The sequence below is a fragment of the Equus quagga genome, chromosome 13, assembly GCF_021613505.1.
Source record: "Equus quagga isolate Etosha38 chromosome 13, UCLA_HA_Equagga_1.0, whole genome shotgun sequence".
Classification (NCBI taxonomy): Eukaryota; Metazoa; Chordata; class Mammalia; order Perissodactyla; family Equidae; genus Equus; species Equus quagga.
In genome coordinates this window covers 24,254,323-24,398,501 of record NC_060279.1, presented here as the reverse complement: position 1 = coordinate 24,398,501, position 144,179 = coordinate 24,254,323, and the positions used below count along the sequence as shown (strand labels likewise).

General features: G+C 41.8%; 4 protein-coding genes across 8 annotated transcripts in view; 3 read left to right on the top strand and 1 right to left on the bottom strand.

The window, feature by feature from the left end:
* Positions 1-17,012, top strand: part of RCOR3 (REST corepressor 3) — a 45,415-nt gene extending 28,403 nt beyond the window's left edge. For 2 of the 3 annotated variants that reach the window (XM_046683980.1, XM_046683981.1), the window contains exons 10-12: positions 5,397-5,454; positions 13,681-13,922; positions 14,391-17,012. In XM_046683980.1, the coding sequence (XP_046539936.1) occupies positions 5,397-5,454; positions 13,681-13,922; positions 14,391-14,735 (645 nt within the window). In that variant the 3' untranslated portion in view covers positions 14,736-17,012. The remainder of the gene's footprint in view (positions 1-5,396; positions 5,455-13,680; positions 13,923-14,390) is intronic. The other variant, XM_046683982.1, reaches the window with a different exon arrangement.
* An 11,827-nt stretch (positions 17,013-28,839) lies between these two features.
* Positions 28,840-72,108, top strand: TRAF5 (TNF receptor associated factor 5). The gene is made up of 11 exons (XM_046683979.1): positions 28,840-28,960; positions 54,850-55,068; positions 56,049-56,106; positions 58,627-58,728; positions 60,989-61,153; positions 61,792-61,869; positions 62,226-62,300; positions 65,129-65,221; positions 68,888-69,028; positions 70,407-70,575; positions 71,268-72,108. Exons 2-11 carry the CDS (start codon positions 54,851-54,853, stop codon positions 71,843-71,845), a joined length of 1,677 nt encoding a protein of 558 aa, XP_046539935.1. The 5' UTR covers positions 28,840-28,960; position 54,850; the 3' UTR covers positions 71,846-72,108.
* Positions 72,109-80,732: 8,624 nt separating this feature from the next.
* On the top strand, positions 80,733-117,996 carry LOC124250756 (putative uncharacterized protein encoded by LINC00467). The gene is made up of 5 exons (XM_046682928.1): positions 80,733-80,863; positions 98,120-98,201; positions 98,334-98,483; positions 113,175-113,251; positions 116,556-117,996. Exons 2-5 carry the CDS (start codon positions 98,144-98,146, stop codon positions 116,562-116,564), a joined length of 294 nt encoding a protein of 97 aa, XP_046538884.1. The 5' UTR covers positions 80,733-80,863; positions 98,120-98,143; the 3' UTR covers positions 116,565-117,996.
* A 21,492-nt stretch (positions 117,997-139,488) lies between these two features.
* The window catches only part of RD3 (RD3 regulator of GUCY2D), a 9,388-nt gene continuing 4,697 nt past the window's right edge, over positions 139,489-144,179 (bottom strand). For all 3 annotated transcript variants that reach the window (XM_046680241.1, XM_046680242.1, XM_046680243.1), the window contains exons 3-4: positions 141,818-142,297; positions 139,489-139,988 (exon numbers count right to left, since the gene is read on the bottom strand). In XM_046680241.1, the coding sequence (XP_046536197.1) occupies positions 139,697-139,988; positions 141,818-142,113 (588 nt within the window). In that variant the 5' untranslated portion in view covers positions 142,114-142,297 and the 3' untranslated portion in view covers positions 139,489-139,696. The remainder of the gene's footprint in view (positions 139,989-141,817; positions 142,298-144,179) is intronic.

Genomic DNA, 144,179 nt, shown 5'->3' with positions numbered 1-144,179 from the left:
GCACTGTGGGAAGTGTATGTGGGGAAGAGTGGACACAAAAATGAAGGAAAGATAGATTTTTCCATCTGCTTTTAAAGAAAGAACTTACAGTCTAGCTATTATAAGACAAACTGATTGAAGGTATGTGGTAGATTTGTAAGTAAAGTGCTATAAGAAAACAAGTGGTTATTATTCATTCTGACTAGGATGATCAGGGAAGACTTCCTGCAGAGGGATGTTTCAGCTGAAGTGTGAAGGATGAGTAGGATTTTTGCACATTCAAAAAGGGCAGGAGGAGGGAATAATATGAACAATGGTTGGTGTTGGACAGTACATTCAAAATATAAATCCAGTGGGGAAAAATAAAAACACTTAAAAACCCCCAATAGGTATTCCCTGAGCACTTATGGGCTCATTATTGTGCTGATTACTATTGAGAATTCAGTGGAAGTGTAAAACTATGTTTTCTCAAGAAGCATGTTATTTACTTAGGAAGGCAAACTTGTGTGCAGAGGACGAATGAACATGGTGTGTGAAAGAGACACTAACAAGGTTGAGTTGAACAGGGATTTTTTTGTGCTGGAGATCAATAGGCAAGGGCCAGAGTATAAAGTCTTTGTGAAAGCTAGGAAGAGAAGTTTGCCTTTTAAATTAAGTCAAATGGAAAGGAAGGATATAATGAAAATTTTTAATTAGGGAAGTTATCCTGCACTGTTATATAGGATTAATTAGAAACTTTACAGCTACTAAAATACCATGCATTTGACTGATAAAGTAAATGGCAAAGGAGTATTGGGTAGGATCGGGTCTTAGTTGTAGGAATGGACAGCAAGTGATAAATCCAAAGAACATTGCCAAGTAGGAATTAGTGTGTGTCATTAATGTATCTCCTTGAAAGTATATGAGAGTGTTGGGAGGAGTGGCGGCATGTTTGCTTCTGCTTTGATTTGTTTTGGGTGGAGGTTGGTAGTTGAGGACAAGGAGATTAATAAATCTAGGAAGCAAGAAACTGAAAAAGGAGTGCTTTTTGAAGCTAAAAATTTCTCCCTCGATGGATGTTTTCATGAATACATGGGTGACATCCTTTCATTATGGATGTTGGATGGAATTTTCAGCATCAGGTAGAAGGTTTAAGTTGGTGACCTTTTCTGACTCTTCCCACTCAGAGGTAGTATGAATCTACTACTGACAAAAATGGGACAAATGTGAAGACTAATTAATTTAGCAGGGAAAGGATGCCGTAAAGATGCTGAATTCACTAAGGATGTCATAGGTTGATCTAGAAGGCTCTTTGGGGCCTTTTAAATTATAATTGCTGTTACATGTAGGATTGTTTTATATTATTAATATTTTAGTATTTTTAAAACAGTATTTCAGACTGGGGTTTGCTGTAGAAGAATGTTCTCAGTGGTACTACATAGCTAACCACAACTACCACACAATTTTAGATGCCTAGGTATATTTTAGTTGTCCTTTCTGTAAGTTAAACAAATCTCTACCACAGATTCTTGGGTTTAAAAGAGAATATAAATCAGTAACTTATGTATTTAGAAAATTTTGGCCCTGTTTGTCCTTTAGTCTTCTCCCTCTTCCACTGCTTCCATTTTGTCACACATAGAACTGTTTAATTCCATACAGTTTCAACACCCTCCCCACCGCGTTTTTCCATTGAAGCCTATGCTTAAAGGTTAACGTTGGTGCTAATGACCACACTCCACAGCTCTAACTCCTCATTTCCCTTGCCTTTTTCTGAGCCCTGGATGTAGATGATGACCTCTCTTTCTTCCTTTAACTTTTGAGAGGTTGTGTTCTGTTTTATAACTATTATGTCCCTTCTCAGTTATAATTTTCCTTTCTATACGTAAATGTAGGCATTCTCCCAAGTTTTTATCCTCAGAACTCATTTCTCTCTCTTCTTTTTAGAAATATCTTACAGTCTCATCACTTCACTATATTAAAGTCACATCATATGTACATTTAAATGACACAGATTCAACCACAGATATTCAGCAAAATAAAAAATAAGTTTAGTAATAGCAAGTGTAGTAGTGCTGGCAGTTCTGCCTGAACGCCATTTATCTACTGCATGCCCCACAGTGAGCAGGGAACTGTGAATCCACTATTCCTTGTCAGTTTTAGCTTCCACATGCCTCCTGTGTGAGCTTCTTCTTGAACTGAGTGAGATTCTAGTATTTAAATATGTATTTATATTTTTCACTTAGTACTACCCTATATTCGAGCCAAAGGCTTCATCTGGGATTTAACTGAAAAACTAATGATTCATTCCAATACTGGAGGAATATGTGGCTGTGTGGACTTATTGAGAGATTACGTGCCTGTCTCCATGGCTGCCTTCGTGAGAATATTTCAAGAGTAATTTTGGGAAAAAACCCACTTTTTTTTTTAAATTCATAGGCTAATTTTAGAACCTCATGTCTGAGCAAGCTATGACTCCATTATTTTCCTTCATAAACATTTTCCAGACCCTTAAAAAATGTGTTTGAATAGATGAATCTATTTTAGCCTCAGGTGGAACCCAAGTTCTACCCCAATGTCCTGACTAATACCTCATTTTCGGTGTATCCCAAGTTAAATTCATCATTTTAGCCTTGCCCTCCCACATCTCCCACATCAACGTTTCTTCGCTTCTTATGTCGTTAGCAGCATCACCACTTCTCCCAGCTTTCTAGGCTTAAAGGCTTATTCTGGTTAGAATCCTCTCTTTCTCCCCCTACTTCCTCCCCCCAAAAACTATTGCTCATTAAATTTAGCGTGAACTCATCAACCTTGATATTTACTGCCCTGCCAGAAGCAGTCCTCACCGTATTTTAGTTAACTATCACCATCTTTCCAGGCTTATTTATCATTTCTTCCTGATACAAATCCTGTTGTTCCCTATACATGGTATGTCTTCTCCTCACCTTTGCCTTCTAGAACCTTCTCCTGTTCTTAAATGCGTCTCAGTCTCCGGCCCTTTCAACTTTTCCTTTTTCCATATTCCAGTCATTGTGACTTTTTCCTCTCATCTTTGAATCCCCAGTATATTCTGTACTTATTTATTTTAATAATAATTTGTGTTCATCCCATCTCCTGATTTGTTTATAAGGTGAAAATAGGTTTTCGTAGTACACGTTATTGCTCTTTTATTTTTTTGGTCCCTTTCATTAGTGATACCTTTTCCTCCAGTTTCTACCTTTCAGGTTTAACATTGAATGATCAACTTCAATTTCTGTTTGCTCAGGCACTGTGCTAGATGTTTTTTACATATATTCTAAATACATCCTTATATATATTACATATATTCTAAATTTAATCCTCAGAACAACTTGCAGTGTAGTATTACAGGAGATCCTCACTATGCAAATGCTCATTAATCCAAGGGATGCATAAAGAAGCAAAAGTTGTCAAACAAGAAAATATGCACTGCTGCACTGAGCACCTGAAAAATTAGGCTCTATCACTACTCTCCCTAATTAACTCTAGCTGTTGTCTGGCCCATGATATCAACATCTTCTCTCTTACTCTGGTGCTAGTACAATGCAAATATAGCACAAACCAAAATGAAATTGTAAACGTTGCAAAAGATGCAGAACTTCATGAAGTTTATGAAAGTACAAGAGAATGGCTTTAATCGTTTGCAAAGTTGTTGACAGATCAGTAGCCAGCGGAGTTAACAACTGAAGAAAAGAGGATGATGACTCATAGACAAGCACTTCAAAAAAGAATAATTTGAGCAACAAAGAATTAAGAGAGGCCCTTGAGAAAATTGTTGAAGTCTTTAAAGCAAAAATGACCCAGTCTGTGCTCATGTTGTAAATTTCAAATCTGGGGAATGTTATACCATTGTCTAGTCAGAAAAGATATGCCAAAAAATAAAATGAAAGCATATAAGCAAAATCACTGTTTTTTAAATCAACTAATTTTCTTTCACAAGTTTTAGTTTCGTATTTCAGATTAAGTTGCAGTCAGCCCTTTATTTTTTAACCGTTTACTCTGAAATATTTGGACTTGTTTTAAATAGGTTCCAATACTAATTATCCTTGGGTACCAAGGACCTCTTTTATCTACCTTTCTCAGCCAAGGTGGCATCAGATTGCCAGGTATTAACTCAAATATTAGTTCCTACTCCATTCTTGTTACTCCTCTTTTTGGGGAATGTATGTTGAAAACTTCTACTTTTTCTTCTATCATCTCCCTTTTCATTTTTTTATCCTTGGTTCCCCCTTTTCTTATTACTGCTTCAGGAGTCCTGTTCTCCCGCTTTCTCTACTTTTTTACTATTACTCCTTTGCCTCATCACCAGTATCCTAACCTTGAAGCTTATCCACTGTCTTCGATAGGCCTGTCTTGCTATCCCTTTTTAATCTCATCGTCTAGAATTTAGTGCTGTCTGTGTTTTTCCCTCCTTTACTCAGCCTTTTACTTTTTCCTTTCTTCAAGAATTTGTTTTTAATTTTGGATTTTCGTTTTTATTCTTTCTTCAGACTGCTTACTTATATCTCTTCACACATGGTGAGAAAATTGGTGTTACCCAGAACCTTTGTGTACTGCAGAAACTCTTATTGCTAAACCAAGAATGAGCCCCTTCTCAAAGGAAGCCTTTCTTTCTTTTTGCTCCATGTGTCAATGTGGTACTCCAGGGCATTTTACCTGGGCAGTTTCTACTGCAAGCCTCCATAAGCTCACAGTGTATTTATTTCTATCCTTCCATCAACTGCCAAAGGTCCTTAATCACTAATCAGTGAGAGTACACTAATGAAATTTGATTGAGTGTTTAATATTGTAATATTGCCATAATAAAAATCCTAAACTTAGAATTTTATTTAAACAAAAATAATGGGAGAAATGTAGGAGACTTTGGGGGGGGGGGGGAATCTATTCTTACAGTGGATCGCTTTCTGCTTCATAAATTTAAAGAAATATTTTAGGACTTAGGCCTCATCTACAGTTCTGTGTTAATTTATACAGCACTGTTGTTGGTGGGATGAGGATAGAATTAATCTAAATATGAGGAGAAGAAATTTTAGAGTCACAGATCCTCTCTAAAGAAAATAGTCTCTTAAATGTTTAAAACAGGCTAAAATTAACATTTGCAATGTGTGATAGGAACATTGCAGTTGGAAAATGGGTGACTAATAGATTTTCTCAGTTTTAATATCTCTGACTAGAGTATAAACGCGAATGTTGTTCCTTCTCCCAAATTGGTACATTTCCCTTTCATTATCTTCTTGTGTGGGTAAAAGGTAACTCAGTATATTTCTTAATCCTTATCCTTATAAAAATGGAATCTTAATAAATCAGGATTTTAGTAATCTCATGTCTGTGTTTGGTGAAAAGTTTAAAAAAAATAAGTAAGCACTTTGGAAAAATGTCTTGTCTTCATATCCTCATTAGGAAACTTCTCTTTAATTTTGTAGTCAAATCAGAAAATTAATGCCCGTTGGACCACAGAGGAGCAGCTTCTAGCAGTGCAAGGTATATTAAAGATAAGCAGTTATTGTTGTTAATAATTATTTAACTTGTCATGAAAGATGACTACCATAGTTCTTCCCTTCCTTTAGAAATGGATCAAGAAAGGGCACCTGTGTTCACCATGAAGTCCTGGTGACCAGGAATTCTGTTTTGTACTTGTGGATGTGACATACTGAGACTGTGTGCATTTTGGGTCCTTGAACAGCACGTAAAGCATTCTCAGCACTAAATAAATGATGGTGATGACAAGCTTGAATAAGTCATATGGTCTCTCTGTGCCTCTGCTTCAGTATTCTGCAACTGGGTTCATTCTTGCTATGTCAGTCATTGATAACTCATCATTAAAAGCACAAAGAAACTCTTATGTTTCAGGTTTCTCTGATTACTCTGTATAATAGTGTTTCTCTATTTGGTAAATATCAGGTACTGAAAATATTAATGTTATGCTTAACTTTTGGTGTATTTATAACCTACTTAAGAGATGTGCCACTGAATGTTTAGAAACCTGACTTTTAAAATATATGTATATTACAAAAGAGAGACTTGAGATATATCAAAAAATATGTAAAGTAGCATTTTAAATGCCCTATTTCTAAGAATGCCTTGTTGAATTATACGGCAGAACACTTTTTGTATTATGAATATCCATGGGCAAATTGGAATCATTATAAACTTGGATTTTCTTGGGTTAAAATTACTTAAAGAAGGGCAAATTGTATATTTCTATTCGGTGTTTAGATTTTTTTCCCCTTCAAGATAAACTACCTGCAGGACTGATTGTATAATTTTAAGTTTGATTTACAAGTTGTTTCTTCCTGGCTAGCCCTTTTTGTATGGAGTACTAGTAGCTTTTTTATCTAGCTTAGCTACTATAAGAGAGTTGGGCCCCAGTGACACATATAAGGATACCTTTAAAAACGTTTCCAGGTATTCAAACATAGAGGACGTAATTAAGTCAAGAATGCAGTGGAAGTATCATTCAGATGTGAATAATGAAATTAAAGATTGATTAATAGATGACTCTGCAGTTTGGGTTTGAGTGAGTGAGAATTACCCAGCCAGTATGATTTGAAAATGTCACAGCAGGGTGACAGGATGATGTCAGCTTCATCTTTGGCCTATGCAGCAAAACACAGTCATTTCGTAAATAAAAATACTTGATCCTATGGAGGCAGGCTGCTGTATGTGCATTGAGCACATCTATAATTGTAAAACTAAGTTTCTAAATGAGTCAGAACGATGTTTAATGAGTTTACAATGTACGATAATAGCTGTTTTAAAATTAGAAACTGACAATTTAAATTTTTTATTAAAAATTAGTATTTTCAGTGGCTGCTTCATATTCGAAGTATGACTTATAGCTCTAACATTGTAATATGAGTAGGCATTACTCTTATTGATATAAAGCCTGTGTTTCCCTCCATCATAGTATATAGCCTATAGAATTTAACCCTGCTTTTCAGTAGTTAGTTTCTTAAAGGTTAGTATATTAATCCTGTACTCTAGTGTAAGAATTATGCCAGTGGAAGAATTTTCTGAAGAGAAGCACCTAGGAAAATCTGGGCTAATGTTTCTCTATACGGCACTCAGGATTTGATACTGGTCTACAGCACTCCGTTAAGTGGGAGAGTCCATTGAGTCTTATGGCTGATTTGGATATGATGCAAGGCTGCATTCGAGGGAAGGGACAATGGCAAGATTTGCAGATACAGTTTGAGCTATATATGTGGACGTTATCTCCATTTATAAATATTAAAAGAATAGAGTATTTATAGATATAATCAAACATTTCCTCTCTACTGAGGTATGTTCTGTATTATATTCTTATGCACAGATTAAAAAGCAATCCTTAAATAAAATGCAACCATTTGTACAGGAATATGCATGTCCTTAGGATTTTGAAAACACTTTCTTAATATGTTAATGTCTTTGTTTTTATTTATTTATTTTAACTCTGTGTGGAATTTTTGTTTTCACCTTTGGCTTTTTAAGTTTTTTGTTTTTGTTTTTCGGGGCTTTTTGTTGTTGTTGTTACATAAAATAATGTAAAGCTATTTGTGTCCAAAATAGTTATTTTAGGGAGAATTAAAAAGTACTATTTTTGCCTCATGTGCCCACACGTTTATATAATGCTCAAAAGTGTTTCTTATAAACAGTATAATCATATAATAATGTCACCTGTACCTGAGTCTGTGTGGTTAAGGTACATAAGTGCAGTTTTATTTTAACATATTATGTAGTTTGCTCTCCAAAAGTACTTATCTTTGCAGGCAATTGTGGTTTTTCCCTTCTTTTTAATCTTTATTTGTGATAAACCTTTATATGGTATTCTTATGGCCATTTCACTTTTACAAAGTAATAATAAATCATTTATGTTTTGATATTAACATGTTTTAATTTATATAGTACTTTATGTTCGAGACATTTTACATATATTCCAACTTGACACTGATTTATTAAATGCTTTATTTTATTTTAATCAGAGTTGACTATTACAGTGACCTGGAAAGAGAACTATTGGCTCTAATGTCACTAGTGAGATTTATGACTCTACTATTAAATAAACTTTTCTGTTGTAACTCTTTTAAAACCAAATAAACATATTAAGATCATTTCCTAGGGTTTAAATATATATTTCCTGCTTTATTTCCCATCTACTCATATTGTTATTAACTAACCATTTAAAAAATAAGTACTTAAATAAATAGATGTTATTCTAATAATTAATAAGCTATTTTTCTTCTTTCTCCCTTATTTGGAAAGGGGAAAGTCATGCTCAGACCAAATAGGAATGTCTGTTTATACTCGTGTAATCTCTCACTTGATTGTGTTAGCTTCAGTTCTAGATGTAACTTTCAGTAACGTTCTTAAGAGTCCCCAAGTGGGATATTATAAATGCTGATAATATAATCCTCTTAAAATACTTGCCAAGAATGATATTTCTGCAATTTCTATAATCTGTTCCAGCCTTCAGTATCTAAATTTTCTATTATAAAAAATTAGTTAACAGTGAGACCAATTATAGTCTTTACATATTTGCACTAATGATGAAATACCCCTGTTTGTAGCTTGTGTCATATATATAAACGTTTTTTCTAATCTATAGTACTTTTAGAAATTATCCTAAAATCAGTCTTGATGTTCATATGATAAATGTTCCTTATTTAGCAATAATTAAGAAAGGAATTAGATTCTAGGTGTAATTTTTTTCGTGTAAAATGGAACAATTATTAGCTATTTTCAAAAAATAACAGTACCTTTAAATGATAGTACAAAATATTTACTCTTTAAAGTGTATCGGGGCAGAAGCGTGGTATACAATATTTTGGGTCTCTTAAATGTATTCATTTCATAGTCATGAGTGCTAAAAAACACTATGTGCTCCATCTAAAATATTTGTGCTGTTTTAGGATAAACAACAACAAAAATCTTCTCCAGTTTTATCAAGATGTCAAGTTTAATTTTTAAGGTTTTTGTCCGCATTGCCTGCCTTCTCATATAAAACAGGAGATGGAAGAGCTGTGCCAGTGGTTTTGCTTACAGTTGAATGTTAGCGTCTCGCCCTCTAGCTCACACATGCATTCCTTTTAGGAGGAATGAAGTTGTAAGTCTAGAAATTGTCTTCTTTCTAATTTTATCTCATACTGTTAAAAAAAAGGCTACAATGATTCCTAAAGTAGAGGAAAAAAGAGATTTGGCAGTTGATTAAGAATAAAGATTGTAACCCCGTACACAAACGATCAAAAGGAAGTGGAGAGAGAAGATTCATGCTTTCCATCTAAAAGGTACTCATTTATGTAGAGAATTTCTTCTATGATAACAGAGATCATAAGAAGGGAGGCCCAAAAGTATAATTGTCAGCCCTCTGCTGCACTTGCTTCAGATAATAAATGATTCAAAATTCCCAACATTTTTGTGATAGAATTTAACTTATAACAAGGAAGATGGGAATACAAGCAAGACTCAGAAGAGAAAGGCCAGCCATTGGAAAGAGAATATATGATTTTGACTTTTAGCCCTTGCTTAGGTGCACCAATCACTGTCCCACTGCTGTTGACATCTTTTTTACCTTCTTTAATTTGAATTCTTGAAGAGATTTACAGGAGTTGGAAAGAAGTGCATGTTCCCAAATAGTTTGACTTTAAAATTAATCTCTATTGATAGGAAAGAACCACATTCCTAGAGTTTCTAGACATCACTATGTTCCTATTTCAAAAATAGATTTTTGAAAAATTAATATTTTTCAATTATACTAAATACATGTTCACTTTAAGAAATTTTACTATAAGAAGCAGGGAAAAATATCCTCCAAAATTTCACTACCAAAATTTCAGCAGCTTGCTACTGTAATGTTTTGGCTTTTTTTTTTTTTGTAATCCAAAATCAGATTTTAAAGATAACTTTTTAAACATACCAGAAGCAAATTCATGATATACTTCTGTCTAAGGAAAAAAAAGTCAGGGCTGGCTGGGTGGCACAGCGGTTAAGTGTGCACGTTCCGCTTCGGTGGCCTGGGGTTCACTGGTTCAGATACCGGGTGTGGACAATGGCACCGCTTGGCACGCCATGCTGTGGTAGGCGTCCCACATATAAAATAGAGGAAGATGGGCACAGATGTTATCTCAGGGCCAGTCTTCCTCAGCAAAATGAGGAAGATTGGCAGCAGTTAGCTCAGGGCTGATCTTCCTCAAAAAAAAGAAAAGAAAAAAATGTCTATAATTCCCTTTCCAAAGTTGGGAAACACCATATTACAAATGCTCCTGAAGTTGCTAGCCAAAGCTAAAAAAATATGAATATGTGTTGTTTTGTTAGGTAATATAGACTACTGGTTGGAAAATGGGCTTTTATAAAATGTAATGATAACAATATCCTAATGATATTATGTTAGTACCCAGATATAACTTCAAAAGTGTGTATTAAAGATTATAAAGTATCATCTCCCAGCATAGGAAGTCAAGTTGTTTCATTGTAACTTTCAAATGAAATTTAGAAATTTGACTGAAAACAAGTTTTCTCTCCCTGGGAAATTTATAATTTACCTTTTCCAGGATTCTCCAAAGTATTATTCCACTAATCTTTAAAAACTGACCTCTTGCCCTAAAGGTGAGAAGGTTAATTTAAAACCATGGTTCAGATGGACCCATGCCTTTTGCACCTTCAGGAAGAGAGATTTAATCACTGCTTTTAACGTTTAACTCCCTTGCTGACAGTGCAGTCAGATGGCCTAGTTTACTCTAAACTGTGAAAAAAGAATGGACCACCCTCCTCCAGGTACAAACTGGAACTAAAGTAGCTCAGATCTCCTATGTTGTTCAAGTTAGCTGCTCCGCGTTGCTACCCCGGCTGGTTTGTCCTCCAGAAGACTAACTGGGGATTCTTCTAAAGGAGCAGTCCCATTAAGTCTTCAGCTGGTGTTTGACTAGAGTTTGCCTGGTTATCAGCCACAGTATAGAGCTTAGGAATTGTACCTTCTAACCAAAATATGCTGTTGAAGGAAGTCGGCCACATGTGACTTGTGGTTTGGGGACGAAAAATAGAATGAAGCCTTATAGCAAAGAAAAATCAGTCATATTTCCTGAGCACTTCTTGTGTACTCAGCATTGTAGTAATGCTGGTGCTGATTTGTTTTCTATAGGACAGTACTTCCCAACCTTTTTCACATCGTGGCACACAGAAAATTAGGAAATTTGTCAAAATACACTGGGGCAAACAGAGGAGGCTACTGTTGTCCGGAGGAAGCTGCCAAGGAGCTAGCTATTCCAGACCCTGCCCAGCCATCCTGCAGGCTAAGGACCTTACTGTCTGGGCCCACTTATACACAGGATATGTATGGGGTCCTCAGCCAGACTATGGAAGTCTGCAGTGTGGTCTGAGCCTTGAGATTTTGTGAGTCATTGATATAAGAGTGGCATACGTGAGTGAATAATAAACATGCCTAGGTGACTCAGACCCTAGGTGACTTGGAAAAAGTCCTTGACATCCAAAGTGTCTGGAAAAACTAAAGGTCCTATAGAAGTAGTTTGGGTTTTGGACTCTGTAATTCTGAAAATGCAGCAGTATTGATGACAAGATAAAGTCCATTGAGCAACAGAAAATAAAGTGGAGGATCAAAAAGAATAGAGTCAGAAGAAGAGGGGACAGCTATGTAATGGAATCAGACATGGGGACAACTTAGTAGTAGGTTTGGGAATACATTTTGCCAAACAAATAGGTGTTCTGAGAGTTGTAATTTCTTCAAACTTAGAGTCAGATTTAGTCGTAGTGTGACGTGGCTTCTTGCTAGGAATACAGAAGATCTAATCCTGGATTTATTTAAGGTTTTTGTTACTAAACTCATGTATTCAGTAGGTTTGGTCATTTCTAGAATGTAAATTAAATATCTCTTATGAAAATTAGCACTCTGATAAACACTGTATCTGATTTCTAATTAGTAGTCATTATTCATTGCAGCAATCTCAAATTGGTTGCTGTTTTCCAAAGTATGAGTAGTAGAGAAGCACTTGAATATATAGTAATAGTTCCTAATATGAAATAACCTTGGATTTTTATTGCCAAATAAACCCACTTGGAACCTAGTCACCGTTAGAATTTATACTCGCTTCTGAAGTTCAACCTGGAAATCACCTCATGGATTTAAAGAGAATATAAAATTGTTTATGTTGCTAAAATATTGTAAACAATGTTGAAGTATTATTGTTGCTTTATAGTCATACCTGTTTTTCCCTTTGAAAACAGAGCAAATGGGCATAGTTTACAAACCAAAACTCTCTATTTAAGGTAGATATGGTTATAGCGTAATACTATCAGACCCGCTGCCTAAAATGCTCTAAGATAAAGGAGCTCCCCGTAGAGTCAAGCCTCGCTGGGTGAAGGTAGCAAGAGACGCTTATTCCCAAGTTCTCAATGTAAAATAAGGGCGGAATTTAAAACAGGCCTTATGTCATATCGTGATGGTGCTTTAAGGTAATTGGGTGTATCGTGCCAATAAGTATCAGTAAGAATATATCTATCATTTCTTCTGGGGTAATAGCATATCCTTATATTATTCTCTCGTTTGTGATTGTAGACATGTTAAGTTTATTTAAATCTCCATGTTTCTGGTTGCTTAGCTCAAATTACAGACATATCACAAGCATCAGTATTTTTTTCTCCTTTCTCACCTCTGTAATTAATGTTACTGTTTTCTGGTATTTAAAAAGCAATTTATCAAATTGTAAAATCAAAATTTCTGACAACTTTTATATTTTGAGCTAAGTTTCTCTTTCTAGAATGAGTCAGTGAACTTCTTTTAGAATTTCCTTAAAAGCAAATGATTATCCATCTGATTATATAAAGTCATTTAAAATTCTGTAGCATAATTGACTATCTCAAGTTCATAAACAAATGTTATCCTTTGTTTCAATAAAATTTCCATAATGAAAAGTTAGGTTCTCTGATAAGTGAGTGTACAATCTTTCTTAAATTTAAGGCAGTGATGATGAGTACAGGCAAGCTCCGAGTGGTCACCACTGTAACCTTGTTCTCTGGGCCATAGAGCACAGCCAGGAATCCTTCATTTATACAGTCTCTGGAACTATGAGATGAGTTAAAATCCAACCAGCTCTGCAAAATAGCTTCCCTTTTTTTGTCCATTAGATTATGACAATTCTCCTGCCTTTTATATTTAATTTATTATCTCATTTCTGTTCATTGGTACCCTGGTGAGATAGGCAAGTAATCATGCTGAAGTTGGTATTAAGACCAAAATTAAAATGCTTTTCTTAATGGGGGAACCCTAAGACTACTCACTCAGTCCATTGAGGGGATAAAAGAGATGGCTCATTCCCATCCAGTTTTGTTTACAAACGGTGTTGCTCAAATTTAGGTGACTGGCTACTAGGGAAATAAATGAATGTGGAATTGAGGATGGAACAAAGAATTCAATGCTTTACAATAAGTGGACTGTATTTGAGAGTTCAAGAGAGGATTGGAGAAAATAACTGAGTATGTAAAAAATGGTAAGTTTCTGATTGTTCAGTTGAAGGCAAGTGGCTGGCTCGATGAAATGACATAATTGATGGTTTTCATCTGTGACCCTGATATCTTAGCCTCTATCTCAGAATTGAGAAATGAGCAGAGTTTATCAGAAAGGATTTTCATTGCTGGTATCTTTTGTGTGTGCATGATGTATAGTACACACAGCTCTCCTTACTGATCCTTCACAGGTGTATTATTTACTTTGCCTTCCAGGTGTCCGCAAATATGGTAAAGATTTTCAAGCTATTGCAGATGTAATTGGCAACAAGACTGTTGGCCAAGTGAAGAACTTCTTTGTAAACTACAGGCGTCGGTTTAACTTAGAGGAGGTATTGCAGGAGTGGGAAGCAGAACAAGGAACCCAGGCTTCTAATGGTGATGCTTCTACTTTAGGGGAGGAGACAAAAAGTGCTTCTAATGTGCCATCAGGGAAGAGCACTGATGAAGAAGAGGAGGTGTGTTTGTGTATGGAATTTGAGCTAATATGAGTTGAGGAATCACCATTTTGTGTGGTATTCTGTAAGGTTAATTTGTCAGAGGACAGCTGAATGAGCATGAAAGGTTGACAATACACTTACTCAGTGGTGCATCTCTCGTGACTCTTAAGTCATAATGACATGCTAAGTTCTGATCCTAGAAGAATGGAGAGTGTATTGCTCTTTCATAAGTCTTATTTTTATTTCCAGTGTTAAGCTGTTTACTAATAAAGATGCCTGTTTGGTAGCTTCGTTGCTTTTTCGGTTTTTGGGTTTTTGTTTTGTTTTGTTTAAAATAAAAGAAGCTTGTGCTTCCAAAAGAACACTTGTGTTGTTTTTGTTTTGTTTTGATTTGTTTTGTTTTTCCTGTGACAGCCCAAACTATATTGTATTAAGTTCATTAGGAACTATCATCTCATACGTGTATTTTTGTTTCCTCACCTCTAGGCACAGACCCCACAGGCTCCTCGGACTCTGGGTCCATCACCTCCTGCCCCATCATCCACTCCAACACCAACAGCCCCCATTGCCACTCTGAACCAGCCTCCACCACTTCTTCGTCCAACACTGCCTGCTGCCCCTGCTCTTCACCGGCAGCCTCCTCCGCTGCAGCAGCAGGCTCGGTTCATCCAGCCCCGGCCAACTTTAAATCAGCCTCCACCACCTCTCATTCGCCCTGCTAATTCTATGCCACCCCGTCTAAACCCAAGACCAGTGTTGTCCACGGTTGGTGGTCAACAGCCACCGTCACTTATCGGAATTCAGACAGATTCACAGTCCTCACTGCACTAAAATTAAATTGGACAGAGCTGCAGTAACTTTTCACCCCATCATTATACCAATGCTCGTCTGACTGAGGCAAAAGAGGAAAGAGTAACCCTTCCTAGATACTGAGGCTGCGAACTAGTTCTGTGGCAGTGGGCTAACATAAGTGGATGTCTCAGAAATTTTTTAATTCACGCAACTGAAATGTTATACAACAAAAAGCCTACAGTTAGCCTCCTTTCCAGAGTGTACGTTCAGCGACATGATCTCATAAAAGGAAAAGAAGATTAAGTATTCTATATACCAAGGTTTTTTTTGTTTTGTTTTCACTGTATTTATTTTACTGAAATTCTTTATATTCCTGCTTCTTCATAGTCAGGCTTTTAGTACAGGAATATTGACTTAGGAATTATGAAAACTCCTTAAGTTTCTTTAGTTAAGGATGTTTGACTTTTTTTTCTTTAATTTAATTTTTTAGCAACATTTTCCTATGTTAGGAGTACAAGAATAAATAGCCTGCATTTCACATTTTGACATATGTTCTTTTAATGCATATTTAAGAAATTATAGCTGCATATCCCTTTTTTCAAAAATCTTGCTTTTTTTTCTAAAGGAATTTTAATATGTTCCTTTAAAAGAAAGCAATTTAATCAATTGCAAAGCAATTATATGAAACCACAAAGAATGTACTGAACCTACTAACCCTTTAACATACAGTTTAGGGTCCTAGTGCAAACTTCTTGCTTAAAGGTCATTGACCCATCATCTTTGAGTAATAAGATCGGAATAATAATTTTACATACAAATGAGGACTTAATTTGTTGAAGTATAATGTCTTTAAGTTCCTTGAAAATGGAGTTAATTTTGATTTTTCTTTTAAAGTTTCTAAGTGCTATCTGCTTTTAACTAGTAGTTGCCTATATTTGGGGACTTTAGAAGAGAATTATATTTTGTCAGTTATGTGGAGATAGTGGTTATGGAAGCATTTATTTACGATACCCTTTTTGTGTTTAGGTTCTGAACTTAAAATTGCCCTCATACTTATTAATATGGTCTGCATTTAATATAAAGGATGTTTTCTTGATAAATCTCTATTGTACTATTTGGATACATTTGTGTATTCCTTGCAGCTGACCTGTACTCGTGGGTTTGGTTTAGGGTTAAATCATCAACATGATTTCATAAAATAAATTTAAGAATTTGTTCTGTGTTATCTAAAGATGTATCAGTATATTGTCACAATTGTGCTGTTAACTTAAAATGCTGAGACCCCTTTTTATAAAGAAACAAAAAAAATTCAAGTCTTCTTAATTCAACACATAATCATTAACCGCCTACAAAGAATATTTTACGAGTGATAGTATATATCAACAATGTGTTACTAATATTTTTGATACAATGATTTCATATTGGAATCATGACTTGTGCAAAGGTCCAGATCACTTAGATTGCTATACTAGTGGAACTTAAGGCTAAATGTTTGCACATTCACATTCTCATCACATGTGGAACTACTTCACAAAATCGTCAACAGCTAAGGCCCTAACATAAGTTTTGAGAGGACATATATTCCCAAAGTACTGGATTAACAGTCCCTACCATTGGCTCTAAAGCCTTAAAGAGCAATAGACTTAAATCCATTGATTAGTTTTAATTTTGAACTGTAGACCACTTCTTTGCATAAGGTCCTTAAATTCTGGCATAAACTTTTTCCAGGATGTATCCATTTTTTCTCATTGGCTCACCTTAAATAGTTCCTGCCCCTAGACTGTAACAAGATAAAATCTGATTTAAAATTCTCAATAGTCAAGAATTTATACTTATTTTTACTTTAAAAGCCACAGGGGACAGTTATAAATCTTAAAGTATCTAAAGCATTTTTAAGTACTTGGGTTGTCTTGCATATGTGCATACTATACAGCTTTTATTGTCTTGTCTCTTGTCAGTAGACCTTCAGTATACAGTATGTGGGATATGTCAATCAAGTTGGTCAGCACCAGCATCTGTCCAGCTGCTAAGCATATTGTGATTCATTTAAAATCTGTTCTATCCCAGCAATGGGCCAAGGTGCTGTATCTGAGGGATGTGCTGTAATTTCATTTACGTACACTAGAGCACACAGTGGGAAAATCTTAGCTTCATTAGTAATATGACACATGTATATAGTGAGATGTCTTTATTGTGTGCTTTGCATATTTTGTAAATATTTTGCACGTCATTATTTTTCTTTTTTGTTTAAGCAGTGTTTGGCCTGGAAGAGTGATATGCTTGCTGCTTAATCAAAGGATTAAAGAGTTAAAGATGTCTATGTCTTCTATTTTTATATAATTTTATGTTGTATGAGGAATTTAGGACTTCTTCACTGTGATTCTAAAAATTGATTTTTATAAAAAATCGAAACCTAGAAATCTTTTAATGATCATTAATTTCAAGGTTATCATTTTTGGAAAATCTACACCCAAGTATTTTTTTCATTACATAACTAAAAATAAATCACACTGTTGATACATCTGGTAATATTAATGAAAAAATATTTTTTCTATATGATTTAATTCCAGTGTAATATGGATGGAGGTAAAGGTAAGTTATGACCAAAACCTTTTCTTAATCAGTAATCTTACAATTGAGTAAAATATAATTTAAAATAAAGATGCAAGAATGTAAAATTCTGTCTTAATATAAGCCTTCATTCTTTTTAGGAATAGATGTAGGGAACAATCAATGTAACAGTCATGATTTTCCAAAATATTAAGAATGTTGCAACTACTTTGGTTAAAATACCAAGTTTAGTTATTAAATATGTTGTATTATTTTAATATTCCTGCTATCAAAAGAATGTTTAGTACCCATAAATATTAACAACTGCTCATCGCTTAACACTTTATCAGGGTCTCCTCAAAAAGAAGAATCATCTGACTGACAGCTCAAAGCAGGATCTTTCTCTTTGTACTTCCCCCAAATAAATGATGAATACATTCTGATTATAGGAAACATAAGAAAAAGAAACTAAAATGTGTGTTTGTTTTTTAACTTAGACATTCATTCTAGATACATCATTTGTAAGATAGAATATGTGAATACGGAAAGAAAAGTTGAGAAACTATGCTATATTATAAATGCAAGAAACTACCTCATTTTCTGACAGCATTTATGGGAGTACATAAACTGCTTTCTCTTAGGAAAATATAGATCATCTATAATTCCTTGCAATTTAAATCTTTATCAAAACTATAACTGCCTTAGTGAAGGAATGTTTGGCAGCAATAAATTTTAGTAACAATGGAGTTAGGGAGTAAAATATTAAAAGAAATGCTCCTGGATGTGTGGATTTGTGTCTAAAAGGCCATGTGGCTTTATCTGCCCTTTTTCTCCTCTCAGAGATCCTGTACACTTAAGGGGAAAACAGTGAAGGCCAGAAATTAGTGTTGGATTGAGGTATTTGCAAATTGTCATTACCAGATTTACAGTAGACTGTTGCATGTTGGTGAAGGAATGGTAACTACAACTTTAGAATCCTAAAGCTGGCATTTGGGTGAGCAGAGTCTGGAAGGAGAAGATGCTGGGAATGTGAAGTGGAGAGATACAGGTGCAGCCTTCACAATGTAAATGGCAGAATGCCCTAGTTAATGTCTTTTTCTCTGGATTATTTTAAGAAAGGTTAAATTTTTATTCTGTATGCTTAAATCTTACTTAAACATAACGTACAATTAACAGTAACTAAGAAGATCCTGAACAATACCACAACACAAGGGGTCTCCAGAGGTACCTAGCTTATGCCCAGAACAGCTTTCATGATTGGCAAGATTTGGCTTCAAGACCATTTTTGTTCACATGTTGTGCCCTTTCCAAAAGAGAGTATGAAAATAATCAGAATTGTTGCAGGGCTTGCCACTTGGCTTATATATACAAAAGAGTTCGCCCTCTGCCGTGATGACTCTTATCCAACTCCACTGAACAAGTTACTTCACCTCTCTGAGCCTCAGTTTACTTATTTTTCTTCCCTCCCAGAATCTTAAATGATAAATACAAAGCCAAAATAATCCTTAGCAGTGCTGGAAAGTCAGGGGATGTGCCACCAGAAGGAGACTGATTTATGATGAAACCTCAGAATTAAGGAACCTCCCGACTCCATGAAGGCAAAAGAGCGGGAAAACAGTTCTCATAAGGATCCCATAATAACCTCAGATTAGAGGTGGAGGTATAGAGTACCCCCCAAGGATTCGTGATTCCTGGTACTCATGCACTTGTGTGTAGGCTGGACCGAGTGACTCTTCTGACCAACAGAACACAGCAAAGGGGATGAGATGTCGCCTCTGTGGTTACTTTAAAAGATTGTGACTTCTATCTTGTTAGTAGGCTCTCTATTGCCTTGTCTGCTTGCATGCTTTGAAGAAGTGAGGTACCATATTGGAGAGGCCAACGTGGCAAGGCCTGAGGCCAGCAAAGTACTCAAGCCCTCAGAATAACAACCTGCCAGGAATGGAATCCTGCGAACAACTGTGTATGCTTGGAAATGGATCCTTCCCCACTTGGGCCTCAAGATAACCAGAGCCCAGCTGATGCCTTGATTGCAGCCTATGAGAGACCATGAAGTAGAGAACTCAACTGTGCCCAGATTTCCTAACTGGGAATTAATGAGTGTCTTGTTTAAGGGAATTAATTACCCTAGAAATGCTGCATTTTAGGGTAATTTGTTATGTAGCAATAGAAAACTAATACAATGGATAAATGTATACCATCTTGACAAAAGAAAGTTGGAGCGACTATATTAATGTCAGACAAATATTTCAATGCCAAGGATATTATCAAAGATAAAGATGGGGTCATTTAATAATTATGAAGGTGCCAATTAATCAAGAGGATCCCTGATAGAACTGCAAGAAGAAATAGGCAAATCCACCATTAAAGTCCATGATTTCAATAACCATCTCTCAATAGTTGATAGAACATGAAAACCAAAGATGAGTAAGAATACAAAAGACTTGAACAGCGCTATCAACCACCTTTACCTAATTGAAATTTGTAGATTATTCCACCCAGCAATAGCAGAATAAGCATGAAATATTTCCAAGATCATATTCTGTGCCGTAAACAAGTTATAATAAATGAAAAAGGATTCAAATCATCTAGAGTATGTTCTCTGAGTAGAATGGAATTAGAAATCAGCAACAGAAATCTGAAAAGCTCCCAAATATTTCTAAATAAGCTATGTCAGAAAATAAATTGCAAGAGAAATTAGAAAACATCTTGGACTGAGTATATGTGAAAGCACAGTATATAAAAACCTATTGGATGTAGGAAAGCTGCACCTAGAAGGAAATTTACAGCTTTAAACATTTGTATTAGACAGGAAGAAGATGTAAAATCAATCTATGCTTTCTTCTTTAAAAGCTAGAAAGAAAAGAGTAAATCCAACTTAAACAGAAGAGAAGAAATAAAGATCATAGTTGAAATAAATAAAACAGATAACGGAAAAATAGAGAAAAAAGAAAAGCAGTAATTTCTTCTTGAAACAAAGATCAAGAAAATTGAAAATTTGTTAGATCAAGGGAAAAAAGTACATAAATTATCAAAATCTAGACTGGAAGAGGTCATTGTTATGTAACCTACAGAAATTGAAATAACTTGTAGAGGAATATTACAAACACTTTATGCCAACAAAGTTGGAAATGTTTATGAAATGGATAAACTCTTGCCAAAACTGTCTCAAAAAGAAATTAAAAATCTGAATCAAGTAAAGAAATTGAATTTGTAACTTAAAATCTTCACGCACAATCCAGATAACTTTACTGGTGAATTCTATCAAACCCTTAAAGAAATAATACCAAGCCTACACAAACTCTTTCAGAAAATACAGGAGGAAAGAACACTTCCTTACTCATCTTTAAGAGTGTTATTACTCTGATTCAAAGCCAAATGAAGACAAGAAAAGAAAACTTCAGACTTATATCCCTAATGAACAGATATGCAAAAATCCTTAACAAAATATTAGCAAATAAAATCTAGCAACATCCAAAAAAGATTGCACAACATAACCCAGTGGTGTTTATCCTAGAAATGCAAGTTTGGTTTAACTTTCAAAAATCAATTAATGAATACATCTGAGTTTCTTAACCTCGGCACTACTGACATTTTGGACTATATGATTCTTTGTTGTATATTGTAGGGTATATAGCAGAATCCTCAGCCTCTATTCCCCAGAAGCCAGTAGCATCCTCTCCCCCATCCCCAGGTTCACAATCAAAAATGTCCCCAGCCATTACCAAATGCCTCCAAGTGAGCAAATCACCCCCAGCTGAGAATCATTGCAGTTATGTCATATTAATAAAGGAAAAGGTTATAGGATCATGTCAATAGACACAGAAAAGACCTTTGACAAAATCCAACACCTATTCATGATAAAAATTCTCAGAAAACTAGAAATATAAGGGAACTTCCTCATCCTGATAAAGGGCATCCACAAGAAGCCTATAAGTAATGCCATACTTTACTGAATGCCTTCTGCTAGGATTGGAACCAAGCTAAGGATGTCTGCTGTCACCATAGCTATTCGACATTTTGCTGGAGGTTCTAGCCAATGCAATAAGGCCAGAAAAATAAAGCATACAGGTTGGAAAGGAAGAGCAAAAATTATCTTTATTTATAGATGACATAATCTTGCATGTAAAAAATACTAATAAAACTCCAAAAACCCACTAGAATAATAAGTTTAAGAAGGTCACAGGATATAAGATCAATATAAGATCAATTGTATTTTTATGTAGTAGCGATGAATGATCTGAAAATAGAATTAAGAAAATTTTATTCACAATAGTATCAAACAGAATGAAATATTTAGGAATAAATTTTACAAAAATGTGAAGGACTTGTTCACTGAAATCTGTAAAATATTGCTGAGACAAAGTCCTAAATATAAGGGGTGATATACCATTTCATGGATTGGAAGACTTAAGATGGCAATTCTCCTCAAACTAATTTACAGATTCAACCCAATCTGTATCAAAATCTTAGCAGGCTTGTTTTGTACAAATTGGCAAGCTAATTCCAAAATTTATATGGTAATTCCAAGGACCTAGACCAGTGCCAGCAAACTTTTTCTATAAATGGCCAAACAGTAAATATTTTAGGCTTGTAGTCCACACAGTCTCTATTGCAACTACTCCTCTCTACAAATGCAGTTCAAAAACAGTCATAAAATACATAAATGAACAGGTATGGTTATATGTCAATAAACCTTATTTACAGAAACAAGCACCAACCTGAAACTTAGACTAACCACAACAACTTTGAAAAAGAACAAAATTGGGTGACTTACACTAACTGATTTCCATACTTGTTAGAAAGCTGCAGTAATGAAGACAGTGTGATATTGGTGTTAAGGATGGACATATAGATCAATGGAACAGAATAAAGAGTCCAGAAATACACTCACAGCTATATGGTCATATGATTTTCAATAAAAGTACTAGGTAATTCAATGGCAGAAAGAATAGGTTATCTGTACACACAAAAAAAGAACCTTGATCTCTACTTCACACCATGTACAAAAGTTAACTTGAAATGGATCATAGGCCTAGATGTAAAAACTAAAACTATAAACTTCTAGAAGAAAATATAAGAGAAAATATATCACCAAAAGCATGATCCATAAAAGAAAAAATTGATAAAGTGGGTTTCATCAAAATAACAACGCCTACTGGTCAATAGTAAGAGGACAAAAGCCCCCCAAAAACAATGAAAACATGCAGAAGATTTGGATAGATGTTTGCCAAAGAAGGTATGCAAATAGCAAATGAGTGCTTGGAAAGATGTCACATCATTAGTCATAAGCGAAATGCAAAGTAAAGCCACAAGAAGACACCTATAACACCCACTAGAATGACTACCATTAAAAAGACTGACAATACTGACCGTTGTCTGGGATGTGGAGAAACTGGAATGCTCTCATGGCTGGGAGAGATGTACAGTGATATAGCTACTTTGGAAAACTGTTTGGCAATTTCTAACATTAAATGTACACATACAATACGACCCAGAAATTTTACTCCTAGGGATCTACCTAAAGAGAATTGAAAATGTATGTCCACACAAAAACTTGTATTCAAACGTTCAGAGCAGCATTATTCCTAATAGCCAAATACTCGAAATAATCCAAATGTCTATCACTTGGTGAAAGGGTAAACGAAATACAGTGTACACATATAATGGCATACTACTCGACAATAAAAAGGAACAAACTAATATACACAACAAAATGGATGAACTTCAAAAACATTTTGCTAATTGAAACAAAATAATTTTTATATAAATATTTATATATTTATATAAATTTTCCATAAAATGCAAAACTATAGAAACAGAAAGTAGATCCATTCTTGGCTGGGTCCAAGGCTGGAGGTGAGAGTTGAGTGCAAAAGGGCACAAAGGGTGATGGATTTGTTCTAAGATTTCATTGTGGTTATGGTTGCATAAGTGTATACATTTACAGTCATGCACTGCAAAACGTTTCAGTTAACAACAGACCACATGTACAATGGTAGTCCCATAAGATTATAATGGAGCCAAAAAATTCCTGTCACCTAGCGACTCTGGAAGAAGACACTCAAGAGCTTCCTCCGTGACTTCAAAAGATTTGGAAGGATGAAGAGGCTGCAAAAATCAACAAGGCTGTGGCTGATATGTTAAACAAGTTTAACCTGGGTGTGTATGAGGATGGCAAACTCCTAGACGTCGTTCGTGAGGAACCAACTAATGAGGAGTTGTTAGGACTGGTACAGGAACACACAACTGAAGAAAGAGGAAGGAAACTGAAGAAGAGAAAAGCAAACTGCAGGAGACGAAAAGAAGAAGAAAACTCCCAAGAAAATTCACAATAATGGGTTTAGCAGAAGCTTTTGCAGACCTCAACAAGCTCCTTAAAAAGTTTGACAACAAGGACCCCAACACTGAAAGGTTTTCATTAACAGAGAGGAATTGTTCATGGTGCATTATCTGCTTACAAGCAAATCTATGGTGAAAAAAAGAAACAAACCAAGCAAACCACCATGGACATATTTCTGAAAAGTGACACCTCGTCAAGAAGAGCCTCAGGCAGGTCCTTCAGGAGGTTTTCTAGGAGGAGGCATTGCTATCATAGGAGATGACCGCTTCATGCATGTTATTACCCCTGAAGACCTTCTAGTGGGACAAGATGTGGAGGTGGAAGACGGTGATATTGATGATCCCGACCCTGTGTAGGCCTAGGCTAATGTGTGTGTTTGTGTCTTAGTTTTTAACAAAATTTTAAAAAGTATTAAAAAAATTTTTAATATAAAAAAGTTTATAGAATAAGCATATAAAGAAAGAAAATATTTTTGCATGGCTGTACAATGTGTTTGTATTTTAAGCTAAATGTTACTATAAAGGAGTCAAAAAGCTTAAAAAATTAAGTTTATAAAGTAGAAAAGTTACAGTAAGCTGAGGTTAATTTATTATTAAAGAAAGATATTTTTATACGTTTAGTGTAGCCTAAGTGTACAGTGTTTATAAAGTCTAAAGAAGTGTACAGCAGTGTCCTGGGCCTTTGCATTCACTCACCACTCACTCAGTGACTCACCCAGAGCAACTTCCAGTCCTGTAAGCTCCACTTGTGGCAAGTACCCTATATACGTGTACCATTTTTTATCTTTTATACCATGTTTTTACTGTACTATTCTATGCCTAGATATGTTTAGATACACAAATACCACTGTGTTACAACTGCCTATGGTATTCAGTATAGTAACCTACTGTACAGGTTTGTAGCTTAGGAACCATAGGCTATACCATGTAGCCTAGATGTGTAGTAGGCTATATACCATCCTGGTTTGTATAAGTACACTCTATGATGTTCGCACAACGATGAAAATATCGTAACAATGCATTTCTCAGAACATATCCCTGTTGTTAAGCAAGGTGTGACTGTACTAAAATTATTCGATGAGTGAATTTTGTGGTATTGAAAGCATAATAGTAAAGTTGTTTTAAAAAGGAAAAAGAAAGTATGAAACAAAATTGTGTGCAATGGATGCAGCAGCCCAGATGGTGTACTATAATGAGAGGCCCTCATTGTGCCTACAGAAGATTGCATGTGTTTTCTCCAAGTGAGGGGCAAGGTCGTGGAATACAGAGGTGTCGTTGGAGTCAAAGGCATTTGAACAGTGTCAGTTTTTCCCAGGATAAGCCCTTCCTGAGCTTACGCCTTTCCTTCTTAATGCTTCTGTCCTGTTTTCTGTGAAATAGAGGATGTAGCTAACTAGAGTTCAAGAGTATTGTTTAAAATTTCTCCATATAGAGTGGGCACCATTCTCAAAAAGAAGAAACACCAAATCAGTGGTCTGCCTTGTTACCAGCCTATTGCAAAGTCTAACAAAACCAAACTGTGCCAATCAAACCCATGATCTTACTTCATAGCTCCTAAGGCTAAATAATAACCTTAAAATCCATATTTTAATGCCTTACAGTGACTATGCAGAATTAATATGATAAAATGTTTTTCCAAGCATTGATGGGAATTGCATGTGTGAATCTTATTAAAGGAATTGTCAAAATGGACAGAATGCACATTTCGCCAAGCATCCAATGAAGACAGCAGGGTCTAATTTTAAAACAATAAAAACCTCATGTCTCCAACAAAAAGGCTTAACTATCGGGCAATCAAACTATGAACAGAGAAGGGGAGGGGTGAGTGTGTGTGTTGAGTGAGGGGTCCCCCTGGAACAAACACAGAATGTATGGCCACAGGTACAGCATCAGTCTGCTTTCTTCAACGTGGAGCTGACCCTACACACAGAATAGGTAAGAATAGAATGAAGCAAGTAGAACAAAAGAAACATGGGTCTTTCTGGAGCTCCTAAGATAAAAGCACAGCTGCCGGATGCACTTACACAGGAGACGTACAACCACACCAAAACCTGCACATGAATGTTTATAGTGGCTTTATTCATAATTGCCAAAACTTGGAAGCAACTAAGATGTCCTTCGGTAGGTGAATGGATATACCCAGACAATGGATGTACCTTTGGAAAAAGAGTCTTTTTTTTTAAACTACATCAGTCCTGGGAGAAGCCCCCCACCCACAGCACTCCCAGCCTCTCTTCTTGTGGTGGTCAGCACACTGACAGGCAGAGCTGGGGTAAAGGTTATCTGATTGAAACAGAGACCACATATCACTCGGTCAAGAAATTAAAAACAGAAAACCCACAGACATTCATTCATTTATTGCCTCAATGCAAGACCTACTTAGTGAGCAAGTGAGCATTCTGTGTGTACAGGACCCTGAGGTTTTGCTTTTTGCATGGGAGGTTTGCTGCTATATCACACTTTCCACGTGTGGTTCCATTACCGGCAGAGACTTTCCATTGTAACTTGTAATGGAAGTTAAAGGTGCAATCTAAGGCCCAAGGAGGGGATTTTTCCTCCTCATCTGCTATCATTGATCTCTAGGTGATGGAAGGGATGACCTTTTACCCTGCTCTAACTAATCCACTACTGTATATCCATCAGTCTTGTCACAGAAAGGCAGCCTGGGGAAGACAATGCATCCATCTACTATTCCAGTAGGTGGCACCCTCCCCTCTCCATCAGCATCATCTTTCCACTGACGACCAGGGCTGCAATCTCTTACCCTGTCAACTTACCCAGCAAATTAAACAGCTGAAAGCCATGCCTCTCTGAAGGCTAGGGGTAGTCTCAGGGTGTTTCGAAGAAACAGATAAAAAGTTTAGCCCTTTTCTTCTGTGTAAAAATTTAGTGTGTAGTCCAATCCTGTCCTTATATTTGTAGATGAATTTAGTTTGAAGACTGGATTCTAACATTGCAAATATTTTCAGGACACTAAAACTGCTAAATTTGTCTCCTTATTAAAGTTGTCCTGTTTGAATTCACATCAGCTACTTCTTTGAGGGGAAGGGTGGTGTCGTGGCTAAGAGCACCAGAACCAGACTTCCCAGGTTCAGATTTGACCACTCCTGAACTGAGAATTTTGCATTTTCCGCAAATTGTTCAAGAGAGGAGTTTTCTCATCTGTAAAATAGAGGTGATGATTAACAGGGGTGACAGTTAATATGGATAAAGCGCTGAACACAGTATCTGGTGTATAATAAGACAATGTTAGCTATCACCTGCAGATACTTAACGGCTTTTTAATATGTACATTTATGTCCTGTCCTGCCCATCCATCCTCAAAGGGACTTGAAGAAAAGGATCACATCTCCTCCAACAAACTGGGCTAGGTCCCAGGGTCTGCCTTCTCTATTCTCCCAGACACCCTGCCCAGGATTCTGTGATCAACAAGGGGAACTGCAAACATGTCCTTGAGTTCCAATTAACATCCATCTAAAATTCCTCTGCCTCCTCACTTAGAGTCCCAGGTCTGGAGTCACGAAGCCCCCACTTCCCACCACTTCAGACTCACCATTGGGGCAGCCCGGTGGCGCAGGGGTTAAGTTCACACGTTCTGCTTCCATGGCTGGGGTTTGTCAGTTCGGATCCCCGGTGAGGACCTACGCACCACTTGTCAAGCCATGCTGTGGCAACCGTCCCACATGAAATAGAGGAGGATGGGCACAGATGTTAGCTCAGGGCTAATCTTCCTCAAAAGAAAAGGACTCACGATCTACCCAGCATCTGAGTCCATCATATTTAAAGCTTGGATATCATTCTTAGGGCAAATTGGCTGCTTTTGGGAAATTGGGGAAAAAGGGTGGGGAGAGACAACTGAATCACAGTCAATGACAGTATCAGGGGCCCGAGCACACCTGCATATATACATACTAGACATTTGAGTTTCTAGCCAGAGAAGGGAGATATACCTTTACAAAACATATTGATTTGTAGAAGGATGGGCGGGGTGGGGAGATGGTGGGTGGGTAATGAGAAAGGAGGCAGGAAGTAGGCAACCGTGAGAGATGTATTGTAGGAGGGAACAGGGAGAGAAACTAAGGTTCACAGAGCACCCACTCCGTGTCAGGAGTACAGGAATGTCATCTCATTTAATTCTCACGAGATTGTGAGGTGGATCTCGAGTCCCAAAGCAATGCCCACAGGCTCCATCTCCCCATGGATTGGTTAATCTGACTCTCACCAACCAAAAGGTTTGAATCTTGGTTTCTGGCTCTTGTTGAAAAATGAGAGACAGGTAAGGCCAGGCTGACACCGAGCCTGGCTGCTTCTCTAGACCCCACACACGCTCCTTGGTGCAGCAGTGTTTCCCCCGCCTCCCCCCATGATTGCAAGCTCTGCCTCCCTCCTGTGTGTTTCCTGCCAGGCTCCTCTGCACATTTGAGTTGTGCATATTATTCTTCTTCTCTTGTAGTGATGAGTAATTGAAGCTCAGTGCAGTTAAGTCACTTTCCCACGGTTGCCTAACTGAAAGAGAAGGAGCTAGCATTGGAATTCTGGTCCATTTCCTTCCAAGTTCACGCTCTTTATGCTCCATCAATCCTCATAGAGGAGATTTATACAGAATACAAATATCATTCAGAACATCATATGCTCATGGAGAGAAGCACTGTAAGAAAGAGCCCTGCGAGACCTGGCTTCAATTTGTAGCTATAGTACTTGCTGAGTGTCAAGCTCTGGGCACATCACTTCTTGTCACTTCTCTGGACTTCAGATAGCTCATCTCTAAAATGGGGATGACCAGGCCTACTTCGCAAGGTTCATCTGAAGATTGAAAGAGATGCTTGGGAAGCCCTTGGTACCATGGCAAGCTCTACACCTCTGAGGGATTGGTAGGCCAGCCGCAAGACGGAGGGCTGGCGGATTTGCAGGAACGTCGGGAAGGACTGATTTGAGCCAGACCTCAGGCCTTGGCTAACAGGTCTAAACATGACAGGATTGGCCCAGCCTGGTTATTCTTGGGTGAAGGGTAAGTTGTGCACAGTTTAAAGGTACTTGAGGGAAATCAGAGACGACTTCTACTTGTAGGTACCAAGGATTCTAGTGACGGTGGTTGGACTTCTAACTGCTCAGGTTACCGTCGCGCAGCCTCCTGCCCCACACCCTCCTGCGAGTCCGCCCTTCCCTTGCCCGCGCCCCTCGCCCCAGCGGCTCCGCGGGGCCCCGCCCCACCCCTCCCTTCCTCCCCCCTCCCGGCCGGGCCCGCCCTGCTTCCTCCCGGGCCGGGCTGCACGCTCCGGGCTCCGGGGCCGAGAGCCTCGGCCCCTGCTCGCCGCCGCTGGCCCCTGCCCCGGAGTAGCCGCGCGCCAGCGGAGTCCCGCGCGGAGCCACATGTGAGTCCCGCAGGGCGGGGGGAGGGCGCCCCGCGGCTGTCGGGCTGGAGCGAGGGGACCAGGAGCGCAGGTCGGCTTGTCCCGTTGACTTTGAAACCGAAAGCGCCGCGGCGGCACGAGCCCCGAAGCCGCCTCCCCGCGCCCTGCGCCGGCCTGCGGGGACCCTGCCGGGCCGCCCGTGCCCCTCGCGTCTGGCGAGTCCCCCCGGCGCGGGGAGGGCGCGAGGCGGCGGCCGGGCGGGGCCGGGGCCGCAGGAGGCCGGCGGCACAGGTGGCCGCCGATGCGGGCGAGCGAGCGCGCTGTAGGGGCAGCTGGGCTCCGGGCCTGGGGCGCGTTGCCTTAGCAGGGGAGAGGTGCGGCGAGGGCGGCGGCGGCTCGGGGCCCCGAGAGGGGAGCTGCTCCGGAGCGCGCTGGTGGACTGGAGCGGCCAGGTTCAGAATGGGGTGCCCCGCAATCCCGCACTGCAAACCTCTGGCTCCCGCTCCGTACCCTTAGGCACCCGTGCACTTGTGCAAGACTTTCCCGCCAGAGCCCTCTAGAACGCAACTTCAACATTGGAATGAATGGAAACCTCCAAGAAACGTTCAATTGAGCGCGCTCATTGAGAAACACAACCCTCCCCCTCCCTCCCCCCCGCCAGGTGAGCTCCAAGGGATCTTGGAGGAGACCAGGGCTCAGAGAGGCGAAGTGAGTCGCCCAGGGACGCCCGGTGAATTAGTGGAATCTGGGCGCTCCACACCAGATTGTCTCCTCCTTGTTACTTACTGCTCGTCAGGGTTTTCGCAGTTCTGAGAATTTTCAGTGAATACAGGGGCCACACTCTTGCTGCTAACCCCGCTGGGCGGTTACGCTGACTTTCTGGCTGGTTCTGCCCCCTCCTGCAGAGTTTCCATATTTGGCTATTTCAGATTTACTTTCATCAGAAACTCAGTTAACTCGCTGTGGCTGGCAGCGCTGCTCTAGGCCACCGACCCAGTGAGGTTGGTGAAATGAGGCGTGGCTCCCCGGCCAGGCTGCCCCCTGCACACCCCGCCCTTCACAACCCTGGGCGCTGACCCGTGTCGTGTGAGGACAGGCGTCTGGTACCCAGTTGAATTCAGTAAATATTTATTGGGCACAGGTGCTGCGTGAGAACTGGGCTAGGGCCAGTGGAATATGGTTCCTTCCTTCAGAGGTATTTGCGTTTCACACGGGCTCTGGAAGACATAAAATGCAAAGACATCGCTTGAAGTACTTCTGGGAATAGAACAGTTCTGGGTGTGTGAGAGATAATTTTAGACAGAGAAAGGCTGGGCTAGGACTTCTCAGATCCAGAGGGCAGCTACCTGCTCTGCCTTATACACGCACAGCCGAAGACGAGGTCTTAGCACAATTGATGGTTAGGGTGAAAACCTTATCATCTGAACACTCCCACCCCCAACTCTACTCTTAATTTGAATGAGAGAGAGAGAGAGAGAGAGAGAGAGAGAGAGAGAGAGAGAGAGAGAAATTGCTGCAGAAAAGATGGATGTGAGAGGGAAGCAGAAAATATCTAGCTTCTATAAAGGGTTGTTGTTGTTGTTATTATTTTGTTTTGAACTCTGTGGAATGGATTGGCTCTCAGATCCTGGAATCTCTGTCCCTGGGTCCTGGACATAGGCAGGAGGAAGTCACCTGTCTGAGCTGGCTTCTGACTGAAGGACTCTGAGCAGTCCTGCCAGAGGAGAGGTGACTTTCTCAGGTCCTCTGGGCCGAGGTGTGTGGCAGTGGGGGTAGGATGGGCCGTGTGTCTGTCTGTCAGCAAGCGTCACCTGAGTGTCCACTGGCTGTGGGCAGCAGGGTGGTGGAAAGAAGATGAGGCCCCGTCCCCTGGAAGTACTAACTGTAGCGATTGGGACATTTCAATGGAGATTTGCAGAGAGAGGGAACCGGATGCCTCTGAGTCAGTGCTGCTAGGCTAGCCATGGGAAAGGCTTGTCAGCAATTCGACCAACAGCCCTTCTGTAATTATCTCAGCTTTACCTGGGAGGACCCCACGGAAAAAATAATAATTCCTTGTTGCTAAAGCTCTTTCCTTTTCAAAGCGTTTTCTTATTGCTCTTGTCATTTCGTTCTCGTTTGGTCCTCTGTGGTGCCCTTGTGAGTCAGGCCAAAGCAGGATTCTTCTCGATGAGGTGAAGCACTGAGTGTATAATAGCCCTTGAGGCTCCACGGCTGGGCCAGGCCTGGGTCTCTGGTTCCTCTGCTGTAGGCCCCTCACCATGGTTTCTCAGAACGCTGAATCTGAGGGGTTAGCAAGGGAACTCAGGCTCTGATCGTGCCTGGATGGTCTGTTCCCAACAACATGGAGGAAGTTCTCCTGGCCACTGCGTGAACAGACGCCCGCTCTCTTAGCTCTCCCCAGCTGCACGAACTCAGGGCAAAACCTGTGTCTGTTCTTGTTTGTATCTTGGAATCTGGCACAGAGTAGGCCTACAAAAACCTTGCGTTGAGTTCATTTGAGATTTGTCACCCTTGAGCTCTGAGCTGCCAGGGACCGATGGCCGGGGAAGGTGTGCTGGGCCGGGCTCTGGAGAGAGAGGTTGAGCTGCCAGCAGGACTTGCTCCAATCCCAGAAATCAGAATAGCGCTGTGCAGTTTACAAACAGCCTGTCTCACCTGCTGGACTTGTCCCTGACTCCAGAGAGAAGGGAGAGGCAGGTGCTGTTCCTTCCCTGTTACCTGGTTGCAAGCTGGGGCTCAGAAGGGACTTGAAAGATCTCACGGCACGTAGGGACCAGCCAGAACCACAGCCCAAGTCTTCAGACTCCAATTCGTGTGTTCTTCTCATAGTATTTCACCTAGAGGAAGCCAGGGTTCTGGGCAGGAGGAGGGTGAGGGAACCAGAACGGCATTCCTCAAAGGCTGCCTGACGCCTTTTTCACTGGTCAGGGGTCTTTAAGAGCTAAGAGGCCAGGGGAAGGGGGAGCAGTGGCAGGCCCAGTCTCTGAAGAGCTTTTCCTGCCCAGATGGTGGCTTTTTCTGAGGTCCCTGTGGGACCGGGGCTCCCACTCCAGCAGAGTGTAGCGGGTGGGAATCTGTGTGTGTTGGGGGTAGAGGAGACCATGTTGTGGGGCAGAAGCGATCCCCAGGGCTGGTGAGCTCCTGCCGCTGCTGAGACCAGCATGGGGCCCGTGTGAGTTTGTTCCTTTGCCCAGAGGAAAGCTTTATTTGGAGGGTCAAACAGCAGTCAGTGGACCCATATGTCCTGGCAAGCCCTGTCTTGTGAGGAAGTAGGGTGGAGGACCAGGGAGGAAATAAAAGTGAAAATACTCATCAGTCTAGACAGAAAAACTCCAAGTCCATTTGCAGTGAGAGCGATGAGCCCATTCTGCACATTGTTATCTGGAGGCAGACGGTGGTGCAGCTTAGATCACAATGTAGCAATGTGGTGTCCATCTGAATGTCCTTGCAGGTTCTGTGGCCCTGGCGTTAAGTGACAGAGCCAGTGAGTGCCTCTCCCTGGGTTGTGAGCAGGGAGTGGGCACCCATCTCACTTACTTTCAGCAGATCCCCATGCCTCATTTCTTGTCACAGCTCCACCAACTTCCCTCCTCACCAATTCAGAACATCCCTGGAATTTCCCCCACAGCTTTTTTCTCAAGGAAGAGGTACTCTCTTGACCAATGGGGGAGCGCCTTCTCCACCTGCATGCCTGATTCAGCTCTCTCCCATCTTGGAAACAGTGCCCTCCATTACTCCCTGGCCACTGACTCCTTCCCTCCCCCACATGCTCCGTCTCTGTTTCCCCAGCCCCTCTCCTCTCCCTTTCACGGACAAGCTTCTGGAAAGAGAAGCCAACATTTGCACTCTGAGCGCTCAGCGCCATGCACCTGCCGTGCTGCTCAGATTGCCCTTTGAAGGCTTCCAGGGTCTGGTAATCCTCAGTCGTCAGCCTGCCCTGCAGCTGCTGCCCATCTCTTTGGAGGGAGCCACACCATCCCCACTGACATTCCCTTCCCCGACCTCAAGCTTCTCCTCCCCTTCCCGCCCTGCAAGTGCCAGTGGGGGGCCAAGGCTGTGTCCTCAGGCTGGCCTTCTCCATTACTGTTCTTTATGCTACTCTCCCTAGAGCTCTTCTCTGCACCCAAGGCTTAACCAACACTCTTAAGGAAAGGATGATCAAGTCTCTGTGTCTCACCCAGCTCTCTTCTTGGCCAGTTTGATTTGTGACACACAAAATCTTCACCGTGACGTTTTACTCTTCCCAGGCTGCCTCTTCCTCTCCGTTCTCCTGAACTCTTGCAGAGATCACTGCTTGCCCTTGGTCACCTCTGTCCTGTGTCCCCCCAGCTGGTCCTGATCTGCTGTCTATTCCTAAGACTGCTACTTGAGTTCGCATCCGCCTGACCTCTTTCCTGTGCTACCCTAATTGTGCATTCACTTGCTTTCCTGCACTTCTGTTTTCTCTTCCGCACTGCTGCAGAGGGGCCTCCTTAATCCATCGCCTAATCAAGACTTACCACTTTCACTAGTGGCATAGTGGAAGTAGTGTGGACTTCAGAATCTACCAGGCCTGTGTTCGAATCTGAGTTTGTGACTTGCTAGTTGTAGTTGTGTGATCTGGGCAAGTTGCTCAAATTCCATGAGCTTCTCTGGTAAACCGAGATAGTAATGTCACCCACTTGGGGTTGCTGGAAGGATTAAGTGAGCCAGTGTATACACAGAGCACAGCATCTGGTGGATACTCAGTGGCTGGTTTTCTTCTTCCATGTGTTTGTCAGCAGTAGAGAGTTGTGGGATCTCCGGGGTGGTGGAAAATGTGTGTTTAGCCTAAAGCATTCAAATTTAAATTAAAAACAGACAAGCAAAAGAACTACCACGTGCCAGGGTAGACCGTCATTTAAACTAGCCTGTTGCTGCCACTTTGCAATCTGTAGACCAGGCAGACCTCAGGGGCCAGAGTAGGTGAGCTGGGATGGGGCAGGGCCTGGTGGGGATAGGCTGGGACCAGCCCTCGGCAGGCAGAGGGCAGGCAGCATCAGATAATGGAGGCCCAGCCCCAGGGGATGGGTTTCAGGGCAAGACTCCAGTCTTTAGAAGGACTTGTGGACAGAGCAGGTGCAGCCTTGGCAGAATAATAGTGCTGGGCAGGGAGGTAACACAGGGGCCCAGCAGAAGAAATAAAATTGATTTGGGAAGCAAAATACAGGCACTGGCCTGATCACCAGGAGCGGAGCAGTTAGTTTAGTGGGATCATCTACAGAGTCAGAGCAGGATGAGTGAGGATGACTCCCTGCAAAGCTGCCAGCCAGAGCCCTTTCTGTGTTCCTTTACTAAGGGGGATGGCTTGGAACAGCCAGCTGTGTTCTGACCCTTCTCTTAAAGGGGCCTTTGATGCTCAAGGATGGAGGCAGCTGGCTGGGATGAAGCTAAACGGGTCGTGAAGGTCCTTCTTCTGCCTTCATGACATTAGGATGCTGAGGAACAGGCTGGCCAGAAACTTATGATACAACCTAGGAAAATTTACCATGATTCTCTGGGTTAAAGGCAAAATTATTTAACGTAAAACGAAGGCTTAAGTGCTAAGTAGATGCAGAATAAAAGAAGTGATTAAACAGTTGGGTGGGATTATTCCAGGAAGCCCTCCTGAGGAGTGAGGAGGGGTGGACAGGAGGGATGGAAGGGCACAGTGGACTGTGGACAAAGGCATTTCAAGGGGCTAAAGAAAGGAGTGAATAGGTGCCCTTAATGGATGGGAAGTAGATTATTCTGGAGCAGACTGATTTCCTTATATTGAGGTGGTTTATCTGAAAAACCAGTAATTTGGACTGTTGCTTCAACCTCTCAGTAGCATTCCCACGGACCTTGCTCAGAATGTCCTATGCCACATGCTAGCGGCAGACAGCCAGACACTAAATTCTTTCACTCCTTGCTTGATACTAAAATTCCATATGTATGACTTCAGGTCGTTCATCTTGCTGACACTGGATATTTCTGACAAGTGTGACTTCTAGTCCCCACCTCTTCCACCTCATAACTGTGGTGCTGGATTTTCTCAGCACTGACTCTGTTTAGGCCACGTTCAACAGCTCTGGGGCCTTCCACACGTGACTGATCTATTTCTCCTGTTTAACTTTCCTCACATCATTTCTAGATGTGCCTAGAATGCCTCCTGTTTTAATCGACTAATTCATGCCCCTCTCACCCTTTTCAAAGAAAATTCAAAATTCCTCTCTTGTTAGGAAGGCTTCTGTGTTGGGGGTCCCTAAGACCATGCCCAGGTTCCGTGATTTGCTAGGAGGACTCAGAGGACTCAGCGTGTAGTTCTGTGGCTATGATTTATTACAGTGAAAGCTTACAAAGCAAAACCAGCAAAGGGAAAGCTACCCGGGGCAAAGTCCTGAGGAATCCAAGAGGAGCTTCCAAAAGTTCCCCCCTAGTGACATCACATAGGACATGCTTAATTTCGCCAACACTGAGTTGGGACAACGTGTGTGAAATGTTGTCGCCCAGGGAAGCTCAGGAGAGACGCAGTGCCCGGGGTTTTTATTGAGGACTGGTCATGTAGGCACCCTCTGCCTAGCATATAACAAAATTCCAGGCTTCCAGAAGGAAAACAGGTGCTCAGCATAAACCACATTGTTTGAAGAACAGCTTAGGCACAGTGAGCCACCCTAATCAGTTAGGGGAACCTGCCCCAAATCCACCTTCCCAGACGTCAGCCGGGGCCGTCCTTGTAAGCAGACCTGTCTAAGGATGGCAGTCTCAGGCCTGCACAGCTTCCCTGCATAGTCCCGCCTGTCAGTGCCTAACTGTGCTTGTGCTGTAGAGAAAATTTTTACCCTAGACAGGGAGCCAGAAGACCTGGATTCCAGCCCAGCATGGCCACCTGCTGCTGGGGGACACTTTGAACCTCTCAAACTCCATTTTCCTCCCTCGTTTGGAAAAAAGAAATTGTAATTCTTGTGTGTAGACCTCAAGGATGACTGTGATGACATAGTGGGTCATCCCCTCCATCCCTCTTTGTTGAGCACCTACTGTGTCTAAGGCGGTGAGCGAGGACTATAGGGAGCACCGAGGAAGGGTGGTGCAGTGACTTTGACAGGGAACAAGCCTGAGATTGAGTCCTTACCTGGCACTTACCAGCCATGTTACCTTGAACACGCTGTATAATCCTCCTGGATGTCAGGACCCCACCTGTAAAATGTGAACATGAATAATAAAACTAGTACCCACACCTCTTTGGGTTGCCGTGTGGAATAAGTGGGACAACCCATGTAAATCTCCTAGAACACTGTCTAGCACATTGTAGGCACCCAAAGTGGCCCCTGTTAATTCACTCAGATATTTGAGTGCTTGCTCTGTGCCAGGACCTTGAAAATGATAGACACAGTCCCAGCCCTGCTTTCTATTTGCTGGTGCAGACTAATATTGAACAGATGATTACATAAAAAATGAATTCTAGTCATGATAAGTGCTATGGAGGAGAAGTACAGGGTGACAAAAGGGCATATACTAAGGAAAACGGAAGGTAAGCTGGCGGAGGAGGCATATGAAGGCTTAGCTGGATATGTGATGCCTAAGCTGGGCTTGGGTGAGTTTAGCTCAGTGAGAAGTGGGGAGAGGGAGGAGAGGATATTTCCAGCAGACACAACAGCTTGAGCAAAGGGAGACCAGCTTTGGGGCGAAGGCTGTAAGGAGGAAAGGTTTTCCACTCAAATGAAGAATGGCAGAAAAACCAGAGAGGCTGGAGAATAAAGTGTGGGGAGGGAGGGAGCCCCAGGTAACGCCCTGGAGAGGTGGGCGGGACCATTGCAGCTTGTCTTAGGGATTTGGAACTGTAAGCATAATGAGAGGCTGTGAAAAGATTGTGTGAGTGACAGCAGCTTGGCTTTTTCCAAATACTCAATGCTTTGGCGGAGAGACCGGTTATAGGCGGGGAAATGAGGGGGGACCAGCTATAGGAGGGAAGACCAGTTATGGGCGGCTGTGCAGTGGCCCAGGTGAGAGGGGATGGTGGCTTGAATCAGGGGGTTGGGTGTGGGGGTGGACAAGTAGGTGGGATGTGTCTATGAGGTCCACTCAGGGGGCCTCACTTGACCAACTGGATGTGGGGTGGGGAGAGAGAAGGCGTTGCCAGGAACCATGACAATTGTCTGGTGACAGCAGCAAAATAAAAAATGGGTCTTCACCAAGAGGGAGCTCTGGAGAGAGAGCAAGTTAGGAGAGGAGAATCGGTTCAGTTTTGGTTGTGCTGGCTTTGGAGTGCTCTCGAGACATTCAAAAGGGGACACTGGGCAGGCAGTGTGGGTGTAGACGCAGAGGAGAGAGAGAGTTGGGAGTTGTTAGCTCATACATGGTCTTTGATGCCTGGACAGTGTGGTTTCAGGGAAGCTAAAGGGAAAGAGTATTTTGAAGTGTGTGTTTTCGAGGGGCAGGGGGTGGTCAATAATGTCAGATGCTGCTGAGAGGCCAGGTAAGATGAAGACTGAAAAGGGACCATTGGCCTTAGTGACCCAAAAGTCACCATGGTGAGAGCAGTTGAGGTGGCTTGGCGGGGGTGTAAGCCAGGCCAGAGCAGGCTGAGGATTGGAGTGAACAGACTCCACTGTGTGAGGGTGAGGCTAAGTCGGGAAGCTTGGCTGAGAGAGGAAGGAAAGCTTGAATTTTAGAGATAGATGAGAGTGAGAATTTTTTTGTGTTACTTTAATCTTAAGCGAGTCTCGTGATTGTTTGAGCGCTGATGGAAGGCCCACATGAAAGAGAGGCTGACGATGAAGGGGTGGTGGTGGGTGAGTGATCATCGACATCAAAGACCCCTGTGGAGGCAGGAGCCCAGGACAGCTGGAGAGATTGGCGTAATTCAGAGGTCACCTCTGCCCCGGCCCTGGGAGGGAAAGAGCAGAGCAGGGGCCCCGTACAGGGAGATGCGCAGGTCTGGTGGCAGGAAGTGAAGGTAGTTCTGGTCTGAAGACTTCTGTTTTTTTCTGTGCAGTAGGAAGTGACATTTCCTGATAAGACTGGGGGGAGTGGTCAAGGTTTGTGGAGAAGAGAAAGGTTTGAAATTGATATTGAAAACAAGAGAGTGAGCTGAAAGGGAAAACCTGGCCCTGCGCTCTGGTACCCATTCACATGACGAAATCTCTGGAAAAGGACCCCAGCAAATGTGACTTTAGATCTCTAGCACCTGGTGAGTCAGCTGGCTGAGGGCCCCGTACATGTTTATTGAATTGAATTGTTGGCCTGTCAACCTGTGAAAATCCTTCTCAGCATTTTCCCCTTCTTCCCAGGTACCTGGCTCCCGCCGTGGCACCTCACCAGGAGCTAGTTCACCACAGTAGGAGTAAGGACCCCTGCTCGAAGCGCACTCTTCCATCCCCATAGGGCTAGATCCTCCCCTCCTTACAGGGACCACCCCTCCTCAGGTCAGCCATCATTAGCCAGCTTTGCCTTCTCTCACCATAACGGGTAGAATGTAGGACTTAGAAATAGTTGAGATAAGTTTTAGGCCCTGGAAGCAGGCGCAGTGGGAGAGAGGCTGTCCTGCTTTCAGAACACCAGGAGTTCAGTCTTTCTATAAGTATTTCTTGAGCGCCTATCGTGTGCACTCTTGTAAGTGTTGGTGCCTCAGTAAACAAAAGGTACATCCCTGCTATCATGGAGCTTATGGAGAGCAAGGAAGACAGACAGTATAGAAGCAAACATGTCACATGCTAGACAGTAATAAGTGCTTTGGAGAAAAGTGTGGCAGGGGACGGGGCTGCCGGGGATGTCACATTTCCATGTGGGTGGTCGGTGAAGGCCTCACCTGTGAGGTAGCATGTGAGCAGACGCCTGAAGTGAGGGAACAAGCCATTCAGGTGTCAGGGAGAAAGAAGAGCATCCCAGTAGGAGGACGCAAGCAGAAGGCTCTTTTGGTCAAGGAAAAGCGAGGCTGGTGCATCTGGAGTATGTGAACAGGAGGAAAGCACTGGGAAACGAGGACAGGGAGACCGGAGGGCCAGGTCGCTGGGAACCCTGAGGACACCGGCTTTGACCCTGAGTGAGATGGGGCCATAGCAGCAGAGGGGTGATGAGAAGGATTCCTCTGGCCACTGGGTTGTGACTAGACTGTAAGGGTGGGACAGAGGCAGGAGACCAGCTGGGAGGCTAGTGCTGTAACCAGTGGGGAGGTGATGGCGGCTTAGACCAGGGTGGTTCTGCTGGAAGTGGTGAGCAGTAGTTCGAGGTGTTTGGAGGAAGAGCCGATAGGATTTGGTGTTGTGGGATAGAGAGAGAGGAGCCAAGGATGAGTCCCGAGTTTTTGGTCCAGCGACAGGGTGATTGGTGGTGCTCTTTACTGCAGGGGAGGAAGGCTGTGGGAGGAGCAGGCTGGGTGGGATTGGATGTGTCACATTGAGATGTCTAGTAGACAAACATGGAGGGATGGAGTAGCCAGTTGGAATGAGGAGAGGTCCAGAAGGCAGATAAAAATAAGGGCCTTGTCAGCCTTAGATGGCATTTAATGCAGGAGCCCAGATGAGCTCACCAAGAGAACGAGTGTAGACAGACGAGAGAAGAGGTCCAGCCCCAGCCTGGGTGCTCCAAGAGGTGGGGAGATGAGGAGTGGCCAGTAAGGCAGAGAAGGTGACCTAGAAGCTGGCACCGTGCCCTAGCACAGTGCTTCTCACATGGTTAACGGCTGTAACCATGTAACGGGTTAACCTAGCCCTGGGACTTGTCTAAAAAGCAGACTTCTAGGGGCCAGCCCCATTGCCAAGTGGTTAATTCTGTGCCCTCCACTTTGGCGGCCCATAGTTTCTCCGGTTCGGATCCGGAGCGCGGACCTAGCACCGTGCATCAAGCCATGCTGAGGACCCACAACTAAAAGTATACAACTGTGTACTGGGGGGCTTTAAGGAGAAGAAGAAGAAGAAAAAAGAAAAGAGAATGGCAACAGATGGTAGCTCAGGTACCAATCTTTAAAAACAACAAAAAAAGCAGACTTGTACCTGCTGCTGAGAGATCCTGATTCTGAAATATGTGAATTAGGGTAGGCTAGACTGTTGTAACAAATACGCTCCCAAAACAGACATCTGTTTCTCTGGTTAAGTTCTCCGAGCCAGCATTTTTATCATGTTCCAGGGTACATTGTTAGGATCCGACCACTCTGGGAACTGTTGCTGTCCTTTGTGCATAGGCATGCTCCCCACCTGGACTGAAAACCCCTTGGGAATGGGAACTGTCTGGGAGCTTGGGATCCTGTCCCACTCCACCCCCTCCCACAACAGAATGAAGCACAGGCCTCTGCGTGCAGCAGGCACTGAATAAATGCTGGCTAGGTGTGAAGGATGGACATGCGTGGATATTAAGTACTTGTTTATGCATCCATCAGGCACCATGTGCCAGTCATTTTCATGGGCTAACACATTTAATCTTAACTCCAAGCCTTAGAGGCGGATATTATTGTCTCATTTTCTAGATGAGGAAAAGATGACACAGGTGACTGAACAGCAGAAGGGATTGGACCCTGAGGTCTGGTTCCAGAGCTGGTCTCTAGGCTGTCCAGCCTCTCATTAAGACCTTCCTTTTGGTTCCAGTTAGGATGCTGTACATTTTCTTCTAGCCATGACACAGAGCAGAGAGCTCTGGACTTGGAGTCAGAAAGCCTAGAATCGAATTCCTGCCCCACCATGTGCTAGCTGTGGGATTTAGGGCAACTCAGGGCCTCGGGCACTTTGTTGGAGATATGATGATGGTAATATTGCTTAGGGTTAGTGTGATGACTGGATGTGATGATGTTTATAAAATACCAACTGCAAAGTACTAGTATGTGTAAGGTGGTATTATTATTATTATCTTGAAAATCAAACTGTGGAACCCCTAGGATTACCTAAAAGAGCGGCCAGAGGGGTGTTGATCATAGACCTTGCTTCAGCTAGAAAAGTTCCTCTGTACACTCGTTTATTTACTGATGTTCCTGCGTGAGATTTGGTTTGATGAGTTTCACTGTTTTTAAAAAACTGCAATATTTGGCTGGCTGATCCCTTAAGTGTTCCACAACTGACTGGCTCAATTGTGGGGGAAAAGGCCACTCTTTCAAATTCTTTCTCCTTCTCTTGGGCCCCCTCTCTGGGCTCCCCCAGCTCTCCCTCTTCCGTTGTGCTGATCAAGCCCATCAGACCCAAGAGCCCAATGTCCAGCATTGTACCAAGGGGCCACAGTGTTCTGTGAGCTGAACTCTAGAATGCCCGCCAATGTGTGGGATGGGCATCTGGGGTGTGCTGGGATGGTGGACCTCAGGAAGCTTCTCTGCTCAGGGCTGGGGTGAAAGGGCCACCTCTGGTCCCGTCTGCTCTCTCCCTGGGCCTGGGCCAGAGTTCGCCCACCACTGGTCAGGAAGGGATTGCCCCACCTGCCTCTCACACAACATCGACTGTGCCCCAGCCACAGACTCTCCCAGCCCTGGGGCAGTGGGCAGTCGACAGTACGTCACATGTCTGTGGTCAGCTTTGGAGATATGAACCTGAAACAAAGGCAGCTGTACGTGAGCATTTGTGGGAAGAGGAGGCCCAGCTAGAATGATGTCGACCTTTGGTAGCTAAAAGTCACCCAAAGGTCAAGCCAAGGTTTCTGAATCCTCCTTGGATATCTGTTCTGTCTATCCAGGATGCCTATCTAGGATGGTCTCCACATCTCTCCCCTTTCCTCAGAGCACCCTTAGGCCATGGAGGGTGGGGCCTGGGCAAGGCTGGGCCCACTCCCCTCTCAGAGCCTGAATTCTAAGCTAACTCCGTGTATCCAGGCTCCCCCGTCACTCTGCTTGCGGGGCCACTGGAATCTCCATCACTGTCCAAGAGTGTGTACTCCATCTGCCTGTCTATGTGAGAAAATAGGATGGTCAGGAAGGGAGCAGGAGCAGGGAACTGTGACTCTGAGATGATAGCCCCATGACACGATGAAGTAGGGATCCCCACCCTCATTTGCACCCCTCACCCTACAGTCCGGCTGGAGATGAGGGAGCCTTTCAAACGAGGAAAGGTGGGACTTGTGGCAAGAACCAAGGGCAGAGGACTGACCCAGACTCAGGGGAGCCCTGCAGGAGCCTCCTAGGGCTGTGGTCACGGGTGGGAGGAGAACCAAAAGTACAGTGTCGCCAAGACCAAGGGATCAGGGGGTTTCAAGAAGGAAGTGCCAAATGCCACATAAAGGGCAGGAGGCAACAACTTAGGAGAGACTAATTGGCAAGCCTGACTATGTGATTATGGTTTAGACCATTGGACTAATCTAATATGCTTTTCTGAACTATGTAGAGCCTCACTCCCCCCCCCCCCCCCCCCACAAAAACCCAGAGGATTCGAGCCCACAGCTTGTTCAAGGGCAGGTGAACTTGGGAAGGGGGAAGGCTGCAGGGAGGTGCCGATGGCATCTGAGGAGGGACATAGGTCTGCAGGCACTGGTCTGGAGCCAGGAATGGAAGGGAGGGGACGGGGAGAGAGTGGCTGGTGGGGGTGTTGCTAGGCTGAGGCAGGTGAGTGGACCGAGGCCCACTGCTGGGTGTGGGCGGTGGGGATGGTGTGAGGAATCCGGGCCCTCTGTGCTGCCTTTCTGTTTCCCATCAGTGTCTGCGGTAGGAGGTTCTCAGCACAGGAATGATTGACAGAAAATGACTGACTGACATTTGGTGGGAGATAGTCCAGTGTAACCGTGATCTGGCTTCTGCCCCATCTCCTACTGCTCTTCCTCTTGTCCCTGACACTTATGCAACACTGGCCTCCTTTCTGTTTCTCACACGTGGCAAGCCCTTTCCCAGAACCGATTGTTACCCTTGCTGTCCCCTCTGCCTGGAATGTCCTTCCTGGCACTCCTCCCACTTGATTCTTATCCTTCCGGTTGTTATTCAAGGGTCACCTCCTCCATGAGGGCTTCCAGCCTAGAGTGGCCGCCCCTGTTTCTCTATCTCAACATCCTGGTTATGTTTTTCAAAGAACTCACCGCAGACTGTAATTACCTCCTTTGTTTGTTATTCCCTTGTCTCCTCCGTTAGGTTGTAAACCCCGCAGGAGCAGGCTTGGACCATCTCTGTCTTGTCCCTCCCTGGCCCCCAGAGCCTCATGCAGTGCCTGGCGTGGCAGGCAGTCAGGTTATCATCAGAGTGGGGGACATTGATGGAGGGGCTCTGGGGCAAATGCTTAATAGTAACAATGATGATGATGATAATAGCCCTTATAGCGCTTACTGTATACCACCGTTATAAGCTCTTCATGCATAGGCGTGTCAGCAGACTTTTTCTGTAAAGAACCAGAGAATAAATATTTTAGGTTTTGGGCCGTCTGATCTGTGGCACAACTCCTCTGCTCTGCCATGGTAGCACAAAAATAACCATAGACAATATGTAAACGAGTGAGTGTGACTGTGTCCTAATAAAACTTTACTTACAAAAACAAGTGATGGGCCAGCTCCCCCCTAATGTACAGTACTAACTTATTTGATCTTCAGAAATTCTATGAGGTAATATCTATTGTCATTATCACCATTTTACAGGTGAAGAAACTGAGAAGCACAGAGACTAAGTAACTTGCTTGAGGTCACATGGCTATTCAGGGACAGATCCTGGATTTGAGCCAGGCAGGTCCACTCCAGAGTCCATGGCGGTAACCACCAAACCACACTGTCTCTTGGTGGACCTTGGAGAAGCAGGGAGGAACCCCATCTCCTCTTTATCCCCTGAGGGCCTTCATTGCTTCCTATACATAGGACCTCTCCAAGTTTCCTCATTTATTTTTTTGTTTGTTTGGTTGGTTTTTTTTTTTTTTTGAGGAAGATTAGCCCTGAGCTAACTACTGCCAGTCCTCCTCTTTTTGCTGAGGAAACCTGGCCCTGAGCTAACATCCATGCCCATCTTCCTCTACATTAAATGTGGGACATCTACCACAGCATGGAGTGCCAAGCAGTGCCACGTCCACACCTGGGATCCTAACCAGCAAACCCCGGGCCGCCAAGAAGCAGAACATGCGAACTTAACCGCTGCGCCACCGGGCCGGCCCCATCCAAGTTTCTTCATTTGAAAACTGGGGATGGGATGATAATAATAATGTACACATCATGGGGTTGCTTTCAGGATTAAAATGAGACAATGCATGTAAATCTGCTGGCTCTGAGCATGGGCACAGCCTCACTAAGTGTAATCCTGACCCATATCCAATTCCAGCCCTTAGGTTCCGTTCACATCTTTTCCTATCATCCCCATCCCCTTGCTTCATTCAGATTTGTCCATCTTCATGGCTGTGCTTCTAACAACCCTTTTCCACTGAGGCCTCACATTCCTCTTCAATTTCCCTTCTTATTTACCAAACATTGATTGAGTACTCTGTGCCAGGCACAGGGCTGGCTCTGAGATCTGGAGACTCCTGAGGACAGCCCCTCCCTCCAAGAACACCCTGAGCTGACCTCAACAGCTGTGGGGACTGTGATAGAGTTGGAGCTGAGAGTCTTGGAGTCAGAGCTTCCTAAAGAGGAAGCTTTTGTGTGGGAAGATCAGTAGTGTTTTTTGTTTTTTTTCTCTTGGTAAGTTCTGAGAGCAAATCTGAAGGGTTTTCTTCGCCATCACTTGGAGCCACGTGGACTCTGGATGGTTCTGAGCACAAGAAAGAAAGTGAGTTCCGTTCAGGGCTTCCCTATGCGTGAGACTCCTGTTAAGGCAGCAGCAGCTGCTGCACCCAGGAGGGGGCCGCGATGCCCTTTCAGCTGTTAAACCTCCGTCTCTTCCACAGCAGTGCTCTGCTGCACTCCCAGGAAAATGAGGAACCAGAGGTTTCCTGACAACTTGGGAGAAATCACACTTCTCTTCTAAAGAATTAAAATCACACCCACATCCTTCATCCTGTGTCCAAGAAAACCTTCTTCTGTGAAAGTGTAAGGAAAAGAAAAGAAAAGAAAACACACTCTACCTCTTCCTCTGAAACACCAAACCCTTGGATAGACACTGGGTCGGTGGGCATATCTTCTGGCCATTATGGTGTCACCCGGTCTCTGCGTGGTCTCCGTGCCACGTTGGGCCTGATGGAAAACAGCCACATTCTTTCTGCGTTTCTCCAAGGCCCTTCCTTCCTCTTTGCCTAACTTGCATGGTTAAAGCTTAATGAAAATAAAAACCAGTTTCTCCCAGAAGTCGCACAGTGTGTTGTTAAGCTATGGGAAGAGTGGACAGGAAGAGAAGGTCCAGGGTGGGAGCGGTTGTCTTGAGGGGTTTCATCTTCAGTGGAAAGATCTTTCTGGGCCCTTGCAGCCAGAGGCTGTGGTAACAACTTTGAGCTCATCTCAGTTCTCCTTGTGCCATGAGGATAACATGCTAAGTGCTTTCCTTCTTCCTCTTCTGCCTCCTCCTCCTCTTCTTCTTCTTCCTTTTTTTTTTTTTTTTACTTTCCTGGTAGTAACTGTGCTTCCTGGAAGAGCAGAATCTCCAAATTCAAGGGCCAGAGGTGACTTTGAGAGAGGGAACTGCCTATCCTTCTAGTAGGGGAGCATCTGGCTCTCTGAGCCAGGGCTTTTCTCTTTTAGAACATTGTGCAGGGCACAGATGCCACAGTCTCCTTGGGTCACTGCGTGTTGGGATTTGACATTTTATTAGCTTTTCTTTGTCACTAACCACAACCTCTCCTCCTTTCATTTAAGCCCAGGACCCTTCATTGGGTCTCGGGTGGGTTTGAGGAGTAACATATTTGTACCCTCCCCCTTTTGCTGAATGTCAGCGTCAGGGAGTTGGTTCCTTATGCTTCTGGTGGGGTCCAAGCAGAGCTGACAAGTAGGCAGTTTGCCTTTAAGCCGCCCATCCTGTTACCGCCTAAGGTGGGGGTCATCTGCCCGCCTCAAGACATGCCGGTAGTCAGGAGGCAAGATGGTAGGAGAGAAAGGACTTTATTATAGCCTGCTAGCAAGGAGGAAGATGGCTGACTAATGTCCAAAAGAACCATCTTACAGAACAAAGACTACAGGCCAGTTATACAAGGGGCTGGTCTCCAGGTTGGGGAGGCATCTGGTCTCCTGGTGGGGCAGACATCTGATCCTAGTTCCTGAAAATCTTTTGTTTTACTGGATATGCATCAGAGACCAGAGCCGTATACCTTGATCTTTCAGTTGTCATTGATGGCTATCAGCATCAACTCTGCCCCGGGGGTCATCACATTCCTAAGGAACTCAAAAGAACAAAGTTATTGACTTATCACAGCTGGGTTAGTTAATCAGAGGTCATTCAAAGTTACAATATGGGTTCTTTTCTACAGTATGGCTTCCCTTATGTCAACCTTGTGCTGACCCGGTATCAATCTTATGACTGGCCAGTGTGGTGTTGCCCTTCAGTTGCCCAGGGCTCAAGGACCATCCTGGGCACTGGCCAGCTTTGTGTCCCACCTTATCAGTCAGGCCCTGTAAGTTTACCTCCCAGAGACAGCAGGCTCTCCTGGTTGTGCAGCCCTTAGTAGCCTTCCTTACAGAGGGGCCTCGGTGAGAGGCTGTAGCCCTCGCCCACAGTCCTCAAGCTCCTCCCAGGCACTTTTAACAGCAGTCCCTGGACCCTTTGAGTTCTTGTCTAATGTGGTCATTAGCAGTAGGGATCTCAGATCTAGTAAGGGGTGGAGGGTCACTGGATGGGGGTCACTTTGGGGGAAGCAGCACCGATTAAATCTCAAATAGGGAGTAACATAAGCACTGGGTGTGAATGGGGAGGACCCGAGAGCGGACTTCAGTACTAGCTTCAAGGAGTTTTCTCATTGCTATCTCTCTGGGATGTCCTATCTCTCCAGATCTTATTTTCCTGACATAGATCTAAACCTATTATATTAAATGCCATCACTAAAATGACAACCAAATTGTTTGGAAAGTGAAAAAAATTTTAATGCCCTAGGCAGTTTTAAAACAATTATTGATACCACAAAGGGAATGTGGCCATTCCTAGAAATCATAGTTTATTCTGGAAGATCTGTTAGATGTCAGCTGGTCTGACTTACCCTCATTCCCCTAAGACTGTCCATAAGGCACCCCAGCCTGGATATGCCTCCTGCCCGCATCCTTGGCTTCTCACCTTCATCCTCTCCCATTGGTGCCATCGTTCACCCATCTTCCAAACTGGAACCTGGGCATCAGCCTCCACTGTCCACTCCCTCAGCCCTACCATTGATCCCATTTCTAAATCAATGCATTTTATCTCAGAAAGGCCTCACAAACACGGCTTCCCTTTGCCCTGCCTTCCATCAGGCCGTTGTCATCCTCCTTTGGTCTGTTGTCACACCCTCTTCCCCTGAATCCCTGTGTGGGCCTGTCCTCTGTGTTTATCATCCATGAAAAGATCAAAACCATGGGGTAAAATTCGGAATCCCTGACTGGCATACATTCAGCGCTCTTCACGATATGCTCCTCCGCTCTCTCTCTACCCTTATGTCTCACAGGGACCTTTTTAGGTGTTTCCAACAGGGAATGTAGTTACACAGAAATCAGCTACAAAGGTGATGGCAAAGCAGGGAAACCAAACAGGAGACTCGGAGTGAGGCCAAGAGGAAACTGCCCACTCCCTGGAGAGCTGACGGGACAAAGGAAGAAACGGTATTTCCAGAGCTGAGGAGCTGGGGGTCACATGGGGCCTGCCTGGCAGGAACTAGACCACGGAGAGAGGGGCCATCTGGTGGTGATTAAAGCCATGGAGGAGACCCAATCACTATTGAGACACTGCCCAACACCAGGGGGTGGGGGAGAAATACTCTAGCTTCTCCCTTCCTCCTACCCTTCCGTCTCCTGACAGTGCCTCTGATTGGCTGGACCTAGACAGACGCCAAGGAGCCTGGGAAGCAGAGTTTGTAGGGGGTCAACCCTCACCCCACCTCATGATGCAGAACGAGGGCAGAAGAGCAGAGAGTGGATCTGAGAGCAAAGAGGCAAACGACTGGCTTGTTCCCTTCATTCCCCTTCAGCTACAGTTAATTATTAACTGTCTCAGAAGTTTTATGATACCTTCTGGGAAATTCTCTTATCTCCTTCATCTAGAAAATGCCTCCCCCTTCTTCAGGACCAGCTGAGATGTTTTCTTCTCTGTGGAAATCAGCATAGACAGCTCAGAGAGTGTCAGCTACCCCTCATCTGGGCTCTAGCTGTTCTGTTTAAATCGGTCTTTGTGGTACTGGCCACTGGGGTATTGTAATGTGTCATTCCTGTGTTTGATTTCCTCTGTTCAACCTGGAGAGCTTCAAGGACAGACATGGTATCACAGGTCTCTGCATTCTTGAGACCCAATCCAGGACATGTACATGCTGCATCCATGCAGGGATGTACAAGTGACAGAGCTGTGGGGGTGTCTTGCCCAAAGTTTCTTAGCAGGTGAGTGGCAGAGCGGGCATCGGGTCCAGGTCTCTGACCCTGTCCCCTTTTACTCTGGAATTTGATTGTAGTAGCCAGTAACTCCAAAAAATCAGAACTTGAAAACTCTGGAGACATAGTTCCTGGCCTTATATCTTACAAAGTATAATGTAATTTATAAAAATGTTCCCGATTTTCCAGACCTTCATTAATCCAAACAAGATATTGGGAGGCTGTGGAAGTAGTGTGGACAGACAGACAAGGACTTACCTTTCTTTGTTCAACGTAAGACTGAATTCTGCTGGATATGTGTCCTTTTTATTGTAACTAAAAGCTAAACTCACGCTGTTTCAGAATGTTAGACTATTTATTAAGTGTTCCCCAGAAATGAAGCAGAAGAAATGAGTAAGTAAAGAATTTAAATCGTGACATGCACAGCTTTCCTTTGGAATTCCTAGGAAATTCTCAGGGAAGAGATGCATCAATTTATGAAGCTAAAAAAGGGTGTTTAAAAGAAACTCACTGAGAGTCCTTAGGGAAAGGATGGGACATGATTTTTCTCTTATCTTATTGGTTTGAGTTAATAACTCTTCAGCAGGGGGACCACACTGTATGCCCCGTCGATGGAACTGTTAACTGCAGTAAGGAAATACACAAGCTCTAATAATAATTTTGATGACTTTATTTTCTTATTTGCAAGAACTGAACTGTTTTGCTGTTCCTGTTACATAAGCCCTTATACTCAAAGGGGAAAGATTTTCATAAAATGGAACTCTTATTCATTAAATAAGTGCCTGGGAATGACAGAGTACCAGCTGGAAATGCTGAATTAATTAGAGAAATATGTTTGTTAGACAAAGAAATGTCAGTCTTGCTAGTTCTCTTATTAGGGCTCTCTCAGGTCAGTGAGCACAGTGGACTGATTCCATTTTTGAAGCCAGATCATGGGCCTGAAGAAGCTTCAGAGGAAGGAGACAGACCCTGCCCTGGGAGACATCACAGCTTGGTTTATATGCAAGAACACCGCCCTGAAACATCTAAACTCTATATTGTATAGCAGAACAAAAGTGCGTGTTAAGTGTCTCATGAGATAAAAACTCAATTTTGTAAAAACAAATACTAACAAGACAACAATTAGAGAGTGAACAAGGTCAGCAGATGCCCAAGGCGTGCTCACTAGGGCTGGGCAAGACACAGTGAGAGGGAGAGGGAAGACGGGGCATCTGGTCCTCAGGTCTCTGCTGGCCATTCAGTAGGAACAAGGAGTTTGTCGGTGAGGGTCACACATGTGCTGGGCCCTGTGGTACAAAGACTGACAAGACACAGGCCCACCCAGCAGCCTGATAGAGCAGCGGCCCCCAAAGTGGGCTTCAGGGGTCCCAGGGGTGCTGGAGCCGCTCTTCCCGGGAAAGCAGCGTATGGGCTCCTACTTGGTTCAGGTATGTTCAGGCACAGAAGCTGGAAAATTTTCCAGATTGGAGCTTTTCCCCTAGAAGAGCAGATTGTTAAACATTTATCACCACACCACTGCCTGGGGCTCCCTGAGACCCTTTCAGGCGATCTGCAGGGGCAAAACTATCTTTGTAATAATTCTAACTTATCGTTTGCCATTTTTACTCTCCTTCTTTCATGAGTGTACAGTGATGTTTTCCAGGAGCTGCATGACATGTGAAACTGTAAAGACTGAATGTGGGAGTGGATATGAGAATCCACTTATCTTCTATTAAGCGCAGAGATGTGCAAAAACGCAAACCGTGCTACTCGTCTCACTAAATTTTTTGTTTTGGAAAATGGTTATTTTTCATAAAAATGTTATGTTAACACGTAATTGGCTTATGATCTTAAAGTGAATTAATAAAGAAATATTTTTTAAAATTCCTCAATTTTCATCTCAAATATGGTAACTATCGATAGATGTAACCCACATAAAAACTCTTTGGGCTGTTCAATGTTTTTTTTAAGAGACTTTATTTTTTAGAGTGGTTTTAAGTTCACAGCAAAGTGGAAGGTAAGTGGAAGGTACAGAGATTTCCCATATACCCCTTGTCCCCACACACGCAGAGCCTCCAGCATTAGCAACATCCCCCACCAGAATGAGTCATTTGTTACAGTTCATGAACCCACATTGTGTAGGGGAGTGATTCTCCCTTTACCCTTCTGAGCTCTTAGCTGAGACGTTTGTAATAAAAGCCAGATTAACAGGAGAAAAACAAACTGAAGTTTATTAACATATATACCTCATGTGTATATGGGAGATACCCAGGGAAAAATAGTAACTCTCTGAGATGGCTTAGAATTCAGGCTTGAATACCATCTTAAGAGGGAAAAGGAGGGGGATATAGGCCTCTTAGGGGAGAGTAAATGATTTTTAGGAAAAGTGAATGGGCCCTTAGAAGAATAAGTGGGAGATATGATAGTTTGTGACAACGTTTGTCTGGGTGTCAACTTCTAGTTTCTTCTCCTGGTGACGTGAGTCAGTCTTCCCTGGTTGATGAAACTCCCTGAGAGGAGATTTATGGCAATTGAGTTCCTTTTGGAGGATGTGTCTTTAGGCAGAGAAAGTGTTCAGAGAAAGCCTCTCCCTGCATTTGCTGCTTTTCAAGCGTCTACAGCTCAAAATAATCAGTATACCGAAGCAGCATATCTTGGGGTGGCATGTTCTGCTGCCCTTCAGTCAAGACATCATTATCGTCCGAAGTCCATAGTGTACGTTAGGGTTCAGTCTTGCATTCTATGCATTTGGACAAATGTGTAATGACATGTATTCACCCTTCTAGTTCATACAGAGTATTTTCACTGCCCTAAAAATCCTCTGTAATCCACCTATTCATCTCTCCCTTCACCCTAATCTCTGGCAACCAATGATCTTTTTACTGCCTCCATAATTCTGCCTTTTCCAGAATGTCAAATAGTTGAATCATATAGTAAATAGCCTTTTCCATTGGCTTCTTTCACTTAGTAACATGCATTTAAGCTTCTTCCGTGTCTTTTCATGACTCGATAGCTCGTTTCTTTTTAGCACTGAATAATATTCCATTGTCTGGATGTACCAGGGTTTATCCGTTCACCTACTGGAGGACGTCTTGATTGCTTCCAAGTGTTGGCAATTATGAATAAAGCCCCAATAAGCATCCATGTACAGGGTTTTATGTGGACATAAGTTTCCAGCTGCCTTGAGTAAATACCAAGAAGCGTAATTGCTGGATCAGATGGTAAAAGTATGTTTAGTTTTGTAGGAAACTGCCAAATTGTCTTCCAAAGTGTTACATTTCTGCCAGCAATGTATGAGAGTACCTGTTGCTCCACATCCTCACCAGTGTTTGATGTTCTCAGTGTTCTGGATTGTGGCCATTCTGATAGGTGTGTAGTGGTATCTCCTTGTTGTTTTAATTTGCATTTCCCTGATGACACATGATGGAGAGCACCTTTGCATGTGCTTCTTTGCCGTTTGTATATCTTCTGTGCTGAGATGTGTTTTGGATAACAGTCCTTTATCAGATGTGCCTTTTGCAAATATTTTCTCTCAGTTTGTGGCTTGTCTTCTCCTTCTCTTGCCAATGTCTTTCACGGAGCAGAAATTTTTGATTTTAACGAAGTCCTGCTTATCTATCTTTCTTTTACAGGTTATGACTTTGGTGTTAGATCTCAAAAGTCATTGCCAGACCTGAGGTTATCTAGATTTTCTCCTGTGTTATCTTCTAGGAGTTTAATAATTTTGCATTTTGCATTTGGGTCCATGATCCATTTTGAGTTAATTTGTGTGAAGGGTGTAAAGTCTGTGTCTAGATTCATTATTTTTGCGTGTGGATGTCTAGTTGTTCCAATACGATTTGTGAAAAGACTGTCTTTATTCCTTTGTATTGCCTTTGCTCCTTTGTCAAAGATCAGTTGACTATGTTTAAGTGGGTCTATTTCTGGGCTCTCTATTCTGTTCTATTGATCTGTTTGTCTACTCTTTCACCAATACCACACTGTCTTGAATATTATAGCTTTACAGTAAGTTTTGAAGTCTGATAGTGTCAATTTTCCCATTTTGTTCTACTCCTTCAATATTGTGTTGACTATTCTGAGTCTTTGGGTCTTCAATTTTTAAGACTCTAAAAGGGGGTCCTGAGACCAAAAAGTTTGAGAACTACTGTTGTAGGGGAAGATAAACAGACACACACAGATGAGTGCATTAAATTTTTGTGCTAGGAAGGAGGGTAGAATGTAATGGAGGGGAACCTGAACTGAGTTTTGTACATCCTGCTGCCTCGTTCTGGGGGCTGAGCAAGCCTGTTGCTTTAGGGTAAATCTCTGCGAGTCCAAATTTAGGTGCTGAGTGACACAGACATGAGCCTGGTTTCAGGAGAGAACCCTAGAGGGGCGTGGGACGTGAACTGTTGACCTCCCTTGGGACTAGAGAACACAGGGCAGAGTAGGGCAGTTTGGAATTAGTTGTTTCACTTCTCGGAGAGATGGGTGAGTCTTGGTTATTAGGGTTGTACATGTAAATCAAGTTCTGTGCCTCTTTATCTTCCTAAATAAAACTCTTGTTAAATCTCAAGAGTAAAAGGGGAACAGTCACATCTTGTACTGCTTACCTCCCACTCTTGGAGTTCTGCGGGAAACACATTCAGAGAGGAAAATGTGGAGCTCTGGTCTCTAACCCCAGGATTAAAAAAAAAATCCCCTGGTCTGCTAGGCTCCTCCAGAGAGAGAGCTTTGTTTGCTGAAGGAGGCCAGTTGCTTACTCTACTCTGTTCACCCAGGCCCCGCCCCAGTCTCAGACGACGCCAGCAGTGAGAGAGGCCAGCAGCTGACTTGAGCAAAGCTGAGTGTTGCATGGGGCCACCTGTCTCTCGCCTACATGGTAGGCTGCACAGCTGCTCCCAGGTCCAGTTGACCTTATCAGCTGCCAGAGAATCCTGAGGGATCCCAAGAGCAAGCCAAAGCAAGCGAGCCTGAAAGCCAAGGCTTCCTGTACCCTAACCATGTGGAAGGACATCACCCCCATGTGGAAGGGACCACCCTTGATGGCCTCCCATCCTTTAGCCATTTGCCAGACACTCTGAAAGCACTGCTCCTTGTACTGTGCCAAAAGTAACAATATTCCTGCTGGGGAGGCAGGGCTGTTGTTAACGTGGGGACCACCAGTGGGCTCAGAGGGCCCCTAAAGCTCCAGATGTCAAGTGTGTGTGCTATTTTATAGGGAGAAGGCCTAGAGTTTTCATCAAATCTTCAAAGGCAAGGGGAAGTCCTTGCTCACAAAAGGTTAAGAATCTCTATGTTAGAGGCCAAGGTTTTTCAAAAAGTCCATTCAATAGCATTAATTCAACAAATAGCTGAGTTGGTCTCCATGCCTGACTCAGTGCTAAGGGCTGGGGACACAACCATGAGCATGACCAGATGCGATCTGTGTGTCATTGGGGGGCCAGATATAAATTCAATAATCACGTATATGTATGTCTAATTTTAAATCAAGTATTGCTCTGAAGGAAAGGAACCTGGTTCTATGACAGATATGACAGTGGATGTTCAGTTTTTGTTTTTATATATTTATTTATTTTTGAATAGGTGATATATTCATGTTCAAAAATTCAAAAGGATTATATAGTGAAATATCTCCCCCCTTCCTTATCCCCTAGCCACTCCCTGGAGCCATGCATGTTTTACAGACTGGTGAGTGGGCCTCCTGCCATTAGACTAGGGGAGAAGAGAAATCTTACCTGAGGATATAATGCTTGAAATGAAATTTTGAAGCATGAATGTGGGTTAACTAAGTGAAGAGGACTGGAAGGGGATAGTGGAAGCAGTCTAGACAGAGGCAATGGCTTGTGCAAAGGCCCTGTGGCAGAAGCCAGCATGATATAGTAGAAGAACTAAAAGAAAGCCTGTGTGGCTAGAGTGCAGAAAGCAAGAGGAGGAGAGGTCCAGGATGCTGCTGGGTGGTGAGGATGCAGTCTTGTAGCCTGCTTCACGTTATGGACTTTTCCATCTAAGCCCTGGCAAGTCAGTGAATGATGAGGGGAGATAACCTTCAATTATACTTGCATTTTGAAAATATCACCCTGGCTATACTGTGGAGAATGGGTTGGAGGGGGAAGCAATTAGTGGGCTCTTATTTAGTTCAGGTGAGAAATGATGTGGCTTGGTGGTGGTGATATATCTGTCTATCTATATGTTGCAAGAAATGTACTGGTGTGCGATGTTCTTCTCAAAAATGTTAACAAAGCATTTTTCTCAATTTTCTCAACTGAATGGAAGAAAAATCCATAACAATAGCTTACATAGAATGTAGTTAACATCTGTCTATATTTTGTTCAAGGATATGGCAAACTGACAGGATAAGTTAGCATCCTGTAAAAGGTAAATGGACAAAGGGCTAAAGTCTCATAGAATCGTGCTGGAAGTCACTTGGTCCAGCCTCCCACCTGAGTACCCCATCTCCCCTCTGTGGGGGCCCTCCAGTGGCAGGAGGTTGTCATTGTTGTCACAAAGTCATAACTGAATGACCGTGTGGGTGATGTTCACTAATTAGGAAACAAATAGTTAAAAAATCTGATGGCTGTCGTTGTTTTGATATTTGCACACTTAATTTTCTTTCTCTTCTCTTGACCCCTCAGAATGGCTTATTCTGAGGAGCAAGGAGGTGTCCCCTGTGGTTTCATCCGTCAGAATTCCAGCAACTCCGTTTCCTTGGACTTTGAGCCCAACACAGAGTATCGGTTCGTAGAGCAGTTAGAAGAGCGCTACAAATGTGCCTTCTGCCACTCTGTGCTTCACAACCCCCACCAGACGGGCTGTGGGCACCGCTTCTGCCAGCACTGCATCCTGTCCCTGAGGTGAGTGGGCAGGGCCTGCAGCTCCGGCCAGAACCAGACGTGGCTGTTCCTGGGATCGAAATGTCTTCTGTGGCCACTCGACTGTAATCGTGGTTTTTGGAATTGCTGTGGTTGCCCACAGAACCACGAATATGAGGAGAGGCTCTCCTGGGGCCAGTCTCTGAGAGCCTGAGAAATAATCTTCATGTTTTTGCCACTCACGTATTGATATTTACCTTTTCTTAAAATTCAGACCACACCTGCTTTGCATGTGAGGGCAAAGCTAGATGCACAGTCTGTGGTGGGAGGGCCTGTATGTCACGGGGGTCTGTGTTGTAGTCACCCTGACCTTTCCCTGCCTTAAGGCAGAGGTGGTCTCACATCCAGAGGGGACCTCACTGCCACAGATGCTGTCCATGCCTGGGCAGCTACAAAACCTGGGTCATGCCACTTTCAGAGAGGGGACCCAGAGAGACATGGAAGCAGGTTTTGGGGGCTTATCTAGGACAATAAGGAAGTTGTATGCTATCAAACGTGGAAAGGGGGTTATTACAGCACATTCTCATTTATTCTTGGGTTCGTTCATTCGCACCTGTGTGCTCCAGGCAGCTTGCTAAACTAAGCTCTGGTGTGCAGGGATCCAGTGTAGCAGAGGACCCAGTCTCTGCCCTCTAGAATGTTCCAGTCTACTGATGGAGACAGGTTGTGGGACAGTGTGATAAGCAAAGGACTCCCGTGGGAGCTCTGGCAGAGGGCATTTAACTCTGGGGCACTCGCTATTTGACTTACACCCTGCAGCATGAATGGGAGTTTTTCAGGCAGACTAAGCAGATGCTGAAATTGGGGTGCCAGGGGCCCTTCTGGGAGGAGGGAAGAGCATGAGCAAGGACAGGGCCTGGCCTGCTCAAGGGGTCAAGCGCAGCTGGAGTGCTGGGGCTACTCTTGGAAGAGCTGTCGAGGTCAACTCTTAATTCTGGCTCTGTTTTTGTTTTTCTCTCCAGAGAATTAAATGCAGTCCCACTCTGCCCTGTAGATAAGGAGGTTATCAAATCTCAGGAGGTAAGAAAATCACTGTTGTGGTTTAGCAGCTCTCTGGGTGATGGAGAAGCCAGTGTCCTGGGTTGAATTGCACATAGAGGTTGGAGCAGGAGAGTGGGAGAGGGGGACCTTCCTTAGGGTCCATATTCCTCTGCCATGGGGTCAGGTCAGACCCCACTCCTAGCCCGGTTTGAGAGAGGCTTCATTGGGTCTTTAGTGAAACCCCCCCAAGTTTCTTCTCTTGCTTCCTCCTTAGCCGCTTCCTATATTAGCTCCCGTTACATTGAGGCACCTGGAGAAATGAAACATCCTGTTTCCTGGAATTCGCTTTCTCATCTGGCTAATCTCTAAAACTTCTTTTTATTATTATTATGTCTAACAATAGCTTTATTGAGACATAATTCATATGCCATGGAATTTACCTTTAAAGTGTACATGTTTCTTGGGTATATACCTAGGAGTGGAATTACTGGGTCATTTGGTAACTGTGTTAACGTGGTAACATTCTTCTATGTTTAACTTTCTGAGGAACTGCCAGACTATGTTCCGAAGCCACTGTACTATTTTACATTCCAACCAGCAAGATATGAGTGTTCTAATTTCTCTGGATCCTCACCAAAATTTGTTATTGTCCGTCTGTTTGAGTATTGCCTTCCTGGTGGATATGAAGAGGAATCTCGTGGTTTTGATTTGCATTTCTCTAATGATTAATGATGAGCATCTTTTCATGTGCTTGGCCATTTGTGCATCTTCTTTGTAGAAATGCCTACTCAATTCCTTTGCCAATTTTTAAAGTGGATTATTTGTCTTTTATTGTTGAATTCTAAGAGGTCTTTATATATTTTGGATACAAGTCTCTTATCAGATATGTGATTTGCAAATATTTTTCTCCCATTTTATGGATTGTTTTTTCACTTTCTTGATGATATCCTTTGAAGCAGAAAAGTTTTTCGTTTTGATGAAGTCTTATTTATCTTTTGTTTGTTTCTTTTGGTCACTTGTTCTTTTAGTATTGTATCTAAGAAGCCATTACCTACCTGACCCATGGTCATGAAGATTTTCTCCCTTAAAACTTCTTTTTAAGCTAAGTTTTCTTCCTTTAAAATTCCATCACAGGACATTCAATTCTCACCTCCTCCAGGAAGCACCCTGAGCACTTAGTCTGTTGTACACGCTCCTTCTCTATGCTCTTATGAATCATTTTGCAAATGCCTAGCAGGGGACAGTGGTGTACTTGTGTCTGTATCACCCACTAGGCCAGGGGTTGGCAGGCTGCAACATGGGGTTTGTTGGGACAAATCTAGCCTGATACCTGTTGTTGTACAGCCTGTGAACTGAGAATGGTTTATATATATATATATATATATTTTTTTTTTTTTTGGTGAGGAATATTGGCCCTAAGCTAACATCTGTGCCAATCTTCCTCTATTTTGTGTGTGGGACACCACCACAGCATGGCTTGATGAGCAGTGTGTAGGTCCATACCCAGGATCCGAACCCACGGAACCTGGGCTGCCAGAGCAGAGCGTGCCAACTTAACCACTCTGCCACCAGGCCAGCCTGCTGTTTTTTATATTTTTAAATCATGGAAAAAAATCAAAAGAAGGGTACACAGGAGGCTGGCCCCATGGCTGAGTGGTTGTGTTTGCATGCTCCACTTCAGCAGCCCAGGGATTTGCCGGTTCGGATCCTGGGCATGGACATGGTACTGCTCATCAGGCCAACGTCCCACATAGCACAACCAGAAGGACCTACAACTAGAATATACAACTATGTACTGGGGCGATTTGGGGAGAAGAAGAAAAAAAAAAGAAGAAGAAGATTGGCAAGAGATATTAGCTTAGGTGCCCATTTTTTTTTAAAAGAAGGATACACAGGAACTCTACTATTTTTGCAGCCTCTTGTGAGTCTTTATTTCAAAATGAAAATTTATTGTAAAAATGAAAAGAAGAATAATGTGTTGTGAACACGTGAAAATTATGTGAAATTCGCATTTCAGTGTCCATAAATAATGTGTTATTGGAAGACAGTCATGCCCATTCATTTAAGTATTGTGTTCTACAGAGTTGAATCGTTGTTCCAGAGAACATTGCAATGTGGCCTGCAAAGCCAAAAATATTTACTATCTGACCTTTTACGGAGAAAGTCTGCCAACCCCTGGATTGTGCTGAAGTAGCAGGTCAGCACAGTTTCAGTGACATCTCCTGATGACTAATACAAATGTTGACGCTGTGACAGGAACCTGAAAGCATCACCTTCAGCCACAGCTCTACCTCCTGACCTTTGAGTGTGTGGGATCCAGTTAACCGTGAGATTCTCCCAGCTGCAGCCTACTGCACTGGGCTTGTAGGTTTGGTGGCCTGTATGTATCTAAGACAATCTCTTCTTTTATGGTGGTGAATCTGATATTTCCATCCCAACCACTGTCTGGAAGTTTCCACCTGACTGTTGAGATGTACTTAAAGACCAAATTAATAATAGCTTCATTCACGTTGCTGTAAAGCTTTGGAATGTATGAGACCTATTATGTTTATCTTTTAGGTGTTTAAAGACAATTGCTGCAAAAGGGAAGTCCTCAATTTGTATGTATATTGCAAAAATGCTCCTGGATGTAATGCCAAGATTATTCTGGGACGATACCAGGTTGGTATTACTCATGAACAGTATTTTCCTTGGCCGTTTTTCCAGTGACATGTAGTGAACACCTTGATGTGACAGTTACTAGGCTAAGCATGGTGGGGGACTCCTGGGGTTGCCCTCAGACAATTTCTGTCTAGCAGTACAGTAGGCTACAATGCAGCACACCAAGGGCTAAGGTATGAGTGACAAGGTTTGTTTTGTATGGAACGCATGGAGGACATGCTGTATGTGCTAGACCTTAAATTGTGGGTTAGGGATCATTAATCCAAAAGAGTAGATGTGTGGGACATGCTGGGCCAAAGGAATGATCAGGCAAGGACATATCATTTGGGGGGAACTGTGAAGGATTTGGAGTCCGTAGGGTGGGAACCAGGGCATGACTGCAGAACGACACAATTGTAAGGGTCCCTGCCCAAAAGCACTTGCAGTGCTGGGGTGGGTGTTTCCCAGCAGCTGTGGGCCCTGGCCTCTTGAGTTTTTGATCTAAGGTAGATAACACAGACCAGAACCCAGCTAGGCTGTAGTTTAAAGGTGAAGCGTTGGTATGAGATGGAAACAAATGAGATGTGGGGGAAGTGAAGGGGAGTCAAATTCCTTTCAAGTGAAACTGTCCCACTTTGCTCTTCCATCCACCTGGGGGGTGGGTTGTTAAATGTGGAGCTGGAAATGTGGCCCTGCCATGCTGAAATTTTCCCCTTCCACCCACACATTTTGGAATGTAAGGCAGCGGATGCAGTTTTTTCTCCATCATGCCTCCAAAGGCCCCAGGCACTGAGTTGATAAATGTGTAAATGACTTCCTGGTTAACCCAGGGATTTCTTTGGAGGTTCACAGAGCTTTTTTGTGTTTTCCTCCAACAGTCCCTGGCCACTTGTTTTGATAGTCAGGTAGACAGAGCAGGGCTTCTTCTCCAACTTTGCTGTCACTAAGCCTGAAAAGGAAATGAGGCTCAAAGAGACCATTGATCAGCTTTGGTGACCAGATCTTCAGTTCCTAGAAAACAGTGGCTGGTCTCTTTTGTATTTCTCCCCATTCCCTGTTCTCTCCCCGACTCCCCCTTGCGTGGTAAGGTGGAGAATCTCACAGGTAGCCATCTTGATGAATGTGGACTCTTTTGGTGAAAGTTGAGGGATAGCATTGATGAATTTTGGAGAAATTGTGAATTTCAGTTGTCACTATTTGTTTTTTATTACTAGAGGCAAAGGAGGATAGCTATAATATTTGTTAATCTCCTGTAGAAAAACCGTTGGCTCTTTTCTCCTTCAGAGAAGGGGTCGGCAAACTGTTTCTGTCAGGAGCCAGACAGTAAATTTTTTAGGCTTTGCAGGCAATACAGTGTCTGTCACAGCTATTCGACTCCACTGTTTCCGAGGGAAGGCAGCCAGAGGCAATATGTGAACAAATGGGTGTGGCTGTTCTCCACTAAAACTTTATTTCCAAAAACAAGTAAGGGCCGTAGTTTGCCAACCCTGTTTCAAGCATCACAATAACTTGCAGTGATCCAAACGTTTTATTGAGACATTCCTGCTTTTAACAATCTATAACATGAGGAACCAGAGAATGAACACTGTCCATGTCATCATTCACTGATATTTTGGTTAAAAACATTTCCTGACTTTACAAGATTGACCATTCCCAGCTTCTCTTGGGCCAGCCATCCTGTATTCCTCTATCTCCTTATCTTTATCACTTTGGGAACAGCTTCCTTTCCCTTCCTCTTCTTCCTTAATCCTTTCCCCTCCTTCCTGTACTTAGGATATGCCCTTCTCTTCTTCCTTCTTTTCCCTCTGTCCTGGCTTCTACCATCTGCTGTGCAGCAATGAGTACCTGTGCTAGGGGTGGGGCTGGAGGGTGCACAAAAAACATAAAAGATATCCTTGAAGAACTGGTAAATTAATTGGCAAGCCTCAGGAAAATATTTAAGAACTAACCTGAGAACGTGAGCACGTTACTACATAATCTCAAATAAACTCGGCGTGCTCCCGTCTTCACGCATCTTCCCCTGTCCTCCTAACTCCCACCAAGCAAGGCTGGATTTCACAGCCTCAGTCCAAGCGGCCCTCTCCGTGTCCTCTCCTCAGCAGAGGCAGGGGTGGCCTCCACTGGGAGCCTGTAGGCAGAGGCTGCCCACCCGCCCTGTCCTGCAGTCCTTTCTGCCCAGCTCTCCTCACTGTCCTTCCTCCCTCACTGGGGCTCCCAGCTGGCTCCCCCTCCCGCGTGTCCCGGTCAGTGGGTCCCACCGCCCTCTTGTTCTCTGTTGCAGGACCACCTTCAGCAGTGCCTATTCCAAGCTGTGCAGTGTTCTAACGAGCACTGTCAGGAATCAGTCCTTCGGAAAAATCTGAAAGAGCATTTGAGTGCATACTGCCAGTTTCGAGAGGAAAAATGCCTTTATTGCAAAAAGGACGTGGTAGTAATCAATCTACAGGTAAAAAAAAAAATCAGTCATCTTTATGGGAGTCAGTTGTGCCTGAGTGGTCACAGTGAATCAGATGGGATCCCAGGAGCATACTTGTGGATTTATTTTTGTACAGAAACAGGTCTAAAGAATAACTTTATCTGAGAGTTCTATAAAAAGCTAAAAACCTTGTTGGTAGGACTCCATTCATCATTGGGAAAAATATTGTTTGAGCATCTCTGAGTATGAGTGTGCAAGGAACGATGCTAGATGCTGGGCCACAAGGTGATGAGACTGTCAGTCCTGAGGATGCTGAGGTCTAACGGGAGAGGCAGGATATAGGGATAAAAAGAGAGCGTGGGGTACCTTTCACATGTGCCAAAGGAGCCATACTGATGACTCCCACAGTCTGCCCTCTGTGAGTCCCGTGCCCTCTGACCTTCTTTTGGAATAATTAGAAAATTGAATTGAACTGAACTGATTTATACCAAGAAAACAGCCATCTCTAATCCTTTTTGGAACTAGGCCATACGTTCCTGTACAGGGTAAGCCATGGAACATAGACCCCCCCCCCCCCAAAGAGACAGATGTATAAACACTCTGAGGCCACAAAAGGGGACCCTTGGAAGCAGGGTTTGGCTTTGTTTCATCCACTTTCTCTGTTTCAGAATCACGAGGAAAACATGTGTCCCGAGTACCCAGTATCTTGTCCCAACAAGTGTTTGCAGATTATTCCAAGAACTGAGGTAACTGTAAATAATTCTCTCGGTAGATTTTATGTAAGGTAAAGTTTTAGTAGTCATTGTGGTGTGTATTTGATAAAGTCCCATAGACAGAGGCCCAAGGTTTAAATTACACCCAGGATAACCATGCCTCTGTCTCCCTTTCCCTTTTCCCTGAGAGTTCTTCTCAGTTTCCACCATAGCTCTCCCTCCGCCAGGCCTTAGCGTGGCGTTTTTCCTTCTATTCCTTCCCTCCCTCCCAGCCACCCTTGCTTCCCCTCCGTCCCCTCCGTCCCCTCCATCCCCTCCTGCTGCAGTTATTCCAGGCAGTTGGAGGATTGGTGACGAATCTCTATAGCGTGAGGCTGTCCCTTTCGTAGGTGGATGAGCACCTTGCTGTGTGTCCTGAAGCTGAACAAGACTGCCCTTTTAAGCAGTACGGCTGTCCTGTCAAGGTATGGAATGCCTTTGTGTTTCTGCCTCTACGTTCTCTTGTGTACGGCGAGTTCATTTTACTCTTTGATTCCATTCAGGAGGCAGAAGGACATTCACTCCTGAGAACTTTAAGACTGGCAGTTGAATTAGTCAGGGTTCATCCAGAGAAACAGAACCAATAGGATGTATAGAGAGAGAGAGAGACTGATTGATTGATTGATTTTAAGGAATTAGTTTGTGCGACTGTGGGAGCTGGCAAGTCTGAAATTTGCAGTGCTGGCAGGCAGTCTAGAAACTGAGGCTGGGGTTTCTATGCTGTAGTCTTGAGGAGAGGAGCTGCTTCTTCAGGAAACCTTAGTCTTTGCTCTTAAGGCTGTCAGCTGGTTGGGTGAGGCCCTCCCACATGATGGAGGGTGATCTGGGTTACTTAAAGTCAACTGACTGTAAATGTTAATCTACAAAATACCTTCGCAGAGAAATCTACACTAGTTTTGACCAAACAACTGGGTACCATAGCCTAGCCAAGCTGATACATAAAATTAACCATCACAGTAATTATTTCTAATTCTGACCGCACTGCCTCGACTAGGTTTTGGAAGCGTTGGGAGTCACTCTTCCAATGATTACAAACCTGGGTTTGATGGTGCTTCCCTACCACCAAGTATTTTGAAACAAAATTGATTTGAAATCATGTTTTAAAATGTATTTGTTACCTTTTAAATACCTTTAAAAGTATTATTTGGGGCTGGCCCCGTGGCCGAGTGGTTAAGTTCGCGCGCTCCGCTGCAGGCGGCCCAGTGTTTCGTTGGTTCGAGTCCTGGGCGCGGACATGGCACTGCTCATCAGACCATGTTGAGGCAGCGTCCCACATGCCACAACTAGAAGAACCCACAACGAAGAATACACAACTATGTACCGGGGGGCTTTGGGGAGAAAAAGGAAAAAATAAAATCTTTAAAAAAAAAAAAAAAGTATTATTTGATGTATTGTGTAAAATAAATTAAAAATAAAAGTAAATTAAGTTTGATCCCCACCTCAGTCTTTTTAACAGATTCCAGATGGATCAAAGTTTTAGGCATTAAAATATATCATGCTCTGCATTGTTCCACATTTTCTGTAAATCTAAAATTGCTCCAAAATAAAAAGTTTATAAAAATTATAAAAATACTGGAAAAAAAAAAAGAGTGAATTTTCTTCTTGTTCATGAAATAAAGAAGGCCTTTCTTAGATGACTAACACAAAACTGGAAGATGTAATTTTGATAAGTTTAATCACAAATATTTAAAACATCTATGTTTTTGGGGCCAGCCTGGTGGTGTAACGATTAAGTTCATATGTTTCCCTTCAGTGGCCCAGGGTTCACCAGTTCGGGTCCTGGGTGCAGACCTATGTACTGCTTATTAAGCCATGCTGTGGCAGGCGTCCCACATATGAAGTGGAGGAAGATGGGCATGGATGTTAGGTTAGGGCCAGTCTTCCTCATCAAAAAGAGGAGGATTGGCAGCAGATGTTAGCTGAGGGCTAATCTTCCTCAAGAAAAAGAAAAAAAAAAGTTAAAAAAAACTATATGTTTTTAAAAATACCATACATAAAGTCAATTGGCAGACTACAAAGTGGGAGGTAAATATCTACAAAATATGACCAGACGAAAAAAAGGGCTATTTTCCAAAATATGCAAACAATTCTTACATGTAAATAGCTTATTTAACTTAATAGAAAAATCAGCAAAGAAATATATGGGCAGTTCCAGAAGAAAATTCAGTTGGCTAATAGATGTAAGGAAAGACACTCAGTTTCACTCCTAAATATCTTTCCATAAGTATGCAATGATTACACACATATACAAACACATACACACACAAAGATGTTTAGATAGCAAAAAAACACAAAAAACTAATAACCTATAAGTCCATCACTCAAGTGCCAACTATATAATTATATATTCATTTTTTGGAATACTATGCATCTGACAAAAAGAATGAGGTCTCTATTTTAAAGAATTACATATAGTATGTTCTCATTGTATTAAAAATGTGTGTATATCTTCACTGACTCTGGTGAGTGAGACTAGGGAACTGGGTGTGCTGATGGAGAGACGAGGGCTCTGAAAGAAATCTTCTTTACACTTAGGCCCAAAGTCCAGTTGGGTTATATTCTAGAACTTACCTCAGTACCAGAGCTGGGGATGGGAGTTGTTCTGTGGAAGAGGGGCCAACCCTAAACTGAAGGGAAATTAATGATAAATGTTTGCTTAGAGTCCACAGATCACCCAGAACATCTAACATTTCACTAGTACTATTGGCAGTTTGCAATCTGATATTTTAATGATCAGGGAAGAAGTAACCCTTTCTTCTTGCAAACATATTATTTGCTTTTGAGGGCAGCAAATTTGCAGGGGCTGAAATTACAACTAGGTTGCGTACTTTGGCCTGTGATAGCAGGACAGTTGTGGAAGGCAGCATAGAAATGCGGTTGGTAGGAGGGAGAACTAACCCAGGCTTCAAACTGATCTGCAGCTAACTCACCAAGGAGATAGGTTTTATATGGGAATAATTGAGAGATGATGATCACTACACTTAACCCACAGTCATATATTCCCAGGGCGAGAAAGCATATCAGCATTGAGAATTTTGATAGCGACCTGATTCTCTGTCTCTGCAAGTTTCAAATTATCTCATGCGTACTGTAGAATCCTAAAGCTGAGACTGGGAGGGGGTCATTTTTCCTGCAACCCACCTTGAGACAAGAAAGCAAAACATCAAAGTTCCGCGTTAGCAGGATATCCCACCACCACCCTCGTTTTTGGAGCCCTTCAACAACCTAACTTATTTTTCTCTTCATATTGAAGGATAAGCGGGGGAACCTTCAGGAGCATGAGCATTCAGCCTTACGGGACCACATGCTCCTGGTTTTAGAAAAGAATCTCCAATTAGAAAAACAGGTAAATATTCAAGGGTTCAACTATAATGGGAGGCAGCAGAATTCCTGGGATTTGCCATTATTGGTATTTTTCTAGTCCCCTCTGTATCCGTGTAAGTTGACCGCAGGTAGAAGTTTTTCAACTAAGTGCCTAGAAAGACTCGTAGGATTATAGAACATTAGAACTAGAAGGTGCCATCGAGATCTTTGGGTCCAACCCCCTCATTCAACAGATGCAGTAACTAAGCTCAAAGAAATGCTGATGTGTTTGTAACTTGTAAGTGGCAGAATTCAATCTCAAACCCATGTCCCCTGATTCTCAGTCCAGTGTTCCCCATGGTACGCCATACTGCCTCTCTGCAGCCTATCCACACACCTTTTGGTTAATACCTGGCACCTAGCAGGAGCCTAATAGGTGTTTGAAGTTTTTAAATTAAATCAGTATTACCATGACTATCTGTTCTAGGCATTATGGGTTTTCTATATTTTGTAGTAAGTCTTAACTTCTACCTTTTAGAAGCTTTGCAACCTGATAAATGCATACATACATATTTATTTCACTGAGTTGTGAATATCAAGTGAAATTGTGTGCAAATGCCTACCATCGTCCCTGGAATATTCATAGGGGGCCTCAATAAATGCCGATTCTATGGAGTAATTATTATACGAGTTAATTATTTTGTTAGAACATCTCAGAGGAGCAGACTTTTCAAGCCCATGTAGGGAAGAAAACCATCCATCTGCACAGAGGGAGCTGAATTTTACTACTGCAGATTATTTTGTTAGATCTGATTCCAAATTATAGAGATGCTGGGTCAGATCCTGGAGAAAATTAGAAAGACTGATTACACTGTAACTTGGATAGAAGGCACGCTGCCTAGTAACCATTCCCTAGTTCTTTCTGTATCAGTTGCTTCATTCATCTATCCATTCATTCAACAAACACTGGCCGTATGTCAGGTACAATGTTAGTTGCTAAGGACATTGAATTGAGGAAGACACAGCCTCTACCCTTGAAGAATTCACAAAAATGTAAATGAGTAAGTTTCTGTGCCTGCCAGAACGTACTATGAGGGTACCGCATGCGTCGGGTACAGAGGCTGTAGGGTTTATTCTAGAGGAGTTGGGGAAATTTTTTCAAGGTAGGACATCCATGTTGCTTCTTGAAGGAAAAGAAGTTCTGTTGGTGAAATGTGGAAATGAGATCCCAGGAGGGGAAAGTTTGTGCCAAGGCAGGGAGGCATGAGAGGGGCTGATGATTCAAGAAAATGGGGTTTGGGGATGGAGAGACATCCAAGCGTGAGACAGGGGGTGACTGGAGACCAGTCTGTTAGATCCCGATTGCAATGGCCTTCCATGTAAGCTAAGAAGTTTTGAACATTGTGCATTCAATTATTCTTTTTATTCATTCGTATTCTGCCTTGTTTCAGAAAGGATTTAAGGCTCCAAAGTTTGAATTAATGTTTGTCACTAATAGGGAGCTAATGGAGGCTTTTAAATTGGAAAATACTTGGCCAACTAATCGTTTGCTTGGTTTTAAAAAGTAAAACAGCTGGTGGTAGCATGGAAGATGGATAGATGGAGAGAAGAGAATGAGGACAGAGAGACCAGGCAGAAGGATGTTGCAATAAACTAGACAATGTAGCATTAGAGCCTGGCAATTGATGAGTGAGGGCTCTGGAGCCAGAATCCCTGGGTTCGAGGACTGGCTGCACACTATTCATATGAATTTGGGCAAGCTATTTAATCTCTCTCTTCCCCAATTTCCTCATTTGTAAAGTGGGTTTGTGAAGAGGGTTAAATGAGATAATATATTTAGGTTCTTAGCGCAGTGCCTGGCACATAATAAGCATTTCAATATTAGGTGGAGGCAGGATGCTGGAGGTGGTGGTGATGATGCTGATGGTGAAGGTTCAACCAAGGCTGTGTCAATGGGATGGAAAGAGGGCATTGGGAGGCGCTGGGAGGGCGCAATGGCATGCTGTAAGCTTAGAAGGCAGGGAATGTGGTAATGCGATTAACTGAGACGGGCACTACATGAACAGGAGCGCGTTAGAGGTGAGGGTGGGGAGAGGAACCACTGAGTTTGCTTTTGGGCCGGAAGATATGTCTGGTGCATAGGTGGAAGTCAGCTCTCAGGGTCTTAATAGAGGATTCTGGGGCCAGAGAGACATGGTTGTTGCAGCCATTTGTGCATTCATTCATAAAACATGGATCAAATGCCCTCCGTGTGCCAGGCACTGTGCTAGACTTTGGGGATAAAGAAATAAGTGAGATGGAGCCTCAGCAATTTAGTGGAGGAAGACGACCAAAGTAACCCCCCAAAAAGCAATGAGTAATGAGGGTAAAGTTACAGCCTAGAGTATGGTCAGGGTATCTTGGAGCTTGAGAGGTGACCTGGGTGGGTGGTAGTAGTAAGGAAATATTTCTGAGAAGATATGCCCTTGAGTGGAGTCTTAAAAAGCGGTAGTTTCTAGATGAAGGGGGAAGTGTCTGAGAGAGCAAGGCCTGATGGGAAATAGAAGTTGTGTAGTCTTGCTGGGCAGGGCATATGTGGGACACGAATGGGCATGAGGCTGCAAAGGTAGCCAGGGGTAGATCCTGTAGGCCCCTGTATAGCGTGTAAAAGAAGGCCACTAGAGATGGTATGGTGTGTGTGTGTGGCGGGGCGGGGGGTAACAAGACCAGATCTGTCTCTTCATGTTATTCTGGTCACAGTATGGAGTATGAATTGGAGGAAAACAAGATTAAAGACAGGGAGAACATTCATTTCTTCATTCATTTAACGAATATTTATCACTTAACCTGGTACTGCCTGGTACCAGGCCAGCTGCTGGGGTGACAGGGGCTCATGGATCTGCACCAGTCCTGGCTCCCGTCGAGCTTCCCTTCTAGTGTCTGTGTGAGGGATAGTTTAGGACTGTTGTAGCAGTCCAGGTGAGAAATAATGAAGGCTAAAACGAGATGAGATGAAATGAGAAATAGATGTAAGAGTTGTTTTGTTTGTTTTGTTGTGTCTTAGGAGTTAAAGTTGCAAATATTATTGATTGAATGGATGTGGGGATGAGACAAGAGTTGTCTAGGATCACTCTTAGGTTTGTGATTATTTCTCTCAAATAGATTACACATTCTGAGAGGGGTGCATGTTTTGCCTACCACTTGCTAGCTGTATGCTGGGCAGATTACTTAAACTCTCTGCCTCTGTTTCCTCATCTGTAAAATGGGACCAATATTCATACCCAACTCATAGCGTTCTTTAAGGATTAAAAGAACTAATGAATATAAGGGTATGATAGACATTCAGCAAATTTCAGCTATTACTATTGATACGGTGCACGTAACATCTAATGTGGAACGGTGATCAGTACTCTATCGTTAGTTAATAAGTACATACTGAATGAAGAGAACCAGTTCAGTAAATTCAGTCAAGTGATATCACTATCATTAGATAAACCATCATAGCGGGTTAGGTATAGAAAAGGCTGATGAGAAATCTGTGGATCTGATTTTTTGGAAGCATTTGCACATATTTTCCTAGAATTATATAGGAATCTACCTGTAAATATTTTCCTAGAAAAATATATATTTATCTATTTTTCCTAGAAACACTTTACCTGCAATATTTTCCTAGAACTATGCTTAAATTATTTTAACTTGTCTGCACGCATTTTCACATTCCTGTTATTAGATTTCTGACTTACATAGGAGCCTAGAACGGAAAGAAAGTAAAATTCAGCAGCTAACGGAAACGGTAAATAAATTCGAAAAGGAGTTCAAGCAGTTTGCACAGCTGTTTGGCAAAAATGGAAGCTTCCTCTCAAACATCCAGGTGAGAAATGGCCATTCTATTCATAGCCAAGGTTTAGTCTTCAACTGGCACTGAGGGTTTTTCTTATAACTTTTTAAATGGAAAGAATTTCAAATGTACAGAAAAGCTGCAGAATAAGTGCAAAAAACACCTGTATATTCTCCATCCAGATTCACCCACTGTCAATATTTTGTTCCATTTGCTTCATCATTCATTCTCTCTCTCTCTGTCTCGCTCTCTGTATGTGTGTGTTCTTGCTGAACCATTTGAGAGTAAGCTGCATATATCATGGCCCTTTACCCCTACATACTTCAGTATGTATTTCGTTAAAGATCTTCTGTTATATAACCCAAGTACATTTAGCAATGTCAGTGAATTTAACGTTTGTACTGTACTTTTATAGAATTTTTGGCGATTAAGGTTTTAATTAATGTTGGACCGATATTAGTCACTTGATTTCAGATTCATTGACAGCATCTATATTTCTGCATTTTGTAGTCAACAAAGTGAAACTATTCATTCCCTTGGGAAGAAAATGCTTTAAATATCACTAAAATACAGCAAACATTACTTTGTAGATCATGAATAAATAACCATAAACAAATTCCTAATGAATAATCTCTTTATTGTGATTATAAAATTTATAGCAGAAAAGACTTTGAGACATGTGGTATGGGCACTATTTTTGAAATTTGGATTATCCCAGAACACGCAGGCCATATAATTGCCATACTTTGTCAGCGTAAACTATGTGTTTGTGTGTGCATGTGTGTGTGTGTGTGTGCGTAGAAAAAAGGAAATCCATCATATGTTACAATCTCAAGGCTGACCTTTTTTTAACACGAAAACCAATCAGAGTGAAGGTACTGAGGGCAAGAGTGGAGGAGAAATGTAGTTGTTTTATTTAATCTTTTCCATCTAAAGAGAACAATCAGAAGTTGAGACCTCAACTCAGGATATTTCTGTACCACCTGTGGTGCTCAGGCCAGAACAGGTGGGCCTACTTCCAGCTGATTCTCTGCCTTCTAGCAGAGCAGGAGTGAATCAGAAGAGCTAAGAGGAGAAGGAAATGATAAGGCAAGAGGACAGACAACATGAGGATAGAGATATAAAGATAGGTTAGAGAACCAAGTGGAGAGAAATTGAGGGAGGAGTGAAAATGAGATGAAGAACGGGTCAAAGATTTGGAACAGGAGCTGGGATAGGCAGGAGGAGCGGGACATTAGGTGGCTCATCTCTCTATGATCCTCATTGAGTTTTCTCTTCGGGACTGCATTTTTCATGTCATTAATTGGTTAATTAAGTGTGAAATGTTTGAGTTGAAAAAATTAAGTCTCGATGAATTACTAAAATATTAACTAAGTTTTTTTTGACATGACGATCCATTTTGTACTGAAAGCTTCTTGCGAGTCACCTTGACAAGTCCGCTTGGCTAGAAGCTCAAGTGCGCCAGTTACTACAAATGGCTAACCAGCAAGAAACTAAATTTGACCTGAGGGCTTTGATGGAAGCAATTGACACAGTGAAACAGAAAATTACCCTGCTAGAAACCCATGATCAAAGAATAGGTATGTCTAATATTTTACTCTTATAATAATATACTCAAAAGAGAATATTATTCTCTTTCGGTGACTCGTTTGTCTGCATGTGTTCGTGAAACAAGCAAACTCCTGGCCAAATGGAGAGTCACATCTGTCCAGGATAAACAATGGTTGAATCTAGTATTTGTGAAACAGAACAGCATGAGATTCTGGCCATGCAGGCAAAAATGACAGGGGGCCATAAGCAGGGGCTGGAACAGGCAAGGGGTGGAAATGGGGCAGGACATTCCAAGAATAGGAAGTGATGGTTTTTAAGGAGAGTGGGAAATAAGGAGAAAACTAAGGGAGGAAAGTCGTGGCAAGATTGTTTTAAGTATAGAAAAATATAAAAGGGTTTGGCTGTTTAAAAGCATTCTAGTTAGAAAGAGGTGGGGCTCACATGCTAATACACGCTAGTTGAATGCTAAGTGTGTCTTGTCTACACTTTGGGGGGCTTCAGTTCAAGAGGACGCATTCAGGTGTTCTGGGTGCCACGCTTGCCGAGATATGAGATTCACTGAGTTGACATTATTCATACAAATGGTCCACTGGTGGACACTGCATTTAGTTCATCTTTAGGATGTCAGAATTTCATTGGTTGTCTTCAGAGAAAAAATTCCACTCTGGGCAAATTCTAAAGACAACTTTAAGGCCTACGGAAACTTTCTTTTTCTTTGCAGTTGTTTTGGAAGGAGAGACTAACAAACATGATGTCCACATTAATATTCATAAAGCACAGCTGAATAAAAATGAAGAACGATTTAAACTGCTAGAAGGTGCCTGCTATAATGGAAAGCTCATCTGGAAGGTGACAGACTACAAGATGAAAAAGAGGGAGGCGCTGGAAGGGCACACGGTATCCATCTTCAGCCAGCCTTTCTACACCAGCCGGTGTGGCTACCGGCTCTGTGCTAGAGCATACCTGAATGGGGACGGGTCCGGGAAGGGGACGCACCTGTCGCTGTACTTTGTGGTGATGCGAGGGGAGTTTGACTCACTGTTGCAGTGGCCATTCAGGCAGAGGGTGACCCTGATGCTTTTGGACCAGAGTGGCAAAAAGAACCATATCATGGAGACCTTCAAGGCTGACCCCAATAGCAGCAGCTTTAAAAGACCTGATGGGGAGATGAACATTGCCTCTGGCTGTCCCCGCTTTGTGGCTCATTCCACTTTGGAGAATGCCAAGAATACCTACATTAAAGATGACACCCTCTTCCTGAAAGTGGCTGTGGATTTAACTGACCTGGAGGATCTCTAGCCACTGTTTCTAGGGTGACAAAAGGACTTCTTGGGTCCAGAACCATGGAGGAGACACCTTTTATTATCATATTGACTGAATTTAGACTCAGTGCACATTTGTATTTGGCTTTTTGCCCTCAATATTTGAAGTCAGTTAAAGCTTCTTAAGTGCCGTCTTGTTTTTACATTTTACTCTGTCCCAGTTTGAAACTTAAAACATTTAGAATATCCTCGTGTTATTTATATTTTTATATCTCTTAAAAGATGTTAAATTTCTTGAAAGCAAAGTCTGGGGTGTCTCTCTTTTTTACTGGTGCTTAGCATGGGGTCTCCGGGTAGGCATTCTCCAATGTTAAATGTTATTGAGGACACAGAGATAGAATTCCCAATGAAAATGCTTTGGTATTTTATTATTTGGTCTGCTGATTCTAGACCTTACCATAAGCCTGCAAACGCCACTATTTAGGGTAGGCTGTTCCAGTTAAGTAGATGGGTAGTATACTTAAAAAGATTAATATGCTCAGTTTGGATCAGACTTGTTTTGGTCAAGTACTAAATTTTGTGGAAATTATTATATCTCTAAATAGTTTCATGAAATTTACCCAGTAGTCAGCAAGCACAGTTTTGCAAGGCTGCATAGGAACTGGTGAATGGAGTAGGCATTTTCATTCTCCCTGCTGCAGTAAAGCAGAAACTACTGCATAGGATGTAGATAAGGAGATATAGCCAGCCAACTAAAGTTCAGATTTTACTAGGTTCAACTATGTGAAAAAACTGTTTTCATAGGTCAAAAATGGTCAAATATTAGCAGTTTCATAAGGTTCAATTTAATAAATATAGTCATGCACTGCATAATGACATTTCAGTCATCAACAGGCCACATACACCATGGTGATCCCATAAGATTGGTATCATATAGCCTAGGTGTGTAGTAGGCTGCACCATCTCGGTTTGTGTGAGTACACTCTATGATGTTCACATAGGAACGAGATTGCCTAGTGACACACTTGTCAGAATGTGTCCCTGTCATTAAGCAACACATAAGTGTGTATATATATGTATATGTATACAGATAGTTTAAAGGTATTTTGGTAGTAATAGTAAATTAATGTGAGGATGGGCAAGATTTAGTATATAAAGGAGAAACTGTTATAAATGGATAAGAAGAATTTAAAACCTAGGGAGAATTATTACAATTTCCTATGAGTGTCAGAAATACTCCCATCCAAAACTGATTGCCAAAAACAGTATCTCCTATTCTTTTTGAGAGAACTTTTGAATTCATAAATTGCTAAGAAATGGGCATTTATATAAACATGTGACTTTTCTTGTCGAAGTCCTGAGTACTTTGTGAAGAAGAGAAATCATTATGTTCTTGTGCCTCTATCTGCAAGGGTCTTAGGGTGTATATATAAGTCGAGATGAGCCCTTCTGACTCTTGATAAGCCTGAGCTTAACAAAAAAATATCCAGTCTTCCTGAGCCAAATTTGTTGTTATGCAACTGAGCATTACTCCACTCAGACTGGCTCCCTTGAGTGTGCAAGGACAAGTGCCATGGGCTGAGGGCCACTTACTGCAGCTCACTTGGGTGATCACCACGCACCTGACAACTTTTGAACAGTTAACCTGATAGAAGCAGCATGATTTGTACCAGTGGTTTCTGGAATAATTGGAACTTTCTTAATCTCTTCTGTGAACTTTTCAAGATGCTAAAGACTCATATTGCAGAAACCATCCCAAAGGGTTAAATTCAGAGAAAGAAGTTCACAATAGAAGTATACTAAAGAATGACACTGTAGCTGCTGGTGAACTGGTACAGTTGATGGGTAACACATCACCTCACACAAACTCAGGAAGCATTTCTCTAGACCACACAGCCAGACCCCGGTGCTTCTCTGTTTCAGTGTTTCTAATCAAATCCCAGGTCATCCTTTGTACTTGGGAGTGGAACATCGTATTGTTGTAACTAGTTTTAAGTAGTTGATGTGAAAAACATTTTAAAGTGAATTTATCAAAATACTGGTTTTGTGTTTTAACCAGCTTCTCTACATAAAAAGTATGTCATGGGGCTGGCCCAGTGGCTCAGCAGTTAAGTGCACACGTTCCACTTTGGTGGCCCAGGGTTCGCCGGTTCAGATCCTGGGTGTGCACCTACGCACTGCTTGTCAAGCCATGTTGTGGTAGGCATCCCACATATAAAGTAGAGGAAGATGGGCACGGATGTTAGCTCAGGGCCAGTCTTCCTCAGCAAAAAAGAGGAGGATTGGTGGCACATGTTAGCTCAGGGCTAATCGTCCTCAAAAAAAAAAAAAAGTATGTCATGGCATGGTTTGATTACAAGTTGAGTCCCTTTGTCTTGAAACAGTGATCACAGAACAAGGTATTCTAGAGTAAAAAGCACTCCTTTCGCACAAAAGAAGAGTTGTGATTTTTGTTTTAAACAAGTGGATCTATGTAAATGAGTTTTCCTCTTTTATGATCTGAACAGTTATTTTTATTCTATTTCAGTAGGATTTAAATTTTTATTTCCATTTTGGTCTGATTTTGATTCGTGATGAAAAGAAAACAGTACACTAGGCATCAAAGGGGAGTTAACCTTGAGCAAGGTATGTGCAGGAATAAAGTAGGGTGGGGAGGTAGGGTACATATTAATGCATACTAACAGATCTGAATTCTGACCCCTGATCTCCAAATTGGATGTTTTCAGAGAAACAGGAAATAGTCATGCCAGGTTCACAGTGCCAGTCTTGAAGGCACTTAAACGGGACTGAGAGCCACAAACCCTTGGTGTGGTGCCTTGGACAATCAGTCCACACTGCCAATTACCTCTTTTCTCTTAGAAAGTGGTTGGAGTCATGGTCCTTAATCTTACATAAGAATTCTGGGCTGGAGACAAAGCTTTGATGGATGCACAGTAGGTGCCAGGTGGTGAAATCACCTGAGAGCCCCACATTTTAGGGGAGGCGGGAGAGAAGCCTGCATTTGGAGAAGGAATGGTAAGAGGGAAGAAAAGTACGAGGTGGGGGCCGGCCCAGTGGCGCAGCGGTTAAGTCCACACATTCCGCTTCTCAGCGGCCCGGGGTTCACCAGTTCGGATCCCGGGTGCGGACATGGCACCGCTTGGCAAAAGCCATGCTGTGGTAGGCATCCCACATAGAAAGTAGAGGAAGATGGGCACGGATGTCAGCTCAGGGCCAATCTTCCTCAGCAATAAGAGGAGGATTGGCAACAGTTAGCTCAGGGCTAATCTTCCTAAAAATATATATATATTTTTAAAAAAAGAAAGAAAAGTACCAGGGGAATTGGGAAGGGAAAAGAATGTCAGCAGGGCCAAAGGCCACCCTGAGAACAGCAGTCACTCCCGGGGTACCCCACAGCTGACTCTTGAACTCATCATCACCCCATGTGGCACCCTCCTCAGGCTGTATCTCTGCCCCCCACCTTTGCCTTAAGCTGCACTCATATATCCAAGTACCTGCTGATCATCTTAACTTAGAAGCCCCACAGGCACCTTAAAGTCCACTTCACCATAACACCTGGAAATCTCCCCACTCCTGAGCACTGCCAGGCTAACTCCTCCTGTTTATTCCACCCCAGTTAATGACATCATCATCCAAGCCAGAAGTCTGGATACTATTCTAGATTCCTCCCTCACCTTCCCCATCCAATCACCTACCCAGACCTGCCAATCTGACCTCCAAATAATTTTTTTAAACAATTCCTGCTACTTATCTCTACTGCCTACTACCACCCTATTGCAAGCCTACATTTTTTGCTACACAACTGTTCTCTGTTTTCTTTTGTTTCTTTCAAATCCAACCGCACACTGCCACCCAGTAATCTCTCTAAAATGAATATGTTAGAATGACTGCCCACCCAACCCACTGAGGCTCTGTCACCCACAGGACAAAGGCCAGCCTCCCTGGCATGGCATACAAGGCCCCCCATGTCTGCCTCTGCCCCTCCAGCCTCACCTCCTGACAGTTCTCCTACTTTGCATTTAGTAATAGCATACCAAGCGCTGATATTTGTCTGTGCTTGTGCTACACTTCTACCTGGAATATTCTTCTCTACCCTGGTCTGCCTCTTGGCCTGGTGAATTCTTGCCCTTTAAGATTCTGCTTTGGCCTCACCTCCTCCAGGATGCCTTCCCAAACTAGCCCTCACTCGCTGCATACCTCACCCCCATCCTTCACCAGGCTGAGTCCCTGCTCTGGGCCGTATACTTCCTTGTCTACATCTCAATTGCTGGACTTGTCTTTTTTTCTGGAAAGCCACTGTTAATTGACTATAGGTTTGTCAGATTTTGTGTTAGGTACAAATAGAACAGATATGTCCCTGCCCTCATAAAACTTATAATCTGGAGGTCAGCCACAAGTGGTGAGCCAAAATGATCAATGTGTGAATGTTCCAGCCACCTCTGTCTGATAAAGGCTTTGCTTCTCGACTCCTTTCCCCGGTGGCCTGAGAAAAATGTCTTTCTCAGACCAGTTCTGAATGTTGGTGATGCAAAATAAGAGAATAGGCAGAAAACATTTGAAGGGAGAGCACTAGGGGCAAAATTTATGAAGAAAAGCTAAACCAATCCACATAGGATTGGGGGAAAATTAAAGACAAGAGAAAAGGGGTTATGAACTTGTGGGACTGTTGGGAATTGAGACTTGGAGCCCCTTTGATGCTTTTTCTTCCAAGAGACCCACATTAAAGGCTAAAATACATTTTAAAATTATTTTTGGCTATTTGAGTTACACTTGTTTGAATGAAACTCCACATGGAAACTGGACTCTGGCTCCAGGATTTATAAAGCATTTGAACAAATAAATATATAACAGTGTAAGTTGTGATAAATGCCTTGAAGAAAATGACAGAGTACTGTGAAAGAATAATGTGGCCGGGTTGGGGAGAATATGTATACACTTAGGGTTGTCAAGGAAGGCCTTCATGCTGAGGTAACATGATATTTAGTGCTCAGGTGACATGTTTTCAGAATGCCCAGCACTTCTGAACAGCTTTGTAATATCTGAGGAATTTCCTGTGAGAAAACTTGCCTCCGGTGACCCCCTCTGCAACACAGGCATGTGACCCAGGCCCCACCAATCAGGCAGAGTTATGCAAAACTTCAACTTGAAAGATGAACTTGGAAAGATCAACTTTTTTTTTTGCAAGAAAGATTTGCAAGATCAAGAAAGAAATGTGCCAAACTCTGGCTACCCAGTGGTGAGGGTGATGAGGGCACCAAGGCAGAGCTCCTGGCACCTCAGTCCTTATTTTTGTAGATTCTGTTTGTAGAAGTTGTGGTTTTGGTGTCAAGTCGTGGCAGCAGCAGTGGATTTTCACTAGAGCCTCTACTGTACTGGTACCTGGCTGTGTGGCACCCACATCCGGCCTCTGGTCTTCCTGGAGATTCTGTGGGCTACATAATATTAATAAAGTCCCTTTCTCAGCCAGAGCAGATTCTGTTTGTAACTAAGAACCAGACTGAATCAAGCTGAGACTGAAAGATGAGTCAGCCATGGGAAGAGCAGGTGGGATGAGACTTCTGGGCAGAAGGCACTGAGGAATAAAAGTTGGTTTAAGGAGATGAGAAGAGGCCAGTGTGGTGGGAGTCCATCAAAAGAGGGGAGAGCAGAATTTGAGTCAGAAAAGGAAGTGTGGCCCAGAATCTAGTGCTGAAGTCATGGCGAGGAGTTTGTGATTTATGCAAAGTTTAATGAAAGTTGACAGGATTTTGACAGGGGAATGCACGATCTGATTGTGTTCTAAAAAACTGCTCTGTGTGGAGCATAGATAAGAAGGGGACACGAGAGGCCATGGGAATAGTATTAAGGTTACATCATACTGCAATTGTTTTTACATGTCTGAGCCTTTACTAGATCATAAACTCTTTGAAGCCAAAAACCATGTCTAAGTCAAGCACATAGAAAGTGCTCAGTGTGTTAAACTGAACTGCAATTATAGAATAATGCATTGAATCTTTATAGAAAATCTGCTAAGCAGGTATATTATGCCCATTTCATAGATGAAAACACTGATGATTAGAGAGATCTATGTGGTATGGGCTAGGCATTGTCCTAAGAATTTCACAGACTAATTATATATTAACACACTAATTCTCACAACAATCTTATGAGATATATGCTATTTTATCCCCATTTTACAGATGAGGCAACCGAGGCACAGCAAAGTTATGTAATAATCTCTAGGCTACACAGCTAACAAGTGGTAAAGCCAGGATTTGAGGCCAGGCAGTGTGGCTTCAGAGGCTCCACTCTTAACCACTGTGCAAGACTGCCTCATATGGGTACTGATTGACTCTACTTGTTTATAGAAAAATATAAATTTAAATGAGTTAAAATATAAGAGTAACCACTAGAACAAAAATTGAATGCATAATTTCCAAACCACTAGAGAAAAACAATCTGGAAAAAGAAACTTTATCAAACCAAAGTTAGAAAAGAGAAAAAAACAGGAAGGATGATACATAGAAAAAACAAGTTAGAATTAAATCCAAACACATAAATACGAACGAGTTACATTTTAGTATTAAAAGAGGACAAGCCTCAAATATGGGGGGGAGGGCACACATATATACTTTTTAAATACATATCTAAAAGGAAACAGAGCTAACAACTCCATTACTGGGTATATATTCAGAGATACTCTTGCACATATATACCAGGAGAGACAAGAGAGTTTACTACCAGCATTGTTTATACTAGCAAAAAAACTGGGGGAAAAATAAACAAACAAGGGATAGCATGGAAGTGGAGTAAGAGAAACTCCTACACTGCTGGTGGAAGGCTAAACTGGTACAAGCAGTGGAGAACAATTTGGCAATATCAAATAAAGATGAATTGTGCAAACCCTTTCATCTTACAATTCCATTTCTAGACACATACCCGAAAATTCTTGCCATGTGCTCCATCAGATGTGTATAAGAATGCCCATTAACTCCTGTTGCAATGGCAAAAATCAGGAATCATTACTACCAGCAGGACAATGGAGAAATTGCTTTATAGTCATACAATGGAATACTATTCAGCAGTTAAGATGAAAAAATTAGAACTCCATCAATCAACATGGATAACATTCACAAACATAATTTTGGGTACCTAAAGCAAGTTACCCAATAGTATCACTTATGTTAGGTTTAAAAGCATACAAAACAATACTGTATGTTACTTATATAGCTAAATATATGTAGCATGTTTAAAAGCTCTCATGGGAATGATAGATACCACATCCAGGGGAAGAGTTAACTTCAGAGAAGGAGAGGGAGAGTGAGATTGCAGAAGAGGTCACACAGGGCTTTAACTGAATAGGTAATATGAAAATCTGAAGCAAATACGGAAAAATGCTAAAATGTGATAAAGTTAAATGGTTGGTATATAGGTATTCATTATGTTATTCTCTGTAACTTTATACATGTTTGTAATATTTCATATTAAACATTTTAAAGAAAATGAGCTTTTAACTCAAGATTCTACAAAAAGAACAAAATAAACCCAAAGAAATAAAAAGGAAGAAGTTAATGAAGGCATACATTAATGAATGAGAAAAAACTAAGACAGAGGTTATCAATAAAATCAAAAGCTGGTTCAATAAATCTGATCAAGAAAAAGAAAAAAAGACTGCAATAGTATATAACAATGAATAAGAACAATATGAGATAAAAAAATGTTCACACCATGGACAATTTTATACCAATAAATTTGAAAATGTAGATGAAATGGATACGTTTCTAGGAAAAAATATTTAGCCTTTAAGAAGGCACCACATCCAGACAGCTTTAAAGATGAGCTCTTCAAAACCTCAACGGATCATTCACATGCTATGTCTGTTCTGAGTCATATAAAAAGAAGTTAATCTGCCTGATTCATTTTGAAACCTAGCATAAACTTATAGCAAAACTAGACAAGGACAACTAAAGAACACCATAAGCCAATCTCACTTATGAACATAGACAGCAATCCTAAATTAAATACACAGCAAACTGCATCCAGCAATGTATTGGAAGAATACAGACCAGGACTGTAAGGATGACTCAACATTAGAAAATCTATCATTGTAGCTCAATGATTGTACAGTAACGGAGAAAAAGCTATATGATAATCTCTGAAAGTATTTGGTAATACTCAATACCCATTTCTGAATTTAAGAAACAATAAAACGACTTGGCAAGCTAGGAAAAGAACGAAGTGCCTTTAATTTTTAAAAAAGGTTACCTACTAGCAATCTTCAGAAAACATCATGAACGGAAGGTAAGATGCAATTCAAGTAACTTCTGGAAAGAAGTACCCCTGAGGCTACTATACAGTGTAGTACTGGATTCTCGGGAAAAGCCAAAATTGTTATTTACAAATGAATTCTTACGTACAAAATCCAGGAGAATTATTAGAATACAGACCTTTAGCGAAGTGACCACATAGATCACCATCCCAAAAACCAAACTATCCTAGGGCGCAATAATAGTCCAACAGGAAGAGCAAGCAAACTAAAACAGCAATAAAAACTGCCAGGGGAAAACCTAAAAAGAAATGTGCAAAACACCAAGACAACTGGAAGACTTCCCCCGAATAAGGGAAGACTTGAATTCCTAGAGAAATAACCACATCGCTGGATGGGAAGTCGCAACACCGTCCTCGTATCAAATCTGGGCAAATTAATCTACCAAAAAACAAATCCCGGGGAAGCGTTGTCACCTGGTGACAATCTGTTACAGAATCTGGCGCTTCACTTTGAGGTTCCCGACGTGCGTAGCAACACGTTGCGAAACAAAACTACGCGCCTGCAACCCCGCTGGATGGCCCCGCGGCCGGAAGAGCCACGTCGGCTCCGCCCACCTTTGTGTCGTGGGCGGGGCGTTTCCGGCCGGCTGACGCGCAAGCGCCGGGAGGCCCCGCCCCCCATCCCGCCTCCCGCGATATCGTGTGGTCCGGCATCAAGCTGTGGGGCGGTCGCCAGCTCGGTTCTTCGGGACCTTCGGGACAGGGCTGGGGAGCCCGCCCAAAAAGGTCGTTTCCCCTGCAGTTTCCAGTAAGTGAGGGTCTCATTCGGATCTGTGTCTAGAAAGAGGCCGCGCCGGCATCTTCTTCCACCTCACCCTTCCCCCCAGCCCCCCTTGAGTCTCTGCCCGGGCTCTCGGTCACTCCTGGACGGTCGACCGCCACTCCCGTAATCGGGCCGCTGCCAGCGCTCAGGGCTTCCCAGAAGATGTGCCCTTTCTCGTAAGCGCTTCGTTCACGTTGAACGGTCGCCGACTTCTCATAGATGCTCTGGAGGGTGCGTTCTGGGTCTGACATCCGGCTCAGCTCTTCCTCTTCCTACCGTGGAGGGCCCCGCAGATGCACCCCGTGGAAAAGCTCCCACCCCGCTGCTTCCCCCGGCTGCCTTTGGGAGGCCGCCCATTCTGTCGGCCTCAGATCTTCCCTCTTCTGAAAGTCCGTACCAAGTATCACCGCTCTCAGCGCAGCGCCCCTCCTCTCTTCCTGAAAACCCCCTTCTCTCCTTAAATAACAGCAACGCTTAACGAAAGGATGCCTTAGGAGGAAGACGCTGACCTAAGCGTTCTGCACGCATTATTTTGTTCAGTCGTCGCCACAATCCTTAGATAGATACAAATCAGAAAACCGAGGCACAAAAAAGTTAAATGATTTGCCCGAGATTATAACGTAGCTTGGATGTGATGGAGCTGACATTTGAATGCATTGTAAGACTCACTCCAAAACTCACACCCCTTTCTCTTTCCCCGATACCTGGCACCCTCCCCCCCTCCCCCCCCTTTTAGTTGCTTCTCCGGAGGAATTTTTTCTGAATGTTGTCCAGAACGACCCTGGTTCTGGAAATTTGGCCTCTGACTACGAACTTTCTCAGAGCTCGCTTCACACATACCTTTGAGTGTTCCATTTTATCGATGGCTAAGCGCTGAGCTTAGTAATATTTTTTCATCCCCAAAATGCGCTCATGTCTCCTTAAAAATATACTCCCAACTCAGTGCTCATTAATCAGCCCTCCTCCCCTGCCTCAGTTTGACCATCATTCTTATTATCACTGTTCTCAGCAGACATTTGAGTGGGTAGTTTGTGTAAGACAATAAAGATAATTGCAGTTTCGAGGAACTCTGAGGTTTAGTTTCTGACCTCAGGGAGAAATATGACATTTATTTGTAAAAAGACCAAGAATATAGCAGCTAAACACTGACTCAGTTGCACAGAAAGTACATTCTATAGGAGCAACTTTGGACAAAACAGTTAAGTGCTAGTCTTGTTTCCTCATCTGTAAGTGTTAGGGTTAGGCGAGATCTTTAAAATTGTGTCAGTTTAAGTTCAGAGAAGAGCGATCACTGTACTGAGGTGGGAACTGTTGGAAGGGCGTTATAGTGTGTTCTTGATAGAGTATAGAGGCCAGGATCAGGTTGAGTGCTTCTCTTAGGGCTTTCAACGTCTGATAATGGCTGTGGATCTTGCTCTGGAAATAGAACTCATGTTCATACAACATTTTATATTCAGTTTTTAGGAGATTGATGATCCACCCCTCTCCTCTAAAGCATACATGTTAACCCCTGATTTAGGGAAATAAAATGAACTGCAGTTCAAAAGGCAAGGCTAAGCCAGATGTGGAGGGCCTTTATCTTGTAGGCAGGGAGTGTGGAACCGTTGGAGGTTGAAGAAGATAAGTCTGACATCAGTGTGAAGGATGAATTTAAGTGGGGAAAGGCAGTGAGATGAGTTAGGCTGCAGGTGGAGTAATTTAGGTACACAGTTGAGGAGACGTTAAAGGGTTGTGCCAAGCAATATTGGGAATGGGGGGAAATTGCAAGAAATGTTGGTAAGGACAAATCAAAAGGACTTGATGTCTGACTGGATACGGAATTGAAAGTTTTGAGACCACAAATAACAAGGTTTGAGGTCTGTATAGCTGCAGTAATGTCCTTTCTCTACTTTGTCTTCAGGGGTTTTTTTTGGTACTAGGTCATTCCTGTAACATACGTGCTCTAAGAGGAGAGATCACTATTGATGATGGACATTAAAAAGCGTAATAAGGGAATTTTACAAACAACTCTATACTTATAAATTCAATAACTCAGATTAAATGAACCACCATCAAAACTACCAAAACTCACCCAAGAAGAAACAGATAAGCTGAATAGTTCTATAACTATTAAAGAAATTGAATTTGTATTTAAAAACCTAAAAAAAAGGAAAATTCCAGGCCCATATAGTTTCACTGGTGAATCTTATCAAACATTTAAGGACAAAATAAAAGCCATTCTACAAAGAAGATGGAAGATAACCATTCTTTCAGAAGATAGAAGAGGAAGGAAAACTTTCCCACTCATTTTATGAAGCCAACATTACCCAATATCAAAACCAGATAAAAGCCATACAAAAAAGAAAACTATCCTAATGAATAAAGATGCAAAAATACCAAAAAAAGTATTAGCAGTTGAATCCAGCAACATGTAGAGAGAAAAATATTTTGTCACTGAGTGTCATTTGACATCCCAGGAATTCAAAGCTGGTTCAACATTTGAAAGTCAATTAGTGTAACCCACCATATTAACAGACTAAAGAAGAAAACCAACATGACCCTATCAATAGATGCAAAAAAAAAAGCACTTGACAAAATTCAACATCCATAATTTGAAAAACTCAGCACCATGAACCCGGCAGGTTCATCTGTGTAAAGAAAAAGAATTCAGTTCAACTAAGATGAGGAAAAATATCTTGTTTTGAGCCCCAAACAGAATCTAATCCATCTAGAGATCATTGGTTCTTTAATAGCTGTAGGAATGACCACCATGTGTAATCCAGAGGGCTGGCTAGTGTGTCTTGCTTCACAAGAGGACACAGTAGCTGGAGCTCCTGACCAGCTGAGCTTTGCCTGACCTGACTTGGGCTTCCCGAGCAAAACTGCTTGCTCCTGCAATTAGCACCCCTACCTCCACCCCATCAAAGGGGCTACATTGCCAAAATAGCAGAGACATGGTGAAGAGTGAGGAGGGTTGGTAGCATTTGACATGGTCTTGGTAGTCTCTCTAAGAGAGGACATTCACTACTTCTCTATGTTTTTCTTTCTATTTTAAAAATTTTGCATTTTTACAGACAGTAAACAAATAGAACATGTACATAAGCTTCAGAAAATATGTAACTGTCTTCATATCAGTGTTCAAAACAAACAAAAAGACAACTCAGTGAACTAGGGATGTAAACAAATCTGATAAAAGATGTCTACAAAACCTAGAGCTAACATCATCATTCTTAATGGTGAAAGATTGAATGTCCACTACCCACAATACTGGGAAACAGATAGGGATGTTTATTTTCACTACTCCTATTCAATATTTTACTAGAAGTCCTGGCAATTGCCTTAAGGAAGAAAAGGAAATAAAAGGCATGAAATAAAAGCTTGGAAAGGAAGAAATAAAATTATCCCTATCTTCAGATAGCATGTCTATGTAGTAAATCTCAAGAAATCTGCAAAGAAGCTCTTAATAGGGGCTGGCCCCGTGGCTGAGTGGTGGGGTTTGTGCACTCTGCTTTAGTGGCCCAGGGTTTGGCCAGTTCAGATCCTGGGCGCGGACCTAGCACCGCTCATCAAGCCATGCTGAGCTGGCGTCCCACATGCCACAACTAGGACCCACAACTAGAAACATACAACTATGTACTAGGGGGCTTTGGGTAGAAGAAGGAAAAATAAAATCTTTAAAAAAGAAAAGAATAAGCTCTTAGTACTAATAAGTGAATTTAGCAAGGTGTGGGATAAAAGGTTAATGTACAAAAATCAGTCATATTTCTATACTAGCTACAAACAGTTGGAGAGTGACCCACTCCCCTCCCCGCAGGTGAAATACTTAGGTATAAATTTAACAAAAATATGCGTAGGATCTTTATGCTGAAGACCACAAAGTACTCTTGAAAGAAATCGAAGAACACCCATACTGTGTTCATGGGTTAAAAGATTTAGTATAGTTAAAATGTCACTTCTCCCTAAATTGCTCTGTGAATTTAACGCAATTGCACTAAAAATACTAGCAGGATTTTTGTAGATAGAGATTAGTTGATTCTGAAGTTGTAAGGGAAGGTAAAGGAACTACAATAGCAAAAACAATTTTGCAAATGAAGAGTAAAGTTGAAGAGTTTACACAACCTCATTTTAAGACAACTATAAACCTACAGTAATCAAGACAGTGTGGTATGGTGAAAGGATAGATACATAGACCAATGGAACAGAACAGAGTCCAGAAACAGACTCACAGAATATGGCCAATTGATTTTTGACAGAGGTGCAAATACAATTCAATGGAGAAAGGACAGCCCTTTCAGTTGATGGTGCTGGGAAGGCTGAATATCCATATGTGAGAAGTAAACCTCAACCTACATCTCACACCATATATAAAAAATAACACAAAATGGATGATAGGCCTAAAACTAAGAGCTAAAAACATACAGCTCTTGAAGAAAACAGAGGAGAAAATCTTTGTGACCTTGGATTGGGAAAGTGTTCTTAGATACAACCCCAAAAGCGTTATCTTTAAAAATGGTAAGTTGGACCTTATCAAAATTAAAATATTTTGCTACATGAAGGACACTACAAAGAGGATGAAAGACAAGACATATTGGGAGAAAATATTTTCAAATCACATCCTTAACAAAGGACTTGTATCCAGAATATATAAAGAATTTTCAAAACCTAACAAGAAAACAATTCAATAAAAAAAGGGCAAAAAATTGAACAGACACTTCACTAAGAAAGATATGCAGATGGCAAATAAGCACTTGAAAAGATGTTCAACATCATTAATCATTAGGGAAATGCATTTAAAACCACAAGAAACATTACACACCTATTAGAATGGATAAAATAAAAAAAAATAACAATACCAAATGCTGGCAAGGATGTGGAGAAACTGGAGCATTTATACATTGCTGTGGGAATGCAAAATGCCACTCTGGAGAACAACTGTGCAATTTCTTATAAGTTAAGTGTACATTTACCATATAACGCAGCAATTCCACTTCTACTTGTTTATCCCAAAGAAATGAAAACTCATGTTAACACAAAAATCTGTACGTAAATGTTTATAGCATCGTTATCCATAATTGTCCAAAATGTTCCAAATCAAAGCTAGTTCAACATTTGAAAATCAATCAGTGTAATCCACCGTATTAACAGACTAAACTAGAAAAACTACATGAACTAAATGTCCTTCAGTGAGTGAATGGACAAACACACTGGTTCATCCATACAATGGAATGGTATTCAGAAATAAAAAAGAATGAGCTATTGATATATTCAGTAACTTGGATGAATCTCAAATGTGTTATATTAAGCAAAGAAAGCCAGTATCAATTGGTTGCATACTGTATGATTCCATTTGTATGATAGTCTGAAGAGACAAAACTAAAGGGACAGAAAACACATCAGTGATTGCTAAGGGTTAAGGGTAGGGAGAGGGCCTGACAGCAAAGGGGTAGTATGAGGGCATTCTTGGAATATTGGAATTCTTCTGTATACTGTTAATGGTTGTTACAAGAACCTATACATGTCTTAAAACACATAGTACTGTGTAAACACACAAATTTTTACTGTATGTAAGTTTTTAAGTAATTTTTTAGGTTAAAAAGAAAAAAAGCACTCTAGTTAGCCTAGAATCTCTGTAAAATCCTACACTTGACCTTAACCCTCCCTGCAACCACTATGCCATTTTTCTGCTGTCATGGTAAAATATAGTTTATGTTTATTGTCTTTATTTCCTTGCAAACCTTTCACTATTTTAAAAATTAATTTATTTGAAAACATTCAGCAACATGATGCATGCACATGATTAAAAGATCAAGGAATATGGAAGGGTTTATAATGAAAAGCAACAGTCTCCATCCTACTTGCTTTCTTCTCATTCTACATCAAGCTCCCCAGAGACAGACACTTTAAATGTTTTCTATGTTTAGTTTCTTTGGTGATTATAGCTACATCTCTAAATAATATGTTTATACTGTTCTTTCTCAATTAATCAAATTTAGATGTTATCCCCTGACTTTCTGCTGTGATAGGTGAGGAGCTATCTCACTTATATTATCCTTCACTTCACCGGCTGCCTTCTTCCTGGATTTGACGGTTTTAAGACTATTTCCTGCCTTGTTTACCCTTTTAATCTTAAACAAGACATTTAATCACGTTTCTTGTTCCAACAAGTTTTGTCAGTATCTCTTGACTTTGTAGGATGATATTCCCACCTTTCCCTCCATCTTTTCTCTCCCTTTACCTTTTATATTCTGTCAGCTGTAACTTCACATTTATAGCATTGTAATTGGATAAATTACTTTCTATTCTATAACTAGTTAAAATGTCCACATTGTCTTCTGTAACTTCTATAAGTTGAATTTAAAAGTTGAAAGCCAATAAAAAGAACATTTATATTATTGTGACTTTGCAAATATTGCTCACTGCAAGTCCTAATAATGTGCTTGGATTATATTTCTCTTAAGGTCCACGGTCATATTTCTAGAAAAATGTTGCTAGCATTAATTAATTCTTAACAATTTTTATTAGAACCTATTGGAATTTTGTTCTAAATTGGACCAATTGCTTTTTAGTCTTTTGAACAGCTTTTTTCCTGAGATTTTACTTTTCTTTGAACTTCCGGGATTTTCCATGCTTTTGTAACCCTCACCTTCTGCTTTCTTTGTTTTCATTCTTATTTGGCTGGAACACATACTCAAGTAACTTTTCAGAAAGGGTACATGGGTGATAAATTTTCCACATCTTTGTATGACTTGATTTTGCCTGCCTACTTTTTGATAACTTAGCTGAATGTAGAATTCTAGGTTTAAAATAATTTTCCTCCAGAACTGTAAAGAGCTTTTTTCAATATGTCCTAGCATTCATTGATGAAAAGACTGATGCTAGTCTGAGTCTTTCCCTTTTGTGACCTTTTCCCTTTGGAAGCATTTGGGAATGTCTCTTGAAAATTTCACCATGGGGTATCTAGGTATAGTGTTTTTCTTTCATTTTCTTTAGCAGTTAATATGGGTCTTTCCATTTGAACAGTTCTTTTTCTGTTTAGCTCTGAGAAATCATCCAATTTTTAATTTTCTCTCCTTTCTTTCTGAAATTCTCATTGTTTTTCTGTTAGGCCTCTTCAATTTTATACTCTGCGATTCTTATCTTTTCTCTCATTTTTCTAAACTGATTTTATCTTTTATGCCCTTTTTAAAGTTTTTATTTCTGCATAATATTTTTAACTACAAAGGCTGCTCTAATTTTCTGTGAATACTTCTTTTTTAGCCTCCTGCTTTTTTTTTTTTATGGGTGCAATATCTTCTAAACCTCTCTGAAGGAACAGATCATATTTTTTTTCAGTTCTCTTTTGTTTCATCTTAGTTTTACTTTATCTTAGATTTTTTTATGCTGTAGATTTCCTTTAGATATCTGGTGCTCTTTGGTTGTCCATTCATAGCAAAGAATGAGTGAATAAGAAGGATGACATAACTTTTTGTACGTGCATGAAGATTGTTAACTGCAGGCCTCACTTTTAAGGCTCTGCCACTTACTAGCTATGTGACCTTGGGCAAGTACTTAACCACTCTGTCTCGTGAAAAAAAATGAGATAATGATATGTTCCTTATTGTTTTGCTGTATTAAATGAAGTAATGTGTGTACAGTGCTTAGAACAGGGCCCGGGATATAGCAAACACTTATTTAATGTTAAATATTATTAAATAAGGTAGTCTGGCAGGAAGCTAGCTATTTCATTAGAGACTCAACCAAAAACGAGACTCAGGAAGGTGTTACTCTGAGGCATCAGAAGTTGTACTTGCTACCCTGGAGCTCCCCATGTTTCATTCATTTTCTTAACCGCTCCTTTTGAATTTTTGCTTGAGAGTAATCACTGGGTTGTATCATGGTATAAACATCATCTATAATCTCCCGTTTTTAGCACTGCTTCTTATTCTCATCCTCGTAGTCTCTCTCGCTTAGTGCCTCTTCTAGGTTCTGCTAGGCAGATCACTCCTTCTACTGTAAGGTCTTTCTCAAGTATCCCAGGCTATATCACTCTTAGTTTCTCATGTCGACACATTCGCATCTGCTTTCTGGTTTTCAGACATTTGTTGAACCACATGATTCTCTTTGGGGTACTCTTTTATTTTTCCTGTTTTGAATTTATAAATTTTTATTGCTTAACTATCATTTTAATATGACTTCATGAAGGAATGTGGCCATCTTGTATGAGAAGCCTCATTCACTCTTTGTATGTTTTGAAGGGGGAAATTTACTTAATTTTAAATTTTTATCAAAATAATATTTACTCGACATTTAAAAAATCAAAACAGTGCTACAGTACTCCATCCAACCCTCTACAGGCAGCTCCCTTCAATTCTTTTAGCCCTTTTTGTTGGTATATCTATATTTTTATTTTTTTCAGCTTAATTGGGGTATAATTGACAAATAAAATTGCAAGACATTTAAAGTGTACATGTGATGATTTGATAAACATGTACATAGTAAAATGATTCCCTTCATCAAGTTAATGAAAATATCAATCACCTCACCTATTTATGGTTTTTTTTTTTTTGTGGGAACATTTAAGTTCTACTCTATTAGCTAATTTCAACAATACAGTGTTATCAGCTGTAGTCACCATGTTTTACATTAGATCCTCAGACCTTATTCATCATATAACTGGAAGTTTATACCCTTTTACCAACCTCTCCCTATTTCCCTTCCTCCTCAGTCCCTGGCTACCACTTTTCTACTCCCTGTTTGGATAAGTTCAACTCTTTATTTATTTATTTATTTTTAAGATTTCACATATAAGTGATACCATGCAGTATTTGTCTTTGTGTGGTTTATTTCACTTAGCATAATGCCCTCTAGTTTCATCCATGTTGTCACAAATGACAGGATTTCCTCCTTTTTTAAGGCTAAGTAGTAGTCCTTTATATATATAAAAATATATATAATTCCATTAATATGGGACATTATTATATAATTATATAATGTGATATAATATATATACCATAATTATATATATACATATACTACATTTTCTTTATTATTCGTCCATTATTGGACACTTAGATTGTTTCTATATCTTGGCAATTGTGAATAATGCTGTAATGAACATGGGAATATAGATATGTCTTTGAGATACTGCTTTTGTTTCCTTAGGATAAAGACCCAGAAGTGGGATTGCTGGATCATATGGTAGTTCTATCTGTAATTTCTTGAGGAACTTCCATACTATTTTCCATAGTGGCTGTACTGGTTTACATTCCTACCAACCATGTACAAGGGTTCCATTTTCTTCACATCCTCACCAACACTTATTATCACTTGTCTTTTTGGTACTAGACATCCTAAAACATGTGAGGTGATATCTCACTGTGGTTTTGATTTGCATTTCCCTGATGACTAGTGATGAGCACCTTTTCATGCACCTGTTGGCCATTTGTATGTCTTCTTAGGAGAAATGTCTGTTCAGGTCCTTTGCCCACTTTTTAACTGAGTTATTTGGGTTTTTTTTCTATTGAGTTGTATGAGTTCCTTATACGTATTGAATGTTTGTCTCTTATCAGATATCTGATTTGAAAATATTCTTTTACATTCCATAGGTTGCCTTTTCATTTTGTTGATGGCTTCCTTTGTTGTGCAGAGCTTTTTAGTTTGATGTTGTCCCATTTGTTTATTTTTGCTTTTTGCTTTTGCTTTTGGTGTCAAATCCAAAATATCATTGCCAAGACCAACAGGAAGGAGGTTGCCCTGTATGTTTTATTATAGAAATTTTGTGGTTTCATGTCTTACACTTAAGTCTGTAATCCATTTTGAGCTGACTTTTGATAGTGGCCCAGTTTCATTTTTTTTGTATGTTGCTGTCCAATTTTCCCAATGCCGTTTATTGAAGAGACTATACTTTCCCCATTGTGCGTCCTGGACATTCTTGTCAAAGATTAGTTGACAACATATGCGTGCATTTATTTCTGGTCTCTCTATTCTGTTTCATTGGCCTTTTTTTTTTTTTTTTAATGGCTGGAGCCATTTTTGGTTCTTATAATTTGGAACCTTGTCACAACTTGGTTTCTGCTTGGAATCTAGTGGGTAGAGGCCAGGGATATAGCTAAATATCCTACAGTGCACGGGGAAGCTGTTCACAACAAAGAATAATCCAGCCCTAAAAGATAATACTGACAAGGTTGAGAAACTCTGCCCTAGTCTAAACCACCAAAATCTCTTACTTGAAATACTGTAATAACCATCTAACTGGATTTCCTTCTTTTACTTTTACCCTCATACAACCTCTTCCCCATGAAGCACAGCCATATGATACTTTAAGAGCACAAATTCAGGGGCTGAACCCGTGGCCAAGTGGTTAAGTTTGCACGCTCCACTGCAGGCGGCCCAGTGTTTCGTTGGTTTGAGTCCTGGGCGTGGACATGGCACTGCTCATCGAACCACGCTGAGGCAGCGTCCCACATGCCACAACTAGAAGGACCCACAATGAAGAACATACAACTATGTACCGGGGGGCTTTGGGGAGAAAAAGGAGAAAAATAAAATCTTAAAAAAAAAACCACCACAAATTCATCTTGACACTCCCCTGCTTAAAACCCTCCACTTGCTTTCCACTAAGGCTGAAATCCAGACTCCTTAACATAAAGGTGGTTTTATACTTCTACACTGTCTGGTCCTTACTTATTTATCACCTCATTACATACCACTCCCCCTTTGACTGCTGTATTTGAAATTTACCTACCATCTTTCTGCACATCAAAAATGCTACACTTGTTCCTGCGTCAGGGCCTTTGAACTTATGTTCCATCTGCTTAAAAGTTCTCTCTTAGAAGTTTTCACATGAATGGCTGATTTCTCATCTTTCAAATCTTAGGTCAAATGTCACCTCATTGAAGGCAGATGCTTCCTATCTACCAGGGTATTATCAATTATATCACTTGGTTATTTTCTTCTTAACACATCATTAGAAATTGTTTTGTTTTTTTAATTTCCAAAAACTAGAATGTAAGCTCTGTGAATGTAGAAATCTTGTCTGTTTATTCACCACTATCTTTTCAGTACTGGATCAGGAGTTTAGTAAATATTCTCTATATATGATCATGTTTTCCACAAACAGTGAGACTTTCACTTCTTCCTTTCCAATTTGAATACCTTTTATTTCTTTTTCTTGCCTAATTGCTTTGGCCAAAACCTCCAGTACAATGTTGAATAGGAGTGCTGAGAGTGGGCACCCTTGTCTTGTTCCTGTTCTCAGAGGGATGGCTTTCAATTTTTCACCATCAAGTATGATGTTGGCTGTGGGTTTGTCATATATGGCCTTTATTATGTTGAGGTACTTTCATTCTATACCCATTTTATTGAGAGTTTTTATTATAAATGGATGTTGGATCTAGTCAAATGCTTTCTCTGCATCTATTGAGATGATCATGTGATTTTTGTTCCTCATTTTGTTAATGTGCTGTATCGCATTGATTGATTTGCAGATGTTGAACCATCCCTGTGTCCCTGGAGTAAATCTCACATCATCATGGTGTATGATCCTTTAATGTATTGCTGTATTCAGTTTGCCAATATTTTGTTGAGGATTTTTGCATCTATGTTCATTAGAGATATTGGCCTATAATTTTCCTTCTTTTTCTTGTCCTTGTCTGGTTTTGGTATCAGGGTAATGTTGCCCTCATGGAATGAGTTAGGAAGCATTCTGTCTTCTTCAACTTTTTTGAATAGTTTGAGAAGGATAGGAATTAAATCTTCTTTGAGTGTTTGGTAAAATTCTCCAGAGAAGCCATCTGGTCCTGGACATTTGCTTTTGGGAGGTTTTTGATTACTGTTTCAATCTCTTTACTTGTGATTGGCCTATTCAGATTCTCTATTTCTTCTTCTTTTTTTTGAGGAAGATTATCCCTGAGCTAACATCTACTGCCAATCCTCCGCTTTTTTGCTGAGAAAGACTGGCCCTGAACTAACATCCTTGCCCATCTTCCTCCACTTTATATGTGGGATGCCTGCCACAGCATGGCTTACCAAGCAGTGCCATGTCCACACCCAGGATCTGAACCAGTGAACCCCAGGCTGCCGAAGCAGAATGTGCCACTTAACCGCTGCACCACAGGGCCAGCCCTCTCTATTTCTTCTTGATTCAGTTTTGGGAGGTTGTGTGAGTCTAACAATTTATCCATTTCTTCTGGGTTATCCAGTTTGTTGGCATACAGTTTTTCATAGTATTCTCTTATCATCCTTTGTATTTCTGTGGTATCTCTTATAATTTCTCCTCTTTCATTTCTAATTTTATTTACTTGAGCCTTCTCTCTTTTTTTCCTAGTGAGTCTGCCTAAGGGTTTGTCAATTTTGTTTATCTTCTCAAAGAATCAGCTCTTAGTTTCATTAATCCTTTCTACTGTTTTTTTAGTCTCTATTTCATTTATTTCTGCTCCAATTTTTATTATTTCCCTCCTTCTGCTGACTTTGGGCTTTGTTTGTTCTTCTTTTTCTAGTTCACTTATGTATAGTTTAAGATTACTTATTTGAGGGGCTGGCCCAGTGGCGCAGTGGTTAAGTGCGCACGTTCCGTTTCTCAGCGGCCTGGGGTTTGCTGGTTCGGATCCTGGGTGTGGACATGGCACCACTTTGCAAAAGGCATGCTGTGGTAGGCGTCCCACATATAAAGTGGAGGAAGATGAGCATGGATGTTAGCTCAGGGCCAGTCTTCCTCATCAAAAAGAGGAGGATTGGCAGTAGTTAGCTCAGAGCTAATCTTCCTCAAAAAATAAAAAAAGATTACTTATTTGAGATTTTTCTTCTTTGTTGAGTTGGGCCTGTATTGCTTAAATTTCCCTCTTAGAACCACTTTTGCTGTATCCCATAAGAGTTGGTATGTTGTATTTTCATTTTCATTGGTCTCCAGGTATTTTTTAATTTCTCCTTTGATTTCTTCATTAATCCAGTGATTGTTCAGTAGCATGTTGCTTAGTCTCCACATATTTGTGACTTTCCCAGCTTTTTTCTTGTAGTTGATTTCTAGTTTCATAGCATTGTGGTTGGAAAAGATGCTTGATATTATTTCCGTGTTCTTAACTATACTGAGGTTTGCCTTGTTTCCCAACATTTGATCTATCTTTGAGACTGTTGCATGTGCACTTGAGAAGAATGTGTGTTCTGCTCTTCCTGGGTGGAATGTTCTCTACATATCTATTAAATCCATCTGATCTAGCGTTTCCTTTAAATCCAATATTTCCTTGTTGAATTTCTGTCTGGATGATCTATCCATTGATGTAAGGGGGGTGTTGAGGTTCCCTATTATTATTGTGTTGCTGTTAATTTTTCCATTTAGGTTTGTTAATAGTTGCTTTATATACTTTGGTTCTCCTATGTTAGGTGCATATATATTCATAAGTATTATGTCCTCTTGATGGAATGTCCCTTTTATCAGTATATACTGTCCCTCTTTGTCTCTCATTGTCTTTTTCATCTTGAGGTCTACTTTGTCTAAGTATGACAACACCTGCTTTATTTCATTTGCCATTTGCTTTAGAGTATCATCTTCCATCCTTTCACTCTGAGCTTATGTTTGCCTTTAGAGCTGAGATGCGTTTCCTTGAGGCAGCATATTTTTGTGTCTTGTTTTTTAATTCATCCCGCTACTCTGTGTCTTTTGGTGGAGAAGTCAATCCATTTACATTTAGAGTGATTAATATATAAGGGCTTAATACTGCCATTTTATTTCTTGTTTTCCAGTTGTTGTGTTTATCCATTGTTTCTCTTCCCTGGTATTTCTGACTGCCATTTCAGTTTGGTAGTTTTCTATGATGGTTTTCTCAGTTTTCTCTTTATTTATGAATTGTAGCTCTGCTCTGATTTTTTGTTTAGTGGTTACCATGAGGTTTGTATAAAAGATCTTATAGATGACACAGTCCATTTTCTGATAACCTCTTATCTCCATTAGACTAAGCAGGTTCCATCCCTTTCCTCTTCCCCCTCTGATTTATTGTTGTCACGAATTATTCTATTTTGTGTTGTGACTTTGTGACTAAATTGAAGTGTTTATAGTTATTTTTGATGCTTTCCTTCCCTTTATCTTTTATGTTATAATTGTTTGCTAAGCTGTTCTGATAGAGAGCTGCAATTTGCTGATTTTATCTGTCTATCTCCTCACTCAAAGCTTTGTAAACTTTTGCCTTTTTGTTTCAGGTATGAGGGCTTCCTTCATCATTTTGTGTAAGGAAGGTCTAGTGGTGATGAACTCCATCAGCTTTTGTTTAATCTGGAAAAGCTTTATTTCTCCATCATATCTGAAGCATAGTTTTGCTGCGTAGAATATTCTTTTCTGGAAGTTTTTGTCTTTCTGTATTCTGAATATATTGTTACATTCTCTTCTGGCCTGTAAGGTTTCTGCTGAGAAATCCACTGAAAGCCTGCTAGGGGTTCTTTTGTAGATTATTCTCTTCTGCCTTGCTGCCCTTAATATTTTTTGTTTGTCGTTGACTTTTGCCAGTTTTAATGTTATATGCCTTGGAGAAGGTCTTTTTGCATTGATGCAATTAGGAGTTCTATTGGTTTCATGTACTTGTAAGTCCAGTTCTTTCCCCAGGTTTGGGAAGTTCTCAGCTATTATTTCTTTGAACAAGCTCTCTGCTCCTTTCTCCCTCACTTCTCCCTCTTGAATACCTGTAAGCCTTATGTTGCTTTTCCTAATTGAGTCAGATATTTCTTGAAGAGTTTCTTCATTTTTAAAATATCTTAGTTCTCTCTCCTTCTCCACTTGAAGCATTTCTATATTTCTATCCTCTAAACACTAATTCTGTCCTCCATAATGCCAGCTCTATTTTTTAAGGATTCTAGATTATTTTTTATCTTATTAATTGTGTTCTTCATATCCAGGATTTCTGGGATTTTTTTTTTTTTGTAGAGTTTCAGTCTCTTTAGTGAAGTATTCCTTCTGCTCATTAATTTTATTGCTGAACTCATTGAACTGTTTTTCTGAGTTTTCTTGTAACTCATTGAGTTTTTAAATGACAACTATTTTGAATTCTCTGTCATTTAGATTGTAGATTTCTGTGACTTCAGGGTTGGTTTCTGGAGACTTGTCATTTTCTTTCTGCTCTGAAGTGTTGCTGTAGTTTTTCATGGTGTTTGATGAACTGATCTTTTGCTAGTGCATTTGTGGTAGTATTAGGTCTCAGAGTCCACCTGCCACCACTAGGGAAAGCAAGAGCTGTGTGTCTGATCCCACCTCATCTACTGGAAGTTGTGTGGGTATGGCTGCTCTGTGTTTGTGCAGGCTAGCCACAGCCACTCAGTGGCTCACTCTTGTGGAGACAGGGCCACTGTGCCTCTCTGCTTAGCACACGGGTTGTGCAGGTGTGGGCTGGCGCTGTGCTTGCTGGTGGTTTAGTTAAGCCACCATGCTTCATGAGTGGGGCACCTTCATGGGGGCTGAGCCCTGGCTACTCGATGGGAAGAATCCCACTGGTGGGGCCACTGGAGCACAGTGGGCACTCCTGCAGGCTGGCCTGCCCTTGCCTCGTCATACAGTCATGCCAGCTGTTGTGCTGGCATGCAGGGCTCCTTCGCAGGGGCCAAGCTGCAGCCACTCGGTGGGGAGTGTTCCCCCTAGCAGGGCCTCCACAGCACTGTGGGTGCTCCTGTAGGCCAGGATAGTGTTCGCGCCTGGGCTGGGCTGTCTCCACCTCCTCCTTGTGTCATGCCAGCCACTGTGTGAGGACCCACAACTTGGCTTGCTGCTGCTGTGGAGTGGGAGGGGTACACTCACCCATCTCCACTGCTTGCTGGGGATCCAGTCCATTCACCTTCAGATGTATAACTGTGTGGGTCTCTCAAGGGTCCTGTTGTTCTGTGTGGGTATCCTTCGTTGGTCAATGAATGTCCATTTAGTTGTAGTTCAGAGGAGGAGAGACAACGGGAGCAGCTCATTCCACCGTGTTGCTGATGTCACTCCATAAATTTGCTGTATGAATGCATGAACTAGAAGAAAAATGATTTTACCTACAGAAATGGCTAAGTTTCTGGAAAAGCTTGGTTTTACATTAAAATGCAAGGTGATAATAGATGATCCAAGGAAAATGTTTATTAAACAGAGATGAGGAGTTGGAGATCTGGACAAATAAAAGGGCTGGAGGAGGAATATATTCATTGAAATCATTTGACTACATGAGATTTCTAAGAAAGCAGCATTTCTTAAAGTGTAGTCTCAAGGCTTCTTGAATCACTAAGATATCCCTCCAGATCTTCTAAATGAAGATCTCTGGGTGTGGAGCACAGGAATCTGCCTTTTAACAAGTTCCTTGGTGTTTCTTATGTGCACTAAAGTTCAGGAGCTAATGGAATAGTGTATAGAGAGGAACAATCAAAAGATTCAGGACTGAGCCCTAAGATGGCCTCTCTTTAACAGTGGGAGGAAAACATGGAGCCCAAGAATGAGATAAGACATGATGTGCTGCAGGTACCAGGGAGAACATCTCAGCTATGAAGGGGAGCGACAATCACAGCTATCCTTGACTGGTCTATTAGTCTACTCAGGCTGCCATAACAAAATACCACAGACTGTGTGGCTTAAACAAGAGGAATTTATATTCTCAGAGTTCTGGAAACTGCAGAGTTCAAGATTAAGATTCTAGCAGTGTTTGGCTTCTGGTGAGAACTTTCTTCCTGGCTTGCAGATGGCCTCCTTATTGCTGCACCCCCATGTGGCATTTTCTTTGTGGTGCATGGGGAGACAGAGAGAGATTCCTCTCTTTCTTCTTATAAGGTCACTAGTCCTGTCAGATTATGGGTCCACCCTTATGATTGCATTTTACTTTAATTACTTCCTAAAGACACTATTTATAAATACAGTCACATTGGGGGTTAGAACTTCAATAAATGAATTTTGGAGGGATGCAATTCAGTCTATTGGTATTTCCCTTTAACAACAACCAGCTTGATCATATGATCCAAGAGTATCACCACATCAATTCTAAATTCTTGTTCTTTTAGGCTATAACTCAAAGTTCAACTAAAACAGGGTGCTTATTTTGATAGAATCTGCATGAGATTTTTACCGAGGTTATGGAAATACATATTTGATTTTTGTTTTGATGACAGACACTCAAATTAGTGTATGAAAGGTTACCATTTAGTAGAAATATAGAACCGTTTTCTGAATAACTAACACCCGACCCTCTTTCCATTCAGAATTTAAAACATGGTTTCCATGTCCTTATCTCAAAAAACATAATTTTTTTTTAAATTCTCTAATAAGTTGTCAATATTTTGGTTTTACAGACATGGCAGGCAAGTTTTATAGACATGGATAAGAAGTCCATACACAGAAGTCCTGAAGATGCCGGGACCGGCAGAAATGGAGGTATGAATCTTACTTGCTTTAAGACCTTTTGAGTAAATTCAAGTACGTTTGATAAATTATTTTATTTGTTTCTCTCTCATTTGTTGCTAATATTTGAGAGAATAATTGTGTTGCATTTTATATCAATCTAAGGTAAACATAGACCAAAGAAAAAAGAAGAGCGAAACCAAAAACACCACCAATCCCGACATAGATCATCAGCATCTCATTCTTCAGATGACAATGTGTTTCCTTCTTTTTCGTCATCATCTTCAGGAAGTCAGACCGATTCGAGTAGTGAAGGCATGTTTATTACCCTGTTAAGGTTTTTTCATTTATAAGTTAGATGATTTAGAAAGAAAATTCATTAAAACTCCTTCATAACATCTGTTTGTTCAACAGATGTTCATCGAGAATACTCATTATGTGCCAGGCATGATGGTAAACATGGCATGGTCCCTTCAGCCAAAGAAGTTGTATTACATCAGGCAATAAAGACAAATAAATAGTACATTACAATGCAGATAAGTGCTATGACTTGGTATGCACATGTTAAGGGGACAAGGAAAGGCTTTGGCGAGGAAATTATATCTAAATTGAAAACTGGAGGATGAGTAGGCGTTTTCCGGACAAAGCCAGGGAAGTGGAATTCAGGAAGATCTCTTATAAGCTAAAGGAACTGCCTGTGCTAGCCACTGATGACATTTGGGTTTCTGATTCTTTCCCAAGTGATATGCTTACACTTCTATTTCTTGATTTATCAGTGGACTAATCAGAGTTCTTGATTGTAATCAAAGGAAGCTGACTCTGGCTGATTTAAATGGGAAAAGAATTTATTGAAAGGACACAGTAACTCACGGAATTGCCAAAAACCCTAGAGAACTAATCTCTGAATATGAATAGGAACAAAGTGAAATTTGGCAGCTAGAACCATAGGAAGTCCTGCCACAGAGCCCAGTCTGGTAAGGGCACACTGCCACCACTGCCACCACTGAACCTGGATGCCTCAACTTGCATTGCCATGGTCACTAAATGCCACCACTGTCATCACTGCCATTGCTGTCACTAGACACTGGGTATTGCTGCCACCCCTGCACAATGGATTCTTCACTATCTCTGCTTCTTTGTGTCGCTGTCTCCTAGGCAGCGATCGACTGAGCCTAAATCACATGCCCATGTCCTAGCTGCAGAGAAAACTGGGAAAGCAATTATTGGCCTTTCCAGCATTGATGGCGGGAGGCATGCAGAGGAATAGTCACCAAACATAGGAATGAGAATCAGATCCTGGGCAATCAAAATATAACAAATATTCTCCCCATTCAACTCTAGACAATATCTATTGATTAGCTCAGTTCAGATTACTCCTTTGTCTCACCTACCTTTATCCTCTCAGTGTTTGTTAGTTGTCTTGTAATTAATTTTTCTATTCTTTAATATGGTATCAGTAACATTTTACTTGTAATTATACTTTTTGTTCCATTAACTTTAGTCAATTATTTTACTCTCTTTTATATAAATACCTCTATCCTTTCCTGCATCTTTTCTTCCCAATGTCTTTTTTTTAACATTTTCAATAGTTGACATTTATAGTCTTATCTACAATGAAAAATAACTCTTTCATTTTTTTTGTCCAAAGATTCACTTTAAAGCTTCAAAACCAATAATCAGCATTTAAATCACTATATAAATATTGCTATTGCAGTGCCAAGTCATGCGCTAGGATTACATTTCCCTTTTTTCTGAGACTTTCAAAAGAGAATGTTTCTAGAATGTTTCTAGTCACAAACATCAAGTGCATTCATATTCCATCAGTTGCTTAAAACTATGCCACGTCTTAGTATTACTTCATATTTGAACCATGACTTACTTGTACAGTTCTTGTTTTTCGTAGAGTTTCTAGTTCTGCTGGTTTTTTTAATTATTGACAGAAAGATAATGTAACTTCACCATAATAAAAAGATTTTCCATCCTTTTCATCATACTGTCGCATGGAGTTCATTTATTTTTCCCGGAGATGTTCTTACCTGACTCTTGTAAACTAGACCACTTTATACCCTCAAGGCCTGACAGATAGTTGTCATCTTAGAATTTCCTCTCACTGCTCTTGTTGGTTGGATCCGTTGTTTACTAGATCCATGTCTTCTTCTCTCTTGGTTTTCTGCCTCGACTGTTAGAATACGCAGTCAAATACCTTTTTCAAAACATATGTTTGGGAGGTAAACTTTCTGAGTCTTTGCATATCTCAAAATATCATTATTCTGCTCTCACACTGATGGATAGTTTCAAAACGATTTCCCCTAATTTCAGTTTCCAGAGGCAGTCACGTCAGTCTCTTTTAGCAGTATGTTTTGATATCTGTCTCTGAATCTTTAAATAACCTTAAAATAACCTGTTCATTTTTTCACTTTTCAGTTAGTCTCTATAGAAGATAAGAATTTAGCCACCTTTTAAAAAATCACCATTTCCCCCCGACATTCATTTCTTCCTGTCATCTTTCTAAATAGGATTTCATTATTGTAACTTGGATAATTTCACTATTCAAAAATTTCATTATTATGACTTTACAAACATATTTACAGCTGAACCTTATAATGGTTTGCTTCTAGCACAACTTTTTGTTTTCTTTTCACCTAATAATTATCTTTTAAAAAATTTGCTTCATTGTCTGTGTTTGTGTTATATAATAGTAATCTAAATTTCCTTTCGAAATATTCAAATACATCAGTACTTTGTTAATTTCATTTTGGGGATCCTCTCCTGGATCCTGTTACCGTGCTCCATCTAGAATTACTCCTTTATAGGCTTGTTAAACAGCTGTGATATTAGAATCTCTTTTCATCTTCATTCTGGAATTTCCTTTACCTCTCTTTTGGGTTTGATCACCTGTTTTCCGGATTCTATGCTTTCCTCCTTCTTTGTTTTTCTCCTATTTTATTGGAGCACTCCTTCTAGTAACTTTCAGGAAAAAGAGGGACAGTTAATTCCTATTCTGTTTGTAGTTGTGGGTTTATGCCAGTAAATAAATTTCCTTTATTGACTTCTGTTTCCAGTGAGATAAGTAGTTAGCAGGAAACCAGTGCTTCTACTATAAACAACTAGATAAAAAGCAGAAATTATTGTTTAAAGGAAGTGGAGAGCTGTTAAGACAATGAGAACTGGAGGGATTAAGATTCTAGAGAGGAAAGAACTATAGAGAAGTGAAATGATACAAAGATGAGTGTTTGGGACTCACCATGGGTTGGAGAATACAAGAGGCCCTCTGTTGAAAACCCAGGAGGGGCATGGATGAATCGGAGGTAAACTGAGCCTTACCAAGACTTTAATCTCCTCTCAGCACAGGCCCTGATTGGGTTTATATGATCATCCATCATTTTATTTGCCTAGTGGAAGAAGGGTGAATCATCTTAGGAGGAAGATAACATCATCGACACCCTCTAGAATTTTGTAATACAAAATACCTAGCTTTTAATTAAAAAATGGCTAAACAGTCTGACATGACCTAAAAACAAGATTTAAAAATTATATAAATAACAGCCCTACAGGTAATCCAGATATTGGAGTTAACTGGCACTGAATTTTACAGTTGTGATTAACGTGTTCAATAAAATAGAGATTTGTAAACTAAAAATAATCAAGTGGAAATTTTGGAATAAAATGTGCATTATCTAAAATTAACAATTCAGATAGGTTTATCAGCAGATTAAATGCAACAAAAAGACAGAATTAGCAAACTGGAAGTTAAGTTAGGGGAAAGAAAAAAGAGTGGAAGATACAGAAGAGAGCATCAGAAACATGTGAGACACAGTGAAGAGGTCAAACATGGAATAGGAATCTAAGAAGGAGGGAAGAGAGACTGAGGAAGAAACAATATTTGGAGAGAATAATGGCCAAAACTTTCCAAAATGCATGAAAAACATCAACTACAGATTCAAGAAACTTTGAAAACCACAAGCTAGATAATACAAAAAAATCACGTGAAGAACTTTCACTTCTAGTCAGGAATATGGTTGCCTCTTACAGCATTGAGTGGTTAATATGGTGGCAGGCTATAGTCTCCTTCTCCACTTTCTTATTAAAATAATTCATTTTTTATTTGCTCAATAAAGTGTTTAACAGTTGCACTTATGTAGTTCCTGCTAATAAGCTTAATACCTTATGTTTTCTAGATTAACTAGAGCTTGGATTCTAGTGGGCTCTTAGGTGTGTTTTCCTCTAGATGGGTTCCTAAGTGCCACATATTTATAATATTGGGATACAGTTATAATTAAATAACTCATTTTGTCTGTTATTTGTGTCTTGCAAGATTTTTCCAACCAGCATAATAAAGTTAATGAAAATATCAATCTTAATTATTCTAATTCTTCAAATTCTTTAGTCAATAAAATGACTTTTACTGATAGAGGTTAAACTTCCAATTCTTTTAAAAATTTTTAGGTGCTCCCCAGGGAAAAATTAAAAGAAAGAGAGAAGAGAAAAGGGGTAAATGGAAAAAAAAGAAAGAGAGGTAGGTAATTGTGAATAATTTAATATAAGAATAAAATTTAGCAATTAGAGTATTCTGCACTTTCTTATTAATTAAGGAAAACAAAATCTACAGGGAATTTGAAGAGATATAAAGGGAAGGAGTGGTTTAACATGGTAGTTAATACTGAGCTAACTTAATAGGATCCTTTTCCTTCTTTTCAAATACTCAGAAAACTATACAGACAGGTAAACCTTACATTTGCAATTCTATACTCAAGTGAGTAAATTTGAAGGTCTAATTGGCTTTATTAAATGATTCATGAATCAGGCAGTATCTCTTGTGGCAAGAAGAGAGATACTCTGAGGTGTTATACAAAATGAAAGGCTTTAATATAAAGGAGGGTAGAACAAGAAGTCATGAGCAAGAGAAAAATGATAGTTCATTAGAGGAAAGTAAGAGTTCAGGTGACAATGGCTTCTCATTGGCTGAGCTGTGGCATTTCCATTGGCTGGGCTTGTTGCTGGGCAAGAAGAAAATCTTCTTTCCTCCTTCTGGATTAGTAAAGTAGTTGCACTTCCTGTTTGGGAGTACAAGGTACATCTCTTCCTGTTGGGGGTCTGTAATTAATGTCTTCCTGTTTGGGGTATTTGATGACAAGTGATAGGGCATGAGAACTCCTTTTACAGGTCCTCCTAACTCCAATTTTACATAAGGTTTTCTTTATTAATTTTCACAGTTCTTCCCTTTTGATCAGAATCTTTCTCTGCAAGCATTGCTGATCAAGAATCAGGTTTTCCAAATTCAGTAGCCTTCGTCCCTTGGTGCAGGAAGGACCTTTGCTGGGTGTCATGTCCCAAATTGGAGGGAAATTGCATGGACCAGAAATTGCTTGAGGCCACATTTGAATAACAAGGAAAGGTAGTATGGAGAACTCTCAGGTGTTTCTTATACTTACAGGGTGAACTAAGGGGTCATTGTTGTCTTGGACAGATTGAGGTTTCTGGTGACAAATCCAAAAATCAGAGAGGTTTCTCCCTTTTGCAATAGATTGGGAAATGCAGACAAGGGCATTGTACTTCCAAAAAAGAGAGGGAGAAAATGAAGAAGCAACAGTGAGAAAAGGGTGTACAAGCATGGTCCAGTCATCTTGAGAAAGCTGTCTCCTTCAGATGCCATCTGCTTCAGTTCCTGTAAATCTTTAATTTCAGGTAACCAGATGGGGTGCAGGTCCAGTTGGGATTTGGTGCTTTCTTTAGGTGTGACACATGAATCCAAAAGTCCACTCCCTAGAGTCTGGCAGCAAAAGAGGGTTAGTCAACAGTACCTGATAGGGGCAGTGATAATTTTAAGAAGTTTGCAAGGCTTTTGTTAAGGCTCATATAATTTGCCCGGTGAAACAGGTGCCTCAATCACTGAAGACTGCAGAAGGTATAAGCCAAGTGGGAGATACATTCTCTAACACTTCCTTTGCCACAGTGAGGACATCAGCCTTGCAACAGGGGAAGGCTTCAACCCATCTGGGGAACATACATACAATAACAAGAACATATTGATAACCCATGCTAAATGGCAGTTGAATGAAGTCCAGCTGCAGGTGTCCAAAGGGTCCAGAGAGAGAGGGTCTGAGGCCTCTGGGGACAAAAATACTTTTTCCAGGATTATGGACCTGGAAGGTCACATATTGCTGGTGGACTGTTTTTGAAATTTTGTAGAAGTCTCTCCACCAATGTTGATTCATAATCGAGTCATCTTAAATGCACTATAGTGGTTGAAGGAATGCAAAAAACAAAAAATGAGGTTTGCTGGGGAACCAGGAAGAACCAGGCAGGTGTCTTGGGTTACCCATAGCCTGAACTGTTCATTTAATATACACCCATTTTGTTCTCTGACTCAGGAGCAGACTGTTGCCATCAAGATGGCAAAAGTCTGGCAAAAAGGGATCATTTTCAATTTTTTTTTTCAGGAGCAGAATAGACTCCATCCACATGTGCCACAATCCTTATAGATTCTGTTGCCGATGCCTTTGCCAGAAAGTCAGCTAGGGCATTTCTATGACATTCAGATTCAGTGTTTTTAATGTGAGCCTCAGTTTTGATGACAGAGACCCAGTTCAGTTTTATGACTTTCCTTTCTATGAATCTTCTCGAAGATGAGGCCTTTTTGCCAAAACATCAGAGTAACTATAAATGATAAAACACTTTAAAAATGGTTCATTATAATGCAATTGACACAGAAATTTGGTTATTTCTGTGACATATAACATTTTAAGATAATAACTAGAATTATGACTGATAACATTATAGCAAGACTTAGTAGAATTTTAGGAATTTCACACAAATTCTAGAACACTTATATGCCTGTGCAGACACAGCATAAAGAAGGCTTAATATTACTTTTATTTGACAATGCTTTCCAAGTAATTTAACATACCAGGTAAGCCTAATTATTTCAATATTTCCATTTTATAAGGAGAGAAAACAGATTCTTTGAAATGCTTCAGGGGCCCTCTGGAAAATCTCAGTTATTTTGTGGTCAAGAGAATTTGATTTTGGGAAATTTGTCGAAGATATCAAAAAATTTGGACACTTGACTAAATAGGATCACAAATCAATATGGAACAATACTTAATTATCTGTTTAACCAAAGTGACAATAAAAGATTTCAAAAGCAAATACAAATCATGAGCAAAACTTAGCTCTTTTAGCAGATTTACTTAAGAAATCAAAGACTCAATAAAGCATCGCATAATCTCTTATCAGGAGCAGACCAACAGTCCAAGAAAACTTTGTGTTCTTTTAACAGAGAGAAAAACAAATTCTAATTATGCACCAGCTTACTTTTGGTATTAATATTCATTTACTTAATTAAATTTATTTCAATCTTAGCCAGTCCTGACCACATGTAAAATTCCTTTCCCTTTTTATTTCCAGTAGCTTTAATAACATATGTTAGAATTTTTAATCTTTAAAAACCTTTAATTTCCAGTGGAAACCAAGAAGTAAGCAATTATAAACTGTCTTTTACATTAGCATTCTATGGATTGGCAGACTTATAAATACTTTTTTATAATTTCTAGAAATGTGCTTTTTCATAGAAAACTTCTCAGTGTGACACAAGACATCTTTACTAATAGACCTAATTTTATCTTTAGTTTCTCTGCAAAAAGCCAAAAGTAGATAAACCCAGTTTAGTAATTAATATTTGATATTTTATCTTATTAGTAAATAATCTAGATATTCAATAAGCTTTTATCATTTAACTTAACTTAGCAAAACTGTAAAGTTTCAGATTTCTGGAAAGATTTGGGAAACTAATTTGAAAGTTTCACCTAAAAAGAGCCCCTTTTATTCTACTTACATTTATTTAATTTACTTGTTCTTAACAATTATGTTTAGATTACTTAGGAAAATGTGATCATACCAAGTTATTTTTCTTGCTGAAAAATTTGTAAGCCTACATAGAATAAAAATATTATATTTAATGCTGATAACACTAAAGACATGTCTGTTTTAATTAAACCAATAAACTTAAACTAGCTTCTATTTACCAAAGATTATTCCAGATCACATGAACTGGAAAAGCATTTGGGTTAATTTCTGTTATAGTTTCGAAGGACTTTAGAATGCCCATCCTTACAAGTGCTTAACCTTCAAAACAACTAAATAGAGCTCTTTTACAAATTAATTTTGTCAATACCGTCTGGAAGTAGCAAAACATCACAAATTTATAACATACATATATAACATACATATGTAGACACACACACAACACATAGGCAGATGCAGAGATCTCATAAACTTTCCCTCTTTTTTTCTTAGTACAGGACAATTCTATATCTAGTGTTCTCATCTTTTACAATATAACAGGGGAGTTTTGGGGATTGGCAAATTGACATATCCACCCACTTATTCTTGGAATGTTTCTTTCTTTCTGTGTGCCTAGTTTCATTTTAACTTAGGGGAGGAAGCCTAAAAAATTTCCTGTCAGGGTCTGAATATCACCTTCCAATCTGGCCAAATTTCTGTTCACAAAATTATTAAATCCTTTCAAATAGCTTGTCAGGTTTCAGCCAGGACAAACAGTAAACATTTCTTACAGATGAAATAACCTCATTAGTTTTGTTTTTAATTTCCCCGTGGCTGTTTAAGGAAATAACGTAGCAGTTTACGAAAAATCCCTCAGAGTTTCATCAGCTCTGGGAGGGGCTCATATGGCGCGTTTAAGCTGATGGTGAGGAATTTGCCTAGAGCTTTTAAGGACAATCTCTTTTCCAGTTGATTACAATTGAGACATAGATCTTTGGACCAGCATTTTTTCAAGGATGGACCATTAGGGTCCATATACATATGCATATGTATATAAAAAAATAGCGTATGTACTTTGAAAAAAATGCAAATAGTAGATAAATTAAATAAAAGGTGAATGGCCACACTCTTTCTCTTTATCCCAATTTCCTGGGATTAGCCTTCCCAAATATTTGGAAAGTATCCTTAGATTCTTTCTTTATGCACGAGGAAATAAATGAAATTGATATGTATGTATAAATGTATATAGTTTTATGTTATAAAATAGATCACCAACATGCCTCTCTAAATTTATTTAATATAATAGTTTATGCATACAAAAGAATATTTTTAATATATACAAAAGTTATACTGATAAGGAGCGGGGCAAGATAGCAGCAAAGCAAGACACTGAACTCACCTCCTCCCATGGACACACTGAATCTATACCTACATATAGAGCAATTTCTCCTGAAGAACTGAGGGCTGAATGAATAGCTTCTGCACAACAAATGATAGAGGGACCACACAGAGACCAGTAGGAGAGAGGGAGACGCTGTATCCATGGAACCCCACCCTCTACAAGGCAGCCTGCAGTAGGGCAGAGTGTCACTGAGGGGCTGTGTGCAGACTCGCTTGCCCTGGGGCACAGGGGAAAAACAGCAGTTTAAAAGACAACTACACTATGTGTGAAGGAAATCCATTTACTAAACCTAGGGCATTTGCCAAAGGATCAGGGAACTGCTGGGATTCTCTCTGGGGTTGGAGGCGCCTGCAAGCACCATTTTTTGCATTCTCCCTCCACCTTAACAGTGCAGGCAGGAGTATGGTCCAGGTGCTCTAGCTGGCCTGTGAAGGCCAACCCAGTGTGCCTTAGGCCCCTAGCCCATGCCAGCTCCAGCCTTCCCCCCAAGGCGGCCCCAGTATGGTGCAACACAGCCCTCCCACCTGTGCACGCCCCAGCTCCAGCCGTCCTGCCAAGACAGCCCCAGCTTGATGCTCCCAAGACTTCCACTTGCACCCGATGCAGCCATGACCCCAAGGTGGCCCTGGCACGTTTCACCACGGGAATCACCTGGCCCATACCCACTCTAGCTCCAGGGGTCTTGCTTGGGGGTGGAGGGTGCAGCACTGAGTGCCCAGGACCCTCTGGCCTGCACCTAGTCCAGTTCCGACTGTTCCATCAGATGGCCCTGGCATGGCACTGTGGGACCTCCTGACCCCTAACCGGCACCTGCTACAGGTCCATCTGGCCTGCCAAAGCTGCCTGGCCCGTGCAGTCTACACAAGGGATGCTCCTACACAAGGCCACTCCTTCAAGACTTGGAGAGGTAACTGTTTTGCCTAATTCATAGACACAAACTCAGAAAGTCAAACAAAATGAGGAGACAGAGGAAATATTATGAAAGAAATGAAATGAACTTTCAAATCAAGAAATCAGAAAAAGAACAACTAAAATACGACTAAAAGAATGTAGGAGGAAGGAAATATAAAGATAAAAACTTTTAAGAGACGGGAAAAATAGACTGTAGGTTAATCCAAGAGTTGAATTTTTGAAAAAATCTCCCCAAATTGGTCAAAACTTTGACAAGCCTGCTAAAAAAAGAAAATACAAAAAAAAGTAAAAAGGATATATCAACAGATACATATCTCTAAAAACTCAAAGAGAGTAATATGAACAACTCTCTGCTAATGTGTGAGTATGAATCTGGCCACAACACAGTTATACAAGAAATCCAATTTTATTTTTCTGTAATTCATCTCGTTTTTGTTTTGTAAGTCCATCCTCACTGGAGAGAGATGGAAACCTGATCTCAGCCAGTCTGGAGTTTCCTTTTTGAGTCTCATTTCAGGGAGGGGGGTGTGGGTGGGGAGGTGAAGAGGTGGGGGCGATCTTTGTGTTTCTAAGGCATGAGTGGGTGTGGAGGGAGATATTCACCTAGTCCTCAACATTATCTGTTCATGACGTACATCATTCTGCCTGGTCCTCAGTCATCAATCCACACCATTTGCCACTGAGATATCTTCACTCCTGCCTAGTCCTTTCAGTATGGTGGTTCTCTCTCTATTAATTCCACATCATATGTAGGGGCAAAGGCCTACTTCTGCTTCCTCACTGCAGTGCGGGCGTACTACATGCAAGGCTATTTAAAGCCTTGTCAGCATAATCTGCCCTCCCAGTCATTTCTTTTCTGGTACCATATTACTTCCCCAAGGCTCAGTGTACAGCCTCCCTTTTCCCCCACTTTAGGATCCTCATATTTGTATGGATTATTACTGCTTCCCTGGTGCTCTATGAATCAGGTTACAGGGCCCATCTTTTTGGGATTTATCAATGTCTATACTTTTATTACCTCCACACAATATCCTCTTCTTCCATAGTCTTGGGAAACTTCTTTCTAGTCTTCTTGCAGCTTGGGGTGAGGTTGTGGGGAGAGACTCAGCCCAGTTCTTTCCAGTTATAGTTCTCCCAAATATTTTCTCTCTATACGGAACCTTCTCTATTTCCTAATGGCTTACATTTTCAGAAATCAAGTTCAGAAAGACTTCTTTTTTTGTGTTTAGTACTCTAGATTATCCCTTCCCCAAAACAATGAGCTCATAGCTGCCTAGCTGCTTAAAAGGAGTATGGAAGGAGGGATAAGGAAAAGTTGAACTAATAGGAGAAAAAAAGTTAGCTTTTCAAAAATATTATCCTGTCACATAAAAACTTGTCGAGATGACAAATTTGTGGAATATTATTTGCTAATATTTATCAAACACTTATTCTGTACCAGACATTGTTCTAAGGACTTTACATGTATCAACTAATCTAATCATCACAATGATAATTAAATAGGTACCATTACTATTCTGATTTTACAGATAAGGAAACTGAGATACAAAGGGGTCAAGTAATTTAATTAAGTTTTGTTCAGTAGTGGCAGAGCTTGTATTCAAACCCAAGAAGGCTGGTTCTGTTGTCCACCTTCTTAACTACTATGTAATGGGTTCTCCAACGTCCCTCACAAAGGACATTGGAACTGCACAGGGGATGTGGATCTGTTTTTCATCAAGAATGGGGAGAGTTACTGGCATTTAGTGGACAGGGCCCCAAAATGTTAAATGTCTTATAGTGTGAGGGATAGTTTTGAACAATAAAGAACAGGCCCATCCAAAATGTAAATAGAACTATAGAGAAACCCGACACTATACTATATTACCTCCAAATTGCCAAGATTGACTCAAAAAAACTTAAAAAAAAAATAAAAAGCTTAAATACACTACTCTTAGTGGAAGAAGTTACAAATATTATCCAAAAATAAATTGCTAGAGGGGCCAGCCCCGTGGCCAAGTGGTTAAGTTTGCATTCTCTGCTTTGGTGGGCCAGGGTTCGCTGGTTTGGATCCTAGGCATGGACCTATGCACCACTCATCAAGCCATGCTGTGACGGCATCCAATATAGAAAAGTTAGAATGACTTGCAACTAGGATATGCCACTATGTATTGGGGCTTTGGGGAGAAGAAAAAAAAAAGAGGAAGATTGGTAACAGATGTTAGTTCAGGGCTAATCTTCCTCACCAAAGAGTATACCTTAATAAATAGATAAATTGCTAGGTCGATTTTCTACTTAGTTCCTTTAAGGTTTTCTCTTTCAGAATGTGAGAGGATATAGTAGGCCTTTTAGTTGATTTTGTGAAGCTAATAAAACACAAATTAGATTTTGAGAAATATTGCTAGAGACAAAGAGGGGCATTTCATTACAATAAAAGGGTCAATATATCAGGAAGATATAACAACTATAAATGTATTCACACTGTAGTGAGTTGAATAGCGTCCTTCCCAAAATTCATGTCAACCCAGAATCTCAGAATGTGACCTTATTTGGAAATAGAGTCTTTGTGGATGTAATTAGCTAAGATACTATCATACTGGAATGGGGGGAGTGGCAGGGGATACTTAAATCCAATGACCTATGGTGTTCTAAGAAGAGGAGAGGGCACACAGAAACGAACAGGGAAGAAGATCATGTGACTACTGAGCCACTACAGCCACTATGCAAAACAGTATGGAAGTTCCTCAAGAAATTACAGATATACACACACACACACAATGGAATACGATTCAGCCTTTAAAAAGAAGGAAATCTTTCCTTTTGTGACAGTATGGATGAACCTGGAGGGCTTTAGGTGAAATAAAGTAAGCCAGACAGAGAAACACATAGACTGCATGCTATCATTTATATGTGGAATCCAAAAAAAAAAAAATCAGACTCATAGAAACAGAAAGTAGAAAAGTAGTTGCCAGGGACTGGGAGGAGGGGGAAATAGGGAGAGGTTGGTAAAAGGATACAAACTTTCAGTTGTAATATGAATAAGGTCTAAGCATCTAATGTAACTATAGTTGGTGATACAGTATTCTGTAATTGAAGTTTGCTAAGAGAGTATAACTTAAATGCTCTCACCAAAAAAATGAAAAGGTAAATCTGAGAGGTGATGGAAATGTTCATTAACTCTATGTTGGGAATCTTTTCACAAGGCATGGATATATCAAATCATCATGTTGTACACTTTAAATATTTTATGATTTTGTCAATTACATACCTCTATTATGCTGAGGAAAAATATTGGCATATGGCTAGATGGCCGGATCAGTGAAATAGCACAGGAAAAAATTGCATATGGGTTTGATTTATGATAAAGGCGTGACTTCAAATCAGTAAGGGAAAATTGGCTTATTTAAGAAATATCATTGGGGCCAGCCTGGTGGCACAGTGGGTAAGTTCACACGTTCCACCTCAGTGGCAAGGGGTTTGCTGGTTCGGATCCCAGGTGCAGACATGGCACCGCTTGGCAAGCCACACTGTGGTAGGCGTCCCACATATAAAGTAGAGGAAGATGGGCACGGATGTTGTTAGCTCAGGGCCAGTCTTCCTCAGCAAAAAGAGGAGGATTGGCAGCAGATGTTAGCTCTGGGCTAACCTTCCTCCAAAAAAGAGAAAGAAAGAAAGAAAGAAATAGCATTGATACAACTAGCTATCTGGGGAAAAAAAAAAGCTGGATCCATACTTCAATCTTATATTAGGATAGATTCCAAATGGATCAAATATTTAAGTGCAAAGAAATGAAGCCATACAAGTATTGCAAGAAATCATTGGGAGATTTTTAAAATTTTAATCATAGCGGGAGGAGAAGGCGTTTTTTAAAAACCCAAAGCCGTGAAATAAAAATTAATAAATTATATCAAATACATATGTAGCATGAGCCCAAAGACCTAGCAGTCCTACTCCTACATATATTCTCTGGAGAAACTCATGTGCTTTTACTCCAGTATACCTGTGCAGGAATGTTCATGGCAGTGTTGGTCATAATAGTCAAAAATGGAAAGAGCCCACGTATCAATCAACAATAGAACAGATAAATAAATTATAGTATAGGTGTGTAGTAAAGAATTTAACCTTGACCAAAGAGAGAGAGAGCCCTTGCTCTTGACTTCCCAAGGTAATCTCAAAGCCCTTGGAATGTCATACCTGATAGCGTCTTTGTTTGCTTGGGGGCCTTGGATCATGTTATCTAGGGTGAGGCTGGCCCCACGAGATAGTCTAACAATGTGATTTAGGGTGGGGGTTTTGGGTCACTCAGTATCAGCTGAACCCCCAGGGGGGCTAGAGATTGAGATCAGCCATGTATGTAGTCAGTCATGCCCATGTGACACAGCCCTAATAAAAACTCTGGGTACGAAGGCTTGGATGAGCTTCCCTGGATAGCAATACTCTATGCATATTGTTACACATCATCTGTCCTGGGACCCCCAAATTTGCAGTTGATGTCAGAAGTGAAAGTGGTCTTGGGAACCCTGGAATATCTTTACAATGAAATACATTGCAGTCATAAAAAATATTAAGGAGTTCTTTGCTCACTGATTAGGAATGGCCCTCAAGTTATATACACAAAGAATGGTGTGTGGAATATGTTACCATTTATGGAAACAGTGGTGGTGGACAGAAGAATGTATGTACTTATTAGCCTGTAAATGCATACAAATATGTTTGTGAAGATACCCAAGAAATTTGTAAGATTTGTTATTGCCTTAGGGAAAAATTAGGTGGTTGACAGGAGTGGAAAGGAGACTTTTTACCTTTTAAATTTTGAACCCTGTGAATATAATCACTACTGAAAAATAAATAAATTTAAATACAGAAAGTCTATGTATCTCTATTTTGTTGAAGCAATTATTAACATGTTTTTTGTCTTGTTTTGTTTTTAGGACAAAAGATGAAACATCAAGAAAAAGAAAGAGAAGAAAAAAAGGAGGGAACGGCCACATGCTGTCACCTTTCCAAGGTGCTGTGGACTTCAGTTTAAAGAGTTTATTTATGGTCCTTGTAGTAGCTGGTTTGCATTTTCGTCGGTCTGTCAAGGTCACAGTTACAGTGTCTAATATGTTAAGGAAAAAATTGTGTATATACTTTTGCTTGTTGGTTAAATACGAGGTACATATAACTTTAAAATTTAGATTTATGTTATCTTCTCTTAAATATCTCTATCAAGATTAGTAGAACAGACCCACCTACTTCAAAACATCAAAAAATGCCAATTGGATTCTTTTTACCTCTGTACCCTGAGAGAGATGACATTCAGCACACAGTTGCCTGCTTTCAAATTTTATTTTTTAAAAATACATGGTAACATAGTTTTATATAATATTATTAGAGTCATTTAGTATAATTAACATACAAGATTTTGAGTCCTTAGAAAAGGAATCTCTTGAAAGTAAAAAATGTCCTATGATTCTCAAAGTAAATATGATCAAAATGACGAAACTGGTTTTCCTCTTGTCTTCTATCTTGTATGGAATAGTTAATACACTAGTTACTCTTCCAAATCAGGTGCTTACAATACATTCAGAAATTATTTTAATGTGCTAAACATGATGTCCAAACTTGAATACTTCATATCTGTATTTGTGCCTACTTTTCTTTTCCTTTTTTTTTTTAAGATTGGCCCTGAGCTGACAACTGTTGCCAATCTTTTTTTTCCTTCTTCTTCTTCTCCCCAAAACTCCCCAGAACATAGTTGTACATTCTAGTTGTAGATCCTTCTGTTGTGCTATGTGGGATGCCACCTCAGCATGGCTTGATGAGCAGTGCCATGTCTGCACCCAGGATCTGAACCAGTGAAACTCCAGGCCACCAAAGCGGGGCTCACAGACTTAACCCCTGGGCCACGAGGCTGGTTTCCCTACATTTCTTTTTGTATTTGTTCACACTTTTCTATGGAACCCCTACAGCTTCAAGAAGGCAGAAACTTCTAGAAAAGAAACATTTTGTGAACATCAGGTTCATGGTGGAGCATTTGGCGAAAAATTTTCTTAGAGGCCACAATCTAATGTCTAATGCAAGCATTCTGTCATAAATTTTTTCATTAGGATGGGGCACTCCATGATATAGTTGACAGGCTGAAATTTGCTACCCAGTTGACCAACTATTACAAAGATTTGGATAATTACAAATGACTTGTCTTCCTTTAAAATCTCCAGCACCTAACAATCTCACAGAATATCAGGGATAAAGCAGTGGATGTCATCTCAGAAAATAAAAAATAAAGCTTTTAATCTCTCAGTGCTTAGTAGCGATAAAATGAAAACCTGCCTCTCCTCCAGTCTTCCTCATTTCTGTAAATTTACAACCCAAGCATGATCTAGAGGTCATTCTGGATTCTTCTTTCTCTCTCTCCACTCCCTTACCATTACCGCCCCACACACATTCAATTAGTGACAGTTACTATAGGTTTGCTCTCTTGAAAGACCTTCCTTCCTTCTTAGCCTAAAGACTAAAATGCCAATCTTCTGATTTCCAGCCTCCTTTGCAGCCAGGAATGGCCATTTGGCATGATTTTGGCCAGTGGTATGAAGGCAAAAATCTCTAAAATGCTTATAATGTTAAAAACATAATTCTTGTAAAATAGATCGGGGGCATACGCCAAAGTTTTATTTAGCTCATTAATGAGGGAACCAGCAGGATGACAAAGCTGGTTTAAAAGATAATACTAAAGACTTGGGTTTTTTTTATAGTGATTGTGAGGTGGGGTGGAAAAAAGGAATGCTGAGATAAGATTGCTAAGTTAGATATAAAACTGGTTAAAGTCCTATAGGTCAATAAAATGAGGGTCTTCAAGGTTATCCTTTCTACTGGACGGAAAAGAAAATCATTGCACTTCATCCATTTTCTTTAAGGTAGCTTCTAGCTGTATAGAGTAATAGGTTATGTAGATGTGTAAGCTCTAATCCATAGTAAATACCGTATCAAACAAAGTCACAGTTCCTAGAGAGTTAGACGACTGCTAGGCAGCCTTCTTAAACAGTGCTGTAGTGTGACATTAAAAGGTCGCGCAGTCATCATCTTACTAACTTTGTTTCCAAGTTTTGAATGTTCTTCTTAATGACTGGATTAGTGAACATTCTGAACTTTGCTCAGGGTTTACTCTGAACTTTACTCAGCTTCTGCCCATCCCCAGCTTTAGTCTGGGCAGTCTGCAGGGGCAGGATCTCGTCCCCTTTCCTGTTGCACAAGACCAGGCTCGCCGCGTACCAGGGCAAAGCATCCTCTCACCCTCTGCCCAGCTGAGGTTGGGTCTGGCAGTCCAGGCAGCAGAGTTAACAGCAAGATGGCAACAAATACTACTGGGTAATGTTAGCTATGCTGAAGAATAAATATGCTTGTATAGTAAATGTCACACTGTAATGTTTTCTCGGTTCCTGAAAAAAAGACCTGTAATACAGTAAGAGTAAATAAAATTAAAATTCTAAAAAGGAGTAGGAAGGATAAAAAGACAATAGCAATTATCACTTAATATGTCCAAAGTATTATATCCCATTATAAACTATTGTTCTTCATTAAAATGTGTGGTCAATTGTGTAATCCAGGATACTTCTGTCAAATATATCTCAATAAAAATTAAAAAATAGATAATATATGGTTAAACAAATAAAAGAATTTAAAAAAAGATAACTCTAAAATTTCACCTGGTAATTGGCATTGGATTTTAATTTTGTGGGATTAGAAACTCACTAATAAGTTTCACCCCTCACAAAATTTATGCAAAACTATTATTAAATGTTTGATTGATCTGAAATAATTTCAGGTTGCAAGTTAATGAACATTCTAACATTCAAAATAAGTATCCAAAATTTGCAAATCCAGGAAATTTACTATCAGTTATTTCCATTGCCATTCATTTCATTCTTTATAAATCCTTATTTGTGGGATTTTTTTCTATAGATAGAGTAACCTAACTCTTATCATTTAAAATTTAGATTTGCATAGTTGCACTTTGTTTTTCTCCCATTTTTCAAGCCACAGGAAATGGAGTTGCTGAAATAAAGCTAGTGTATATAAGACATTTGTTTAATATGATGATAAAATTTGATGATTAACACTATTATTAAAATTTTAATAACTATATATTGTGAGTTTGAAGTAAAGCTCCAGTGTTAATTTAACTTATTTTTCAAGGTTTAATGTGCTCTCTTCTTAACAAAATGATGTCTAAAGTTTCTGTTTTCACTTGAATCATCAAGAAAAGCATAAGTATATACAATACAGCAAGTAGCGAATTTATTCTAATCAATTTTAATTTTTGTCTGCAGAGGGGCTGAAACCAGGCTAAACTCATTGATTTCTGAAACTCAGTCCTTTGGTGTAAGGTGGCCAAACGAGAATGCAGAGCCCAGCACGGTGAAAGCTACAGTGGAGGAGCTTGGGGACGGCACGTCTTTCACACCACGTCTAGACTCCTGACACCAATCTTCACGTCCCCTGTAACCACACAATAAAAAGTTGGGAAATCACATTGTGTTTATGAAGATCCACGTCCAACACCGGAGAGCCTGACGACAAGCCAGTTGTGGCCATTTTAGGATGCTTACCCTGTTTGCAAATATTCTGTAGGGAAGGAGGAGATTGAGCCTACTTCTCTTAAATGTATGCCTAATAATTGCAACTAAAATACTTACACCAAAGTCCTACACAAAGCAGAAGACTTACAGATGGCATGAAAAAGCTAAAGCCTTAACCAGGTACTTCTTACTTAGATCTTCTTCCCAAGTTTCATGTTTCTGTTTTTTACTAATGTCCCCTTCTTTCAACAAGTGTTATCAGTTTTTATAATCTCAGTGTTTGTTCTGGAGCCTGATGTAATGTTCTTTTACTCTTGTTACTCCAGGTACACTGATTATAAGTTTCCAACCAAAAGCTTTCATCTCTAAAGATGATCACTTTGTTTTATAAAATAAGAAAGGAGAAAGCAGTTCCCCAGTCAGCCCTTCCTGTTGCCTCTAATTGTTTTACGCATCGTTGGGCCTTTTGCTCGCTTGGGTTTGTGAGGGAATGTGTGTCCAATCTAACCATGTCCTTGATAGTTGCCTTTAAAAGAAGCTCCTACTAGAAGTGAATGATGGCGACAGGGCTAGGTTTATTGTTTTGAACTGGAAGTTGAAGTACTATTATTTTCTTATTCAGGCAAAACTAAAAGACTGAAATTAATCTTGAATAGGGGCCGGCCCCATGGCCCGGTGGTTAAGTTTGGTGCTCTCTTCTTCTGTGGCCCAGATTCAGCTCCTGGGTGCAGACCTACACCACTTGTCAGCAGCCGTGCTGTGGTGGTGACCCACGTACAAAATAGAGGAAGATCAGCACAGATGTTAGCTCAGAGACAATCTTCCTCACCAAAAAGTAAATTAAAATTAAAAAATAAATGAATAATCTTGAATGCTGTTTTGTGCTGAAGTTAGAGTTTAAGATGTTATTCATATCACCGTAATGTGGTGGTGTTACTGAATGCCATTCCTTGAAGGGTTTTTTCCCTTCAAAGTAAAATTATAATAGGATTGTAGTTAAATTAAATTAAGCATCTTTATCTTTGATTATAAAGAGATTTAGCACAACTGTACATTATTTTTCCTCCTATATTGTGTTGGACTCCTAGTATTTGTGTATCAAGAAAGCATTTCCTTATATTTGAATGATAACATTTTTAAAACATACCAGCAGAGGACATAGGTTTTTTGCTTTTTGGTATTTTTTTTTTCATTTTTGATTTACTGAAGAAATAAAGGCATTTTAGTTTACAAATGGACTGTTTTCTTTTTTCCAGGAAAACTAAAATTCACAATTATGGGATAACCATGGTCTCTTCAAGAGGACAAAATAAAATATAGGCATTAGACATTAAAGTTATTCCAAAATTTTGTTTTAATTTGCGGATTAACTAAAACAGTGAGCATGCTCTCTGGAGGAGAGCATAACAGCAGTGGCAGGACTAGATGGAGGTCTGAAGCAGTGCAGCCCTTCTCTGCTTTCCTTCCTAACTTCAAGCCTCTTTACCCAGATGCATAGTGTTTATAATGGGCCACATTATTGTTTAAAACCTCACTTTTGAGAACTATAACGCTTTACAGGATAAAAATTAAATTTACCGAAAGAATCATGTAAAAAAATTTGAGAAAGGCAAGAGATAGTTTTAATGGAGAGAATATAAAAGAGACTTTTAAATATGTTCTAGTAGAAAAAACTGTGGACTGCAATCAGGAGACCTGAGTCCTCATGCTGATTTGTCCCCACGAAGCTGTTTTCCTCATCAGCAGAGGCTGATGTACCAGGAAGCTGATGATGCTTAAGCCTCAAGGCCCTGCCAAGGCCTGAGGAGGGTCCCTAGCACTATGCTTGCATGGTTTTATGCTTTCGTTGCACTAAGGTACAGGGACAGAGGTCTTACTACAATATAAACGTGTCCCAGGGTGCCTGGCACTGGAAGTTAAGTGAGTATCAGAGAAGAAACAAGGTTTGAAATGTATGGAGCCAGGGGCTGGCCCATGGCCAACTGGTTAAGTTGGCATGCTCCGCTTCAGTGGCCCGGGATTTCGCCAGTTCAGATCCTGGGTGCAGACATGGGACCGCTCATCAGGTCACGCTCAGGCAGCGTCCCACATAGCACAACCAGAGGCACTCACAACTAGAATATACAACCATGTACTGGGGGGCTTTGGGGAGAAGAAGAAGAAAAAAAAGAAGATTGGCAACAGTTGTTAGCTCAGGTGCCAATCTTAAAAAAAAAAAAAAAATGTATGGAGCCAGAGAATAGTCTGTGGAAAATGTCAAATAATCAGATATGCAAAATTATTAGCAGAGGATTCTGTTTTCATCAATAGCTATCAAAATAAAGATTCTCTCCACAAACTTGATAGAGTTGAAAATGCACCATGTACAAAATGCTCCATACTTGTTTGTTTATGGGAATCATACAAAATAGAATTTATCAGAATCCCTTTTTTTGTAGGGCAAGAACTTACAGCAGTGCTAGAGCTCGTGTATCTGTGTGTGAAGACAAATTTGTTTATTTTGCATCCTATCATTTGAAAAAACAAATTTTGATCAACCATGATAGAGGAAAGACTGAATTGTCTTTCAATTCTCTCTGCACAAAAAAATATATTACAAAATCATTATACAATGAAGTGAAAAAGAATTGCAGCCTCCCCCCAACAAAAGTACAAAAAATAATATAGAGATATGTCAAGCAGTTAATAAAAATAGAACGTTATGTTTCTGGATTTTTTAATATTTGTGCTATTTGCCAAGTTATAAAATTTGTAATTTGTGATTTCTGTTATCATTCTAAACAAATATTCACACATGTAGTACCTACTTTTGTATTCATTTTCTTAGTGGGACCTCCAAATTGTGTAAGCTTTAGGCCCCACAAAACCTAGCTCTGCCCGTCTTCATTGAACAGTGGAGGGATTAAGTTATACCCAGGAATTAAAATGGGATGGGAAGTCATGAAAATGATTTAATTCCTGAAATCATCATTAATACAGACAGTCCTATCATGTTTGGGTGAAATATCTGTAAAACCAGCAAACTTTTCTCTTAATTTTGCCTTTCTGCTGTGGTAACTCCACGGGGTTGTTATGCTGACAGTGTCTTTTCTATGCCTCACCAAAGACCTTCTCCAAAGAGGGGGACAATGAGGGAGAAAACCCTGTCCTTCCACATGTGAAAGTCATTTTAGCCCTCCAAACTAGCTGTTTTACTCCTTTAAGCTTTAGTTTCTTCATCTGAAAAGTAATACTTGAAACTTCTCCCTGAGATCTAAAATATCTGAGTAGAATTTCTAATGTTCCTGGGTGCAAATGCCTGGCTTTAAAGTAAAGAGATAAAACTCAAGTTGATAATATTTCCTTGTTAGCACAGATAAAGTTTGATGGTGACATTGATTAAAATACAAAATTAAACTACTATATTTCCCAACTAATGGGGCACAATATTCCTGTATAAACAAAGAAAGCTCTGGACAGTTCTGTTGTCCTGGGCTTTTCTCGTTTTTCTTTTTTGGCAATTGCTAACCAGGAAAGTGGAAACCAACATAGGGAGGGGAGAGAGACTGTCTGGAACGTGGGTGTAAAATGCGTTTGGGGTTGTGGAGATACATGGACGGGGAGCCACTTATACTCTCAACCCCTCTGAATCCCAGAATGTTTACATTTATGCCATGAACTGGGCAACTGGCGTATTCCATAAATTGAGGATTTTAGATTTTCATTCTCATTTTCTAAATTGAGAGTGCTATAAATACATTATGGAGGTGGTCATTTTAAAAAGCCATCCCATAGGGGTCGGCTCCGTGGCCGAGTGGTTAAGTTCGCCCACTCCGCTGTGGCGGCCCAGGGTTCAGATCCTGGGTGCTGACATGGCACCACTTGTCAGGCCACGTTGAGGCGGCGTCCCACATCCCACAACTAGAAGGACCTGCAACTAAGATATACAACTATGTACATGGGGGGTTTGGGGAGATAAAGCAGAAAAAAAAAAAAAAAAGATTGGCAACAGTTGTTAGCCCAGGTGCCAATAAAAAAAAAAAAGCCATCCCATAGATTAGATTTTAAAATGCTTTGTAGGAAATTAGCAGAGCACTATTCTTGTCACTGATAAGATTTGTTGATATCATCATCTCCATTTTATAACTGAAGAAACAAATTCATAATGGTTATGAGTTCAGGCTGCGTGAGGCATCAGAACTAGCAATATGGGAAATGAAAACCCAGAGCACCTTTACTACTATCTGGCGCTCCTCTCTCTTCTTAAACGGAATTCACAAGTTTCTAATAGATGGAGAGAGTGAAACCTGTAAGAGGAGGAGGGTGGACCAGGTGGAGTCTCTTACACTTACTCTCTCTCTCTCTCCTCTCTCTCTCTTTCTCTGGTTTTGTGATCTGGGCTTTGAAGGCAGCAGTTCCTGGATCACAATGGCTCCTACAACAGTCCAGCCCCACTGGGCTTTGAGGGGACTAGCGTTTTTAGGGTCCTATTTATTGGCCAGTGCTGACTGAACATTAGAGTCATCTGGGAAACTTAAAAAAAAAAAATCCTCCCCAACAGGCCATACCTGAAACCAATTAAACCAGAATGTCTGCAGCAGGACCCAGGTGTCAGTATATTTGAGAGCTCTCAGGTGATTTCAATGTGCAGCCAAAGTTGAGAACAACTTGCTCTAGGTCAGTGCTTCTCAAACTTTAAATATTATTCATCTAGGGAGCTTGTTAAATGCAGACTCTTATTTAGTAGGTCTTTGGATGGGGCTCAAGATTCTGTATTTCTAGCAAGCTCTCAGATGATGTCCTTGATGGTCATCCGACGATTGCACTTCGAGTAGCAAGAATCTAGACTACAGCAATGATTCCCAAGTCATCAAACCACCAGGGAAACTTGGAATAAACAGAGATACCAGTGCCCCACTCCAACCTGTTAAAACCAACTTACTCTGTTGGGTTTAATTTTTGGGTTTTATGGACCCATTGAGATGAACAAGAATCACCACCAACAAATTCCAAGTAGTCCAAGAAGCCTGAGGATGGATGATATATGTGGCCCGGCTGCTTCTTAAGATGTTTCAAGCCTGTTTACCCTGCACAGCCACAACATCTAAGAAAGAGCACATACTTCTCCGTAGCTGAGTATGATCTGCAACCCGGCCCACCTTCTGAACTTGGGAAACCTGAGTTATGTGACTTTGGCCATTACTCTTGACCTTTCTATTCTTCAGTTTCCTTCTCTTTCTACCTGCCCCACCCCCACCCCAGCCCTTTGCCTCTCATGAAGGTACTGTGAGGATTAATGGCACAGGGCAAGGAGAAGGGGTGAGGGTAGAGGGGAGAAGGAGAAGGAGAATTGAAGGACAAATTGTATGGTGAACTCTGTGCTAGTGCCAAGAACGAGAGCACCAAAGGGCCAGGAACTCGACTGCTTTCCAGGGAGGCACAGTAGGAACAATTCGCCTGGGACAGAGCAGAGGAGCTCCTTGTCTTTGAGCTCTGACACCTCCCCTCACACTCAGTGCCCCTCATGCTCAGGCACTCCTCCCCCATGATTCCCCAAGGACCAAAGTGACCTTTGTCACAGTCCTTCCAGGCTCCCTTTCATCTGATTTACTCTGTGGAGGTGAATGCCTCCCAGCCTGCCCCAGCCATTTGCATTTGATGTATGTACATTAATAGCACAAAATCGAACTACACAATGGAGCAGAAGGACCTCTGTAAGGTGTTCATTCTTCCATCTTCCTGTAAAGTCAGCCCCAGAGATACAAGAAGAAAATAGCCAGAAAGTGATGTGTCATGGAGACAAATCTCAAGTACAAGTGGAACACCCAAGCACTGAAGGCACGCTGGGTAAAAATAGCTCCTTCCATTTGCCTAGCTCTTTGAAGTTTAAAAAAGCAAGTTTATATCAAAGTAGAGGAGAGGAAATCCTCTAAGGGAAGTTTAGCGGATTAAATAGTATCCTTCCGAATTCATGTCTGCTTGAAACCTCAGAATGTGACCTTATTTAGAAATAGTGTCTTTGCAGACATAATTAGCTCAGGATGGAGATGAGATCATACTAGATTAGGGTGGCCCCTAAATCCAATGGCCCGTGTCCTTATAAGAAGAGGAGAGGACACACAGAGACTCAGAGGAGAAGGCAACGTGAAGATAGAAACAAGATTGGAGTGACTCATCTACAAGCCAAGTCATCTACAAGCCAAGGAATGCCAAAGGTTGCTGTCAATCACCAGAGCTGGGAGGAGGCAAGGAAGTATTCTCCCCTAGAGATTTCAGAAGGAGCACAGCCCTGCCAACACCTTGATTTTGAACTTCTGGGCTCCAGAAAGTTCTGATACTTTGTAACAGCAGCCACAGAAACTAATACAGGAAGGAAAGATGTCAAATATGGAACAACCAAGCTGGAAGACTGCAAATGTCACCTTCTTGACAAGGCCTTTCCAAGTCACTGTTCTAGTTAGTTATTGCTGTGCAAAAGACCAACCCAAGGGGCTGGCCCAGTGGCACAGCGGTTAAGTTCGCACATTCTGCTTCAGCAGCCTGGGTTCGCCGGTTTGGATCCCAGGTATGGATCTATGCACCTCTTGGCACGCCATGCTGTGGCAGGCATCCCACATTAAAGTGGAGGAAGATGGGTACCGATGTTAGCTTAGGGCCAGTCTTCCTCAGCAAAAAAGAGGAGGATTGGCAGCAGATATTTCTTATCTCCCATACTTCTGTGGGTTGACTGGACTCGGTTGGGTAGTTCTCACCTGGGGTCTTTCCTGTGGCTGCTGTCAGATATCGATTGGGGCTGTAGTCATCTGAAGGCACGAGTGCTCCCTAATAGGCCTGGCAGATGTGGCTGGCTGTCAGCTGGGAGTTCATCTGGGGCTGACAACCAACATGCACCGTCTCCATGAGACTTGAGCTTTTCACAGTCTGGTGGCTGAGTTCCGAGAGAGAGAGAGAGAGAGAGAGAGAGAGAGAGAGAGATAGAGTTGCCAGAGCAAGCATTCCAGGGAGAAGCTACCAGCCTGGTCATGACTGTTACCGAACCTGAAGTGAGTTCGCTCACCTGTTGCGCAGCTAGCCAATCTCTGACACCGGGGGTGGTGGAAGAAAGTAGGAACTTTATTTTTGCACAGCGCTGAGCAAGGAGAGAGGGCAGCTAACGCTGAAATCCCAAACTCCCCAAAAAGCTAAAAGGAAGGGTTTTTATTTGGGCTTTTAGGTAGGGGAGGGGGAGCATACAGCCTTGCTGGTCGGAGCTTTCCCACCAGCCTATCTTTGGCCTTGAGACACTAGCAGAGAGGAGGGAGCTCATGACCTTGCTGGTCAGCAGCTTTCCCACTAGCCCGTATCTCTTTGCGGGAGGAGATAGTCCAGGTGCTTGTCCTTGATGGTGTCTGTCTCCATGGAGGATAGTGGATTCAGGAGCCAGGAAGCCAGAGAGTAAGCAGGGAATGAGTGTTTTGGTTTTAACCCATATATGCTGGGTTTAATGTGGGGAAACTGATACCAGGGTCGATATCATGACCTCCCTTTGGAAGTTTGAGGATGTCACTTTTGCTTTGTCCTGTTGCCTACTTCCAAGGGGAGGGAAATTAGACTCCATTTCTTGATGGGTTGTGACAAGGTCACATTGTAAAAGAGCGTGCAGGATGGGTGATGGGGTTGTGAGCACCTTTGGACAATACAATCTGTCATAGAGCCCTAGCAAAAAATTTCCACTCTCCGCCCTGCTGCTTCCGCTGCCCTTTTCCTGCTTTATTTTTTAAATCTCTGAGAGTACATAGCAAATAGTAAGCACTCAAGATGCCTACGACTACTCAAATATGTTTACGTTGAATGAATCATCAACGAATTAATAGCATCTCAGGTGCTGTAACAGGCGCAGGGACAGTGCACCCAGCAGAGTGCTTTGCCCCATTAGGGTAAATGTGCTATGGGTTAACAAACTTAAAAATGCATAGGAAATAAAAGCCACCCCACTGTCTAGGGAATCACTGTTGACAGCTTAGAATATAACTTTACCACAAGCCACCATTTCAGACATTATACAGCCCTAAACCAGTGTTCATTTGAAGAACTGGGTCTTTTTTACTTTAGCTGAGAGCCAATGACTGATCTGTCATACGGTGGCAGCACCACTGGGAAAAATGGCCTGAACCCTGCCAAGGCCACAAAGCAGGGTGTTTGAGGACCAGGGTCTATGGCATCAAAAGAAGCCCGTGGTCAGGTTGAGGTACCCCCCTCAGCCCAATTCTCTTAGCCCCAACGGACTTGGGATGAGTTTCAGGACGTAAAGCACCTCTCTGCCCCTTCTATTTCCTCGCCCTCCTCTTAATGGACCTTGGTCATGGCCTTTGGAAGACCTACAGCCAGCCAGGTGTTCCCGTTGGACTCTGCTTTTGTATGTTTAAGTAGAAAAGCTTTTCCCATTCTGTGCTCAAATACATATTACCTTTATTCATAACTTACTTTATGGTTTAATTTGTAATGTTTAGATCAGTAATCCATTTGGACTTATTTTGATACATACTGAAAGATAACAAAAAATTTTTCCCAAATGTTTACCCAATTGTCCTGACACTATTTATTTAATAATCTATCCTTTCCCCATTGATTTAAGATGTCTTCTTAATCTTATACTAAATTTTATGTATGTTTGGATCTGTTTGGAGGTTTTGAAGCAAGGAATGACGTCTATGTTTTAGAAAGATTACTGATTGTAAGAGATAGAAACAGAATACTTGCTGCCAGAGCCACATCAGACGTCGATCTGAGGAACACAAGGTGTGGGCTGGTGTGAGGATTTTCTCTCGGGGTGGGCAGTGGTGCTGGAGTGGAGGAGCAGTCTCCACTCATGGAGAAAGCTCATGGAGAAAAGCTCAAAGTGGTCTGTGGACTTCTGGGGTCTGAAACCCTTCCAGGGGGTCTGAGAGATCAAAGTTATTTTCATAACAATACTAAGATGCTATTTTCCTTTTTCACCGTGTTAATATGTGCACTGATGGTATGAAAGCAATGGTGAGTTTTTACTCACCAGCAATTTTCTGCTGATACCCTAGCATGAATCAAGGCAGGGACATCAGACTGTACTAACAACCGTCATTTTACTCTTCCCTGCCACGCACGTGCGGTAAAACGAAACAAAGAAACAAAGAAACAGAAAAGGAAACAAAAGCAGTTTCAAGAAGAATGCTCTTGAGGAGGCAGTAAAAAATACTAATCTTATTAAATCTCGATCCTTGTATATACATCTTTTTAACATTCTGTGTGACAAAACAGAAAATGCACATAAAGCACTCTTGTGTGCCGAAGTACAGTTTTCTCAAAGAAAAGCACCATGTTTGAGCTGCAAGCTCAGATAGCTGCTTTTTTTCACGGAACACCATTTTTACTTGGAGGAGGGACTGACAAATGCGAGGATCCAGACTTGAGTATTTGGCACATGTTTTCTCTAAAATGAATGAAGTGAGCTTGTCACTCCAAGGAAGTCATCTGACTGTATTTGTTGTCCATGATAAAATTCGATCTCTCAAGGAAAAATCCAAATTTTGGAAAACTTGTATCCACTAGTCATTTTCCTTCTTTTTCTTACATCATGAGTTTAATAGTTTCCCCAAACTTAACGACTTTTCTGATGAGATTAGTAGTGATATTAATGAATAGGAATTCTTTATATCGTATCGTTAAACGAGTTAACTTTTGGAAAATCTGCATAATTCACAGAGCAATATTTTTCAGATAACCAATGCATGATGTTACAAAATCATTCATGGGTGAAAGAGTCATTTAAAGTGCAGGATAAACTAATGGATTTTAGTGTAATGGAGCATGAAAATCATTGATATGATTTCAGATTCCACACTGCAACTCTTTTTTGGTCTCTGAATTGTAGACAATTTATGTTTTTTTTTTTTATTTTTTGCATTGTTTTTTTTTTTAATTTAATAGACAGTTTATTTTTTTAAATTGTGGTAAGATATACGTAACAGGAAATTTACCATTTTGGTCATTTTCAAGTGTACAGTTGAGTGACTAAGTCTATTCACATTGTTGTGCAACCATCACCGCTATCCATCTCCAGAACTTTGTCATCGTCTCAGGCTGAAACTCTGTGTCCATTAAACAAAACTCCCCATTCCCCTCTCCCCCAAGGATCTGAAAAATCTTTTAAAACACTTTTCTCTTTTCTAACTACACATCTGTGTGAGGCTGGATTTTCTTCAGATACTTCAGTTAAGACAACTTATCACAATAGATGGAATGCAGAAGCTGATGTAAGAAGTCATACATATTAGTTTCCTATTACTGTGTAACGAATCCTCGCAACCATAGCAGCTTAAAACAATAGCCATTTATCATCACTTTCCACCGGTCAGGAGTCTGGGTCCAGAGGGCCTTTCCAGGGTCTTTGCTCAGGTCTCACAAGGCTAAAGTCAAGATATCAGCCAGGGGAGCAATTTCATCTGAGGCTCAGGGGTCCTCATCCAAGCACACTGGTTGGATGGTCACTGGCAGAATTCAGTGCCTTGGAGTTGTAGCATCAAAGTCCCTACTTTCTGGCTACCTGTTGGCCAGGACTGCTTTCAGCGACCAGAAGCCAGCCACCAGTCCTCGCCACATGACAACGTGGGTCCTTGGCTGTCACAACATTGCGGCCTACTTCTCCAAAGCCAGCAGGAAAATCTCACTCCAGTCTGCTATGATGGAGTCCTGTATAACGTAATGCAATCGCGGGAGTGACTATATAGTCAGCTTCGCCGGATTCTTTTAGCTAGAAGCAAGTCACGTGTTCTCCTTCCCTCCCTCAACTCCTTAGAGGTCCCCTTAGGGCGTGTCCATCACTCCAGTCATTAAAGAGATGTGCCAAAATGTAAAACAATGCCACTTTTCTCACTATGTAAAAATATATATAATTTAACACGTGTTATTCATGCTAATATGTAATGGGTTTCTGCACACATAGTAGGTGTCCCACCACAATTTTAAATGAATTAGTAAAGAATTATATTTTTCAACTTTAGTTTCTAATATAGTAAATATTGATAGATACAGCCCATATAAACAACAGCTCTTGGGGCTCTTTAATAAGTTTTAAGAGTGTAAAGTGTCCTAAGACCAAAAATATGAGAACAGTTAATGTAATAAATCCTAGTGGAAAACCATTTATAAACACCAAACAGCTGGGATTTTCCAAATGCTTTCTGTGACTCACAGAAATACATTTTACATTGTGATCCAGTGTACACACACATATATATATATATATTTATGGATATATAACCAAGGCAAAAGTTCCACAAATAATACTTATTCTTATGTGTAGTACATACTAGTTTCTACTCTATTGGATTTCTTTTAAAAATTCCTAGTCGCAGTCCAGTACATTGATTTCATAAACCACTCAACCACAGGTCAGGACCTGAAGTCTAAAAATTCTGGGGCTGGCCCCGTGGCCGAGTGGTTAAGTTCGCGCGCTCCGCTGCAGGCGGCCCAGTGTTTCGTTAGTTCGAATCCTGGGCGCGGACATGGCACTGCTCATCAGACCACGCTGAGGCAGCGTCCCACATGCCACAACTAGAAGAACCGACAACGAAGAATACACAACTATGTACCGGGGGGCTTTGGGGAGAAAAAGGAAAAAATAAAATCTTTAAAAAAAAAAAAAAAAGAAAATCCTGGGTGATCATTAGAACCACTTGAAAAGCTTTTAAAAATACAGATTTCCAGGGCTAAGTACTACTTACCCCTCAGTGAACAGGAAAGAGGAAGGAAGGATGAATTTATGGTTCTCCTTCCTTGGGGTGCTGCTATACGGACAGGCTGGGGTTGATATTCTTCTGGGGATTAACTGATTCTGGCCATCAAAGGAGTGAGTCATGAGAGGTACAAATTCTGGGTTCTTCAGCAATAAGTTATCCTAAGCGGAAATGTCTCCAGGCCCAGAGAAGGTGTTATGAAACGCCTGGCACGGTGCTCCTGGCCACTGTGAGTTTGCTGAGCTGTTCTAGTGGATAGGATGGTGCTGGGAAAGAAGCAGTTTTCCAGGAATCAAAAGAACTAGGTTCAGGTCACTGCCGGAGAGGCGGGGAGGACTCTGCAGCTGCGGAGGAGGGGTCTAGTATACTAGTGACTCTCTTTACGACCTTGGGCAAATCACAAACTGTCTAAACCTCTGCCTCCTTACCTGTCAAGTGGGGATAAAAATACCTGGCTCTCCGTGTTGTTTGTGAGGATAGAAGGAGGTAATGCGTGCCCCGTGCTCAGTATGTGTCTGCACACGTAGTAGGTGTCCCATGATGGTAGGTCGTTTCTTGCTGCTCTGGCCAGTGATTTGCTGTTAGAAGTTGGGCAAGTCACTTGGCTCCCAGGCACACTGGAAATGATGCCACTGCCTAGCCTACCTCCCAGGGTTGGCTCGTCGGTTCACCCCCACAACAGCAGCATGTAAATATTATTACTCACATGAGAAAACTGAGACTCCGCAAGGTTAAATATCTGGGCCGAGGTCACACAGCCCATAGATGACATAGGGGTCCCACTTCTGCAGCTGGGAGAGTATGCAATGCTGCAGCAGCTGCTGCCCAGGCCTCTTGGCTTGCTGGGTAAACTTGCTGAGGGGGCCCCTGGCTGCCTCCGCCTGGGGAGGAACGTTGCACTGTTCATCCCACAGCCAGCAGGATGGACTCTCTGGCTGAGCCTCCTATGACCACCAAGGGGGTCTTCAACCCGCCTTCTGCCAATGAGAAGGAGCTCGGTTCCCCAGACTGGCTTGTGTCTGAAGACATCTTGAAGCCTTGTGGATCAGAGTGTGTACCAGTGACGGCACCCCCACCCTCCCACTCACCTTTGCCAGCTGCCTCATGGTCTTACCACTAGTCCCAAGAAGGGAAGAAAGGGTCAGTAGAGCCCCTCCCCAGAAAGCCACTTTTACCTACTGGATTCCAACTCTCTCCCTTTCTTTTTTTTCTTTTTTTCTTTTTTTTTGAGGAAGATTAGCCCTGAGCTAAGATCTGATGCCAATCTCCTTCTTCTTTGCTGAGGAACACTGGCCCTGAGCTAACATCCATGCCCATCTTCCTCTACTTTATACGTGGGATGCCTACCACAACATGGCTTTTGCCAAGCGGTGCCATGTCCGCACCCGGGATCCGAACTGGCGAACCCCCAGCCGCCGAGAAGGGGAATGTGCACACTTAACCGCTGCGCCACGGGGCCGGCCCCTCTCTCTCTCTTTCCCTCTCTCTCACACACACACATACACACACACACAGCCTCATGAATAGTTTCTACAATAAACACCAGATAATTGTCATCCTACACAATTGTATTCTTCCAGGTTTACAAGAAACAGCTCAGATTCCATCATCTTCTCCATCTTTCCAGTTGCTATAAAATGGTATTTGCAGCGTTCTTTATAAGATACGTTTCCTCTCATCTCCAAGCATCTCCTGAATGCTGCTAAGCAGAGATGGGAAACATCTACATGATAAACCACCTTGCAACCATCTGTCTCTAACATGAGACAACATTAGGCCAACGCAATAACTCCACGGTGCCTTTGCCTCCTGTTGAGATGAAGTCCTACAGGCATGCATTACATCAGACAGTTTCAAATGCGACAGCAGAGAATTCCCGAGTCCCCCAGAAAGAGGAAGCCAGAACAGTGGTTCTCAGGCTTGGCTGCACAATGGAATCCCCTGGAGACTTTTAGAAAAACTGATGCCTAGGTCCCATGCTGCATTTCTGATTTATTGAGCCTGGAGTGCAGCTGGGCGCCAGAATATTTAAAAGCTTCCCCGATGATCCAGTGTGCAGCCAAGCTTGAGAACCACAGATCTAAAAGATCAGGCTCAAGAGCAATGATTAAAGGTCTGGGTCTGGATATTCCAGACGAGGAAGGTGACGAATGCTCTTCTGTGTGTTCCATCGACTTTCCATTATCTGTACTAATTGAACGGAAGACTGTCACAGACAACGGTCAGATCTTAAATTTGAAAGTTCCTTTATGGTTTGCAAAGCATTTGATCTTATTTTTACCTCGCCACAAGCCTGGGAGGCAGGCAGCACAGCTATGCTTATTTGATAGAGGAGGAAAAGGAGCTCAGAGAGCTGAATGATTTGCAAAGATATAAGTGGGAGAACCATTTTGTGAGAATCATATCCCAGAATTTTCAGCAGCCCAAAAGCCCAAACAATTTTATCTGCACTGCTAAACTCTTTTCTCCCCACTGAAGCAGAGCAAAATCTGTTCATGGGTAAAGGATAGGAAACCCTTTAAGAGAAGGTGGAGTGGCAGAGAGAAAACCAACCAAAATGAAAAGTTCTTCAGATAGCAGATAATGGTGAGCCAGCTTCCTACTAGGGAGAACGAGCAGCTGTTTTATATTTTTGTATGTGTGTCTACACCTGAGCAGGAGGTTGATATGGCAACAGAGGGTTAGACAGACGAGGGAACTTTCTAGCTTTCTTATCCATGAGACTGTCAGCTGGAGCCTTATATGTGGCCTGTGAAGTAAAGTAAAGTGGCGTTGGGGGGAGCCTCTGTGAATTACCTTGATATGAGATTGAAGGTAATATTAAGTTCTTTGAAAGAACTAAGATGATAGTACGATAGTCGGTAATAAGGAAAACCATTTTAATATTAAGCTATACAGATTTTCAAAGAGTAAATCTTTTGGACCTGTGAATATTTTAGGTTGCTCTCTTATTCAGAGCTACAGTAAATAGGAAGCTGATATTTTGTGGGGCCAACTTATGTATTTTCCCATCCACTGTCTTTTAGCATCTGCACCCTTGCCCTTCACTTCCTGTGGTCCTAATGGGGCTGCAATCTGGTGCCCCGGGCCCTCAGATGGGCTCACGATCCCCCAGCAATAACTGGTCCAGGGGTGGCACGCATTTCAAGCAGGGCCACTCATGGTGTATGTTGGTTACAGATCTGTAACCCCAGCATCTGCAAAGGTCACCCCCCAAATCTCTGTGGTTTAACAAATAGATGTGTATTTGTTATCCACATAAGTCCAAGGTGCCCTTCCATATGGCCATTCAGGGGCCCAGGCTCCTTCCATCTTGTGGCTCCACTCTCTTTTTGGACTTCAGAGTCTTCTCTATGAAGCCAGCAAACGGAGCAAGAGGAGAGAGAGTCACTTTTGGGAGGTTTGTATGGGCCAAGCCCGAAGGGGAGCCTTTCACATCTGCTCAGATTCCGTCGGCCAAACTCACTCACGTGGCCGCTCCCGAGGCAGGGAGGCTGAAATGCCAGCTGATGCAGAAGGAAGAAGCAGGTTTGGTGACCAACTAGCCAGGCTCTGCCCCAAGGCCTTTCTCTGGAATTGGTATATGGGTGTTGGGAGTGCTAAACAGGGGTCCTGTCAGCCTGGGGCACCAGCAGCCATCTTTCCTGGCTGCAAAGGGGGACTGTGACCACCCTAGAAGAAAAGTAAACCACCACACAGAGGGAGGCAGAGCTAGGAAATGGAGAGAGAAGGAGAGAGAGAGGAAAAAGAGGAACAGGAGGAGGAGGAAAGGAGAAAAAGGAGGGGGAGGAGGCGGAGGGGGAGGAGAAAGAGCATATTCCACTGGATGAAGTCCTTGGTCAGCAATGACCCTGGACTTGCCAGTTATGGGTGCCATCAGAGCCAGCTACGTAATTTGCAGCTACAAAAGTGCAAAATTAAATTTGGAGCCCCTTGTTAAAAAGTTATTAAAAATTTCAAGATGGTAACAGCAAAGCAAGTCTGGGGCCTTTCTGAGCTTGGGGCCCTGTGTGACTGCACAGGTCACACACCTGTCGATGCAAATAATCCACAATCAATCTATAAATCAGAATTTGGGTGAGTTTATTATGAGCAAGTTCTGAGGAGTATAGCCTGGGGGGGCTTCCTTCCTGGGGGAAGGAAGCACACCCAAGAAGTGGGGTGTACAGAGTGGTTATATACTGTCTTGGAACAAAGAGCGTATGTCACATATGATAAGAATGTCTCTTTTACTACTGTCACAAGATCCTTAGCTGACCCAGCAGGTCGGTTGTCAAGAGGTGAGAACAGCACGTCAGTAATTAATCCTAGGTTTCTAGGAAGAGATGCTTATCCTTCAGGAAATTCCAACATGGGGGGAAGCCACATCCTTATCTTTAAGGGCATCATTCTTGGCTTTGGGACATTGTAAATGTTTAAAGCAGATGTACAGTGCATGCTCAACAGGCCCCACCAGGCCCTTTTGGAAAAACAAGTTCAGGCCAAATTAGTTTTAAACCAAATGGCTTCCTCATATAATCCAATATATCCTATTGCTTGTCATTTATTTATCACACTTATGAAGCTGGTCTTGGGGGTCACAAATGCCCTTTGGTGCTTCTGCCAGTTCAATCTGAGTTTCTCTCACCAGCAACTAAAAACTCCTGATTCATACAACAGCATTGCCCTGGACTCTGTGCCAAAGAGATTATAAACCCTCCGATTTTGGAAATTATAATAAATCTGCAGTGTGCTTATGACTCCTGGCATGGAGCTCTGTATACAGTGGATGTCAATAAGTGTTGATTAAGTCGGTCTTGCCTGGAGGCAGGAGTCAGGGCCAGGCTGAGCTCTGGAGGTTTGTCCTGGTTCTAGGATTCTATGAATTTGCTGCAAGATGTACATGTCTTTTGGCAAAAGATATGTCCCCCTAGAATGTGTGTATACTTTAGTGTTTTGTAAACTAAATCCTATTTTCAGTGCTTACCCATTGAAGAACTTTGTGGGGAATCATTTTGCCAGGTCAAGAAAAGTTCCTTTCAAAAGTACACATTCTCCAAAATCCGTTTGCTTAAAGTGAGGGACATGCAAGCTGTCACCTAACCCCCTGTTCTCAGTCCCCCCAATAAACACCTGCTCTAACAGCAGTAGCCAAGGGTCCAGCCCTGCCCCAGGACCTCTGCACACCGCCCAGCCCTCGCCTCCAGACAAAATCAAGGTTTCACCAAAGAGGGTGACTCACACATCCACCCCATTTCTGGACCCTGATGGAGTCATTGGGTGAGGTGGCCCTCTGGGGCTTCCCTTAGGGAAATGTTCCCCGTCATTGGGTTCTGAGGCCCAGGAAGAGTGAATTTAAGCATTTATGACTATCTGCCCTGACTGGAGTTGGCCTAGGCCCGAGCACAGGGAAAGGACAGTATTCCCTGGAGTCATTCCACCTCTCTCTCCACAGAGAAGCTGTTTCTAGGGAGGTCAAAATGCTAAGCAGAAGTGTTTCTCTCAAGGCTCACATTGAACAAAGAAAGGCACCAGCAAAATAAGGGATTCTAGCAATCTGGATTCATTTGGAGACCACACACACCAGGGTCATTTTTACCAAAAGTGCCCTTGGGAAATCCCACCGCCTCCAGGAAGCCTTCCAGAGTAATTCAGAGAAGAGCCAAAAGCTCAGTGTTGTCTTATCCGGCTGGATCATTTACAGGTGACCACACCCCTGCCCCATCTCCTCTGTGATTACTACACATACAGGTGCTCAGCAAATATTTGATGAATGAACGAACGAACGAATGAATGAATTCTTAAGGAGTGTATTGACCATTCACCATGTGCCAGGCACATCTTGGGAGATACAAACTGAAACCAGACATGGACCCTGGTCTCACAGAGCTTACAATCTGATGAGTGATATAGATACATCAGGAATGTCTCGATGTTCAATCACAGCTGCACCCTGCCCAGCTGGGGTAAGCGCCAAGTTGATGTCCACAGGCACCCATCCCTTAAGCACAATGTAAAGTACCTATCGTGTGCCCAGAAGGAAGAGATGCAGAGATGAAAGACGTGCTTAAGCTCTTAAGGATTTCACAAACTACTAGAGGCAGTGAACAGTGGGGAGGGGGCGGGAATGAACAGATAACCACGTATATTTACATCACTGTGTGGTAAGCACAGGATGCGGATTTTTCGGGCTCTTCTGAGGGCGCATAAGGATCTACAATGCCGAGATGCAGTGTAGCAGGCGGAAGGAGCCCAGGCTTCCGAGGCAGGCCATTGCCTGTAACCTGAGACAAGACAATGCACCTCCCGTCAGGGTCAAGATCAAATGAAACAAGGTGGGTGAAAGCACTTTGTAAATTGTAAAGTACCATTCAAACAAATGTTAAGGAGTCAAATTGTAAAGTACCATTAATACAGGAATTTTCTTGATGAGAAAGCCATTTCTGTCCACGGCAACATAGTTGGACTGGCTTATTTGGATGAAAGATGTATTTCTCCCGTCCCTTTTGCTCTTTGGAGCAGCTTCTCTGCCTCATGGCTTGATTTCTTTTCTACTACGGAGAGGCTGACCTCACTGTATGCCCTCTGTCCTGAGTTCCGGGGCCTAGACGTTTAGAGAGAGCCTAGCAGAGGCCCCAGCCTGCAGCAGGGGCCAGAAGCGGCTTCTAAGCTGTTAGCCTCAGCACTCAGCTGACACGGAGAGGAACGGCTTGTTCCTGGAATGGAATTCTCCCCGCAGCAGATCCCAGCTGGGAGGGGAAACCGGGCTGGAGAACTTCAAAGCCGGACTGCGGAGCTGCGGGAATGTTGCATCTGTTCCAGCAAAGGAACTGTAACTGGAATCAAACCAAAAACAATCAAATGTGCTAGAAAACACTCCAGCCTCCATTGTCTCGTGAATTCCCTTCTCAGTAACGTAAAAACTCTTGAAGATCTTTAGAAACCTCAAAAAATCATTGTGCTGCTTTTGACTTGAATATGATAAAGTCATGATTTTTGGTAAATGTTCTGATTTTTAGATTAGCACTACTAAATAAAATAATACTAATCTAATACAATATGTAACAATATAAAAACAAACAGATGCCCATTTCCCCATTTAACAAATGATGCCACGTGTTAAATTAACTTAACATAACTGTCTAAAAGTGTCTTGTCAATGAATACGTTTTGAGATAACATACTGTGTTTTGTTGGGGAGCCAAATGCATATGAAGACAGACTGAATTTCGCTACATGTTGAACGATGGCATCAAAAACAGACATAAACATTTTCATTACCTACTAACGGAATTCTGGAGATTCCCCCTGAGTTATTTTGACAAACTTTAATGTTTTGTTTCTAAACGGCAAGAAAAGAGGAGAAGGTTTTAGGTTGTTCTTTGCAAGCACATCTCAGAAAATAAAACACACAGACATGGACAGTATTTTCATCAAATGAAAAGTCAAATTAGATATATTGTCACTATTGATTTTTAACATTACTTTTCAAGGGATTAGAGAACCTTAGTGGCTGTGGAAGAATTTTAATCAAATAAACATAACAAGGATCTGAGTAAAGAGCATCTTTAGGCTAATTTGCAGAATTATTATCATTTATGTGCAGCCATAACTTACTGCATAGACACTAACCTTCCACAAGCACTCTAAGTTTAAACAAAACGTCAAAATCGACTATAGTGGAGCCATTTTAAAATGGAGTTGGAGCCACCTTTCCAGAGAAACCGCCTCGCTGTCTTGAAACTTGGACTGGCCCAAAGTGACAATTGTTTTACAAGCAAGTGTTTGAGAAGTCGGCAGGAGAACCAACATCCTGATCACAAAGACTGGGGATAGCGGACTTTCTGAAGAGAGAATCAATAGCCAATCAATGTTTAGCCAAGACTAGCTCTCTGCCTCCAACTCCAGTTAAAATTCTTTTGTAATACAATTTCCCTTCTTTGCCTTTAAAAGCCACTGACTTTTACCCCCTAGCAGGACACTATTTGGGTTTCTACCTGACTCTGGGCTCCTTGAATTGCAATTCTTTGACCAGATAAATGCTTCGCCTCTTAAACTGGTTTCTCTTTTTGTAGGCTGACAAATACTTCATTGTGGAATTAAATAAACACACTATGACCCAGTACCAAAAAAAATTACAACTTTCTTGTCAATGTGTGGGGCTTGATTCAATCCTCAAAGAAATAAACTGCAAAAATCATTTGTTGGAAATAGGGAAATTTAAATGTGGACTGGGTATTAGCTGATATTAAGAAATTACTGCTAAGAGGGCTGGCCGTGTGGCCCAGTGGTTAAGTTCACACACTCTGCTTTGGCGACCTGGGGTTCGCTGGTTTGGATCCTGACTGTGGACCTACACACTACTCATCAAGCCATGCTGTGGCAGCATCCCACATAGAAGAGCTAGTCCGACCTGCTACTAGGATATGCAACTATGTGCTGGGGCTTTGGGGAGAAAAAAAACTGGGAAGATTGGCAACAGATGTTGGCTCGAGGACAATCTTTCTCACCAAAAAGCATTAAAAAAAATTGGTGATATTTTATCTTCCTCAAGTATTAAAAAAAAAAATTACTGCTATTTTGTTGGGAGTGATATTACTGTACTGTAGTTACATAGGAAAATTTCCTTATTCCTTTGCAGTGCATACTGAAGTATTCGGGGTGATAGGTCATGATGTCTGGGATTTATTTTAAAATACTTCACACAAAAATAAATAAAGCAAATATGGCAAAATGTTATAACTATTAAGCACTGGGGATGGGCATATGGGGATTCCCTACACTTCTCCCTCTACTTTTCTGTGTGTTTGAAAATTTTCATAACAAGTAAAAAAAAACCCCCAAAATCCATAAAGTGAAATAAAATGTGACCTGTTGTCCAATGCCCACTGGCTCCCTCTAGTGGCTAATGGTGTCCAGCTGCATGCAAATAGAAGCCCAGGTGAGTCTTGAGCGTGCCCAATCCGTCCCCTCCAACTGCCACCAGCACTATCACACACTCACAGGAGGCTCTTAAACTCTTTTGTTCTTTTATTTGTTGCTATTGGGTTTTTAAAACTAGAAATTGAGACGGACATCATTACTCTCTTTAACGACCGAAATTCAAAGGAGCAACTCTTGGCCCTTCGAAAGTTTTAGCACCACCAATTGGTATTTGCTGCCAAAGGACTTCCGGCATCTGAGGCTGGCAGCTTCTGTCTGCCTTGATGGAGGTGGACAGCGAAGGTTTTCATGGGTGGCCAGGTTCTTAAAAAAGAACATGATGTTGAAAGCCTCAGGTCTTCTCTTGGGGGAGAACAGGTAACATGCAGGGTGGTGGGGAAGGAGGAAAACAGTAGGCATTCTCTCAGCCGAACTCCTCTGAACGCCCCCAGGATGACCCTGACACTCCATTCCCTCAGAAAACATGCTGACCACACCCAGGGTGCCCAGAAAGCTCACAGAGAGTCGATCCTTTCTAGCTCTCCCCAACACTTTTGCCCCTACCAGCTGAGTTGTCTGCTTACCAAGGCTCGCTTCTGTTTGTTTCAGACCTTGTTTAGGATGGTTGTTCTCACTGTTATGATTAAAGTACACATGAGTTCTACACAAACCTAAGTGTAGGACTCCCATCAGACAACCCACACATGTCACAACAAAGGGAACACAGCTTGGACCCACATTAAAAGTTTGGCAATCAAATGAACTTGTTTATGTCTTAAAGTACACAAGATGTTTAAGGTGTATATTTTTATTTAAGTGATTCTCAACTTTTATCGATTATGTTAATGAGTCAATCAACTCCTTTATCTTGACAGTGTTGGATAAGAGGTTTTCCACCATTCCATGATTCTCTGTCTAGATCTGAGTGAAAATAATCCAAAACGAGATCATTAAAAAAAATTTTTTTTTCCACTAAGCTTGGTCAGAGAATACATGGATTCTCCCCCTGCTGACTTATCTCCTCCTGGCATTTTATATAGACTAATATTGAGATCCACTTATATTTTCTGAGCCTGCATTGATAGTTGGGGGCACTATCCCCACCCTACCCTCCCCACACCCCGCTTCAGCCCAGTGTGTGGGGAGGCCACCTGGCCTTCCAGATTTGCCATGGGTGATGCACACATTGGAGAATCCACATGCCCATCACCAAGGTCGAACTGTGTTAGAGATGGAAGGAGAGTGAAGACTGTAGGGAGACTCTTCTAGAACATTTCACTCAGGTGCCTTGAAGTCAGTTAGAGATTTGGGCATCCCTTTCTCTGTGGAAAACCAAACAGCAGTCATGATCAGAAGCAGAAGAGACCCTGAAATCAGAAAGCTGGGCTCTCCAGAGCAGCAAGTCAGAAGACCTTGAAGTTTAGTCTCTGGAAGGAGCTACTAGGGACTGACCACCTCCCATGTGAGGACACTAAGAGCAGTCTACCTCCACCCCCAGCTACCTTAGACCCCCATGCCGATGCCAAGAGGTGGGTCAGACTACAGGCCGTTGGAGACATAGCCCTCGGACCTGTCCCTTCATAGCCCAGGGCTCAAGGACTCAGGGGCAGAGACTATGCATACAGGAACAGCCTCACTGCCCACGGGGGTCTGGCTGCATTTTAAGGTGGAAGAAGCCTGGCCCTCTCTGAGCCTCAATTTCCTCATTCACTAGTGGAGGATAGTGGACCTAGTGATCTCTGTGGTGCTTACAGCTCCGCCACCCATGAAGCTGTGACTCACCTGCAGGGGTGGGACAGCCAGTCACCTGCAGAGAATGGACACTACTCAACAGGTCCCTCATCATTCCTCAGGGAGAGCGGGTGAATGGGACATCCCGGAAGTTGGGATGAGAGCCCAGGTCTTGGCAAAGAGGCAGAGCAGCTCTTTCCCTTCCAGACAGAAGCAGAAGACGGGATGGGGCTGTGGTCTGTGTGCCAAGACCCTGGATCTCCGTGAGGCAGGGAAGGGGCTGCTCCAGCCATCTGTGCAGGGGAGGGAGGGGACCCCACTACATCTCCAAGCCCTGACTCTGGGCCTGGTGGCAAGTGGGAGAGGGTGGGTGGAGAGGGGTTGCTCCATCTTACAGAAGTGGCGTGGGAGGGGGCCGCCTCTGCGGTCTCCTCATCAGGGTCGAGGGGGGAGGTTCCAGGACCGGGGACCCGTCACCGGCCTATCATGCCCTCCCACAGGTGGCTCGGCTCCTGGGCAGGGGAGGGGGGCTCAGTCCTCTTTGGGCGCCCGGAACTCGGGCATGCTCCAGGCCCGGGGCGGCGGCGGCGTGTCCCGCTCCACGTCCTCCGAGATGGTCCGGATGTCACTGGCGAAGGGGGAGATGCGCGCGCGCGTCTTGAAGGTGCCCAGGCTGCCGCGGGGCCGCAGGCTCCACTGCCGCGTCAACTTGTGGGCCTCCTCCTCCTGCTTCATCCTCTCCAGGACTTCCTGCAGCACCGAGCGGAAGAGCCGGGCCACCTCCTGCACCTCGGGCTCGAGCTCCGCCATCAGTTGCCGGAACCTGGGCGCAGAGAGGGAGAGGCCCCATGGGGTGAGTCACCCGGACGTGGCACGTGGCCGGTGCATCCCGTGGTCAATTCCCATTTCCTCCACTTCCCCACTTCTCCCCAAGTGAATCAGGAACCACCCCACCTCCCTATTGCTCCAGCCCATCTTAAGTTCAAATCTCAGCTCTGCCGCTTCTGGCCTCCGTGAGCCTCCGCTTCCTCATCTGTAAACTGGGGTCATAGCTTCCTCTTTGTGAGGTTTAATGAGCTCACATAACGTAAAGATCCTGGCGTTCGCTTCAGGTTATGATGCCAGAGTAGTAAGGGGAGCCCCCTGCTACGCCCGCCTTACAGACGTGAGGCTTTCTGACTCACCCTCTCCCACTCCTCTGCCCACTGGCCAGAGGGAGCGCTCTGAAATGTGGATCTGATTATGTCACCGCCCTGTGATACTCCTACTGTAGCTCTGCACCACCTCCTGAGTGAGGGTGAGCTGTATGGCCATGCACTCCAGGTCCCATGCCACTCGCCCCCCCCCCCCCATCAGGCTGCGCTCCAGCCAGGAAGAATCACATGTGGTCCCCCACAGCCCAGGTTCTCCTGGGTCCCTGTGTGTGTCCTAAGCCATTTCCTCTGCCGTTAAAATGCCTTTGCTTAGAGCTCAAGAACGAACGACAGGTAGCAAGGCCATTTCATACCTGGTTTCCTCCACCATATATATTAGTGTCAGTATTTCTCAAACTTTCCAGCAGTGACATGAGACAGGAAATGTGACAGGACAATCATTACCATATGTGTGTTCCCAGCCTCCCCCTCATTTATGAGGTTTGGTTTGCCAGCTTAGAGTCGCTTATCAGCACCACCCCCCATGACTCACCCCACCCCTGTCCCCAGGATGCTTCTAGAACTAGATACATTTTAGGGGCCTTCCATGGTATAGAATGAGCAAAATGGGGGGAGGGTAAGATTCTCAGCCTGGAGGAAGAAGGGGGAACCGGGTTAAAAAGACTACAAAATCTAAAGGAGTGTAGATAGGACTGGAGAAGAAGGAGTTCTTAAGGGGAATTTCGAAGAAAAATGTGTAACAGTGGTGACATCCATTGGTTAAAGAGATGGGTGAGGGAAGATGTGGGGAATCTAAGGGGGGATTTTAAAGTCTTTTTTGGTGGATTTATATTCCACTGCTAGTGTTTGAGAAATACGGTTAAAGAACTTGAGATACTTTTGAAATTATTTTCAGATGTTGGATTATGCTTCTTTGATTTCAAACATGAATCCAACTGAGACGGGACCATGTGGGTCACAGCTTTATTAAGGTTACATTTATATTCAGGGACATAGTTGTACCCAAGCTCTAAATCTCTAAATGTTCAGTGCTCAGGGCTCTGAACTCTTCTCTCTCTCACACACACACACACACTCACACTCCTCAGGCAAGCTAGAATGAAAGATAGTGTGAAATAGAATAATTGAGAAGCCGGTTTTGGAGACGTGATCTGGGAAAACCTCTCTAAGAAGGTAATATGGAAGATGAACTGATGGAGGAGGAGCCAGCTATGTTAAAATCCAGGAGAATAGCAACCCAGGCAGGGAGCTCAAAGGCCTTGGCTTCCCTCCTATAGAAACTCATGTGCCTCCAGGAGCCGCCCCCTGCCTCCCTTTGAACCCCCAGCCCGCCTGGTGTTCCACAACTTCTTTCAGATTCCTGCTCCTGCCTTGCTCCTTCTAACACATAACTGGGTCATCCAGCCTCCTGGCTCCAGTCCTGGTGGCCTCAGGCCCCTGCCATTGCAGCCACCCTCCCTGGAGCCTGCAGCCCAACAGTTGGTCCCCGTGCCAGTACCTGAGGATGGCCGGCCCACAGTAGGATGGGTGGATCTTGGCGCAGACACCCTCTAGCTGCAGCCGCTCCCCAGGGCTGAGGTCGTAGGCGGGCCGGGGCGCACTGGCCAGCCAGCTGTAGTCTACCCCGGTGCAGATCTTCCTGACCGCATTGCTGCGCTCCCGCTGCTGCCGCTCAGCCTCTCGCATCTGCCCCGCCAGCTCCATCATGAGGGTCTCCAGCACCATCTCCGCCGGGCTCCGGGACGACAGCCGTGGGGGGGCCTCATTCCATCGGAGCCATGGGATGAGGGACATTGCCCCCCAGGCCCTGCTGAGACGGGGCAGGAGTGTGTCTTCCTTGGGCCCCTCTGTCAGTTAGGGTGGGGTGAGTAAGCGGGAGGGAGGAGAGCTGGGACCCAAGTGGGAAGATCTGCTTCACCCTCACAGCTGGGTGGCCTCGAGTGAGTTGCTTAACCTCTCTGAGCAATCATTTCTAATTCTGTAAGACAAGATAGAGCTGTTGTGAGAAGCAGTTGTGAATAAACTTGGGACACTCTGAACACCACATAAAAGTAAGATTCTCTCATGGTTATAAAGATCCCTAAAGCATCCGGATGACTGAGCCCAGAGAAACTGCCTCCAGAATGTCTGCTAACCCCAAACAAAGCAAGAAAAAGACTGTATACGGCTGAGCACAAACTTATTGCTAGGAGTTAAAGAGAAAAAAATACACACGCACACATTGGAAACAGGTGATACAACCCGTGTCAGCCTAATAGGAAAACACCCTGAGTTCCTAAATGCCCCAGCCTGTTGCTGGAGGAAGCTTAGACTTGTATGGGGTTGACATTATCTGGCAAAAGATATAACTTACCCACCATTCATTCATCCATCATTCATTCACTTATTCATAAGTAGGAGTCAAGCACTGTGTACACATCTGTGGAAGAGCACAAATGGGAAAGAACCTAAGGGACCCTGCTCCCCAGCAGAGACAGGACGTGAGTAAACACCACAACAGTGGTAGAAAAAAGTAAAGGTGACTGGTGAGGCACAGAGTCAGTATGGATGGGGGAGAAATGGAGGGACTCTAGGTGATGAAAGGCTCACAGAAGGCTTTGTGGGTGAGAGCAGGCTTGGGGTGAGTGTGGGCTTCAGACACACAGACTGATGGAGAAGGTGTCACAGGTGTAGGACCCCACCCTGGTACAAGGTGAGACGTGTGCAAGGAGCATCCGGTGCAAGACCCTAACTCATCATCGTACTCCCACAGGGTCCTGTTCAAATATGGGTTTGGTGAATGATTGACTGACTAGATGAATGAACAGATGGATGGATGGATAGACGACGGATGGATGGATGAATGGATGGATGGATGGATGGATGGGTGAATAAGCTGCCATCTCAGGCGTGCCCCACTGCCTGTCAGAAGTGGGTTTATACCTCTGACAACAGTGAATTTGAGCACCATTCCTGGGCTAAAACCTGAAGTGGCTATTCAGGGTGCCCCACCTCCCCTTTTGATGCCTTTTCCTCCTCCAAGGAGCTCCCCCTTCCATGCACTGATGGCTGTCTTCCTGCCTAGACTCTGGATGCAGAGAAAAGATTCTATGAACTCAGTCTCAACAACGTGGCTGTGAGACGTGTCACCTCCTGAGGACATGCACATTTTTAGGCAGCCCTCCCACCACCCTGCACTCACAATGCTTAGCCCAGAGAAATGATTTGTTAATGCTGGAGAGTCAGACACCAATGGGAAAATTGTTGTGGGGTAGCAGTAGCCTTCTGGAGTGCACAGATCAAACCTCCCACTTCCCCAGGGAGACTTGAACAACCAGTTCCCTCAGCAATCAGCATAACTGGGAAATCTCAACATTTTCATCCTCCACTTAGCCTAAGCCTATCACACTGGGGGCCTCAGATTACACCCGGACTCCTTCCTGGGAGGTTTGGAGGGAAGGAAGGACCATCAGACCCTGATCTTGGGGGTAAGGAGTAATTAGGATCTTTTCTTCTCCCTTAAGTGCTTCATGAGTCCAGACTAATGAGGTCAGGCAGCAGTGTGGGGAGGCGGTGGGGGATAGAGATGGGCTGTGTTCTGTCCTGAGAGCTGTGAGCACCAGAAGCCTCCCCCTAAGGCCAAGGGATTCAGTCAGTTCAGGCAAAACGAGACATCGTCACTGAACGTTTCCTTTCCTGGAGCATCTGTGTTTTTAAAAGTACACAGGTCAGGTTGATGCTTAACACCAAAAGAGGGAATGGGGTCATTTCAGGTGTTCAATCAAGCCCACTGAAGGTACTCCGGGTATGAAGGGGTCAGCAGTTCCCGCAGGGGCATCTGACTACGCTGGGCCTTTTCACAGCTCCATCCTTTGTCAGTG

Bases quoted from the DNA above. Each gene is read 5' to 3' on its own strand.
- TRAF5 (XM_046683979.1), top strand. From the start codon at position 54,851: ATGGCTTATTCTGAGGAGCAAGGAGGTGTCCCCTGTGGTTTCATCCGT. The intron at 55,069-56,048 runs GTGAGTGGGCAG...TTTTCTCTCCAG, and splicing joins CACTGCATCCTGTCCCTGAG to AGAATTAAATGCAGTCCCAC. The intron at 61,870-62,225 runs GTAACTGTAAAT...TCCCTTTCGTAG, and splicing joins AGATTATTCCAAGAACTGAG to GTGGATGAGCACCTTGCTGT.
- LOC124250756 (XM_046682928.1), top strand. From the start codon at position 98,144: ATGGATAAGAAGTCCATACACAGAAGTCCTGAAGATGCCGGGACCGGC. The intron at 98,202-98,333 runs GTATGAATCTTA...TATCAATCTAAG, and splicing joins CGGGACCGGCAGAAATGGAG to GTAAACATAGACCAAAGAAA. The intron at 98,484-113,174 runs GCATGTTTATTA...TTTTGTTTTTAG, and splicing joins GACCGATTCGAGTAGTGAAG to GACAAAAGATGAAACATCAA.